Consider the following 129,979-nt stretch of genomic DNA (forward strand, 5'->3'; position numbering starts at 1 on the left):
TTATGAAGCCACAGTGGTCAAAACAGCATGGTATTGGCATAAAGATAGATATATCGACCAATGGAATCGAATAGAGTGCTCAGATATAGACCCTCTCATCTATGGACATTTGATCTTTGATAAGGCAGTCAAGCCAACTCACCTGGGACAGAGCAGTCTCTTCAATAAATGGTGCCTAGAGAACTGGATATCCATATGCAAAAGAATGAAAGAAGACCCATCTCTCACACCCTATACAAAAGTTAACTCAAAATGGATCAAAGATCTAAACATTAGGTCTAAGACCATAAAACAGTTAGAGGAAAATGTTGGGAGATATCTTATGGATCTTACAACTGGAGGCGGTTTTATGGACCTTAAACCTAAAGCAAGAGCACTGAAGAAGGAAATAAATAAATGGGAACTCCTCAAAATTAAACACTTTTGTGCATCAAAGAACTTCATCAAGAAAGTAGAAAGACAGCCTTCACAATGGGAGACAATATTTGGAAATGATATATCAGATAAAGGTCTAGTATCCAGAATTTATAAAGAGATTGTTCATCTCAACAACAGAAAGACAGCCAACCCAATTACAAAATGGGAAAAAGACTTGAACAGACACCTCTCAGAAGAGGAAATACAGATGGCCAAGAGGCACATGAAGAGATGCTCAATGTCCCTGGCCATTAGAGAAATGCAAATCAAAACCACAATGAGATATCATCTCACACCCACCAGAGTGGCCATTACCAACAAAACAGAAAATGACAAGTGCTGGAGAGGATGCGGAGAAAGAGGCACACTTATCCACTGTTGGTGGGAATGTCAAATGGTGCAACCACTGTGGAAGGCAGTTTGGCAGTTCCTCAAAAAGCTGAATATAGAATTGCCATACGACCCAGCAATACCATTGCTAGGTATCTACTCAAAGGACTTAAGGGCAAAGACACAAACGGACATTTGCACACCAATGTTTATAGCAGCATTATTTACAATTGCAAAGAGATGGAAACAGCCAAAATCTCCATCAACAGAAGAGTGGCTAAACAAACTGTGGTATATACATACGATGGAATATTATGCAGCTTTAAGACAAGATAAACTTATGAACCATGTAATAACATGGATGGACCTAGAGAATATTATGCTGAGTGAATCCAGCCAAAAACTAAAGGACAAATACTGTATGGTCCCACTGATGTTAACGGACATTCGAGAATAAACTTGAAATATGTCATTGGTAACAGAGTTCAGCAGGAGTTAGAAACAGGGTAAGACAATGGGTAATTGAAGCTGAAGGGATACAGACTGTGCAACAGGACTAGATACAAAAACTCAAAAATGGACAGCACAATAATACCTAATTGTAAAGTAATCATGTTAAAACACTGAATGAAGCTGCATCTGAGCTATAGGTTTTTGTTTTGTTTTGTGTTGTTTTGTTTTGATTTTACTATTATTACTTTTATTTTTTTCTCTATATTAACATTCTATATCTTTTTCGGTTATGTTGCTAGTTCTTCTAAACCAATGCAAATGTACTAAGAAATGATGATCATGCAGCTATGTGATGATGTTAAGAATTAATGATTGCATGTGTAGAATGGTATGATCTCTAAATGTTGGGTTAATTTCTTTTTTCCGTTAATTAAAAAAAAAAAAAAAAGAGAAGGGATAATTGGAGATGAAGGGATACAGACTGTACAACGGGACTGGATATAAAAACTCAGAAATGGACAGCACAATACTACCCAATTGTAATGCAATTATGTTAAAACACTGAATGAAGCTGCATGTGAGGTATAGGTTTTTTGTTTTTGTTTTTTTTGTTTTTTTTTTTCTTTCTATTATTGTTTTAATTCTTATTCTGTTGTCTTTTTATTTCTTTTTCTAAATCGATGCAAATGTACTAAGAAATGATGAATATGCAACTATGTGATGTTATTAAGAATTACTGATTGCACATGTAGATTGAAATGATTTCTAATTGTTTTGTTAATTCCTTTTTTAATTAATAAAAAAAAATGTGAAAATGAAAAAAAAAAAAAAAAGCTGAATATAGAATTGCCATACGACCCAGCAATACCATTGCTGGGAATCTACTCAAAGGAATTAAGGGCAAAAACTCAAACAGACATTTGCACACCAATGTTTATAGCAGCGTTATTTACAATTGCAAAGAGATGGAAACAGCCAAAATGTCCATCAGCAGGCGAGTGGCTAAACAAACTGTGGTATATACATACGATGGAATATTATGCAGCTTTAAGGCAGGATAAACTTATGAAGCATGTATTAACATGGATGGACCTAGAGAACATTATGCTGAGTGAGTCTAGCCAAAAACTAAAAGACAAATACTGTATGGTCCCAATGATGTGAATCGACACTCGAGAATAAACTTGGAATATGTCATTGGTAACAGAGTTCAGCAGGAGTTAGAAACAGGGTAAGATAATGGGTAATTGGAGCTGATGGAATACAGACTGTGCAATAGGACTAGATACAAAAACTCAAAAATGGACAGCACAATAATACCTAATTGTAAAGTAATCATGTTAAAATACTGAACGAAGCTGCATCCGAGCGATAGGTTCTTGTTTTGTTTTGTTTTGCTTGTTTTGTTCTTATTATTATTACTTTTATTTTTTTCTCTATATTAACATTCTATATTTTTTTCTGTTATACTGCTAGTTCTTCTAAGCCGATGCAAATGTACTAAGAAACGATGATCATGCATCTATGTGATGATGTTAAGAATTACTGATTGCATATGTAGAATGGTATGATGTCTAAAAAAAAAAAAAAAAATGGTCAGCACAATGCTGCCTAACTGTAATGTAAGTATGTTGGAACGCTGAATGAAGCTGCATCTGATCTATAGTTTTTTTTGTGTTTTTTTTTTCTTTCTCTTATATATTTTTGTACTTTTTATTTTTATTTGTGTTTTCTCTGTGTTATCACTTTATTTCTTTTTCTGTTGTCATGCTATTTCTTTCTCTAAATCGATGCATATGTACTGAGAAATGATGACCATACACCTATGTGATGATATTAAGAATTACTGATTGCATATGTAGAATGGATTGATTTCTAATGTTGTGTTAGTTAATTTTTTTTAATTAATAAAAAAAAAAAGTATTGGCAAAGTCCCTTGAGGGATGGGAGAAAAAATATGGAACTATTAATCTTTACCATCAGGGAAACCCCTGATACTGTGTCAAACTTTAGGGACACCCAAATCAATAGGCCATGCCCTTGGGATCTTGAGGCTTACACTTGTGAAGCTTAGGTAGGTATCAGAGAAGCTTAACTTATTTATACATACACCTAAGAGTTACTTCTAGAGGACCGCTTTTGTTGCTCAGATGTGGCCTCACTCTCTCTATGCCCTACTCTGCAAGTGAAATCATTGCCCTACCCTCCATATGGGACATGACATCCAGGGGTGAAAGTCTCCCTGGCAGTGGGGGAGATGACTTCCAGGAATGAATCTGACTCTGGCATCATGGGATCAACAATTCAATTCTGACCAAAAGGGGAAAGATAAGTGTAACTAATAAACAATCAGTGACAGAGAGTTCAAATAGAGTCGAGGTTGCTCTGGATGTTGCTATTATGCAAGCTTCAGTTAGACATTGCTACCTATCATAACCTGCCAACCCCCAACCAGACAATTCCAGCCAATTCTAAATAACATCTAGGGCAGTATATAAGATTCCACAAGGGTTCCATGCACTAGTGTAACTTTTCATAAACCTACAATCATCAGATGGGTCCCTGGACCACATATGTCCTGAAACCTAAAGGGCCCAACCTCTCCAGAACATCATATAGTCCCATCTCCCTACCCCTTATTAGTGACAGACCCTTCCAACATGAAAAATTTAGAATGGTAATAACCCAAACACCTCTAAATAATGGGATAAAAAGATCAAAGGTGATCTATACAGGGAAGATATTTAACAAATGAGTATGATTGCTGAATCATTTAATTGTTATCTCTTGTAGTCTCTAGTATCTTAGAGCAGCTTGAAGTAAAACCTAAAATTGTGGAATTTTAACCCATGTCAAACTCTGAAATATGTTCTTCAACTAATTGCAGTGCTGTGCTTTGAAATTTATTGCTTTTTGTATATATATTATTTTTCACAAAAAAAAGAAGAAGAAAGTCAATTGTAATGATAAAAAAATTTATGCCTTCTAGCCTCCTATAATTCCGGAGCAGCTAGAAGGAAAAATTTGAAAGCATAGTATGGTAGCCCTTGATAACCTCTGGGATCTGTCCTCTAACTACTTGTTGAAGAGTGCTTTGAAAACTGTTGCTTTTTTATTTCTTTGCTTTGTATATATGTTATATGACACAATTAAACAGTTATATAAAAAAGATGAGCTCATTCTGGATTAGAGTGGGCCTTAATACAATGGCTGGTATTCTTATAAGAAGAGGAGAGACTCAGGTAAGAAGGCCATGTGAAGATGGAGACAAAGTCTGCAGTTATGTAGCTGCAAGTCAGAATATGCCAAGGATTGCTGGGTGCCACCTGAACATAGGAAGAGGAAAGGAAGAATTCTTTCTTCCTTTTCTTTGGAGGGGTCATGGTGCCACTGGTACTTTGATCGCAGACTTTTAGACAACAGAACTGTGAAAGAATACATTTCTCTTGTTTTAGTAATTTGCTTAGTAATTTCTTAGCAGTACTAAGAAACTAATATAGATGGGAAGAAAAAATTAAAAATAAAAATCAGAATATATATATATATATATATATATATATATATATATATATATATATATATATATATATATATATATATATATATATATATTCCTTCTAGCCTCCAATGTTCTGGAGCAGCTAGATGGAAAAATCTGAGATGATATCGTAGCCTGTGACAAAGTCTGGGATACTTGTTGAAGAGTTCTTTGAAAACTATTGTTTTTTTTCTCTCTTTGCTTAGTATATATATTATATTATACAATAAAAAAGTTGAAAAAGAGATGCTATGCTTCTGGCTTGAAGATGGAGTAATGGGCTACAAGTCAAGGAATTCAGACAGTCTCTAGAAACTGAAAAAAGCAGAAACAGATCTTACTGTAGAGCAAGCATGCAGCAGTACACATCCATTTTGGATTTCTAATCTCTGGTACTGTAATAGAATAAATTTCTGTTTTAAGGCTCAACAAAACAGAAACATGACTGACTTTTGTGAGTTGATCTTGTACCCCACCATTTGCTAAATTCATTTATTAGCTCTAATAATCTTGTTTTAGGTGACTTTTTTTGGACTTTTTATATATAAGTTCATGTAATCTGCAAATAGTGAAAGTTCTAATTTTTTTCCACTTTGGATGCCTTTTATTTCTTTTTCTTGCCTAAGTTCTCTAGTCAGAACTCCAAGCACAATGTTTTGGACAAAGTAAACCTTTCATCCTTTGGTCAGTAGATGAACTTCTAAAATATAGAAAATGTCCTCCTTAACCCTGTGTTCTGATTTATCTTGCCCCAATCCAATTGGCTTCATTCCTATCTCTAATTGACATCTGATCTCTTTTTAAATTTCTTTAACAGTAGTTGTATGTGGCAATGCTGACTGTCATGGTCAGCTTCATACGTCAACTTGGCCAAGTGGTGGTACTTGTTTGGTTGGGCAAGTGCTGGCTTGTCTGTTGCAATGAGGACATTTCATAGAATTAGATCATGATCACGTCAGCTGCATCCACAGCTGATTCCATTTGTAATCAGTCAAGGGGAGTGTCTTCTGCAATGAGTGATGCTCAGTCTAATCACTGGAAGCCTTTTAAGGAGGATTCAGAAGAGACAGGCTCTCTTCCTGCTTTGGCAAGCCTCTCCTGTGGAGTTCATCTAGACCCTCCATCGGAATCGTTGGCTTCACAGCTTCCCCTGTGGATTTTGGACTCTGCATTCCCACAGTCATGTGAGACACTTCTATAAATTTTATATTTGTGAGTGTTCCCTGTTGATTCTGTTTCCTCTAAAGAACCCTAATACACTGACTTCCAGACCATCAGAACTCCTTCTCTTAGGGATCATACAGGTACACAATGCTCCAGGGAAATACCAACATTATATATAGATAGCATGGTCTCTCAAAATCTAGAAATAACAACTACAGCTCCAGACTAAATGTGATTGCTACAAGAACTTACAATCTAGTCCTCAATTTTCTTAAAGTAATTTCTAAATGAGACCATACTATATTTGCTCTTTTGTTTCTAGCTTATTTTGCATCACACAATGTTCCCCATGTTCATTCACATCATTGCATGCTTCAGAACTTCCTTTCTGTAGAAATGCAATATTCAAGCATATATACATATACACCACAGTTCACTATTCTACTTCTCAGTCAAGGTATCCTTCAGCCACCTCCTTCTATTGGACATCATGAATAACATCCAAAGTCAAAAGTCCATGCCTCACATTATCCTCACTTTGTAGTATAATCATCAACACTCTCAATTTTAGATAATTTTCATTGCTCCCAAGAGAAAAATGACTGATAAACACCCCCTTACTGAATAGAAAATCCAAACTTCCCCCTTAATTCATGTCCTTCCCCTCCTCCATGATTATTTACTCCTGGTACTGCTGTGGTACTGTTAATGTCTTCCTGTTAAACATAACCAATAACATGCAATGTTAGTTTTCCCCCCGTGCCCCAATATTACAGTCTCTTTGTACAAGATTCATACCTTTGAAATAGTTCATGAAAGAACTTATTTATATCTGTAGTGTTAATCAGTGGGCTTCATGGCTCTATACTACCCCTTTCAATTATATTCACATTCAATATGGCAATATTACTTATAGACCCACTAATAAACTGCCTTCACTTTTACCAATTCCCTTAATTTAAGTTCAACCTCATTAGGTAACCATTCACCCATCTCTAGCTTCCATTTATCTCTAATTCCCCTATATTCTCTTATATTCCCTTATAAGTTTTCCCTTACCAAGGCCATAAAAGCAAATTATCTTTGTGCCTGGGTTATTTCACTCAGTTAATACTGTCCCTAAGGTTCATCCATATTTTCATATGCTTCAGGACATCATTACATCTTACTGCTGCATAATATTCCATTGTGTATCTATATCACATTTTGTTTACCTACTCATCTGTTGAAGAGCATTTAGTTTTTTTTTCCATTTTTTTTGGCAATTGTGATAATGTTGATAAGAACATTGGTGTGCAAATATCTGTTTGTGTCACTACTTTCTGCTCTTCTGGTTATATACTGTGTAGGGGTATTGCCTGGTTGGTCATAGGGCAACTCAATATTTGGTTTTCTAAGTAAGACTCAACTGTCTTCCATTGTGGTTGTACCATTATACATTCCCACCAGCCTTGAATAAGTGTCCCCCTTTCTCCATATCCTCTCCAACATTTGTAGTGGCCTACAAATGTTTAATAGCAGCCATTTTTTATAAGTGTGATGTGGTATCTCATTGTAGTCTTGTTCTGATTTTCACTTACAGCTAATGAAAATGAGCATCTCTTCATGTGCTTTTTAGCCAACTGTATTTGCTGTTTGGAAAAATGTGTATTCATATCTTTATCCCATTTATAATTGGATTGTTTGTTCTTTTATTTTTAAGTCTTATGATTTCTTTATGCATACAGGATATGAAACCTTTATCCAATATATGATTTCCAAATATTTTCTCCCATTGAGTTGGTTGCCTCTTCACCTTTTTGACAATGTCTTTTGAGGCACAGAAGCATTTGATTTTGAGGAGTTCCCATTTATCTTTTTTTTTGCTTGTGCTTTGGGTGTAAAGTTTAGGAAGCTACCTCCTATTACTCTGTCTTGAAGATGTTTCCCTACATTTTCTTCTAGCTTTATGGTACTTGTTTTTTTATCTAGATCTTAGATCCACTTTGAGTTTGTTTTCATATTGGTGTAAGGTAAAGGTCATCTTTCATTCTTTGTCCTATTGATATCCTGTTCTCACATTCTCATTTATTAGAAAAAACTATTTCATTTCTGTTCAGTGAATTTGGGGGCCTTGTCAATGATCAATTGGCTATAGATTTGGTGGTCTATCTCTGCATTCTCTATTCAATTCCATTGGTCACTACTTTTACCCTTCTGCCACTACCATGTTGTATTGACAACTGTGGCTTTATAGTAAGTGTTAAAGTCAGGAAGTGTTAGTCCTCCCACTTTCACTCTTCTCTTTTAGGATATCTTTAGCTATTCTAGGTCTCTTTCTCTTCCAAATAAGTTTGGTAACTAGATTTTCCAAGTCTTCAAAGTAGGCTGTTTGAATTTTGATTGGTATTACATTAAATCTGTTGATCAATTTGGGTAGAACTGACATCTTAACTACATTCAACCTTCCTACCCATGAGCAGGGAATGTTTTTCCACCTATTTAGATCTTCTTTGATTTCTTGTAGCAATGTTGTGCAGTTTTCTGTGTACAAGTCCTTTATATCCCTAGTTAAGTACGTTCCTAAGTACTTTATTCTTTTAGTTGCTATCTTGAATGGAATTTTTTCCTTAACTGATTTTTTCAGTTAGGCCATTGCTTGTGTATAGGAACATTACTGATTTTTGTACATTCATTTTATATCCTGTCACCTTCCTGAATCTATTTATTAGCTCAAGTAACTTTACTGCAGATTTCTCAGGATCTTCCAAGTATAGTATCATGTTATCTGCAAATAATGAAAGTTTTACTTTTTTCCTTTCTGATGTGCACTCCTTTTATTTCTTTCTACTGCCTTATTGCTCTAGCTAGAATTTCTACTACAATGTTGAATAACAGTGGTGCAAAGGGCATCCTTGTTCATTCCAGTTATTAGGGGGAAGGCTGGGCATAGAATACTTGGATGTAAGTCTTTCTCATTCAGAATTAGTTTTATTGATCCTTTCTATTGTTCTTTTGTTCTCTAAATCATTTAGTTCTGCTTTGATCTTTGCTATTCCTCTTCTATTTGCTTTGGGGTTAATTTGCTGTTCTTTCTCTAGTTCCTCCAAGTGAGCAGTTAAATCCTCAATTTTTCCTCTTTTTTTTTTTTGAATAGACATTAAGGACAATAAATTTCCTGTCAGCACTGCCTTTGTTGCATCCCATACATTCTGACATGTCATATTCTCATTTTCATTCATCTCCAGATAGTTGCCAATTTCTTTCACAATTTCTTCTTTGATCCACTATTTGTTTAAGAGTGCATATTTAATCTCCATATATTTGTGAAAATTCTGGTTCTTTTGTAGTTATTGATTTCCAGTTTCATTCCATTGTGATTGGAGTAAGTGTTTTGAACCATTTCAGTCTTTTTAAATTTATAAAGACATGTTCTCTGCCCCAGCATATGACCTATCCTGGAGAATACTCCATGAGTCTTAGAGAAGAATATATCTCCTGGTGTTTTGGTGTGTAATGATCTATATGTGTCTGTTAGGTCTAACGCATTTATCAAATTAAAGTCTCTATTTCCTTGTTGATCCTCTGTCTGGTTGTTCTAGCTATAGAGGAGATACTGAATTCTCCCTCTATTATTGCTCCCTTTAGTTTTCCCAAATCTTTGCCTCATGTACTTTGGAGTTCCTTGATTGGGAACAATAGATATTAGTATAGCTACTCCTGCTGTCTTTTCACTACAGCTTACATGGAACATACTTTTCCATTCTTTCATTTTCCATCTATTTGTACACTTGGTTCTAAGATTAGTCTGTAAGCAGCATATAGATAATCCATTCTGCCAATCTGTATTTTTTAACTGGTGAGTTTAGTCTATTAACATTCAAAATTATTGCTGTAAGGGCATTTCCTGAATCTACCATCTCATCCTTTGGATTTTATTTGTCATATATATATATATATATGTTTTCTTCTTTTTCCTCTTTTTCTTTTTATCCTTTAAGTTATGCTTACTGGTACTCTTCAATTCTGAAACCTCCTCCAGACCTTTCTCTCCTCTTTTTTCAGTCAACAGAAATCCCTTTAGTATTTCTTGTAGGGCCAATCTCTTATTGATAAATTCTCTCAGCATTTGTTTGTGAACTTTTTAATTTCACCCTCACTTTTTTGGGGGGTGGAGGTGCATGGTCCAGGGATCAAACCTGGGTCTCCCACATAGAAGGCAAGCTTTCTACCACTAATCCACTTGTGCATTCTATCTCCCTCACTTTTGAAGGACAATTTGGCAGGTACACAATTCTTGACTGGAAGTCTTTCTCATTCGGGATCTTAAATGTATCTTACCACTGCCTTCTTGCCTCCATGGTGCCTGTTGAGTAATCTGAACTCAGTCTTATGTGGTTTCCCTTGTATGTAGTAGATCACTTTTCTCTTGCTGCTTACAGGATTTTTTGCTTCTCCTCAATATTTGAAAGACTGATTAGCACGCATCTTGGAGTAGGTCTAGTTTGAATTTATTCTATTTGGAGTTCATTGAGCTTCTTTGACTTGCATATTCATGTCTGTTGTAAGGGTTGGGAAGTTTTTCCCAATTATCTCCTCAAATAATCTTCCTATTCCTTTATTCTTCTCTTCTAAGACACCAGTGATACATATATATGTGCATTTCATGTTGTCCATCATTTCCCTGAGCTCCAATTCAATTTTTTTTACTTTCTCACCATTTATTCTTCTGTATACTAAAATCAGTTGTCCTGTCCTCTACTTTGCTTATTATTTCTTCTGCCTGTTCAAATCTGCTGTTTTATGTCTCTAGTATATTTTTATTGGGTCTATAGTATCATTCATCTCTGTGATATCTGCTCTTTTAAAACTTATCCTTTCAAATTCTTCTTCATGCTCTCCTAATATCTTCTTGATCTCCTTTATGTCATTATCCAACCCTTTGAATTTATTTAGTAGAGTTGTATGTACATCTTTGAATAGTTGTTCCAAAGTCTGTGTCTCCTCCAGTGGTTTAATTTGGTCATTTGGCAGGGCTATATCTGTCTACATCTTCATATGCTTTGTGATTTTCTATTGCCTTTGAGGCATTTAATTATCTGGATAGTGTTATTTGGGAAGTTGATTTTCCTCAGAGTTTAAGGTTTTGTATTTGTGGGATGGGTGTGAGGCAAGACATGTGGCATGGTGTAGAATACAGTGGTATGGTGGCAGGCTGTAGTGCTGGGCTCGGTGTGGGGTGTGGGTGCAATGCTGGTGCCCATGGGCATGGGGTGCAGGGTGCAGGATTGTGGGGAGATGGCCTGGGGATCCTGGGGATAAGGTGCTGTTCACATAGGCCTTGAAGAACAGAGACAGTGTGCAGTGTCGGGGACACAGGTAGGGTACAGCAGTTTGTGGAGGCTGTGTGTGTGTGCATGGGGTGTGGGGGAGTGGTACAGGGGATGTGCCACATGGAGAGGGATGGTGTGGTAAATGGAGGCAAGTGCATGGACAGGACATAAGTGCATGCATAGAGCATGGTGGTGGTGGGAATCACAGTGCAGGGTTCAGAACCTGGAGATAGGGGTGCAGAGGGGTGGGACATAACAGTGGGTATGCATGGGGTAGAGGTGGGGGTGGTGGGTTGGGGAAGGCAGGGTATGGGTGTGGAGGGGGAAGGGTGTGGGTGCATACATATGCAAGAGGGTCTCGGGCTCAGATAAATGCATGTGTGGGGGTGGGGCATGTGTGTGCACATGTGCAGAGCTTGAGTGTGTGGTGCTGGGGTTGAGTGGGACATGGTGGGGAAAAGGGTGGGTCACAAGGAGCATGAGCGAAAGGATGTGAGGTGCTGATTTGCACATGCACATGGTGGGGGATTGGGGCATGGATGCATATGTGAAAGGCTGTGGGGTGGGAGGTGGGGCATCAGTGTGCAGATGTGTGTAAGGATGAGGTTCAGGTGTGCATGTTCGTGAAGAGCTGGGGGTCTGGAGTGGGGGTGCACACGTGTGCAGGGTTGTGTTGGCTGGGTGTCTGTGTGTGCATGCACAGACCACTGGGTGGGCCAGAACAGGAGTGCTTGCAGAGGGCAGGAGAGGTGGGGTGTAAGGGTCAAAGGGGTGGGGTGCATATACATGGATGTGGGAGTGGGTGGGGCATGAGTGTACATGTGCATGGGGTGGGGAGGAGGGAAGAAGATGCATGGGTTCGAGGCACATTCAAGGAGCTTTACTTGGCTTACTTCCTAGTATCTTTCTCCCTGCCTTTGCACTTCTGAGGTCTCTGGAGCCTCCATTTGGAAAGGGGCATGTTAGAATCTGTGCACTAGCTGCATGGTCTCTTATTCTCTGAGTCTCAATTCCTGTTTTTTCACCCAGGACCTCCCTTTATAGGGTAATTTGCACACTGGAATCACTGCCCTGATTGTTTCTCTGTCACTTCTCTAGCTGTCCCTTGGGGCAGGCATGAACTCAGCCTATCCTATTCCCTGGGCAACTGATTTTAAAAATCATTTTATTGTCAAAAAATTTTAAAATTCTATATTTCAAGTTATTGGAATCTGTATTAGTCATATGTCTCTAGGGAAACGCAACTGTGGTGATGGACATATACAAATTCCATAGGGTAAAATGCAAGCTGGGAACTCTAATGAAGGTTTTCAATGAATTCCTAGGAGAAGCTGGTAACTTACACAATGGGAGAAAATATCTGGAAAATGCATACTTGATAAAGGTTTCATGTCCAGATTGCACAAAGAAATCTTCAACTTAACACAAATGCAAATAACCCAACTAAAAGATGGGTGAAAAATTTAGACATCTCTCCAAAGAAGATAAGCAAATGACCAGATAGCACATGAAAAGATTTCCATTGGGGAAATGGAAATCAAACCCAAAAGGAGATACCATTTCACAACCATTAGAATGGCTACTATTTAAAAAATGGAAAATAACAAGTGTTGGAGAGGATGCAGAAAAATAGGAACACTCATTCATTGCAGGTGGCAATGTAAAATGGTGTGGTTGTTGTGGAAGACAGTTGCATGGCTCTTCAGAAAGCTAAGTATAGAACTACCATATAAACCAGCAATCCTCTATATGTAATATAGTCAGTTTATATATACCCAGAAGAATTGAAAGGAGGGACTTGAAAAGATATTTGCACACCAATGTTCAAAGTAGCATTATTCACAATTGCCAAAAGATGAAAGCAACCTGTTTCCATCAACCAATGGATAAATAAAATGTGCTATATACATATAATGGAATATTATTAATATGCAGTGAGAAAGAAGTCCTGATATAAGCAAAAACATAATTTAACCTTTGAAAACATCATGTTGAATGAAATAAGCCAGACACAAAAGGTCAAGTATTGTATTATCTCACTGATTTGATATGCTTAGAATAAGCAAACTCATAGAGTCAGAATCCAGATTATAGGTTATCAGGAGCCAGAGTGGTGATAGGGAATGGGAAGATGAGTTTTAAAATGTACAGGGTTCCTATTTGGAATCATGGAAATATTTTGATAATGAATGGTGGTGATAGTAGCATAATATTATGCAATTAATAGCACCGAAATATGTACTGAATTTTTATGATTAAAAGGAAAATGGTAGATTATGTATATATGATAATAAAAATTTTTTAAATTTATGGAACTGCACTACACAAACACTGAAGTCTGAGTTAAACCAAAGACTTTAATTAAAAGAATATTTATTAAAATGTGCCATCATCATCTTGAAAAATTGTTCCACACAAAAGCAATGTGTTGGTGATGGAGAATTGTATGAGAATCTTGTTTTTATTAATGATCAGCCTATAAGCCCTCACCTTCTCTAATAAAAGAAATTTAAAAAATAAATATATAGGTATAAATGAATTAAAACATGTACTAGACTTGTCTGCTAAAAAGGACAAAATGCTCATGAAAGAAATCAAGAAATACTTAAATACATAGAGACACAATGTCTTCATGGATTGAAAGAATACAGGAAAGTTCTTAATTCTTCAAGTTGGTTTTAAGGTTTTATGCAATCTTTATCCAACCCTAACAATTTTTTGTGGGCATACACACATTTTTTCTAAAGTTTATATTTTCATTAACGGTCCTTGAATCGGTGAAATATGTTTACAGAAAAGAATAATGTTGGAGGAATCACTTTTCTCCACCTTAAATCTTAGTGCACAACTACGGTGATCATGAAAGTGCAGTATTTGCAAAAAGGGAGACACACAGATCAATAGTATAGATTAGAGAACCTAGAAATAAATGCATGTAAATAATCTCAACTGATTTTCATCAAAACTGCAAAAGCAATTCAATGTAGGAGGATAATCTTTTCAACAAATGGTGCTGGAGAAATTGGACACACATACGTTAAACAATGAACCTTGACCTAAAATTCAGATGTGCTTCTTGAACAAAGTGTGGAAGAGCACATATGAGTTCTCTATGCTTTCCCTTCTACTGGTATTGTTACATGGAAACCACATGTTCCAGAATGCTCATGTTCTTTACAGGAGAAAAATCAGCCTGGATCTATGGGCCACCATTGAATAAGCCTTGTGGAGTGCCAGTGAACCAGAGGGCTGCATATGAATGGGACACACTAAACTTTGTTAAGCCACTGATATTTTGTGTCATTTTTTTTGTGGGTGTGGTACATGGTCCAGGAATTGAGCCCGGGTCTCCTGCATGGAAGGTGAGCATTCTATATGGTTTTTAATAAACAAATTTAGCTGAAATAATATAGATATTGAGCAGAGGAATGAATTTATTTGCCTTACATTTCAACAGGATCACACCACCTACTGTTTTAAGAGTACACTGAAATGAGAAATCAGAGAGAACAGTTAGCAAACTTTTCCAACAATCTGGATGAGATGATAGCAGCTTCTAACAGAGCAATAACATCAGAGGTGGTGAGAAGTGGCCTACCTCTGAATATATTTTGAAGAAATATTCAACAGGATTTGATGATGAATTAGATATTATGGAATGTAAGCAAAAAAAAAAAGGGTATCAAAATGACTCTAAAACTTTTGTCCTGAGAAACTTGAAGAATGATCTTTTCCCTAGCTCAGTAGAAGAAGACTATGGAAAGGGCTCATTTGGGAAAGTGGAACAGGGATTGGGGGAGAGAATTTGTTAAGATCAAAATGCCTGTGAGATACAGGCCAGGGGAGACATCTAGGTTGCAAGTCATGGATATGGGGAGGATGGAGGCTAGGCCCATCTAGCCATGTCTCCAATAGTACCCTGCCGCCAATTGGATGGGGGTAGGTTATAGGAATGGTTATGGCTCTTTCCATACCTTTCACCTAAGCTATCACAGTTTAGATGAGAATAACGGTATAGAAATCTTTGCTTAAGCATCTGAAAGATCCCTAGTCTTGCCTCCTACCATCTCATTCAGAAAATTCCTAGGCAGGGATGGTTCTGCCCTCACCTTAGATATCACATTCTTGAAAATTCAAACTTCTCCGGCTTCATCTGGATGCTAACAAAAGCTTTCTCCTTGGAACAATCATTTCTGATGGCCAGAATCTAATTGCTAAGGGAAGTTCCTGTGGCCTTTAATTACATCTTGGTTTCCCCATTCATGAGAACAGTAGCTATAACTATAAACTAAGAAGTCAGCACATATTAACAAGGCATGCATAGCTTTTTTGCAGAAGCAATGTATATTCTTAAATCAGAGCATATTCCTTCTGTACCCATGACTTTGATTTTTCTCTTTATTGAAAGAGTAAACCATGGCTTTTTTGTAGCAATTAGAATTTTTCTCTTCCTGGAGTTACAAGGGCAACTAGGTATCAATGGGTTTCCCTTTGCCATTTAGAAGAGGGATGAGTCCAGATCCAATAAGATTATCCTGTGTTTCCAATTTTCTTCTTTGTTTGAAGGATATTGGGGAGATGTAGAGGGTTCAGGGAGTGTATTTCTAATTCCTCCTGGTGTGGATATACAGGGAAAAAATTCAGAAGGTAAGCTGGAACTATAAATATATATGGTAAGACTCTTTTTACATTTCCTGGGAGAAAAACTATTCTTTCTCCTCTCTTTATTTCTTCTACACCATCTTTTCTATCTGAACCTAATTCCCCAGTCCCAGGAAAAAGGTGTCTTTAATCTAATTTTGTCATATTGAAGAATCAGTCTGAGTGTTTAAAAGTATAAGTGGTTGAGTGTGATGTTTTCTTCCTCTTCTTTTATAAATGTGGCTGGATCAAGAAACTAGCAACCAGTGGGGCAATTGTCCCACCATTTTCCTATCTATTTTTCTCTTTCTGATATTCCCCTAATTTTTCTCTACATGTCTAAAGGAAGATTATAATTAGATGGGAGGAGGCTCAGCCAGCTAACATTCTTTTCCTTTAATTTTTCTCAGGAGTACATGTGGGGCATCCTATTATTTCAATGTAGGAAAGGAATGGCCGATAAGATTTTGAGCTTGAAATTTAGACAAAAAGAGTTCTATTTGGAGCTTCAGCCTGTGCCTTATGTTTCCAGGCAAGCAACTAGAGTTTGGAGAACAAGTTGAGTTAAAGTAGTTTGATTTCCTATTTTCCACTGCTTTTGTCCACGTTTTACTCCTAGTGAACTTTGGTGGAGGGTTATTTTTATATAGTAGATATGATTCCTTTGGTCTAATGGGGTAGTAACTTGACTGCCATTAAATTTATATCCGTCCCTGAGTTGTCAATTATATGTGTGTTGGAGGAAAGAAGGAAAAGTGAGTCTAACTATTGGGAAAGTGAGTTACCTCTCGAAGACTCCATTTCCTCATCCACAACAGGAGCATAACAACAGTTCCCGTCTTATAAACTTGTATGGATTAATTGTGTTAAAATCTGTAAACCATTTAGTACAGTTTCTAGCATGGCTATATGAGTGTTTGATATTATTTTTTGCATGTTATGGTTCTAAGTGCATTAACTTCTTTACCATTAGGAAATGACCCTCTTAATCCCTGGTGATATTCTTTGTACTGAAATCTACATTGTCTGATATGAAAATACTGGCACCATCTTTCCTTTGATTAGTGTTAGCAAGACATAACGTCTTGCTAGCACCCTTTTACTTTTAGACTATTTGTGTCTTAATACTTATAGCGAAATTCTTATAGGCAGCATAGAGCTGGGTCCTGGCTTTTAAAATCTAATCATAAAACCTCTATCATATAATTGGGATGTTTACATCATTTACATTTAATGCTAACATTAATGTAGTTGGATTTATGTTTATTGTTCTGCAATTTGTTTTCCCTCCTTTTTTCTTGCTTTCCTTTAGATTGAGTATTTTTACAATTTCATTATATTTCTTTTGTTGACTTAATAGATGTAACACTTCTCATTTAAATGGTTGCCTTAGGATTTAAAATATACTGCTTTAATTCATCACACTCTATCTTTGTAGACTTTAAACATATAAAAAATTGTGATACCCTCTTGCATTGCCCTTTCCCATTCTTTGGCAAATATTTTTATATATTTTAGTTCTATAATAAATTGCTTCCTGGGCAGGCCACAGTGGCTTAGCAGGCAGAGTTCTTGCCTGCCATGCTGGAGACCCAGGTTTGATTCCCAGTGCCTGCCCATGCAAAAAAAAAAAAAAAAAATGCTTCCATAATACATTAATTTTTATTTAAACAATTGTTTTGATTTCTACATTAAATCACTTTATATTTTGTAATTTTTGCCTCAATTTCCTTTTTGTTTTTGTTTGTTTCAATATTGTAATGCAACTCAGCATCATTCATTTTTCCATTATTATTGTAGTAACATACAGAAAATATAAAATTTAATATTTTCACCACTTTCAAATATATGATTCGGTGGTATTGATTATATTTGCAATGTTGTACTAACATCACTACATAACTAAACCTATTCCATCACTCAAACAGAAACTCTTTAACCATTAGGTGTTCAAACCCCATTCTCTTCTCCCCCACCCCCGATAACCTGTAATCTAATTTCTGCTTCTCTCTATATTTGCATATTCAAGTTATATCATATAAATGAAATCATGCAATTTGGTCCTTGTACCTGGCTTATTTCACTCAGCATGGTCCTCAAGGATAATCCATGATGGAGTATATAATAGAACTTCATTCCTTTTTATGACTGAATAGTTCATTGTATGAATATTTAATTATCCATTCACCTGTCGATTGAAACTTGGGTTGTCTACACCTTTTGGCATTGAGCATTAATATACAAATATTTACCTGAGTCCTGTTTCAACCCCTTTAGATATATACCTAGAAGAAGGATTGCTGGATCATACAGTAGTTCCTGTTTAATTCTTGAGGAAATGCCAAACTGTTTTCTATAGTAGATGCACTATTTTACATTTCTATCAATAATTTATAAAGGTTCATATTTTTCTACACATTTTGAGTCCCTTGACACATTTTGAGTCCATTTTCTATGTAGTGTGAGATAAGAATCAGCTTTCATTCTTCTGAATGCATATGTTGTCAGCATCAATTTGTTGAAGAGACTACTCTTTTTTATTATATTATGTTTTTAGCAGCTGTATTGAGGTATATTACATATTTATATACCATATAATCATCCAAAGTGTACAATCAGTGGTTCACAGTATCATCTTATAGCTATGATTTATCGCAATAGATTTTTTAAACATTTTCATTACTCAAAAAAATATATAAGAATAAAAATGAAAATTAACACCCAAAACATTCCATACCCTTATCTCCCACCCTATTAATTTTTTGGTCCTCATTTTCTCACTCATCTATGCATACTCTAGTTAAAGAGAGAGTCAGCCACAAGGTGTTCACAATTATTTTGTCATATCTTCCCAAAGAAAATGGGGGCAGAGCTCAGCTCAAGTGGCAGCCCTCCTTCAGATAATTTAGGCTCCAGGGGCCAGTAAACAGAAACAGCTTGAGGCTGCATTCTACTTCAGCCTCGGTCTCAATCACATCCCTGGCAGGGACAAGGCTGTGAATTAAAGATACTGCCTCTCTTTAAGCCAGTGGGGAGCTGTGGGCTGACAATTGCCCCCTGCTGGGAAGGTTAGGAAAAGCAGAGAGTCTATAGACTTTAGAGAAAGGTCTGACAACCTGCTGGGCCTCATCCTCAGGGGAACTTGATACTGATTACAACCTCCTCCTGAGACCTGGGCCTGTGTGGTCTAGGAAAATCTGACTGGGGTAGATCATATCTGGGGAGACCTTCCTCAAAAAAAAAAAAGGTTCCATATAGGTAGGGCAAGCACCAGAAAAATAAGAACTGAAAAATTCTGATCAGTTAAATGGAAGTCATGCTAGAGGTTTAGAATGAGTTGAACTAAATGCCAAAGAACAGATAGAGAACAAAGCCAACCAACAAGAAAACTCTAGGTACAAGAGACAAAATGACCTCCAGAGTAAGTTAATCAAGGAAATCAGATGCCTAGACACCAGCCAAAGATTACAAGTGAGTACTAGGAAAAACAAAGATATGGATCAGTCAAAGGAACAAACTAGCTAAATCAAATCAAAGAGTTGAAGGAAGATGTGGCAAAAGATACATAATTTGCTTTAAAGTCAGAAATTATAATTCCTCCTACTTTGTTTTTCTTTCTCAAGATGTTTTCAGCTATTAAGGGCCCTTTGACCTTCCAAATAAGTTTGATGATTAGGCTTCCTTTTCCACAAAGTAGGATGTCTAAATTTTTATTGGTATTGTGTTGAAACTGTAAATACATTTGGGAAACATGAAATCTTAATTGTATTGTCTTCCAACTGATGAACATGAGATAATCTTCCATTTATTTACATCTTCCTTGATTTCTCATAGCAATGTTTTGTAGTTTTATCTGTAGGTCCCTTTCATCCTTGGTTAAAGTATTCATATATATGCAATTCTTTTAGTGGCTGTTGTAAATGGAATTATCTTATTTCTTCCTCAGATTTCTCCTTGGTAGTTTACAGAAACACTACTGATTTTTGCACATTGATCTTGCTTCCTGCCATATTGTTGATCTCATTCACTAGCTCTAGTAGTTTATTTTAGATTTTTCAGGACTTTCTAAATATATGATCATGTCATCTGCAAACACTGAAACTTCTTTCCCATTCAGAAGACTTTTATTTCTTTTTCTTGTGTAATTGCTGTAGTTAGAACTTTGAACTCAAAGTTAAAGAGTAAGGGTGACTGTGGGTATTCTCGTCTTGTTTCATATTTACAGGGAAAGCTAACATATGATGTAAGCCATGGGTTTTCATGCTATATGTCCTTTATCCTGTTAAGGAAGTTTCCTTCCTTCTATTCTTAACTTTTGACATGTTTTTATCAAGATGTTGGATTTTGTCAATGCCTTTTATACATCAATTGAGATGATCACATGGTTGTTCTCATTTTATTTGCTAATGTTGTGCATTTCATTAGTTGATTTTCTTGTGGTGAAATATACTAGGGATAAAACCCATGAGATGATCACGTGGTTGCTCCCATTTGATTTGTGAATGTGGTATATTACATTAATTTTCTTGTGGTGAAACTCCCTTGCATACCAGGGATAAAACCCACTGGATTCAATTTGCAAGTATTTTGTTGAGAACTGTTGCATCCATATTCATTAGAGAGATTGGTCTGTAATTTTCTTTCCTTGTTTGGCATTGTGTGCCAGTTTGAATCTGTGGTAGACCCTAGAAAAGCCATGTCCTTTAATGCTCTTCAATATTGCTTGCTGGGGACATTTTGATTATTCCCATGGAGATATAACCCAAGCAATTGTGGGTGGTAAATTTTGATCAGATAGCTTCCATGAAGTTGTTTATCTTTTTTAAAATTTTTTTTTATTAATTTAAAAAAATTACAAAAAGAGACACAAACATTCTTAACATTTGCTGATTCCGTTCTACGTATATAATCAATAATTCACAATATCATCACATAGTTGCATATTCATCATCATGATCATTTCTTAGAACATTTGCATCAATTCAGAAACATAAATAAAAGACAACAGAAAAATAAAACGAAAACAGAAAAAAAACCTATGCATACCATACCCCTTACCCCTCCCTTTCATTGATCACTAGCATTTCAAACTAAATTTGTTTTAACATTTGTTCCCCCTATTATTTATTTTTATTCCATATGTTCTACTCATCTGTTGACAAGGTAGATAAAAGGAGCATCAGACACAAGGTTTATACAATCACACAGTCACACTGTGAAAGCTATATCATTATACAATCATCATCAAGAAACATGGCTACTGGAGCACAGCTCTACATTTTCAGGCAGTTCCCTCCAGCCTCTCCATTACATCTTGGATAACAAGGTGATATGTACTTAATGCGTAAGAATAACCTCCAGGGTAACCTCTCGACTCTGTTTGGAATCTCTCAGCCATTGACACTTGGTCTCAAAAGGAACCCCTTTTTGTTGAGAAGGTTTTCTCAGTCCCTTGATGCTAAGTCTCAGCTCATTCTAGGGTTCTTCTCAATTCCTTGATGCTGAGTCTCAGCTCATTCCAGGATCTCTGTCCAACATTGCCAGGAAGGCCCACGTGCCTGGGAGTCATGTCCCACATAGAGAGGGGCAGGGTGGTGAGACTGCTCGTCATGTTGGCTGGAGAGAGAGGCCACATCTGAGCAACAAAAGAGGCTCTCTTGGGGGTAACTCTTAGGCCTAAATTTTAAGTAGACTTGACCTATCCTTTGTGGAGTTAAGTTTCATATGAACAAACCCCAAGACTGGGGGCGCAGCCTATAGCTTTGGTTGTTCACACTACTTGTGAGAATATCAAGAATTCAACTTGGGGAAGTTGAATTTCTCCCCGTTCTCACCATTCCCCAAAGGGCACTTTGCAAATACTTTTCCAGTCACTGATCAAATCACTCCGGGATTCACTGGACCATCACTCTGGACAAACCAAAAAACCTCATGTCCTACCTGAGATTCCAAGTACTTATGGTGTTCAGTCAAACTGTCTACATAAGTTATATTAGGAAATGCACTAGTCAAAATATAAATTTTGTACCAAATAAACATTTTTTGCTTTAGTCTCACACATAAGGTGACATTTTAAAATATTAATTACACCTATTTTCAGCACCCTGCAATAATGACATTCCTTTGTTCTTCCTCATGCAAAAACATTTTTAAAATTTGTACATTGTACATTTCACTATTATTATACACTCTAGGCATTCCTAGATTATACCATCTCAATCTTTAACATCTATCTTTCTGATTTCATTTATGTCCCCAGCCCTCCTCCCTCTATCATTCTCACATGCAGCTTCATTCAGTGTTTTAACATAATTGTATTACAGTTAGGTAGTATTGTGCTGTCCATTTCTGAGTTTTTGTATCCAGTCCTGTTGCACAGTCTGTATCCCTTCAGCTCCAATTACCCAATATCTTACTCTATTTCTATCTCCTGATGGTCTCTGTTACAATGAAATATCCCAGGTTTATTCACTAATGTCAGTTCATATCAGTGAGACCATACAGTATTTGTCCTTTAGTTTTGGGCTAGTCTCACTCAGCATAATGTTCTCAAGGTCCATCCATGTTGTTACATACTTTATAACTTTATTCTGTCTTAAAGCAGCATAATATTCCATTGTATGTATATATCACAGTTTGTTTAGCCACACTTCTGTTGACAGATATTTTGGCTTTTTCCATCTCTTTGCAATTGTAAATAATGCTGCTATAAACATTGGTGTGCAAATGTCCGTTTGTGTCTTTGCCTTTATGTCCTTTGAGTAGATACCTAGCAATGGTATTGCTGGGTCATATGGCAATTCTACATTCAGCTTTTTGAGGAACCGCCAAACTGCCTTCCACAGCAGTTGCACCATTTGACGTTCCCACCAACAGTGAATAAGTGTGCCTCTTTCTCCACATCCTCTCCAGCACTTGTCATTTTCTGTTTTGTTGATAATCGTCATTCTGGTGGGTGTGAGATGATCTCTCATTGTGGTTTTGATTTGCATTTCTCTAATGGCCAGGGATGTTGAGCATCTCTTCATGTGCCTTTTGGCCATTTGTATTTCCTCTTCTGAGAAGTGTCTGTTCAAGTCTTTTTCCCATTTTGTAATTGGATTGGCTGTCTTTTTGTTGTTGAGTTGAACGATCTCTTTATAAATTCTGGATACTAGACCTTTATCTGATATGTCATTTCCAAATATTGTCTCCCATTGTGTAGGCTGTCTTTTTACTTTCTTGATGAAGTTCTTTGCTGCACAAAAGTGTTTGATTTTGAGGAGCTCCCATTTCTTTCTTTCTTTCTTCAGTGCTCTTGCTTTAGGTGTAAGGTCTATAAAACCACCTCCAATTATAAGATTTATAAGCTATTTCCCTACATTTTCCTGTTTTATGGTCTTTGACCTGATGTTTAGATCTTTGATCCATTTTGAGTTTACTTTTGTATAGGGTGTGAGATATGGGTTCTCTTTCATTCTTTTGCATATGGATATCCAGTTCTCTAGGCACCATTTATTGAAGAGACTGTTCTGTCCCAGGTGAGTTGGCTTGACTGCCTTATCAAAGATCAAATGTCCATAGATGAGAGGGTCTATATCTGAGCACTCTATTCGATTCCAATGGTCGATATATCTATCTTTATGCCAATACCATGCTGTTTTGACCACTGTGGCTTCATAATATGCCTTAAAGTCCGGCATCGTGAGACCTCCAGCTTCGTTTTTTTCCCTCAAGATACTTTTAGCAATTCGGGGCACCCTGCCCTTCCAGATAAATTTGCTTATTGGTTTTTCTATTTCTGAAAAGTAAGTTGTTGGGACTTTGATTGGTATTGCGTTGAATCTGTAAATCAATTTAGGTAGAATTGACATCTTAACTATATTTAGTCTTCCAATCCATGAACACGGTATGCCCTTCCATCTATTTAGGTCTTCTGTGATTACTTTTAACAGTTTCTTGTAGTTTTCTTCGTATAGGTCTTTTGTCTCTTTAGTTAAATTTATTCCTAAGTATTTTTTTCTTTTAGTTGTAATTGTAAATGGAATTCGTTTCTTGATTTCCCCCTCAGCTTGTTCATTGCTAATGTATAGAAATGCTACAGATTTTTGAATGTTGACCTTGTAACCTGCCACTTTGCTGTCCTTGTTTATTGGCTCTAGTAGTTTTGCTGTGGATTTTTCAGGGTTTTTGACATATGGTATCATATCATCTGCAAACAGTGATAGTTTTACTTCTTCCTTTCCAATTTTGGTGCCTTGTATTTCTTTTTCCTGTCTAATTGCTCTGGCTAGAACTTCCAACACAGTGTTGAATAACAGTGGTGATAGTGGACATCCTTGTCTTATTCCTGATCTTAGGGGGAAAGTTTTCAATTTTTCCCCATTGAGGATGATATTAGCTGTGGTTTTTCATATATTCTCTTTATCATTTTAAGGAAGTTCCCTTGTATTCCTATCCTTTGAAATGTTTTCAACAGGAAAACATGTTGAATTTTGTCAAATGCCTTCTCTGCATCAGTTGAGAAGATCATGTGATTTTCTGCTTTGATTTGTTGATATGGTGTATTACATTAATTGATTTTCTTATGTTGAACCATCCTTGCATACCTGGGATAAATCCTACTTGGTCATTTAATGTGTTGCTGGATTCAATTTGCTAGAATTTTGTGGAAGATTTTTTGTATCTATATTCATTAGACAGATTGGTCTGTAGTTTTCTTTTTTTGTAATATCTTTGTCTGGTTTGAGTATGAGGGTGATGTTGGCTTCATAGAATGAATTAGGTAGCTTTCCCTCCACTTCAAGTTTTTTGAAGAGTTTGAGCAAGATTGGTACTAATTCTTTCTGGAATGTTTGGTAGAATTCACATGTGATGCCATCTGGTCCTGGACTTTTCTTTTTGGGAAGGTTTTGAATGACTGATTCCATTTCTTTACTTGTGATTGGTTTGTTCAGGTCATCTATTTCTTCTTGAGTCAAAGTTGGTTGTTCATGCCTTTCTAGGAAGTTGTCCATTTCATCTACATTGTTGTATTTATTAGCATAAAGTTGTTCATAGTATCCTGTTATTACCTCCTTTATTTCTGTGGGGTCAGTGGTTATTTCTCCTCTTCCATTTCTGATCGTATTTATTTGTATCCTCTCTCTTCTTCTGTTTTGTCAATCTTGCTAAGGGCCCATCAATCATTGATTTTCTCATAGAACCAACTTCTGGTCTTATTGATTTTCTCTATTATTTTCATGCTCTCAGTTTCATTTATTTCTGCTCTAATTTTTGTTATTTCTTTCCTTTTGCTTGCTTTGGGGTTAGTTTGCTGTTCTTTCTCCAGTTCTTCCAAGTGGACAGTTCCTGATTTTTTCCCCTTTCTTCTTTTTTGATATAGGCATAGGGCAATAAATTTCCCTCTTAGCACTGCCTTTGCTGCATCCCATAAGTTTTGATATGTTGTGCTTTCATTTTCATTTGCCTGAGATATTTACTGATTTCTCTTGTAATTTCTTCCTTGACTCACTGGTTCTTGGGAGGTTTTTTATTGATTTGTTCAGATCTTCTATTTCTTTTCCAGTTAGTGTAGGTTGTTCATGTTTCTAGGAAATTTTCCATTTATTTAAATTGCTTAATTTGTTGGCATAGAGTTGCTCATAGTGTTCTCATATAATCTCTTGTATTTCTGTATGGTCAGTAGTAATGTCCCCCCTCCAGTTTCTGAATTTATTTCTGTGCATCCTCTTTTTTAATTTGTCAGTCTAGCTCTGGCTCCACCAATTTTATTGATTTTCTCAAAGAACCAACTTCTGTTTTTGCTGATTCTGTTATTATTTTTTGTTCTCAATTTCACTTATTTCTGATCTAACCTTTGTTATTTCTTTCCTTCTTTTTGCTTTGTGGGTTAGTTTTCTGTTCTTTTTCTAGTTCCTGCAGTTGTGCAGTTAAGTCCTCTGTTGTTACTCTTTCTTCTTTTTTAACATAGGCATTAAGGGCAATAAATTTCCCTCTCAGCACCATATACACGGCATCCCATAAGTTTTGATATGTTGTGTTCTCATTTTCATTTGCTTTAAGATATTTATGGATTTCTCCTTTTATTTCTTCCATGACCCACTCGTTGTTTAAAAGTGTGTTGTTCAGCCTCCACATATTTGTGAATTTTCCAGCCCTCCACCTGTTATTGATTTCTGTCAATCCACTATGATCTGAGGAAGATTTTTGTATTCTTATAGTCTTTTAAAATTTATTAGATCGATGCAAATGTACTAAGAAATGATGATCATACATCTATGTGATGATATTAAGAATTACTGATTGCATATGTAGAATGGAATGATTTCTAAGTGTTGTGTTTAAAAAAAATGTATTAGAACTTATTTGTGACCCAACATGTGCTCTATCCTTGAGAAAGATCTATGAGCATTTGCGAAAAATGTGTATCCTGCTGTTGTGGGGAGCAATGTTCTGTAAATATCCAAGTCTAGTTCATTTATCATATTATTCAAGATTCCTATTTACTTATTGATCCTCTAGATGTTCTATCCATTGATAAGTGATATGTTGAAGTCTCCCATTATTATTTAAGAAGTGTCTCTTTCTCCCTTCAGTGTTGCCAGTGATAACCTCATATATTTTGGGGCATTTTGCCTAGGTGCATAACTATTTATTATTGTTATCTCTTCTTGATGAATTTTCCTTTTATTTATACACTGTGTCCTTTTTCTCTTTTAATTGTTTCACATTTAATGTCTACTTTGACTGAAATTAGTATAACTACTCCTGCTCTTTCTGCTGGATGCAGACATCCATGGGATATCTTTCTTCAACCTTTCAAGTGTCCTTGGGTCTAATGTGAGACTTGAAGACAGCATAAAAATGGATCATGTATTTTTATCCACTCCACCAGTCTATTTCATTTGTTGGGAATTTAATCCATTAATATTCAATGTTACTACTGTAAAGACAGTACTTTCTTCAACTGTTTTTTCCTTTGTATTTTATGTCATAACTTCTCCTCTCTTTTTATACTTTTAGTTGCCCTAATTGATATTCTTCATTTCCACACTCTCTTCCAAACCTCTCTTGTCCTTTACTATCAGTCTGACTCACTCTCTGTACTGTTTCTTGTGGATCAGATCTCTTAATGAAATCTCTCAGTCTCTCTTCATATGTAAATATGTTAAAGTCTCCCTCAGTTTTGAAGAACAGTTTTGCTGGATGCAGAATTATTGGCTGGAAATTTTTTTTTTCAATATCTTACATATATCATACCATTGCCTTCTTACATCTGTGGTTACTGCTGTGAAATCTACACTTAGTCTTATCAAGTTTGCCTTATATGCTCTTGCTGCTTTGTCTTTCTTTTCACAATCTGATTAGTGTCATGTAGGAGGTCTCTTTGGATCTATTCTCTTTGGGGTATATTGCCCTTCTTGGACCAGTAATTTTCTTTCTTTCCTAAGACTTGGGAAATTTGGGGCTATTATTTCCTCAGTTATTCTTTCCCCCCTTTTACTCTCTTCTCTGGGTCACCCATGACATTTATATTCATGGAGTCATTCAATTTCTGGAGACCCTGCTCACATTTTTCAATTCTTCTCCCTGTTTGTTCTTTTTGTGTAACATTTCAGTTGTCTTATCTTCTAGTTTGCTTTTCCTTTCTTCTATATCTGCAAACATGCTGTTGTTTCTCCATTGTATTTTTATTTATTCTAATGTTTCCTTCATTCCCCTAAGTTCCATTATATTTTTGCATGCTTCTGATTTCTCCCTTATGCTCACCCAGTGTCTTCTTTATATCCCTTATCTCTTTTGCCACATTTTCCTTCATCTCATTAATTTATTTAGATTTGTTTGAACATCTTAATTAGTTGTTTCAGCTTCTGTATATTGTCTGACAGTTTAGTTTGTTCATTTGACTGGACCATATCTTCATGTTTGTGTGATTTGTAATTTTTTTCTGGTGCCTAGGCATCTGATATTCTTGATTACTTTATTCTAGAGATTGTTTTTTCTTTCTTGCCTAGAGTTTCCTTATTGATTGTCTTCATGCTATCTCTTCTGTGATGCTTGTTTCAACTTATTCTAGACCTCTAGCATAACTTGTGTTTAACTGATCAGAATTTTTTTCAGCTCTTATTTACCTGATTCTTTTCCTGAATATATGGAATGATTTTTTGAGCGTTTCCTGTTTATGCAGTTGTTTTCCCTCCGTAGTAAAGATTTCTCATCCCTCATACTCCTCTGGGAATGTAGATCTGTTTTGTTTGTTTTTTATTTGCTTCTACATGTTTTTAACACTTTTGTCATTAACTTTATCTACATTTACATGGAGGGCTGATTCATGGAGGAGGTGCCCCCAGAGAGGACCTACCCAGTCAGGTTTTCCTTGACAAGACAAGTCGAGGACTCACAAATAGGATGTAGATCAGTATGAAGGTTCTCTGGGGAGGAGGACCAGCAGGACATCAATCTGTTTTTCGAAGTGCCCTAATTCTGTGCTTCCCAATGTCCTGTCCAAAAGATGACGATCTTCATCCCACTGCTTTCCCCAACCCTAAGGTGGTACTGTAACTTTCTCAGCTGATCCCACCTCTGCCAGCAGTATGGTTGAGATAGAGGCTGAGGGAGGGCCATTTGAAACTGTGGCTATTTCACACATCCCTCGGGTCTGAGTTCTCTAAATAACATCCATCACCTGTGCTGGGCCCTGCACACCCTTTTGGGAAAAGCCACCTTTCAGTGAAGTGTTTCCACTGCCTAAGAGGTTACTGTTCCTCCCAGTCAACCCTGCCTCCATCCTTACCTAGGGCAGGACTGAAATGTAGACTACCATCTGTTTTCCTTAATGGACTACATTTTTGTGTTTTTTTAAAAAGGTAGCTGTTCTCAGATGTGGAGTCCAGCAGCCTGAGCTTGCAACTCAAGAGATGGACTTGGTGCCTGGCCCTGTCTCCCCCTTTTCTTGTGGCACAACTGTTCTTCAGCAAACTGAGCTCAGTTACCTCCAGAAGTCACTGTGACTTTCTACCCACTCTGCTTCCCCCCCTACTAGATCGGGGCTGAAACAAAACCTATGGGGTTCTTTCTTTCATAGGTGCATTGTAAATTCATCTGTGCTTAGAGCTGGTATCCATCAGTCTGAATTAGTTAATCAAAAGGCACAAATGGTGCCTGGCTGGGTCCACATCCTGATCCTAGGGGAAAGGGCGTCTATGTCCTGCCAGTGGGTGACTTCCAAGTCAGTCTGATGTGTCCATGGGGGATGGGCACCAGCCTCCACAGCATGGGAAGATTTACTTACAGCTCTTCACCATTATTTAACAGTTTCAATCTTCCACTCATTTCTGACTGGTGCACAATGTGTGTCTTGTCTTTAGAGCCCCACAAACAGTTCATTCAGAGAGTTCCTGGTTATTTACTACCTGCCTTGGAAGATGTACTAACTCGTAGAACCTGTACACATATTCTCCCAGAAATCTGTTCTTTTACATTTTAAAAATCAGAGGGAAATGTATTTTACATTTATTCCATATTTACCATTTTTTGAATAGATCAAAATTTCAATCTGATATCCATTTCCTTCTGCCTGAAGGGTCACCTTTAATATATCTTGTAATCTAGATCTGCTGTTTTTTCAGCTTTTGTATGTCTGAAACATCTGTTGTTCCCTCTGCTCATTTTGAGTGGTTCTTTTCTCAGTTTCATAGTTTCTTCACTTGTCTGTGCTCTTAGATAGTAAGGTAAGGACACCAGAGTACCCTGCTTTACACCTTTAAGCTCTTTCTCTGTGCACTCCCCTCTCCGGTTCTCTGTCCTGAACACTCTGGCTGGCTTGACCTCCTCAGACTCCCAGTTCCATCCAGGGAGATCATTGGCATTTCCTAGGGGTTTCTCCATCCTGCACTGAAAACATTCTCCAGGCTGTAAGCTAGGTGACATAACCCTTATCTCATTAGTTTCTTCAGTTTCAGAGACTACTAAAACACAAAACCTGATGTCCAATATCTGAAAACTGTTTTTATGTTTTTGTCTGGATTAGTTGTTCCTAGCATGAGGTTAAATCCAGACTCTACTTCATCTTGCTCAGAAATGGAAGCCAATATTTCATTTGATGTAGTAAATCATCCATGTATTATAGTGCACTTAACATGAATAATTGGATCTGGGATGAAATGTTCATAAATGACAACTAATTAGCTCCATCTTATACTGATATTATTTCCAGCCATCTAAAGTGTTCCCTAGCTTTTTCCCCTAAATTATCCTATAAATTCCCTCTTAGTCTTGCTAGCACCCTTTCTCACTCTTAGAACCAAGACAGGTTGATTAACTACTATAAGCCTTGTAAGATTTATCAGTAAAATGGGGTAATACCAAATTCTCAAGGATATATATATATTGAAAAGAGATAATAATCATAATGTTTAGTCCCTAAACATTGTAGGATATTAGTAAACGGGAACTGTGGTAGTTAGGTTCAGGTGTCAACTTGGCCAGGTGAAGGTGCCTAGTTCTGTTGCTGTGGACCTGAGCCAATGGCTTGTGAAGTTCATCTGTCACTGATTACATCTGCAGTTGGCTAGGGGGAGTGCCTGCTGCAATGAATGATGTTTAATTTAATTGATGGGGTGCATAAATGAGAGAGGTCAACACAGCACAGCCCAAGCAGCTCAGCCCAGGCCTTTAGTGATGCAGAAAGGAATCACCCTGACAAAAGCTGTTGGAACCCAGAAGCCTGGAGAGAAAGCCACCAAAGATCACCTTGTGCCTTACTGTGTAAGAGAGAACCTCAGATGAAAGTTAGCTACCATTTCCTGAAGAGCTATACATTTTAAACTAAATAAATCCCCTTTTATTGAAAGCCAATCCATCTCTGGTGTATAGCATTCTCTCAGGTTTGGCAGACTAAAACAAATTTGGTACCAGAGAAATGGGGTGCTGCTTCAGTTTGCAAATACCAGATATGTTGGAACAGTTTTTTTTTATAGATAAGGGGAAGATTTTGGTGGAACTGAGGAGTGCTTGAAGAGACTGTTGGTATAAACTGAACCACTGCCAATCAGGACAAAGGGGGACACAAAAGGGACAAATTAGAACTTGCAGAGTGGAAATTCCATGGAAGTTCGGGTCTGAAGCCTAGAAACCTTGGGCCAGGAGAGTGGACCTACCCATATACATGGAGAGGGTGAGTTTGCCCAAGGAGCAGATAGTGGACCTTCTGCTTCATTGCTCAGGAAGAATTGTGCCACCCAAGATATTGGAGAGGTTCAAATGCATAAGCTGGGGGTTGAGGGGACCTGGCTGCCACCCCATTTTTCTGGAGGGTTGAGCATGTGCTGTGGAGATGGCAGAGATCCCAAGTGCTGCTGTGAAGCTTGGAGAGGGTGAAGCTGAGAAAAAGGTGGTCTCCTCAATGTCCCCCAAGCTTGCAACCACCCCAGTGTTTGGAAAGAGCAAATTCACTGCATGGGCCCTTGGAAAGTGTGGGACTGCCACTTTCTAAAGCCCTGAGGATAAATGACTTTCAGACTTTGAAATCCAATGGAGTTTGCTCTGCAGGGTTTCAGAACTGTTGGGTCTTAGGATTCCTGTGTTCCTTCCAATTTCTCCCTGTGGAAATAAAAACATGTATCCTATGACTGTCCTTCCTTTGCATATTGGCACCAGATAACTTTTTTTGAGATTCATAGGTCCATAGCCAGAAAAGAATTTTTGCCACTTTAATATCATTTAAGGTGATGTGTATGGTTGCCAAGTTGACAAGGGGTGGACACGTGGTAGTTAGGTTCAGGTGTCAACCCTGCCAGGTGAAGGTGCCTAATTCTGTTGCTGTGGACATGAGCCAATGGCATGTGAAACTCATCTGTGACTGATTACATCGATGGTCAGCTAGGGGGAGTGCCTGCTGCAATGAATGTTTGATTTAATGGGCTGGATGCTTAAATGAGAGAGGTCAACGCAGCACAATCCAAGCAGCTCAGTATACCTCACCTCAGCACTCACAGCTCAGCCCAGGCCTTTGGCAATGCAGAAAGGAATCACCCCAGGGAAAGCTGTTGGAACCCAGAAGCCTGGAGAGAAGGCCACCGGAGATCACCTTGTGTCTTCCCATGTAAGAGAGAACTTTGGATGAAAGTTAGCTGTCTTTCCTCTGAAGAGCTATATGTTTTTAACTAAATAAGTCCCATTTTATTAAAAACCAGTCATCTCTGGTGTATTGCATTCTGGCAGCTTTGGCAGACGAAATCAGGAACTATTTGAAGGAAAACAATTCTCAGGTGAAACACAGATATGAAGAATGAAATCTCTTCCTTGGTCTGGACTTTATAGAGTCCGGAAATCCAGACAAACCATCCTGACTTATGACACTAAATAATTGGATTACCTAACAAGAGGAAATGTGAATGTGGAATCATGGCATTTCTGTGCTTTCCTCTTGACTGTAATGTGCTATGAAATAGGACCAGTAGTCAAAAAGATGAACTCTAAGTTTTGAACTATTTCTTAGATTGCTTGTGCTGTGTTACTACTTTTATTACCAAACAGTACCACATATTTTAGAACATGACTGCAATTTTTATTGCCTTTTTAAACTTTTTCAAATTTCAGTGGCACTATTTCAGCATACCATAACTGAGGAATCGAAAATATCAGAACTCAGGTGGACATAGTTGGAGACCACATATCTCTATCTACCCATGGTGTGTGCTGTGTGTAATCTGAACAATGTGGCATTGTGTTTAATAGCTTGACTTCTAGAACAACACTTGGCAAAATCCCAGCTCAGACACCTCTACTGGCTGAATGTCCTTGGAACAAGTTATTTAACTGCTCTGTGTCTCCATTTGGGGGAAATAATAGAAAAAAATTCATAGAGATTTTAAAAAATACAAACTTTAGCATGTACAAAGTACTCAGAAATGTAATTAATACAAAATGATACTCTTAATTTGTTAGTAAGGAAAGTGGCATTTTCTCACAAAGGGTATTGTAATACAAAACTCTGGTTCTTGAAAATTAAGGAAGAACCCCAATCACCCTACTTTCCTGAGGGCCAGGGATTCCATGGAGAAACTGTCAAAAGTCAATATAGAGAGGCAGGGAAAGATGGTGGCTTAAAAGAAACTAGAATTTAGTTTGCCCCCCTACAGCAACTAGTAAATAGCCATGGTCATTACAGAACAATGGCTAGGGCTATATCAGTGACCAGACATACATCGTACACCAGTCTGGACAACCTGAACTGGCTGAGACCCCACACAGTATTATAAGTCCCCAAAGCCAAGGAAGCCAGCACCCCTCCCCCATGGGCATGGCAGCCTGCTTCCCTGAGGGAAAAGGAAATGGAATTTACTAGTAAGAAAGGCTTAGCTCAACCAAGCTCCAGTTGTAGAATTAATTAACAAATTTTGACTACTGAAAATAGGCCCCCAGCACAGATAAACCTGGAATAAGTGCTAAGGATATTAGGAGTTTTTGCTCCAGCAGAGTGGGAGTGGGACTGATGGAAAAAGGAAAAGAAAAACAGGCTCTTTGAGTTGGGCAGCACAAAATACTGGAAAAGAACTCGACCTTTAAAAAAGGGAGGGACACATAGAGCCTGGAGATACATAGAACCACGTACCAACTTCAGTTTTTGATTGACAAATCTAAGGAGCAGGTTTCCTGCTCTGAAAAGGATTTTTTTTTACTTTGTTTCTACTATTTAACAGCTCATTAGATAGAACTAGAAGTCTTCTCAGGCACCAGTTCTGCCCCAGGCATGGGCAGAATTAAGCTCCACTGAGAAACAAAGTAGTCAGGTGAAAGGAGTTAATTTCATAAAGGCTGCTTCTTCCCCAAGAATGTGGGACCCAACTCAAGTGGAATTCCCTCCCCCCAAGGAATTCAAGTTCCAGGGACTTGAAAACTGAAACAATTAATGCCAACCTACAATCTCACCTCTGTCTCAACCATGCCTTCAGCAGGGAGAGCCTGCTGAAATTAAAGGCACCACATCACTTTACACTGGTGGGAAGCCACAGACAGACAAGAGCCATCTTCTGGGCAAGAGAGAAAAAACACAAAGTCTAGAGGCTTCTTAGGAAAGCCTGGCAAACCTGCTTGGTCTCACCCTCGGAAAATTGATGCACATGACTCTTTCCTCCTGAGATGTGGGCTAATATGGCCAAGGAAATCTTACTGGGGTCAATAATATCAGAGGAGACCCTTACACCAACAAAAAAGTCTCCATATATGCAGGGGAAGAAACAGAAAAACAAGAACTGAAAAATTCTGAACAGCTAAACAGAACCTATGCTAGACATCTAGAATAATTGAACTAAATGTCAAAGAACAGATAGAGAACAAAACTAATCAGCAATAAAATCAAGGTAGAACAATGAAAACAACCTCCAGAATAAACTAATTAAGGAAATCAAAGGCCTAGAGCCAGCAAAAAGTAAGTAGTCATACTTGGAAAATCGAAGATATGGCCCAGTCAAAGAAACAAACCAACAATTCAAATGAGATGCAGGAATTGAAAAGACTGATTCAGGATGTTCAAGCAGACATGGAAAATCTCATTAAAATCAAATCAATGAGTTGAGAGAGGATATAAAGAAGGCATTGAGTGAAAAAAAGAAGAAATGGAAAGTTTGAAAAAGCAAATAACAGAACTCATGGGAATGAAAGGCACAGTAGAAGAGATAAAAAAAAACAATGCAGGTGTACAATGACAGATTTAGAAGAGGCAGAAGAAAGGATTAGTGAATTAGAGGACTGGAAATCTGAAATCAACACACAAAGGAAGGGGGAAAGAATGGAAAAATATGAGCAGGGTCTCAGGGAATTGAATGACAACACGAAGCATATGAATATACATGTTGTGGGTGTCCCAGCAGGAGAAGAGAACAGAAAATGAGGAGAAAGACTAATGGAGGAAATAGTCACGGAAAATTTCCCATCTCTTATGAAAGACGTAAAATTACAGAGCCAAGAAGTGCAGTGCACCCCAAACAGTATAGATCCAAATAGAGATATTCTAAGACACTTACTAATCAGACTGTCAGATGTCAAAGAGAAAGAGAGAATTTTGAAAGCAGAAGGAGAAGAGCAATCCATCACATACAAGGAAAGTCCAATAAGACTATGTGTGGATTTCTCAGCAGAAACCATGGAGGTGAGAAAGCAGTGGTATCAAATATTGAAAATTCTAAAAGACAAGAAATCCCAACCAAGAATTCTATATCCAGCAAAACTGTCCTTCAAAAATGGGGGAGATTAAAACATTTTCAGACAAACACTGAGAGAATTTGTGACCAAGAGACTGGCTTTGCAAGAAATACTAAAGGGAGCATTATAGGCAGATAGGAAAAGGCAGGAAAGAGAGGTCTATAGAATAGTGCAGCAATGAAGAATATTGGTAAAGGTAAAAAGAGAAAAAAATTAGAAATGACATAGAGAATCCAAAAGGCAAAATGGTAGAAGAAATTACTGCATTTACCGTAATAACAGTAAATGTTAATGGATTAAACTCCCCAATCAAAAGACACAGACCGGTAGAATGGATTAAAAACAGGACCCATCTATATGCTGTCTAAAGGAGACTCATTTTAGACCAAAGGACAAAAGTAGGTTGAAAGTAAAAAGTTGGGAAAAGATATTTCATGCAAACAACAATCAGAAAAGAGCAGGGCTATCTATACTAATATCTGACAAATTAGACTTCAAATGTAAAACAACTAAAAGAGACAAAGAAGAACACTATGTACCAATAAAAGGAAAAATTCAACAAGAAGACATAACAACCACAGATATTTATGTATGAGCCAGAGTGCTCCAAAATACATGAGGCAAACACTCACAACACTGAAGGAAGAAATAGACACCTCTACCATAATAGCTGGAGACTTCAATTCCTCACTCATCAATGGATAGAACATTTAGACAGAGGCTCAATAAACAGAGTATTTGAATAATACAACAAATGGGCTAGACATTTACAGAACGTTACACCCCACAATGGCAGGATACACATTTTTCTCAAGTGCTCAATGATCATCCTCAAGGATACACTATATACTAGGTCACAGAGCAAGTCTCAATAAATTTAAAAAGATTGAAATGATACAAAACACTTTTTTTGCTCATAACAGAATGAAGTTGGAAACAAATAACAGGCAGAGGGCCAGGAAATTCACAAATATATGGAAGATAAACAGCATACTCTTAAACAATCAAGGTCAAGGAAGATATTACAAGAGAAATCTGTAAATATATAGAAGCACATGAAAATGATAACACAGTATATCAACACTTATAGGATGCAGCAAAGGTAAAGAGGGCAATTTATTGCTTTAAACACTTATTTTAAAAAAGAAGAAAGAGCAAAAATTGAGGAATTAACTGATCACATGGAAAACCTAGAGAAAGAACAGCAAACTAACCCCAAAATAAACAAAAAGAAAGAAATAATGAAGACTGGAGCAGCAATAAATGAAATTGAGAACAAGAAAACAATCAAGAAAATAAAAAAAAAAACTAGAAGTTGGTTCTTTGAGAAAATCAATAAAATCAATGGAACCTTAGCTAGATTGACAAAAAGAAAAAGAAGAGGCAAATAAATAAAATCAGAAATGGAAGAGGAGACATAACCACTGACTCCACAGAACTAAAGGAGGTAATGAGAGGATTACTATGAGCAACTATATACTAATAAACTAAGCAATGTAGATGAAATGGATGACTACCTAAAAGGCATGTACAACCAACATTGACTGGAGAAAAAATAGACAACCTCAACAAACCAGTCATATGTAAAGAGATTGAGTCAGTCATCAAGAAGCTCCCAAAAAAGAAAGTTCAAGACCAGATGGCTTCACGTGTGAATTCTACCAAGCACTGAAGAAAGAGTTAGTACCAATCCTATTCAAACTCTTCAAAAAATTTTAAGAGAAGGGAAAACTACCTAACTCATTCTATGAAGCCAACATTACCTTCATACCAAAGCCAGACAAAGATACTATGAGAAAAAATTATAAACCCATCTCTCTAATGATACAGATGCAAAAATCCTCAATGAAATACTTGCAAATTGAATCCAGCAGCATATTAAAAGTATTATACACCATGACCAAGTGGGATTTATTCCAGGTATACAAGGATGGTTCGACATAAGGAAATCAATGAACATAATACACCATGTCAAAAAATCAGGTCATAAAAACCACATGATCATCTCAATTGAAGCAGAAAAGGCATTTTACAAAATTCAACGTCCTTTCTTGATGAAAATACTTCAAAGGATAGGAATAAAAGGAAATTTCCTGAACATGATAAAGGGAATATATGAAAAACTCACAACTAACATCATTCTCAATGGGGAAAGACTGAAAGCTTTCCCTGTAAGATCAGGAACAAGACAAGGACGTGCACTGTCACCATTGTTATTCAACATTGTGCTGCAAGTTCTAGCCAAAGCAATTAGACAAGAAAAAGAAATAAAAGGTAGCCAAATTTGAAAGGAAGAAGTAAAACTCTCACTGTCTGCAGATGATATCTATATGTTGAAAATCTTGAAAAATCCACAGCAAAACTACTAGAGCTAATAAATAGGTACACCAAAGTGCAGGATGCAATGTAAACACCCAAAAAGACACTAGTAATGAACAGTCTGAGGAGAAAATCAAGAAAAAGAATTCCATTTACAGTAGCAAAGAAAAGAATCAAATATTTAGGAATAAATTTAACTAAGGATAGGAAAGACCTATATACAGAAAACGACAAGAAATTGCTAAAAGAATAATGGAAGACCTGAATAAATGGAAGGGCATAACATGTTCATGAACTGGAAGACTAAACATAGTTAAATGTCAATTCTACCCAAATTGATTTATAGATTCAATGCAACACCAATTAAACCCAAAAAACTTACTTTGCAGAAATAGAAAAATCAGTAATAAAAATTATTTGGAAGGACAGGGTGCCCTGAATAGCTTAAAATATCTTGAGAAAGAGAAATTAAATGGGAGGTCTCACACTACCTAACTTTAAAGCACATTACAAAGCTACAGTGGTCAAAACAGAATGGTATTAGCAAAAAAGATAGAAATATTGACCAATGGAATGGAGTAGAGTGTTCAGATATAGACCCTTTCATCTATGAACAATTTATCTTTGATAAGGTGGTCAAGCCAACTCACCTGGGACAGAGTAGACTCTTCAATAAATAGTGCTTGGAGAAATGGATATCCATATGCAAAAGAATGAAAGAGGATCCACATATCACATCCTATACAAAAATTAACTCAAAATGGATCAAAGACCTAAATATTAGAGCTATGACCATGAAATTTTTTTAAGAAAACATAGGGAAATATCGTATAAAACTTGTAATAGGAAGCAGTTTCCTAGATCTTACACCCAAAGCATGAACATTGAAGAAGGAAATAGATAAAAGGGAATTTCTCAAAATTAAACATTTTTGAACATCAAAGAACTTTGTCAAGAAAGTAAAAAATCAGCCTACTCCAATGGGAGACAATATTTTGAAACCACATATCAAGGGTTTATTATCCAGAATATATAAACAGATCCTTCAACTCAACAACAAAAAGACAAACAACTCAATTTAAAAATGGACAAAAGACAATGAACACTTACAAGAGGAAATACATATACCTAAAAGGCACATGAAAAGATGCTCAACCTCACTGGTTATTAGGGAACTACAATTCAAAACCACAACGACATATCATTTGACACCAACTAGAATCACCATTATAAATAAAAAACAAAACGCAGAAAACAACAAGCTGGAGAAGATGTGAAGAAAGAGGCACACTTTTCCACTATTGGTGGGAATGCAAAATCGTACAATCACTTTGGAAGGCAGTTTGGTGGTTCTTCAGGAAGCTAAGTATAGAATTGCCACATAATCCAGCAATCCCATTAAGTATCTATGCAGAAGACCCGAGGGCAAGGACAGAAATGGATATTTGCACACCAATGTTTATAGCAGTATTATTTACAACTGCCAAGGGATTGAAACAATGCAAATGGCCATCAATGGAGTGGCTAGACAAGCTTTGGTATATATATATTATATATATGATGGACTATTATGCAGCTGTAAGGCAGAATAAAGTCATGAAGCATGTAACAATGTGGATGGACCTTGAAGACATTATGTTGAGTGAAATTAGCCAGAAACAAAAGGACAAATAATGTTAGGTCTCACTAATACGAAGTAACATCAATGAGTGAACTTCAAGAATTGAAGTTAAGAACACAGATAATCAGGAGACAGAAACAGGGTAGAGATTGGGCAAGTGGTACTGAAGGAATATAGATTTGTGCAATAGGGATGAATGTAAAAATCCAGAAATTGATAGCAAAGTACTGTCTGATTGTATCACAATAATATAAGTGCACTGAATGAAACTGAGTGTGAGTATGATAGGGGGAGAAGGTTGGGGGCACATGTGAAACCAAAAAGAAAGATAGAGATTAAGACTGAGATGGTATAATTTATGAATGTCTAGAGTGTACAATAGTGATTAAATGTACAAATTTAAAAATGGGCATGAGGGAGAAGAAGTGAATGTCTGTATTGCAGGATGTTGAAAATAGATGGCATATGGGAAAAAGTACAATCATTGTAAACTAGGAGCTATAGTCAACAGTAACTTTGTAATATGCTTCCACTGAGTGTAACAAAGGCATTATGCCAAAATTAAATGTCAACAGGTCGGGAATTGGGAAAGGGGTATGGATGCTTTGTGAAAGAAAAGGAAAAGTCTTCAGATAAAGTATGGTAGTCAAGGCATGTCTATACACTTAGGCTGGTTTGTATGATATATGAATAAAATTGTTTAAAAATGAACAGAGAGAAGTGCTGGAGAAAATGCAGAGAAAGAGATATTCCTATTCACTGTTCATAGGGAAATGAGAGGTGCAGCCCCTTGGAGGAAAATGTGGTGGTTCCACAGGGAGCTAGGGGTGGGTTTGCTATATGATCCTGAAGCCCCGTTGCTCAGTATATACCTAGAGGAACTGAGTGTGGAGACACAATGTACATTTGCACACTGGTGTTTATGGCAGCAGTGTTTCTGATCCACAGTGAATAGAGGTGGCCTAAGGGTACAATGAGGAATAGAAAGTGGACTATGGTGTATACATACAATGGACTATCAAGCAGCCCCAAGAAGGAATGAAGTTGTGGGGTATGCAATTAGGTGAATGAACCTTAAGAGCTGTATATTGAAATTTCAGGAAAAAAGACAAATATTAGCGTGCCTCAATCATATGGACTAACATTGCGGTAGTTAGATTCAGGTGTCAACTTGGCTAAGTGTAGGTACCTAGTTTTATTGCTGTGGACATGAACCAATGGCATGTGAACCTCATCTGTTGCTGATTGTATCTGCAGTTGGCTAGGGGGCATGCCTGCTGCAGTGAATGATGTTTAATTTAATTGGCTGCTGCTTAAATGAGAGAGCTCAACATAGCACAGCCAAAGCAGCTCAGCCCAGGCCCTTGGAGATGAAGAAAGACATCACCCTGGGGAAAGTTGTTGGAACCCAGAGGCCTGGAGAGAAGGCCAGTAGAGATCATCTGTGCCTTACCACATAAGAATATCAGTTGAAAGTTAGCTGCCTTTCCTCTGAAGAACTATACATTAACTAAATAAATCTTTTATTTTTTTATTATTATTTTTTTTAACATGGACAGGCACTGGGAATTGAACCTGGGTCCTCTGGCATGGCAGGCAAGCATCCTTGCCTGCTGAGCCACTGTGGCCCACCCTCTCCTTTTATTGAAGGCCAATCCATCTCTGGTGTGTTGCATTACAGAAGCTAGCAAACCAGAACAAGTATAATATAAAAATTTGGCAAACTAAAGTTGAGAGCATGGTCTATCAGGTTGGGGCTTATTGTAAAGGCTCCTAGATTGTAAGCTCTTACAGCAGTTACATATATCCATAATATTTAACTGTTAATTCTAAATTCTGAGATACTGTGCTATTTGTACATAATATGGTCTTTCCCAAAAACTTTTGGTAATTATGTTACACCTTAGACACAGATTTAGAGCTCTGAAGCTAGGAAAGTGAGCAGTTCCCCATACAGGAACTATTTAAAAAGTTGAAAAATGGATCAGACTTCAAATAGAGACGTGAATGAAGCTGATATGGGTAGAACTAAGGTACACTAGAAGACTGAGTAGAGGATGATAGTATCCATATTTTAAAACCTCAACTTTGGGTCAGACCAAAGGGTGAGATGTTTATTTGGTATAAAACTTATATTTTGGGTAGTGCATTTCCCAATTTAATTTTATAGTCAGTTTAGTTGAACACCATAAGTACACAGAATCTTGAATAAGCAGTGAAATTTTGTTGGTTTGTCCAAGTTAGTGTGATGCCCCAATAAATCTCAGAGTGATTTAGGCCCTAAATAAAAGTATTTGCTAAGTCCTCTTAGGAGAAGGAGGAGAAAGGAGGAAATATTCACCTTTCCCATTTGGAGAATTTCTAATACTCTCAAAAGCAGTGGAGACAACCAAACAATAGGTTGAGTCTTCAATCTTGGGGTTCACCCCTATGAAACTTATTCCTGCAAAGGATAGACTAAGTCTACTTAGCCTAAAAGTCACCAAGAGAGCCTCTTTTGTTGCTCCGATGTGGTCTCTATCTCTCTAAGCCAACTCAGCATGTGAAGTCACTGCCTTCCCTCCTATATGAGACCTGACTCCCAGGGGTGTAAATCTCTCTGGCAACATGGGACAGAAAGCCTGGGATAAACCAGCACTTGACATCAAAAGATTGAGAAAGCTTTCTTGACCAAGAGATTGAGAAATCTTTCTTGACTAAAAGAGGTAAGAGAGAAATGAGAAAAAACGTTTCAGTGGCTGAGAGATTTCAGAGTTGAAAGGTTATCCTGGAGGTTATTCATATTCATTATATAGATATCCCTTTTTAGTTTATGGTGTACTGGAGTGAATCTTACTCTGGCATTGACAGGTATTAAAATTATATAAAATAGGGTGGTGTGATGGCAGAATTCCCATCTGCCATGCTGGAGACCCGGTTCAATTCCAGGTGCCTACATGCAAAAAAAAAAAATTATATAAAATAGAGACTTATACAGAGACTATTATTCCAGCAGCTCAGGAGATCCAGGGTTAGAAACTTGCAATAAGAGAATTGTAATCCTCAGGCAGCTTAGGAACTTCACAATTTGATGTTTTGAAATAATTATCACCTGAACCAAGTGTTTTTTGTTTGTTTGTTTTTTATCTTTTTGCTTGTTTCTTGTCATGATTCTCTTTTACTGTGGAAGGGGTAGAAAAAGAACTAGCCATCTTTCCCTGTGACCAATAAATAAACCCTGTACTTGGGACAAGATTTGTCAACTTGCCTCCAAGAGTGGGATGATAAATGTGGGCAGGTTCCCTTCTTGGGGGTGCCTGGAGATAAAAATATCCCCTTGCAGAGTTGCCTGCTGGCTCATCCCAACCCCTTTTGCTCAGAGCACCCTAAGGCTGGAAATTCCTTGGCTATATATGTGCATGTTATAGCACCTGGCCCATCCCCATTGCTTTAAATTCCTAGCATGGAATGAGTTCCCTTAGAGATGTATGCATGAAGACTATCTCCTTGTGGCTTCAGAGGATGCTTTCTGGCCATGGGGGACCAATACACACTAGTCAAGCTAATCTTGCTTTGCCTCTTTTCTATGTGATTAAGAGGTGTTCCATCCACTGCCTCTGTAAGCAGATTCTTTTGTTGGCAAACCCAACATCTATAAGTAATGGGTTGACATCTCTTAGGTGGGACTTCTAATCTGGAGGTGGTAATGTGTCTCTTCCCTGAAGCATGGGAACAAGTGGGATGTAAGAAATCTCCCTGTTAAGGAAATGGCATGATGGCTGAGGATGGAGATGTGAGATATGGGTCCTACGAAGAAAAGTGAAACTTTACCTAGCACAGGTTGCACATTCCCGCACAACCCACCAACCACCATAGTGTACCAATGGACTCAAATGTCTGCCAAGGGGAATCTAAAGCTCTTTTGCAGTCCACATTTTTGTGGATCCATATTAGATCAGTTTTCACACAATGCAGAACTTATGGTGTTGCTGAAATTGAAACAAAGTGAGCTATTTTCCCACCAGTAAAATACAAAAGTTAGAAGATACAGACAAAATGCAGAGAAGTATGATTTGCATTTATTCAATAAGCAGCCATGACAGACTCAGATGTCTTGAGCTAAACAGACTGGGGGAAAATAACTACTGATTCCCCTAATAAAACATTTTTTACCCACATTGAACAGCACAACCAACAGAACAGAGACAGAGGTAAACCCGTGCCACTTTTAATCTGGGTTCCTTGGAGCATGATAGTGTTCCAAAATGAGGAAAATTTTCAACAAGTAAAGCCCCCATAAAAAACTGTTCATGGGGAAAATTGCCCTTCAAGTTAAGACAACAGACTTGGCTAAATTATTCCACTCCTGGTCAGGATGTAGTTGAGAATCCAGCCTCAAACAGGACTAGACACATTCACGTGACATGGGCTGCTCCACTGGAAGATGCCACTTTCCCCTTTGTTGCCCCTGGGATGATGGCGGGAAAAGTGGCGGAATATGCCCACTACCACATCTCACTTTGGGGTGGAAGCTTAAGCATGGAGGCAGACCCAGAAGGATGGAAACCAAGCAACAGGAAGATGTATTGAAAGGCCATAAAGGGAAAACAAAGACAGACCAGGAAAAGACAAAGGAAAGAGTGAGCCCTACTTTCAGAATATTGTGACCAAGCAGAAACTGATATAATCCCTCCAAAAGAACACTGCTAATGGCAATGTTATCAGGAGGAACAAAGTCCTTCTAAGTTAGAGGATAAGGCCTCTGTAGGAGCCATAAAGACCAGGAAGATGGCTGGCAGGAATGGAAAGATTTAGAATACTGCATAGCTACTCTTTGCATACTCAGACTGTGTACTGAGATGGATGCATAGGTTGCTCAATCTTCCTGGCACCCCAACCAGGACAGTTGGGACTTAATCAGTCACATAAGGAGTATAATTCTCTTGACCTGGTTTTGGTTTGCAAAAGCTGCTGGAATGCAATATACCTGCTAGCATCTGAGACACCTGGCCACATGGAAGGCACACAGCTGGTGTCTGCTGGTCTTTCTCTCCCATGTTACCCTGTTCTCAGGTTGTGGCTTCAGTGTCATTTCAGTTACCATGGGTTATTGCTTGCTTGTTTGCTTTGGGACTATTCTCTCTCAGCTTTCTGGGTGTTTCTCTCTCTGAGCTCCTGGCTTTAAAGGAACCCAGTAAAGATTTAAGACCAATTTTGAATTGGGTGAGTATTTTAGTTTGTAAAAGCTGCCAGAATGCAGTACACCAGAGATGGGACAGCTTCTTTTTTTTTTTGCATGGGCAGGCACCGGGAACTGAACCCAAGTCTCTGGCATAGCAGTTGAAAACTCTACCTGCTGAGCCACCATGGCCCTGGAATAGCTTTTTAAAAGGGGAATTTATTAAGTTTCAAGTTTACAGTTCTAAGGCTGTGAAAATGTCCAAATTAAGGCAAGGCTATAAAAATGTCCAAACTAAGGCATCCAAGGAAAGATACCTTGGTTCATGAAGGCTGATGATGTTCAGGATTTCTTTCTCAGCTTGAAAGGCACATCACAATATCTGCCAGCATTTTCTCCAGGCTTCTTCAACGGCTTCTGTGGGGGCATTTTCTTTAGGCATCTCTGAAGACCTCTGCCTGTGTGTGCTCTGTTGATTCTGTAGCTTTTTCCAAAATGGTTCCCTCTTTAAGGGCTCCAGCAAGCAACACCAACTTTAATGGGTGGAGACACATCTCCCTGGAAATCATCTAATAAAAAGTTATCACCCACAACTTTGGGTATTACACATGCCTAATAAATGCAGGTGACTGAAGAATGCAGACTGAGAAGCACATTGGTGAACAATGGTGTATACATATGATCAAATATCATGCTACTACAAAAAGGAACAAAATTATGAGGCATGCAACAATGTGAATGAACCTGTGGGACATTTGGTGAGCAAAATAAGTCAGAAACAAAAGAACAATTATTGCATGGTCTCCTTTAGAAAATGTTTATAAAACAGGGGTCTAGATTGTAAGAAGACAAATTTAATCTAGAGTGATTATTATTTCTGAACTTTGAGAGGTTGTTTTATATATCTATAACATGGTGTTTAGAGATAAGATCAAAGCCAATTAGATCAGGATTAAGGTAATTCAGGACACAGGGGTAAAGAAGACACTGTCTGCATTTTAGAACCACACCTACTCTTTGAGAGGAAAGGAAGAAAGGTTTATTTTATCTGGAACCTAAATTTTCTGTAGCACTTAATCTAACTCAACTTGTCCATATAGCTCATTTGAACAGCTGAAACACAGGGAGCCCAGAATAAGAATGAGGGTTTATTAATCCTGTATAGTTTAATATAATACCTGGATACATCCTAGAATATATTAAGCAGATAATCAAAAAGTATTGGCAAAGTCCCTTGAGGGATGGGAGAAAAAATATGGAACTATTAAACTTTACCATCAGGGAATCCCCTGATACTGTGTCAAACATTGGGACACACCAATCAGTAGGCCAAGCCCTTGATCTTGAGGCTTACTCTTATGAAGGTAGTGGAGAAGCTTAGCCTACCTATAGGTAGGCCTAAGAGTTACTTCTGGAAGACCTCTTTTGTTGCTCAGATGGGGCCTCATTCTCTCTAAGCCCGACTCTGTAAGTGAAATCACTGCCCTGCCCCCTATGTGGGACATGACATCCGGGGTGAAAGTCTCCCAGGCAGCATGGGAGATGACTCCCAGGAATAAGTCCAGCCCTGGCACTGTGGGATCAACAAATCCATCCTGACCAAAAGGGGGGAAAGAAGTGCAACTAATAAAGTATCAGTGTCTGAGAGACTTCAAATAGAGTGAAGAGGTTACTCTGGAGGTCACTGCTATGCAAGTTTCAGTTAGACATTGCTACCTATCCTAATTTGCTACACCCCAACCAAAACCATTCCAGCCAATCCTAAAGAACACATAGGGCAATATATAAGATTCTACAAAGTTTCCTAGCACTAGGGTTACTTTCCAGAAGCATACAACCTCCAGAGGGGTGCCTGGAGCAGATTAAATCCTGAAACCTAAAGGGTCCAGCCTCTGCAGAACATCAGGTAGTTCCATCTCCCTACCCCATATTATTGATGGCCCCTTCCAACATGGAAAAGTTAGAATGGCCAAAGCCCAAATACCCCTTTGGGGCTTTAGAAAGAGGCAATTCCATGCTTTCCAAGGGCTTACACAGCAGCCCACCTCTCCAAATGCTGGGTGAGAACTGAAGGACATTGGGGAGACCATCTTTTTCTAGGTTCCACCCTCTCCATGCATTGGGCCAGCACCCAGGCTGTCATCTCCAGGACACATGCTCAAACCATCTAGAACAATGAGGTGGCAGCCAGGCTCTCCCCAAGACCCAAGGAACGTGCTCCACCCTCTCTCAGGCCTGAGGTGGCACAACTCTTCCTGACCATCAACACAGAAGGCCCGCCTTCTGCTTCTGGGGCAAACTCACCCTCTCCACATGTATGTGTGGGTCAGCTCTCCTGGCTTGAGATTTCTTGGCTTAGACCTTAGCTTCCATGGTTCTATGTCCAAAGTTATTTTTCTTTCAATTTGTCCCTTTTCTATCCCTTTTAGCCCAGACCGGCAGTGGTTCTGTTTATACATATCCTACAACACTCTTGTTGGTTTTCTATGAAGTATACTAGCATCATGTCCATCAGACAAAAGGACTTTCCACAAATCCTTTCTGGATAACTCCATCTCAAATCCTTATTGTCCTGCTATGGCTGACTACTTTCCTGTTTGGATACATCCTCACATAGGGCCCTATTCACTGGGGTCTCATTTTCTGGGAGCCCAGAATTTTCCAGAATACCAATTTCTGTTTTCTTTGTGCACATGAGTTCAGTTCTCAACTTATTTCTTTCCTCTTGCATTTTACCATAAGCTTCAAGGAGCAGCCAGACTGCATTTTCCACATTTAGTTTGGAAATTTCTTCTGCTAAACATCCAAGTTCATTACTCTCAAATTCTGCCTTCCAACTACAAAGAATGCCTTCCTTCCAGTTTTCAATGACAGTTTCATAATTTCTGTTTTAAAGCCATCAGAGGTATCCTTAGAACCCACATTTCTACCAACAGTCTCAAAGTAATTCAGGTCTTCTATATCAAAATCCTCCTAACTCTTCCAGAATCTTCCCCTTATCCATTTAAAACATTGTCCCAACATTCTGATATTTGCAAACTGCTGGGGTGATAGACTTGGGCCCCAAAGGACAAAATAACAGAGGCCATGACATGGAACGTTTCCATTTCTGCCCAACTCAACAGCCCAGAAACTCCCCTCACTGACACCCACGCAGTGTTGAAATAGGTTGGTCCATCCACATCCCACTCTGCACTCCCTCCTGCCCCCAACAGCTCAAGGTCCTTTCATGTTCAGCACCCTCCAAGCTGTCACACTACTTATTACCCTGCCCAATCCCTCAAATATAAAAAATCCTCCACTGTATTCTCTGGCAGGCTGATGTATTCCCTTCAGATGCCCACCATGCTGTGTGCCTGAATAAAGCTTGTTGCCTGTGTCAGTCTGCCTCCATGCCTCTTTCGGCCCATTTCCTCTCTAACTTCTTGGTGCTGAAACCCAGGAAGAGGCATTGTTGAGGTTGACCAATCTGTAGGGGGTCTCCACCCTGCCACTGCTGGATCAGCAGCCAATACCAGACACTGATTTCTACCTGGGTGAGTCTCAGATACTCTCTGGAGGATACGGTCATCTGTCTCTCCTAAAATCATAGCATTAGGTCTGTGTTCCTCTGGCAATAGGTCCCTAGACTTGACCCCGAGTCTCCCAGGATTGATCATGTTTCTCAGATTGAGGACAGGAGACAAGGGGATACCTTTTTCTCTCTTATCACTCCCCTGAGAGGTCTTCTAGTCTCACCCATTGCACCCTGAAAAATGGGAAACACTTAGTCACCCCCTCCCAAAGAAAATCCTTTGGGATGTCTCTTTCATAACTTCAAAATTCTTTACCCCATAGGAGGTATCAAGCCAAAGCAGCTTATTTTTACTCAACCATCATCTGGCCACAATACAAATTAGATAACGAAAGGCACTTTTGAGTTCAGAGTTCTCTCAGATCTTAAAAACTTGCTCCAACACAATGGCATGTGGTCCAAGGTCCCCTGCATCCAGGCATTCTTTTCCCTCCATAACCAGCCTTCTCTTTGCCAATCTTGTACCACCTATCAAATTCTTCTTCTCAGGGAATTGGCCTCCTCCTCCTCAGCCTGGTAACTCCTGTGACTTCGATCCTGCTGCTCATGCACCACCTTCTCCCCTTTATGCTCTGAACTTCAGTACCCTCTGAACTTCCTCCAATGTCCCACCATTCTCTCCTTCTCCCCACCCCCACCATACATTCCCATACTCAAAACTCCATCCCCTCCACTTCCTCAATCATCTGTGTGCCTAACCAAATTAAAAACTGCTTAGGATCTTTCCCTGCTGACCTCCCCCTACCCCAATTTCTCTTCTTCCCATGCCTGACCACAGTGCCCCAATGTGTACATGACTTTTGAAATCTACACCACTTCCTCAATCCCCTTCCCAAAATCTCAGACTGTCCCATCCCCAACCTCCCCACTATCCACTATCATGGGAAATGAGCAGTCCTTGGTCTTGCTGCTGATTTAAGACACAAGAGATTAATTTCCGATTGCAATACTGCCTGGCTATAGTACAAATTAGATAATGGGTCAATTTAGCCAGAAAGCAAAGCCCTTGACCCACAATTTCTTCTGAACCTTGACAACTATGGTTAGCATCTCAGTAAGTAGAATAAAGTCCCATATATCCAAGCCTTCTTTGGTTTGCACAGGTGCCCCCCACTCTCTCGCCAAACTTGCTCCACCTATCAAATCCTTCTCCTAACTCTTCCTTTGTTCCTGCCAAAGATCTTTTCCTTAACTCCTCTCCCTACTCCCTATGCAGACCCTCCTGAGCAAGCTGCAGCTGCTAAAACACAGCCAGAAGATAACATCCCCTCTTCTCCTTCTCCATCTCCAGAATCTATCAGAATCTCAGCTCTCCTCTGACCCATCCCCTCCTAGCTGAGCCAAAATTGTTGCCATGCTTCTTTTTCCTTTCTGACCATTCTCAAGTCAAACAGCATCAAAGTTCATACTCACCCAATTCACTAAAGAATTCCAATAGCTTACTGTGTCCTATGACCTCTCCTGTTGAGATCGAAGCATTTAATGTGTTTGTTAGTTGGTGTGTTTGGCCTAGTTATTAATTGGGGTGTTATTTAAATATAACAAGTGTTAAATGTCTGTTTGAATTTATTAGCTGTTAAGTTTCTGCATCTGCATTGGTCAAATGTTCCTACTGAACTTTTTGATTGTATTGAAAATTGGAAAGATTTTAGTTATGAGTCTATAAAGAAAGGGCTTATTTCTGTAACATAATCTGGCTTCAAACATATTTAAAATGGAAATACTACCATTACAGTTAAAATTAAAGGTATTAGTTAAAATTGTTCTTCAAAAAAAAAAAAGGTAGAGATGATGAAATAATATATTCAATCCTTTAGTTGTCCCTCTCAGAAATATTTGTTTCCATTTCTTTGGTAACTTTTCCATTTGTGTCTGTCTGTTCAATATATATTCTCTTACCTCTGAATGGTAACAGCAAATTAATAAAAACAAATCTTAAAAAGACAGTGGTTAAGAGATTTTCTATGCTATTGTTGGTTAAATTTTGTATAGATAAAATATTAATATATTTAGAAATTGAATAAAATTCCTAAAAATCTGACAATGTTCTCATTATCTATTTTATATTCTGATACTAATCTGTATGTTCAGCAATGGTGAGGTGTGTTAGTCATAGTTTTAATAATTCTTAAAAAGCTACAGATCATAGTAACAACCAAATTATCAGTTACACTGCTTGCTCTAATACTTCTCTAAAAGTATATGTAGTCAGTTACAAGTCAGATCTCCATCTGTAACAAGGAAAAAATTTTAAAAGGCAGGATATATATCTATCTATAACTTAACATAACTGGTAAATGTGTAAGAGTGAACAGAATGAAAGCACTGCTATGGTTTGTTAATATAAAACTAATATTTTCATTTCTAGAAGTAGTTTCATTAAAAAATGCCTATAAAATTAAAATTCAGATTATAAACTTTAACTGTTATCTTTAAATGTAAACTGCTTTAGTCTTTGTATATGAAAGTGATCTGGTTAAAACTCGGGTAAATCAATATATAGGATGGGAAATAATATATTTTGGAGCTTCAACTTTTGTGTTAAAATATTCCTTTGTCCAGAATTTGAGTTGTCCGTAGCATACTATTCAATTTACTGTCTGGTTAGTTTATTTAAACAACCAATTCAGCTTTATTTGATATAGTACCTGGAATAAGGAATAAAATCTCAATATTCTGTACAAATTAATGTTACACAATGATGAATTTCACAGTATTCTGCGTAGAGAATGGGGGAGTGTTTGCAGGGTCCCTTGAGGGACTGGGAAAAATAGACTGTTGGGCTTCCCCACCTGGAGATATTTCTTAAGCAAGGGGAAGACATTTCCTTAAGCAAGGGTTGGGGGATGCAACTTAGTAGGCCAACACCTTGATTTTGGGGTTTGCCCTTGTGAAATTATTTCTGTAATAGGAAACTGACCTACTTACGATTAGTGCCTAGGAGTCATCCCCAGAAAATCACTGCTGTTGCTCAAATGTGTCTCTCTCTAAGCCAAACTCTGAACTTCCCCCCAACATGGGACATAATTTCCAGGATGAACCTAACCTAGTATCATAGATAGTTGACCAAAAGTTGGGGGTGGGGTGGGGATGGGTTTCAATTGTTGGGATTTCAATTTCAAGTTGAAAAGTCATTCTGGAGGTTACTCTTACACAATTTCAGCCAAACATTATAAACTGCCACAATATAGCAACTCCCAACTAACAGTGTTCCTGGAAACCCTGAAAAATATTTTGTGCTCTATAAAATTTTAATTATTGAGTGGGACAGAAATCCTAGAATGAGCTGAGACTCAGCACTAAGGGATTGAGAAAAATCCTGGAATGAGCTGAGACTCAGCATCAAGGGATTGAGAAAACCTTCTCAACCAAAAGGGGGAAGAGTGAAATAAGACAAAGTGTCAGTGGCTAAGAGATTCCAAACAGAGTCGAGAAATTATCCTGGAGGTTATTTTTACGCATTAAGTAGATATCACCTTGTTAACCAAGATGTAATGGAGAGGCTGGAGGCAACTGCCTGAAAATGTAGAACTGTGTTCCAGTAACCATGTTTCTTGATGATGATTGTATAATAATGTAGCTTTCACAATATGACTGTGTGATTGTGAAAACCTTGTGTCTGATGCTCTTTTTATCTACCTTATCAACAGATGAGTAGAATATATAGAATAAAAATAAATAATAGGGGAACAAATGTTAAAATAAATTTAGTTTGAAATGCTAGTGATCAATGAAAGGGAGGGGTAAGGGGTATGGTATGAAATTTTTTTTGTTTTTTCATTTTATTTTTCTGTTGTCTTTTTATTTCTTTTTCTGAATTGATGCAAATGTTCTAAGAAATGATCATGATGATGAATATGAAACTATGTGATGATACTGTGAATTACTGATTATATATGTAGAACGGAATGAGCATATATTAAGAATGTTTGTTTTTCATTCTTGTAATTTTTTTTAATTAATAAAAAATTAAAAAAAAATTTAATTATTGAGTTTATTTTTCAGAGACTTGCAGCCTCCAGGTTTTTCCAATGTCAGAGAAGCTCTGAAAATCAGATACCAGACTCTTGAAGAACCAGTTTCATAGTATCATCCTTTGCCCTTAATGACACTACTTTTCAGCTCTAAAGCAGGTGAAAAATTGTCATCCAAATATCCCTCCTCATTTTTGGGTCTTGTCTCGCAAAACTCTTAACCAGCTTTAATTGCAGCACCGTCCAAACAATGATGAATCAGGCCGTTGCCAACATGCCACTCCTCTGGCAGAAACACAAGTCACCAGCCATTGTCTTGTGACAGCTCTGTGCTCCCCACCAGCCAGAAGTGGATACAGAAGACAGACTTTCAGCCTCCCAGGAAAACTAAAAGGAAAAGGCTGCAATGTTAGGCAGAATCCCTTCTCCCTTGAAGTAACCAAACCTTAGGAAGCATTCCAGGAAACTTCACTCACTCATAACTTCCAAGAGTCCCCTTGAGAAACCATACCTGCCCCAGTCCACAAGATAGTCGCATGAGTGTCCTTGCATCTCCCTCTGGAAGCTGCGCCCTGCCATAACTTTCCTACTGAAAAACACAAACTCTACAGCATCTATTTTCCATATATCTCATCACATGTGTACATGAACAAGAGGACTGGACCAAAACTTGCATCCTGGTTTACCTCTATACCCCCATGTCAACATAGTTCCCAATAACCAAAGCCCACCAATCCCTTTAGTGGGTTCTATTCAGTCTAGGGGGGCTCTTACCTTAATGCACCTCTTTGTTACCCTTGGTCTAACAGCCAGAGTAGGAACAGTCATTGGAGGATTAACGACATCCCTCACCCACTACCAAATCTTGTCCCAGGACCTCCAAGACAGCTTAAATGACTTGTTCAGAGGCAAGACTAAGTAGATTCTTGTGGCAGTCACCCTAAATCTCCCAACAGTGAGAAATGAGGCGTCTACTTATTCTTAGAGGAAGAATGCTGTTTTTAGGTCAACCAGTCTGGGCATGTCAGATGCAGGGGGGAAAAAAAAACAACCTACCAGATTGGCTTCAAAATTCCGACAACAAACTTCTGAGCGTTGGGATCAATGGTTGCAAAGATCCTCACGGTTTTTCTGGCTTATCCCGATCCCCACTTCACTAATAAGTCTTCTTCTCTTTCACAGCTTTTTTTTTTTTGGCATGGGCAAGCTCTGGGAATCAAATCCTGGTCTCCAGCATGGCAAGCAAGAATTCTGCCACTGAGCCACCATTGCCTGCCCCTTCTCTTAGTATTCACGGGCCCTACATCATGTGAGCTCTAGTGCATTTTACTCAGTCTATGGTCCACAATGTCACTTAAAGCTAAGTAGAAAACATTCTTCTGTTGTGAGAGGTTCAGTATCAGTCTCTCCCCCAAAGAAATTCCTCCCCTTACCTCGGTGGCATGGAGAAAGAAAATCAAAACACCTAGGTTGACCCGTAACAGCAGGAAGCAGCCAGAACCAATGATGTCACCCACTTTCCCTCCCTGGCCTAACCCAATGCCCCTTACCCAACACCCCTCACTACCCACTTTTCTTTTTTATATAAGACCAAAGGTTGGAATTTCAGAATGACAGGCCTGGGCCCTAAACAAGGGACAAAATAAGAGGCCATGACATGGAACATTTCATTTCTGCCCAACCCCACCTGGCCTGGAAACTCCCGAACTGACACCCAGGGGATGTTGAAAAAGGCTGTTTTGTTCACATCCCAATCTACACTTCCTCCCTCCCCCAGGACAATGGTTCAAGGTCCTTTCCTGTCCTGTACCCACCAAACCTCACAGCACTTATCGCCGCACCCAGTCCCTCAAATATAAGAGATCCTCCATTGTTCTCTCCAGACGGCTGAAGACCCCCGCCATGCTGTGTGTCTGAAAAAAGCCTGTTGCCTGCATCTACCAGCCTCCGTACCTCTTTTGATCCATTTATTCTCTCACACAAACCACAGCAGCACCCTACTTGGGTGCCTGGTACCAAAATTTGTTTTGGTTTTTAAAAGCTGCCAGAATACAATATACCAGAAATGCAACAGCTTCTTAAAAATGGAATTTATTGAGTTTCAAGTTTACAGTTCTAAGGCTGTGAAAATGTCTAAATTAAGGCAAGGCTATAAAAATGTCTGAACTAAGGCATCCAGATAAAGATACCTTGGTTTAAGAAGACATGATTTTCAGGATTTCACTCTCTGCTGGAAAGGCACATGGTGATGACTGCTAGCTTTTTCTCCAGGCTTCTTCAAAGGCTTCCTAGGGGGTGTTTTCTTTATGCATCTCCAAAGGTCTCTGCCTGTGTATGCTCTATTGATGCTATAGCTTTTTCCAAAATGGTTCCCTCTTTAAGGGAACCAGAAAGCAATCCCATCTTGAATGGGTGGAGCCACATGGCTATGGAAACCATCTAATCAAAAATTACCACCCACAATTGGGTAGGTCACATCTCTATGCTAACAATAAAATAATTCCACCCAGCAATACTGAATGAGGATTAAAGGACATGGACTTTCAGGGGGTACATAATAGCCTCAAACCAGCACAGTGGGTCACATCTCAATTGAAACAACCTAATCAAAAGGGCCCACCCACAATACATCTGAATCCACAGGAATGGATTAAAAGACATGTCCTTTTCTGAGGTACATAACAGCTTCAAACAAGCACACTCTACTATCTAGACTCCAAAAAGACATATTCTTTCCATATACAAAATACATTCAGTCCATCACAATATCACAAAGGCCTTAAATCATTTCAGTAACAACAATAAGTACAAGGTCTCATCAAAACCAGTTATAGGCATGGTCTGTCTGAAGGCAAAATTCTTCTCTGGCTGTGGCCCTGTGCAACAAAGAACAAGATATCTGTTTACAATATACAAAGAAGGAACAGTCATAGAGTTAATGTTCCTGTTTCCATAGGGAGAAATTGGAAAGAAAACAGGGTCAAAGGTCTAAATAGTTCCAAAAACCTGCAGGGCAAATCTCATTAGAACTTCACATCTGAAAGTCATCTATAGAATGATATTTCATCCTCTGGGCCTAAGAAAGTAGCAGTCCAAGGGCAACACTGTTTTCTCCAAACACTGGGGTAAGGGCTTCCACATTTTCAAACACTGGGGAGACAGTCATGTTCTCTGTTACACCCTCTTCAAACATCTGACTGGCAACTGGACTCTGTCATCTCTGGGGTACAAGCTCATCCCTTTGAACAGTAGGGTCATGGCCAGCCTCTCCCCAATCCCCTGAGGTGTGTTCCACCCTCTCTGAAGACTTGGGTGACAGCATTCTTCCTGAATGGTCGAGTCAAGGTTCCCTCAATTCTCCACGCATAATAATCCAGGGGTGGTAACATTCTTTCTGAACAATGGGGTGGAAGGTCCACCCTCTCAAACTCTGTGGCAAACTCACTCTTTCCATGGGTATGTGTAGGTCTGCTCTTTTGGCACGAGCTTTCTTGGCTACAGACAATAGCTTCCAAGGTTCTGTATTTGGAGTGCTTTTTCATTCAATGACTACAGACAACAGCTTCCAAGGTTCTGTATTTGGAGTTGTTTTTTTATTCAATCTATCCCTTTTCTGTCCCTTTTAGTCCAGACTGGCAATGGTTTCATTTATTCAGATCACACAACAAACGTGCCAGTTTTGCATGCAGCATATAAGAGTCCCAACTGCTATACAACAGGACTTCCCACAAATCCTTTATGAATAACTCCATCTCCCAACCTGACTTATAATGAAATTGTCGACTGGTTAAATCCTCACATAGAGCTCTATTCTCTGGGGTCTTACTTTCTGGGAACAGGATTTTCCCAAACCACCAATTTCTAGTTTCTTTGTACCAGAACTTCAGTTCTAAGTTATCCCTTTCCTTCCACATTTTACTACAACCTGTAAGGAGAAGCTAGGCTGCATTCTCCATGTTTAGCTTGCAAATTTCTTGAACTAGATATCCACGGTCATCACTTTCAAATTCTGCCTTCCATCCAACACCAGACTCAAATTTGCCAAATCCTATGTCACTTTAAAACAATGTTAATCTTTCTCCCAGTAGCCAATGATACATTTGTCATTTCTAAGTCCTCATTAGAGGTACCTTTAGCTTCCGTATTTCTACCAACAATCTCTTCAAGGCAACCTAGGCCTTTTCTATCAAGAATCTTACAATTCTTCCAGAACCTTCCCCTTACACACTTAAAAAGCCATTCTAGCATATTTTATATTTGTAAACTAAGCAGCACCCTACTCTCCTGGTACCAAAATTTGTTTCCACTTGCTAAAGCTGCCAGATTGCAATATACCAGAAATGGGTTGGCTTTTACAAGTGGGATTTTTTAGTTTACAAATTCACAGATCGAAAGCCATGAAAATGCCCAAATTAAGGCATCATCAGGACTCCTTCTCTGAAGAGCTGTTGACATCTGGAACACCTCTGGCAATCGTAAAGTATGTAGTTGGCATCTGCTCTTCCTTCTCTCCCATGTTTCATTGCTTTCAGGTCCTGGCATCAGTTGCTCTTTTGGATTCTATGGGTCTTTGCTTGCTTGCTTCATGGCCTTTCTCTTTCACCTCTCTCTCTGGGTTTATCTCCATCTGAACTCTCAGCTTTAAAGGAGTCTAGGAAAGGTTTAAGACCCACCTTAAACTGGATGGGTCACATCTCAATTGCAACAACCTAATCAAAAGGATCCACCCACAACTGGTCTCCACCCACAGGACTACATTAAAAGAACATGTCTTACTGAGGTGCACAACAGCTTCAAACCAGGCATCTTGTATCCAAATATTACTCACTTTAAAAAGAAAAACTACAGGTGCTGGCATAGTCTTACCAGATCCACCCGAGAATCATCCCTAGGCCATTTATAGGATGGAGAGAAGCAGAAGATCCAAACTCTCATAGCACTCTTAAATACAGGTGGCCAAGTGACAGTAACCCTGGGGCCCAACAGTGGCAAAGGAAAACTGGTGGGTTTGGCGGCTCTGGACTAAACATGGTGACCCATGGAAGACAAACTTGTATGGGATGGGAATATACTGGTTGTTTATGTTGTCAGGGATGATGGCTCCCACTGGTTAGTACACTACAGGTTTTGATATCCTGGTTGCTTGCAGCATGGAACACCACCATTGCTTGAGGGGTACACATCCTCAAAACAAAGAATACCAACTTCCGGAGAAGATGGCAGCTTAGTAAGACGCGCGGGTCTTAGTTCCTCCTCCAGAAAAGCAACTAAAGAAACAGAAACAATACGAAACAGCTCCCGGAGTCACGACAGAGACCAAAAAGACAGCGTACCCCATTCTGGAACAGCTGAACGGGCAGGGAGAATCTGCTGCTGTGAGATACCCAAGGGGCGCGCGGTTTCCCGGCCGGGGCGGCTGGCGACTGGGGACCCCTCCACGCACGTGGCTCCCCGGTCTGACTGGGAACATTGGATAGCGGGGCCCTCCCGTCACGCTTGGCGTTTCGGGCCAGCTGGGCAATTGGGACCGGCACTCTCCCAAGCCGCGGCGGCCAGCGACCCCCACCTCCACGCGCAGTTTCCCGGGCCGACTCCCGTGCAGACAGACGAGCGCCACGAGCGCCACCTACTGGGCAGGAAAAGAAAAACAGAGCCCAGAGATTTCACAGAAAAAGCTTTCAACCAGCTGGGTCCCACACCCAGGGAAATCTGATCAAATGCCCAGACACCAGCAGAAAATAATGGATGACGCTCGGAAAATTGAAGATATGGCCCAGTCAAAGGAACAAACCAATAGTTCAAATGAGATACAGGAGCTGAGACAACTAATGCTGAATATACGAACAGAAATGGAAAAATTCTTCAAAAACCAAATCAATAAATTGAGGGAGGACATGAAGAAGACATGGGCTGAACAAAAAGAAGAAATAGAAAATCTGAAAAAACAAATCACAGAACTTATGGGAGTGAAGGACAAAGAAGAAAAAATGGAAAAAACAATGGATACCTACAATGGTAGATCTAAAGAGACAGAAGCTACAATTAGTGAACTGGAGGATGGAACATCTGAATCCCAAAAAGAAACAGAAACTATAGGGAAAAGAATGGAAAAACTTGAGCAGGGGATCAGGGAACTGAATGACAATATGAAGCGCACAAATATACGTGTTGTGGGTGTCCCAGAAGGAGAAGAGAAGGGAAAAGGAGGAGAAAAACTAATGGAAGAAATTATCACTGAAAATTTCCCAACTCTTATGAAAGACCTAAATTTGCAGATCCAAGAAGTGCAGCGCACCCCAAAGAGAATAGACCCAAATAGGCGTTCTCCAAGACACTTACTAGTTAGAATGTCAGAGGTCAAAGAGAAAGAGAGGATCTTGAAAGCAGCAAGAGAAAAACAATCTGTCACATACAAGGGAAACCCAATAAGACTATGTGTAGATTTCTCAGCAGAAACCATGGAAGCTAGAAGACAGTGGGATGATATATTTAAATTACTAAAAGAGAAAAACTGCCAACCAAGACTCCTATATCCAGCAAAATTGTCCTTCAAAAATGAAGGAGAAATTAAAACATTTATAGACAAAAAGTCACTGAGAGAATTTGTGACCAAGAGACCAGCTCTGCAAGAAATACTAAAGGGAGCACTAGAGTCAGATACGAAAAGACAGAAGAGAGAGGTATGGAGTAAAGTGTAGAAAGAAGGAAAATCAGATATGATATATATAATACAAAAGCCAAAATGGTAGAGGAAAATATTATCCAAACAGTAATAATACTGAAAGTTAATGGACTGAATTTCCCAATCAAAAGACATAGAATGGCAGAATGGATTACGACCCAGCAATACCACTGCTAGGTATCTACTCAAAGGACTTAAGGGCAAAGACACAGACGGACATTTGCACACCAGTGTTTATAGCAGCATTATCTACAATTGCAAAGAGATGGAAACAGCCAAAATGTTCATCAACAGACGAGTGGCTAAACAAACTGTGGCGTATACCTACGATGGAATATTATGCAGCTTTAAGACAGACTAAACTTATGAAGCATGTAATAACATGGATGGACCTAGAGAACATTATGCTGAGTGAGTCTAGCCCAAAACTAAAGGACAAATACTGTAAGGTCCCACTGATGTGAACCGACATTCGAGAATCAGCTTGGAATATATCATTGGTAACAGAGACCAGCAGGAGTTAGAAACAGGGTAAGATAATGGGCAATTGGAGCTGAAGGGATACAGACTGTGCAACAGGACTAGATACAAAAACTCAAAAATGGACAGCACAATAATACCTAAGTGTAATGTAACTAGGTTGGAACACTGAATGAAGCTGCACCTGAAATATGTTTTGTTTGTTTGTGTGTTTGTATCTTTTGTTTTTTTTTCTTTTTCCTTTATATATATATATATATAATTAGTATTATTATTTTAATTCTCTTCTCTATATTAACATTCTATATCTTTTTCTGCTGTTTTGCTAGTTCTTTTCCTAAATCGATGCAAATGTACTAAGAAATGATGATCATACATCTATGTGATGATACTAAGAATTACTGAGTGCATGTGTGGAATGGAATGATTTCTAAATGTTGTGTTAATTTCTTTTCTTTTTTTTGAATAAAAAAAAAAAAAAAAAAAAAAAACAAAGAATACAAGCCATATCCATGGATTATGTCCTCTCCCTTTTGTCACATGAATTACCCAAGCCTTGTTAGGTTGTGTTATTGAAGAAAACCAGTATTACCAATCAGGTGGGGAAAAGACTATCCTATTGAATCAAGATGTACTGCACATAGGAGCATTAAGAGCCATCTTCTCACCAGTGAATAGCCAAGTGTGGCCCACTTACAAAGACATCAAGACTAGAGGTTAACAGATAACTGGAAAATAAAATGCCAAGGTGCTGGTCTTGGCCCTTCTTTATTTGTACCATATTGTACAGTGACTTGCAAATTAATGTTTAGAGTGTAAGATGCTCCTCCATGTGTGCAGAAGGCCTATAGCAACAGCTTGCTATCAACCCATCACCATTAACACCCTTAATGGCTGCAAAGGCCATTCGAAGCAGCAATAACCATACATCCAAGTGTCATAATCGTCTACTGGATCCACTACAAACCAGGTCACAGAAGCACAACTTAGGTGCAAAATGGGCTAAATCATGAGAATGAACTCTAGAAGAATAGAGGCCAAAAGCAAAGCAATCATGCAATACCTGACAATGCGCTCAGGACACACAGCATAGTATGCTTAGCCCTATCAGCTGAGGATTAGGCCCTGCATGAGAGTGGCAATTCAATCACACTACACTGCTTAATCCCTTGTCATGGGCTCCTACGGTGTCTCACCACTTTACACACAAATTCTAGATACTGGACAGTAATTCACATGCAGTATGTGGATTGTAAGGTCACCACTGCAGGTTTGGAGAAACGTCGAGACTGGTAAATATAGACTACAATGAGAACAATATATCTCATTCACAGTTCAAAGGATCCAGCAATGGTGCTCCCACTGTATAGTATTAACCTTTCTACTTCCTATGACCTCCAAGCAAATGAGGCAACAGAACAATGGAGTGGATGACTTACACAACAACAATACACAAAGGCCACAAGGAAGAACTTACTTGGTGGTACCACTGTGCAATTAAAGCTATCTGGACATTGGACACTGCATTCCAATGAAAGTGAGATATGACAATGGGTCACAAGAAAAGAAGAGGATGCAGCTCAGTGCTACTTCTTTGAAAGGCAACTAATGTTTTATCATTGGTTCTTGGTGGAAATAAAGTATTATCAAGCATTCTCAGGTCCTCCTTAGGCTAGAAATCTACATAATATCCTGGATCCTGTGTAATTAGAATGCAAAACTGGGTCCCCAAGAAATGATATGGTTGCGTGAGGGGCTGACAGAAATACTCAGCAACAATGATCCTGTTGCAATACCAGAAGAATGTCCTTCCCTCCATGCATGAAATACAGATGACTGTGCTAACAGATGTCCCACTAGATGCTCATAGCTGTCTCTCTAATCGATCAGCCAAGCTGAAGTCATCTGGGATCCATGGACTACAGCCAGTCTTCCTTGCCTCAAGCAGACTGTATAACCCCTGTCACCGGAAAAAGTGCCTTAAGGGCAGAACCATGAGGAGTCCTAAATATCATGGAACACTTGCACCTAAGTATGCCTATGTACTTCTATACTATTCGTGGGGATAGCCACACCAATGGCTTAGCTTTCTGGTCAGGTTACGTAGATGAAATGCGACAGGAAAATGAAACATTCCCCAGTGTGGTGTGGAAAACCAATACATATCACTGATGTTGATACATATGGCAAGAATCCTATTTCAATGAACATCTTTGTAATCAATGAAGGATACACAAACCTGCCTTTCACACTCAATGAGGCTTGATATCCTGGTGGAAGAGAGGTTGAGAATGATCGCTGCTAGGAAGATGAGGATAACAGACTTACACTCAATAACATGAATGAAATAACTGGCTTTCCCATGACTGTTTTGACTGCTAGTGGATCTATCACCAAGTGGATATGAAAATTATGACACCATGAAATTGTAAGTGCAGGAACAGAGCACCTCATCAAATTTCTAGCATATAGAAACTTAGCTATATAGTTTTTACTGTGGTGCCTGTTCTAAATTTACTAATTAACTCTAAAATTTTAGTAATGTAATAGTTTTGACCTACCCCAATCATCATCTACAAACAAGAACAGTTTTCTTTCCCTTTTACAAGTCTCCTTTTTCTTTTCAGTTTGACATACTATATTACTGAAGTATAACATAGATCTGTATGTAATGGAGCTGATAAGAAGACAACCTTTTCTGGTCTATATTTAGTGTTTTAATGCTGTGGAAGTCACTAATTTTATTGAAAGGGTAAATTACAAATTAAGGCACTGTGACACTGAGTACAGACCTAGAATTTATCATATAATTTCTGTGATTTGATTATCATTTAGAATAGTAGATAAGGAGTCTACATTTCCATTTGATTTATAATGTAGTACTCTGATATGATATGTTATCAGAGTACTTTGTGCTTTGATACATCTCTACCTTCATATAGAATCTCTTACGTGATTTTCCTTAGATTAACTGAAATAGTACAGATGACTAAAGGCACTACCATATTGATTACAAACATAGTTTATCCTCGGTATGTGAGTTCTCTGGTGTGTGTTAAAGTTAAATCTATAGCTGAAATCTCTTTAAGGTTCCAAGCATTTATACTGTGAGTTCTCTCATTCCGTCTAAGGTCAAAATATTAACTGAAGACTTTTCCATATTGATGACTTTCATAAGATTTCTCACAAGTTTGAATGACAGCATATTGTTTCAGTTTATAAAAACTAAGGTTTTCCCATAAACATGACAGTCTCTTGCTTCTGTCCATTGTGCTTTTTCTCATGTCCCTTGAATACAGATCTATGAGCAAAAGCTTCACCACACAGATGATATCCATAGGTTTTCTAGCCAGTGTGAGTTTTCTCATGTTGTCGAAGATATGAATATCGACTAAAAGCTTTTCCACATAGTTGACATTCATGAGGTTTCTCCCCTGTGTGAGTTCTCTCATGTCGTTTAAGGTTAGAGGGATGAACAAAGGCTTTCCCACATCGAGGGCATTCATAGTCTTTCTCTCCAGTGTGAATTCTCTCATGTTGTTTAAGATAAGCATATCGACTGAAGGTTTTTCCACACTGGCGACATTCAGGGGGTTTCTCTTCAGTGTGAATTCTCTCATGTCGTCTGAAGGCAGAGCAGCGAATGAAGGCTTTTCCACATACACTGCATTCATAGGATTTCTCTCCAGTGTGAGTTTTCTCATGTTTTCTAAGGGAAGAACATTGACTGAAGGCTTTCCCACATACACTGCATTCAAAGGGCTTCTCTCCAGTGTGAGTTCTCTCATGTTGTCTAAGATGAAAAACTCGACTAAAGACTTTCCCACACAGATGACATTTATGGGGTTTCTTTCTAATGTGAGATCTCTCATGTTGTCTAAGCTGAGAATATCGACTGAATGATTTTCCACATACATGACATTTGTAGGGTTTCTTTCCAATGTGAGATCTCTCATGTTGTTTAAGCCGAGAATATCGACTGAAGGCTTTCCCACATAGAGGACATTCATACGGTTTCTCTCCACTGTGAGATCTAACGTGTTGTCTAAGGTGAGCATATCGAATGAAGGCTTTCCCACATAGATGACACTCATAGGATTTCTCTCCAGTGTGAGTTCTCTCATGTTGTCGAAGATTACAAGATTGACTGAAGGCTTTCCCACATAGATGACATTCATAAGGTTTCTCTCCAGTGTGTGTTCTCTCATGCTTTATAAGATTGCAAGATTGACTGAAGGATTTTCCACATAGCTGACATTCATAGGGCTTTTCTCCAGTGTGAATTCTCTCATGCTGCCTAAGCTGAGAAATTTTAATGAAAGCTTTCCCACATAGAAGGCATCCATATGGTTTATCTCCAAAGTGAATTCCACTGTACTGACTGGGACCAGAACTTTTAGTAGAGGCTTCAGCCCTTTGATAACATTCATATGGTTTATTTCTACTGTGAATTTGTTTCTTTTCATTGCAAGTTGACTGGTCACTGAGGACTTTTCTACGTGGTTTGTGGCAACATGGCTTCTTTCTCATGCGAATTAATGCATGTTGAGTCACTGTGGATCTGTGAGTGGAATCTTCTTGCAAATAAGAGCATTTAAAGGAATTCTTTTGATTTTGAGTGTGAGATGTCTGCTGTGGGGAGTTAGATGAGAGACCGTAAAACATTTGTCGATACACATACATTTCTTCATTTCCCTACAAATGAATTCTACACTGATCCTGCAATGATATTCCCCATTATAGTTTCACATAGATATTATTCTAATTCATGCAGAGATTTTCTCTATAATTGCATCCCACTGCAGAGCTGTCTGGTCAATTTTGAAAATCATGTTTCAATATTTATGTATATGAACCATATTTACACAATTGTCTTTTTAGAAGAACTCACATTAGAATTTTTGTTCAGTTTAGTTGATCCTTAAATTCAAACTATCACAGTTTTACTGAATTAGCATTTAATTCCAAGATTGATTACAGCTAGATGATTGTATTAAATTCCTACTTTATTACACTTTGAAGTATCTACTTGGAAAACTAGGATTCATCATACCAACAAAGCTTACCAATGACGTGATGTTAGATGTGTCTTGCCTGCAGGCAGGTTGCAGGACTACCACTTCTTGTTTTTTAAAGGTGCGTTTCCTGCCTGTAATTATTAGAAAAGTAAAATAAAATTAAATAAATAGTTGGAGTAGCATTAGGGGAATGAAAATATTGGAAGGTCCCAAATGCATGCATTAAACATAGTCCTTTGGTGAAAAAAGAATATCAAATTAAGGAATATTCTAGGTAGAAGAAGATATTATAGGAAATTAACCATAAGAACAGATGGTCGGGATTCAAGTAGAAAAATAAAAAGAAGTTCAGATGTCAGGGAGGTAGAAAAGATGGAAAATCTTCCTAGGCTACGGCCAGGAAAGGCACATTAGATGGAACATTGAATTCCAATAGTGCATGAGTATCTCTTTTCCAAAGTAAAAGACAGCAGAATAGAGTATGATAAATATATATAACAATGACATATGAAGAAAAATTAGCCAATATCCTTGCCTACATTGAAGAAATCATAACTCATTTAAAGAAACACAGTATTCCCAAAGATCTAACCATTAACTGATGAGGATCCTACTCTACTGATGTACAGGTTCTGAGAGCTCACCTGGACTCTGATTTTGGAGAAATCCTATTCCATCTCTCCACACTTCCTCTCCTTGTGCCAACTGGGAAAGCACATCTGATTTGTAGACTTGACGTCCTATTCGTAGGAAGATACCGAGATTTTTAGTTAAGTCTAACAGTGTTTTTATAAAGTCCATGTCAACCTAAAAAAACAAAGATAAGCACTGAAGACCAGCAAGGGAAAAGTATTTTGAATAAAGAACACTGACAACACTTCACCAGCAACAGGGTAACTCTTGACCTTGTTTTCATTACAGTGGGTATCTTTGGTTGTTGTCATTCAGACACAGTTTTCAAGAGAAACTGCAGAATCCTCCATACTTTAAATGGGGACAAATTCTTTCAATAGTCAGTGATTATTATTATTTATTTATTTATTTTAATTTTTTTTTTTTTACATGGGCAGGTACCGGGAATTGAACCCGGGTCCTCTGGCATGGCAGGCAAGCATTCTTGCCTGCTGAGCCACTGTGGGCTGCCCAGTGATTATTATTTTTAAAAGTACAATAAAACTCCACAAAAACAACCTAAATTCTATATGGACAAGGATGTATATGGTCCTTATACTATTCTGTTCTGAAGTCTCAGCATAACCCTTAGAGCAGAATAATTGTTTCAAAATGTTTGGTCATTTATTTATCCATTCAAAAACTATTCACTGACTTCTAAGAACTGCCCTAAGTGTTGGAGACTGAGATTCAAGAAAGACATTAACTTAGGGTCAAGAAGACTAACTTCTATAAGGAAAAAGGACATGAGTAAAAAGTAAAGAAACCTATTTCCCTTAGGCAGCTATATGCATTATAAAATAAAAAAAACATAAATGTATCAATATAAAATATAAATGGAACTTCCAGGAAGATGGCAGAATACAATCGCTTAAGTTTAGACCTGCTTCATGGAAAGGATAGAGAAGGGACAGGAGGGTGACTAAGGTGGTGATTAGGGAACACAGCTGATGTGGGAGAGGCTTCTGCACCACAAGGGGCAGCCCTGGTTGAAGAGGCTGAGGAAATGAGAGGCAGAAAACTGGAGCCTGGCACTGAGGTGCAGAGCCCGCAGGAGTGCACAGATGGTAGGTAGGCTGAGACTAGGAATTAAGCCAGGCCGTGTTTCTTGGGCGCACTACACTCACCAGCGCAGCCCCATGACGGGCGACTCGCCCAACAGCCCCCACACCCAAACCCCGTCACATGCTCCCAGGCCCTGCACTCCAGGTTACCCAAACCCCCACCCCAAGTGCAGCCCAACCCACCTCTCCTGCACCCCTCCTGAGTACTACCATACCCTCCCTGTTTCCTGCAGGCTGTTACCAGCACATAAAGGCTATGGACACTACCACCATACAAAGGCTACCCTGTCCCCGGTTCAAAGTGTCGCGGAGCCTCACACCACACCCTGTGAGCATTAAGCATCTGCTTACAGCACTCCAAAGCCCACACATGTGCACAGGACACCAAATCACATTATTTAGCTATGGGAACCACACTTTACAGCAGTCCTAAAACTGCACATGTGCATGGCCCTAAGCCACACTTCCTAGCTCTAAGAAAGTGCCAACCTGTGTAGCTGGGTCACATCTGCCCGCAATCCATGAAGGCATAATGCCAAGGTGCTGCCACAGGTCTATGTATGCACATGAAGGGCCCGAACCTTAGACCAGTGCACATCAGGGTTATGACCCCCAAACCGGGGCACCTACATAGCTACATCCTCCCTAGCCAATGAACGGGCATCCATGTTCACAAGCATCAGCGTAACATTCCCAACCTGTGCCTATACCTGCCCTGAAACAAATTACCACACTGAGTGCCCCACGCCATGGCCTGCTCCCTGCTGTACAACCATCCTGGAAACACAAGCACTTAAACAACTGAATGAAATCAATGCCCAAAGTAAATCAATCAAGATATTTACATGCCATGAAGACAGCAGAAGATCACTCAGCATATCAAGATGCAGGCACATATAGCACTGCCTAATGACCAAATTAAAACAACAGAGGATACACAGACATTGGAACACCTAATCAAAGATGTTCATACAACTCTACTTAATAAAATAAGTAGGATAGCAAATGACATAAAGGAGATCAAGAAGAGAGTAGAAGAGCATAAAGTAGAATGTGAAAGAATAAACGGAAAAATAGTGGAAATCACGGAGATTAACGACTCTGTTGACCAAATATAAAACATACTAGAGGCACAAAACACCAGAAGAATAAGTGAAATAGAGGATAGGATAACTGACTCTGAAGACTCAAAACATTAAATGGCAAAAAAGATGGAAAAAATTGAATTGGAACTCAGGAAAATGACAGACAAAACAAAGTGGACAAATACAAGAATCAAAGAAGAAGAGGGGAGTATAAAGGGCTAGGAAGAGTAATTGATGATATAATGGGGGTAAACTTCCCAACCCTCATAAAGGACATAAATAAACAAGCCAAAGAAGCTCAACGAACTCCAAACAGAATTAATTCAAATAGGCATTCCCCAAGGCATTTATCTTTGTCAAATGCTGAAGAGAAGCAGAAAATCCTGCAAGCAGAAAGAGAAAAAGAAAAACAATCCACTACATAGAAGGGAAATTAAATAAGACTGAGTTCAGACTACTTAACTGGCACCCAGGAGGCGAAAAGGAAGTGGTATGATATATTCAAGGCATAATATATCCCTTCCTTTTCCCAAAAGGGAAAAGACTTTCAGCCAAGAATTCTGTACCCAGCCAAATTGTCCTTCAAAACTGAGGGAGAAATTAAACTTTTCACAGGCAATCAAGTCCTGAAAGAATTTGTCAACAAAAGACCAGCCCTATAAGAAATACTAAAAGAAGTTCTGCTGGTGGGGAAAAAAAAAAAAAAAAAAAACACAGAAGAGGGAGGTCTGGAGGAGGGCACAGAACTGAAGAGTGCCACTAAGGGTAATTTAAAAAATACAAAAAGAAAAAAGGAAAAAAGTATATAGATATGACAAATAAAATAAAAAGGATAAGATGGTGGAATCAAGAAGTGCCTTTTCAGTAATAACTCTGAATGTGAAAGGACTAAGCTTACCAATTAAAAGATTCAGATTGAGGCAGGCCACAGTGGCTCAGCAGATTTCTCACCTGCCATGAGGAAGACCCGGGTTTGTTTCCCAGTGCCTGCCCATGCAAAAAATAAAAAAAAATACAGAGTGGCAGAACAGATTAAGAAACATAATCCAGCTACATGCTGTTTACAAGAGACTCACCTTACACACTAGGAAACAAATAGATTGAAAGTAAAAGGATGGAAAAAGATTTTCCACACAAGCAGTAATCAAAACAAAGAAGGAGTAGCTACACGAATATAGGACAAAATAGACTTTAAATGTAAAGACATCATAAGAGACAAAGAAGGGCACTATAGACTAATTAAAGGGTCAATTCACCAAGAAACATAAATGTTTATGCTCCCAATCAAGGAGCGCCAAAGTACATGAGACAGACATTGACAAACCTGAGGGGAGCAATTTATGTTTCAACAATAATAGCAGGAGACTTCAATACACCACTCTCCTGTGTAGACAGAAGAACCAGACAGAAGATCAACAAAGAAACAGAGAAGTTAAACAACTTGATAAATGAATTAGACTTAATAGACATATATAGGTCATTGCACCCCAAAGCACAGGATAAACATTCTTCTCTAGTGCTCATGGAACATTCCCCAGGATACATCACATGCTGGAACACAAAACAGGCTGTTATAAATTTAGAAGCATTGAAATTATTCAAAGCACTTTCTCTGATCACAATGGAATGAAGCTGGTTCTCAACAACCACAAAAGAATGAGAATATTCACAAATGTATGGACATTGAATAACACACTCTTAAACAACCAATGAGTCAAAGAAGAAATTGCTAGAGAAATCAGTAGGTATCTGGACATGAATGAAAATGAGAATACAATTTATCAGAACTTATGGGATGCAGCAAAGGCTGTGCTGAGAGGGAACTTTATTGCCCTAAATGCCTATATTAAAAAACAAGAAAGAGCAAAAATTAAGGAGTTAACAGTATAGCTGGAGGGACTTGAGAAAGAATAGCAAACTAATCCCAAAGCAAATAGAAGAAGAGAAATAACAAATATCAAAGCAGAGATAAATGAATGGGAGAAGAAAAGAACAATAGAAAGAATCAATAAAACCAACAGTTGATTCTTTGAGAAAGTCAATAAAATTGATGGGCCACTAGCAGGACTGACAAAAAGAAAAAAAGAGAGAGAATGCAAATAAACAAAATCAGAAGTGAGAAGGGGTGCATTACCACAGACCCTGAAGAAATAAAAGAAATCATAAGAGGATACTACAAAGAACTATACACCAACAAACTACACAACTTAGATGAAATTCTAGCTAGAATAAAAGGCATCCAAATTGGCAAGTAAGAAGTAAAACTCTCATTATTTGCAGACGATATGAGACTACACTTAGAAGATCCTGAGAAATCTACAACAAAGATACTTGAGCTAATAAACTCAGCAACATGGTGGGATAAAAAAATCAATGTGCAAAAATCAGTAACATTTCTATACACAAGCAATGACCTAGCTAAGGAGGCAGTTAAGGACAAAACTCCATTCAAAATAGCAAGTAAAAGAGTCAACAAGTACTTAGGAGTGAACTTAACAAGGGACGAAAAGGACCTGTACACAGAAAACTACATAACACTGCTAAAAGAAATCAAAGGAGATCTAAATAGGTGGAAAGACATTCCTTGTTCATGGATAGGAAGGCTAAATATAGTTAAGATATCAATTCTCCCCAAATTGATCTACAGATTCAACTCTGTACGAATCAAAATTCCAACAACCTACTCTGAAGATTTGGAAAACCTAACTACTAAATTCATCTGGAAGGAAAAGAGACCCTGAATAGCTGAAAGCATCCCAAAAAAGAAGAACTAAGTGGAAAGATTAACACTCCCTGACTTTAAATCCTACTGTAAAGCCAGAGTGGTCAAAGCAGCAAAGTACTGGCACAAAGAAAGAAGCATTGACCAATGGAATCAAATTGAGAGTGCAGAAATAGGTCATCAAAATCTATGGTCAACTGATTTTTGACAAGCCCCCAAATCCTCTGAACTGGGACAAAATAGCCTTTTCAATAATTGGGCATGGAAGAACTGGATATCAATAGTCAAAAGAATGAAAGAGGATTCCTATCTTACATACTAAACAAGAATTAACTCAAAGTGGATCAAACACCTAAATACAAGAACTGGCATCATAAAGCTTCTAGAAGAAAATGTATGGAAAGATCTTCAGTATCTAGTGATAGGAGATAGCTTTCTAAACTTTATACTCAAAGCACAAGCAACAAAAAATAAAAAAAGGCAAACTCCTCAAAATCAAATGCTCCTGGCACCTCAAAAGACTCAGTCGAAAAGGTGAAGAGATAGCCAACTCAATGGGAGAAGATATTTGGAAATCATATACCAGACGAAGATTTGATTTCTGATTTATACAAAGAAATCATACAACTCAACAACAAAAGAATGAACAACCCAATAGATGTGAGTGAATACGCACTTTTCTGAAGAACAAATACAGATGGTTCAAAAGCACATGAAGAAGCTCATCTTCACTGGCTATAAATGGCAACGCACATTAAGACTACAATGAAATACCACCTCCCACCTATAAGAATGGCTGCTATTAAACAAACAGGAAACTATAAATGTTGGAGAGGATATGGGAAACTGGGACACTTATGCACTACTAGTGGGAATGTATAAGGAAGACTGTTTGGCAGTTCCTCAGGATACTAAATATCAAGCTGCCCTGTGACCCAGCAATAGCACGTCTTGGTAAATATTCAGAAGAGCCAAAATCAATGACACAAGCAGACGTGCACATGACAAGATGGATGAGGCTTGAGAGAAGTTAGAAAAACACAAAAGGATAGATATTCTATGATTCCACTTTTATGACCAGCATAAAGGTGTAACCAGAGCCTTATAATACAGAATATAGGGGACTCAGAAATACAAAGAAGCTAGAGATGGGTGAACCATTAGCTAATGAGGTTGAACTCCAATGTAACGGAATATATAGGAGCAAAGGTGGTTCTCCAGTGGGTCCAGAAGCAATATTACCATATTGAAGATGAACAAGGATGAAAGGGGTTGTATACACCTATGGGCTCCACTGATTAACACTAGAAACATGAATTAGTTCTCACAATTACTTCAAAAATATGATTCTTGTATAGTGTTAACTCCAGGGTACAGGGAGAAAACTGCCATTGCATGCTATGAGTTATGTTCAAAAGGGAACTATCAGCACCACCACAGCAACCACAGAGGTAAACAATGGTGGGACAGACAAGAGTTAACAGAAGGCTTAGATTTCCTATTTGGCAAGAGTGTGTTTATTAGTTTTCTTTCTCTTGGGAAAAATGAAAGTATCTAAAATTGAGAATATTGATGGACTGTGCACTTTGGGCCCTCTACATGATGTCCAATGAATGCAGGTGGCTGATGGATGCACTGACAGAGAAGTAGATTGCCGAATGATGGTGTATTCTTATGAAAGAAGGTTGTACTGCTACAAAAAGGAACAAAGTCATGAGGCATGCATCGATGTGAATGAACATGTAGGACATTTGGTGAGACAAAATAAGTCAGAAACAAAGGAACAAGAAAAGTATGGTCAGTTTTAGAAAATGCTTATAAGAAAACAGGGGACTGGATTGTAAGCTTTTAGAGGAGATGCACTAAGTCTGGAGTGGTGATTATTATTTCTGGAGTTTGAGAGGCTGTTTATATATTTAGCCTGATATGTAGAGAGAAAAAATAAGCTGAACAGTTGGGGTTAAAGTAATTCAGAACATAGGAGTAAGGAAGATAGAGTCTATATTGTAGAACCACACTACTCTTTGAGACCAATAGAAAAAAGGTTTATTTTGTGAGGAACTGAAATTTTTTGCAGTGTACAATCTAATTCAACCTATCTGCATAGCTCACTTGGACAACTGAGACTCAGGGAGTACAGAGTAAGAAAGAGGTCCTTTAATCCTGTATAGATTACTGTAATGCCTGGAAATATCCTAGAGTGTATTAAGCAGATAATTAAAAAGTATTGGCAAAGCCCTCTGAGGAATGGGAGAAAAATGAAACTACTAAATCTTACCTTCAGGGAATCCCCTGATACAGTGTCAGACTTTAGGGACACCCAAATCAATAGGCCACGTCCTCGATCATGAGGCTTACTCTTGTGAAGCTTATGTAGGTAGTGGAGAAGCTTAGACTACCTATAGGCATGCGTAAGAGTTACTTCGGGAGGACCTCTTTTGTTACTCAGATGTGACCTCAGTCTCTCGAAGCCCAACTCTGCAAGTTAAATCATTGCCCTCCCCCCTACATGGGACATGACTTCCAGGGGTGAAAGTCTCCCTGGCAACGTGGGAGATGACTAACAGGGATGAATCCAGAGCTGGCACCATAGGATAAAAAATTCCATCCTGATCAAAAGGGGGAAAGAAATGTAATTAATAAAGGTTCAGTGGCAGAGAGAGTGACATTTTGGTACCCTGGAATTAATGTCACTTCTGAACCAGTGTCTAATAATCCCTGAAATATCTATCATTTCCTTTCCCCCAACACACAGCTACCCTGGTAAAGGCTGTCAGTCTCCTTAGGAAGGCTTGGAGAAATATTAACAGTATAAATCTGTGGCAGGGTAACAGGTCCCCCAAAGGGACCTGGCCTCCCCTTCATTCAAGAGGCTCTGGGTCTGTAAACTGTCTCTCAAGTCTGGAAATTAAGGGGCTGTGACTCTGTGGTTTGGTAATTCAGGTGAGACCTCTGTTCACTTGACCTAGAACTCTTTTGTTTCTACAGCTTGAACAAGAATTTAGTAGACTGCCCTTCTATTGTATTTCTAGGTATCCCATGATTTACTAACCAATGCCACAAATCTCTGCCAGTCATAAAGTTTTGACTCCTGCTTTGAGTTTTTTGTCTATTATAATAGTCACATCTACCCTGTCTTTAGTGATTAAGTGCTACCACCTGGCTTCTGCCACCTTGGGATCCGGTCATCCCCATTATGTTTAAGGATTCCAGCTCAGTGACAGCAGTTCCTACAGTATTATCTATCCTACAGAGAAGGACAACTACAGAGCTCTTCAGGGATGATGGCGCTAGTGTCACAAATTTATTTCTCACTGTTCTGGTAAAAGGTGCATCCTCTGGACATTCCTGGGATGTAAGAGCAGGCTTTCCATGATAAATCCACTCTAACATTCCCATCTCTCTAAGCCTCTGGATCCCTCATCTACATTACACCACAGCAGTTCTGGCATCTTAACCTCAGGTAATGTTGGCCACCTTTTAATACATGTTTCAACCAACCATCCAAATAAACTGTTAATACCTTTTCTAACCCCTTGAGCTATAACACTGAATGCAAAATCTCTGCTTAGGGGGCCGATATCAATCAATTCAGCCTGATCCAGCCTTATATTCCTCCCACCATTATCCCACACCCTTAAAACCCATTGCCACACATAATTCCCCTGATTTCTGTCTATATAAATTGGAAAACTCACACAGTTCTTTTGGAGTATAACATACCTCATGTGTGATACTTTGTACCTCACCTTTAGGGTCCTGTTGGGACTTTAGTCTAGTTATAGGTCTGGAAGAAATGAAGGGTAGTGGGGGTGGGTCATGAAAAGAATTAGTAGTATCTTCCAAGCCATTTACTTCAGGGCATTCATTTGCCATTTCACCTGGTGAAACAAGATTAATCACTCTAGGGCTAATCTCTTCAGGAGGAGGTTGGGTGGCCAATTCCTCAAGGCAGGCTGGAGGTGGGGCAGCTATGTCCTTAGGGCAGACTATTACAGGGTTATCTAGAGAAGACTCAGCTTGATCTAGGGTTTTAACCTCACCACAGACATCATTATCAATCCATATGTCACCATCCCATTGTTCAGAGTCCCACTCCTCTTCAATCAATGCCCTCACTTTAACGGCAGACACCATGCAAGATTGAGATTTCAGTTTACGTTGTAAAGTCGCTACTCTAACAAGATTCTGACTCTGATTTTCAGAGCTCTAAAGTCTATGGCTACAGGAAATAAGATTTTTCTTCAGGATACTCATAGAAACTTCTACATCTGTCAGATGGCACTTAAGCTTCTCATCTGAAGCCTTAAGCCCATCCCTTTCACTCCTTAATGTAGCCAGAGTATCTAACAACAACCAGCCAAATATCTCTATACCTCCTATTTCCATAAAACTGTAAAGGTGTCAAAAACTATCTCCCAGAGCCTGGCTTCGTACAAGCGAAACATTAGGAGAATCGAATGGTGAAATTTTGACTATCTCTTTTGCCAACTCACTCCATGGATTGGAAATGTCATTATGGGAATCAGAGTCCTTAGTGCCTTTGAGTCCAGTCAGAGTAGAAAACCAATTGTAAACCAAGTGAAACATTAGGAGAATCGAATGGTGAAATTTTTACTATCTCTTTTGCCAACTCACTCCATGGATTGGAAATGTCATTATGGGAATCAGAGTCCTTAGTGCCTTTGAGTCCAGTCAGAGTAGAAAACCAATTGTAAAAACCCATTTTTAAGATTCTGTTTCTTAAGAGCCATTCTTGGTACCACTTGTATTAATTAGGGAATTCTCTAGAGAATCAACAGGAAATACTCATAAATATAAAATTTATAAATGTGTCTCACGTATCCATGGGAACGTAGAGTCCAAAATCCATAGGGCAGGCTGTGAAGCTGATGATTCCGATGGAGGGTCTGGACAAACTCCACAGGAGAGGCTTGCCAGCCGAAGCAGGAAGAGAACCTGTCTCTTCTGAATCCTCCTTAAAAGGCCTCCAGTGATCAGACTGAGCATCATTCATTGTGCAGAAGACACTCCCCTTGGCTGATTACAAATGGAATCAACTGTGGATGCAGCTGATGTGCTCATGATCTAATTCTATGAAATGTCCTCATTGCAACACACAGGCCGGCACTTGCCCCACCAGACAGGCACCACCACTTGGCCAAGTTGACACATGAACCTGACCATGACAACCCCCAACCAGGATAATTCCAGCCAATCCTAAAGAACATCTACAGCAATATATAAGATTCCACAATGGCTCCATGCATTAGAGTAACTTTCCAGAAACCTACAACCTCCAGAAGGGTCCCTGGTCTAGATAAGTCCTGAAACTGAGCTCAGCCTCCCCAGAACATCAGGCAGTTCCATCTCCCAAGCCCATATTTGTGACAGACCCTCCCAGTAAGAAATATCTGGAATGTCCGTAGCCCAAACACCCTAAAGAGAGTGATGGAAAGATCAAAAATGATGGTGGAGCTATACAGAAAAGACAGGATTTAATAAACGAATACGAATGCTGAACCATTAAACTGACATCTCTTTTAGTCTCCAGTATCTTAGAGCAGGTAGAAGTAAATACCCAAAATTGTGAAACTATAACCCATGTCAAACTCTGAAATATGTTCTACAACTAATTGTTGCGCTGTGCTTTGAAATTTATAGCTTTTTTGTATATGTTATTGTTCACAAAAAAAATAAGAAAAAAAAGGTCATTGTGATGCTAAAAAAATTTGTAAGCCCTTTAGCCTCCTATCTTATGGAGCAGCTAGAAGGAAAAATATGAGAGGATCATATGGAAGCCCAAAACAAACTCTGGGATCTGTCCTGTAACTACTTGTTGAAGAGTGCTTTCAAAACTATTGTTTTACTTCTTTGCTTTGCGTAGATGTTATATACCACACAAGAAAAAAAGTTAAAAACAAAAAAAAAGAAAAAATATAAATGGGTGGTTCAGTGGTAGAATGCTCACTTTACATGTGGGAGACCCAGGTTTGATTCTCGGATCATACCCCATCCCCATCCCTACAAAATATACAAAGATAAAAATAATATAAGAAGGTTATGCAACAATATGGAGAAACTGACTTAGATACTTGAATAATAAATAAAAGATTATATATAGTATACTGACAGACAGTAATTACATTACATAGGTGTGACAGAGTCAATGATAGATAAATTGACTCACCCACTGAGACCAGAAGTCTGATATTCTCCCGCATCACTTCTCTGAACAGCTTTCTCTGGGATGTGTCTAGCAGGACCCACTCTTCCTGGGTGAAGTCCACAGCCACATCGTTGAAGGTCATTAACTCCTAAATATCACAGAAATTTGGGGAAAAACAAGGCCATCATTACCAATGTCTTAGGTGCAACTGTCAAAATGACAGCACTGAGGAAGCTGAGACTGTGTATAAATGTATTTGGAGTTCCAGTAAGATCACTCTCAATGCTGATCAGCCATCTGCCTTTTGGATACACTCTGACTGTATTCAGACTGTATTCAGTAAAGGATATCACATGACATATTTTGTGATATACACTGGAAATTTCCCAATAGACTTGTAATAATGACTTCCTGATGGTGATTATAAGAATTGCTCTAGAGCATTCATAATTGAAACACTCCTTTCCAGGAATTTAAAGTAAATCTACATATTCATCATAAGGCAAGCAATAGCTGTGATACAACACTTTGAAAAATTGAGTTTCATTAGATCATTCCCATATATAGATGACCTTATTTTCTTTCATTTAAAAAGTTGTTAAACATTATGCATTTGGACAGATTCATTGAGTTAATGTGTTAAGTACTTTCTATTGAGATTCAATTCACTCCTTAATTAGTCATTAAAATGGCAGGAAACACTGAAGCAATATCTAGAAGCCTGCACTGAACAGGTATGATTCTGAACTCTGTCAATCACTGCTACCTCACTCAATTCTACATAATTCAATTGTTCATTAAAATTTGTAACTACAGATGGTTCAGAATTCACAAGCCAGGGACCCTTGAGACAGTTGTACTGAAAGATGGCTTCGTCTCACCATTCCTGTGGTAGGAGCCCTCACATTCTCAACATTTCCTGGGGACTACAAACAAGCTTTCATTCTCTCATACCTACAACTCATCTAGTTTTGAAAAATTAAAAAAATAAAACAACCTTCATTCCTCTGGTCTCTTCAAATCTTTTCAAGGACATAAATTTTATTATACCTAAGTAAACAATACTTCCTATACATTACAACTTTTTATAAAATTTGAATAAAACTGACTTACAAAAATTGAACTTGGACAATTAGAACAGTCATAAGGAGAATTTTACCTTTCTTTTTGAATCTGTCAAAATGTCCAAATTTATCACCACCTTAAGAAATTTAAAACTGGCAAAAATAAAGGATTTCTCATTTCCTTTCATTGCCTAATCTTCCCTTGTGTTCCTGTGAACAATGCACAACCCTATACCTCAGCAACTATAACACTGGATTGACTGAATGCACCTGCTGAAACACTAGCGTCTTACCAACTTTTAACTTCTGCTTTTATTACTCTCTATAACCGTTGTTCACTGCTTGCCTAAGCCGGTATCAGGCAATAACATGATCCATGAATGTGTTTTATCTCCAACGAGGCCATGAGTTAGATGAAAAAAAGAAAGCAACTCTCATTCTTCAGAGAATACAGACTTAATGGCGCTTGGAACAAACTATTGTAATATTTGGAAGCAGATTACTTAGTGATGAGCCCCCAAATTAACGTAACTATTCCGGAGCCTGGATAAATTAACAAAAGCTCAGATCCTTGAAAAGCTCATGAATGGTCTTGAAATATCTATGCCAATAGAAGAAACCCCCCCTTCTGCTGGCAACAGAGATATAACCAGTTAATGAAGAATCCATAGGAAAAACCTCCCCTTCTACTGAAACAGACTTCTGTTAAAGAAGAATCCTCTACTCACCTGTGGCTGCATTGTCAATAAGTCAGTTGACAACTGTCTTCCTCTGGATTTTCACTCACAAACAAATAAGCAGGAGGTGAGGAAAGCTGAGAATGGAGAAAGCTTCCAGACTCAAGTCTTGACTACAATTTCTAGACTCATCTGTCATGAATCACAAACTCTTCACTGGGAGTAAACCCAGTCTAATCAACAGGGACAAAAAACTGCAAGAGAAATAGAGGGAGGTGTCTCTTCTCCCACGGTTAAGATATGGGAGGTGTTGGCATCTCCGGCTTCATTTTACAGATAATAAGATGAAAACCACTGAATTATATGTATTAATTATCTTATGCTGTTCAGAGACTGTCAATTCCTTCCATGATTCCAAAACAGAGGAATTCCTGCCCCACATCACGTAAGGAATTAGGTCTCCACTGCCAGAGAAAGCAGTATGCTACATTTAGGTACTACCATTGGTTCTCCAACATCTATCAGTGTTCTGTGGAATCTCACTGTCTTGCTGCTCTAACCTACGCCTGCCTTTATGGACACACTTGTCCTATATCATCTTTGTTCTTCCACAGGTGGTGTCTAACAACGTAACTCCCTCAACATTTGAGTTCTAGATCTCTCACAACAATGGATTTGGATATCAACCAAGAAACTGAATGAATTTTATTATGGGGTTTATCTATTCAAGGTCTGGATCAATTTGGAAGGATCATGCTCCCATCACCCAAATTACATCATGAAAATCACTTGCATAAGAGCAGAAATATATGGGTCATGTCACTGTCATGTCTCACAATCCTCAGAGAACTAGGAGCCTCAGAAGATATGGAAGGAAGGGATTTGAGAGGAAATCTATTTGCTCAGTCTGATATTTTAATGAAGTGGTAACTTAACCTGGCTTTACTATCTGCAGTTACATTAAATAATTTCTGATTTCAATAAAATTAGTTACAATATAAATGAGGACTGTCCCACCTGGTTAAAATTCTCCCCCTTACTCACCAGAACCCAAACAGACTGGAAAAGCAAGGATCCAAGTCTACATGAGGCTGCTTTCATCACACTATGGAGTTCAGAGTATCTTTCTCTCAGGAAAAAAGTATATTTTGATAGCAGACTTTTCTTATGCAGTTGCTAATGTCATCAGTCCTATGATTCAAAAGACAAAGCTTTATTAATTCAGATGGTGATCAAGATAAATCTATTCAGGGCATACCTTGTTTAACAAAATCATCTTCCTCAAATTAGGTAAATCATATAGATGTAATTAAGGAAAACAGATTGGGTCATTCAATTACTTCTAAAAGTCTCAAAATCAACCTTCCTGAGATTTCCAAGATGTGTCACAGATTTACAGATTTTGGCTTTGCTGCGTAGTACTCGAGATTTATGGCAAGAAGATTCCTACTAAACTATATTTCCCAGAAGAACTGTAATCTACCCATACTCTCTCAGGCTACAGGCATCCGTGTGATTCTATTTAAGTAGAAACATTTGTTCTGAAAACAATATATACATGGAAAAATATTTTTGTAATTCTAGAATGTATGTATTTCACTACCAAGAAAGGGACAGGCCATACAATACAGGTCACTTCATGACAGATTTTGCTGATATTCTAAGCGTAGAACCGTACAAGCTTAAAAATATTATGGTTCTAGAATAAATGAGTTAGTTTCTTTATGGACTTTCCTATGAATAAAATCGTCAAGAGATATTTTGAGATTTAGAATACATTTCTGAAGCAAAATCAAGCAATGTATGTTCCTTTGCTTCCCAATAAATATTTTGTCTTCTTTTTTAATTCACTTTTCTAAAATAAAAAATAAAAGTTTTCATCTTTATTATTTCAGTAGCATGTATTTTAGGTAATCAATCACTCCTTACTCAGGGTATTCTTATGTTTTCCTATGTGTTTTCTGCCTAGTTACCCTAAAATATTGTTGAGGCAAATGATAATCTCTTTCATACATACATGTATATATGCTGGGAGGTCAACTTGGAGTTATCTGTGTCCTAGGGCATGGGTCATACTAGCAAATTCAACAGAGAGTCAGGACCTATGGGGTTTAGGAGCTACTCTAGAAAAAAAAATTCAAGGGAAAAAAATGCAAGGACTAGAAAGATTTGGATTAGAAAGTTTAAGTGCTATAAACACTGATGGTAAATGAGGGCAAAGGAATGGAAGATATTGGCCTGCAGAAGAAAAGGAAGGTTGGGACTGAGTTCTGACTTCTTCCAACAGTTAATGTTTCAGGCAAAACTTGTACAATATGTAGAAGTGGACCAGAAAAATGTAGCAGTGTTGTGAGTTAGGAGACCAGGATAGAGATGAATTTTAGGAGAAAATTCAAGAATTTGTTAAATGAATCTTATCGGATTAAGAAGCATTAGTGGATTCACTGAGATGGAGGTAACAAGCTACTCAAGGGTGATGAATTTAAGTGAAGATGGTGCAAACTATACCAGACTATACTGAGAAGTGAGCAGATGAGGATAAGCCCATAACTGCTTTTCCTTGAAAAAGGATGAGCTCAACTTACAAGATTGGAAGCAACTGGGGAAGTAAATATTCACAAACCGATAAAGTTAAAAAATGTATATATATATATATATATGTATTTTTTGCATAGGTAGGCAGCAGAAATTGAACCCAGGTCTCTGGCATGGCAGGCGAGAACTCTGCCATTGCACCACCAACACCAGCCCAAAGATTTATCAAATATTTTTTTATAGAAAAAATGTAGGAACACTTACAGAATTTATAAAGTGGTAAAGGAGTAAGGCCAGCTCACAGTAAATAGTCTGAAAAACTACTCAGAATCCAAAAATATAAGGGGACATTGAGATCAACTCAATTCCATAGCAAGTTTTACAGAATATTAAAACTTTCCTTCCCTCCCAAAATTCTGAACCATTCAGGTTCTTTTCTCTACTAGAGAATTTAACCTCTATTTCTACTTCCTTTGAATAGGGAGAAAGCTTTTATAATTCTAATGAGTAGTAAACTCAGAGTAACTCACCTTGATTGGATTTACAAGATAAAATTTAGATAATATAGTGTTGGAAAATGAGGACATAAAGACATAGAGAAGGATGATTTGAAAGGCTAATGAAATATTTTGCAGCTCATTCTTTGTAATAGGAAATATACGAAGTGCTGGAGCTACAACAGGGAACTGGATATGCTGGGTCTTTATGGACAAAGAGCTAGAATTCCCTGACAGAGTGCTGGCATTAAAGATACATGGTAATGAAGAAATATGAAAATTTGTGGGCATAAATGTGACAAAAATGAAACACGTTAATGAGATGGATGATCTGGGAGGGAAGGGGTGGCAGAGAGAACAAACAGAAATTGCTAGGACACGTTAAAGATGTTTACTAACTCTCCTAAGACACAGTAGGAAGTTCATTTCATAAGCCGTTTATGCAAGGGTAAAAATTAAAATTTAAGACCTACCACATGTACTACATATCTTTGTTGTCTTACTAAGAATTTGAATTTATATTTGAGTGGAATTCAAGTGTTTTACTTTTATTAACTCTAATTTTAGATTTTTAAATATGGATGCAAATATTACTATTGTCAGATATATAAACCTATGCCGTTCTCATGACCTTTTGCATAACCAGCTGTTCTCATGACTTTTTGCATAACTAAAGGACCACAAAAGTCACCTCCACACTGAAATCTCCTGGGAGCTTTAAAAACTTCTAATACTTGGGTATTATCACCAGAGAATCTGAATAACTCCTGCATTTGGAACAGTACATGAATGCAATAGGAATCAAAGTTTGAGAAACAACTTCTCTAGGGAACCTAAGGCTCCAAACAGGGCCTTGGTACTCACAGTGCGTGGTAAATGGATCTGCAGCATTATTATGTTTGGGAGCTTGGTAGAAAAGCAAAATCAAACACCACACCCCAAACCTAGGAAATCAGGATCTGCATTTTTACAAGATTATAAGAGAGTCATACATCCATTGAAAACTGGCCAGCCATGGTTCTTAATTTATTTCTGTTCCAGAGGCATACACAAGAACCCTCTGTTTTATGCATGACTGTTCTCTAAACCCACAACTTCTCTAATAAATAGAACAAAATAATTTTTAAAACATTTAGTATGGGCAAAAAAAATGAAGGGGAGTTAAGACATAAAGAAAAGCTGAGGAAGTCTGTCACTAGCATAGCAACATTACAAGAAATGCTGCAGTAAGTCCTTCAGGCAGTAAAGAATGGACAGTAGACAATAGATTGAACTTAATTCACCAGTAAAGGAAACATCACAGGAAATATGTCACTACTATTTTGGGGGAGGGTTTTATAATTCCCCTTTTTAAATACAACAGGCTCTAAAATACAAATGCCTGAAAATTAATGGTAAATCAACGGTTTAGAATGATATAAACAGGTAATTTGTGACAATATCTTCATAATGGTTAGAACACAGTAGCACATAGGGATATACTACGTGCATGATATTGGTGTTAAGTTGACACAGAAACAAGTAAGAGTGTTACAGATATAGGATGCTATGTTTAAGTTCCATGGTAAACAGAAAGAAAACAGTGGCAAAATACACACAGAAAGAAATGAGAAGGGTTTCTAAAGTATTCACAATATAAATGGACACGGAACTAGAACAGACATTTATCCAAGAAGGATGTATACATGCCAATGAAAAAATATTCAATATCACTGGCCATTGGAGAAATGCAAATCAAACCCACAGTGAGATACCAATTCATGTCCAGCAGGAAGATATTAAAAATGGAAAGTAAATGTTGTTGAGAACACACAGAAATGTGAATTGCAATACATTGTTGATGGGAATATGAGATGATGCAGCTACTGTGTGACAACAGTTTGGCAGTTCCCATGGAAATACTATTTGACACAGCATTCCCAATTATAGACATATACCAAAAAATTTGAAAGCAAGGATGCAGTCATATATTTGTACTTCAAAGTTAACAGCACAGTTTGTTAATAGTGGCCAGGTGGCAGAGGCAAGCAAAGGTCTGCAGCATATGAATACACAAACAGAATGTGGTGTTTATTACCACTGTAATATTGCTCTGCATAGAGAGGAGAGAGGTTATGAGGCATGCTGCTACAAGGATGAACCTTCTAAACACAGGCAAAAGATATCTCATGATTCCACTTGTGTGAATTAGCTAGAGTGTACAAATTCAGGCAGAAAGTAAAGGGAGAATGGGGAATTAATGTATCTTAGGTGCAGGGTGTTTCTGAAGTCTGGGTAGTGAGGGAAGTACTGCACTGAGTGATTAATCCCACCTAACAGTATGTCTTTGAGTGACTGAGATGTGAAAGTTCATCTTACATATACTTATCCCAAGTAACAAGACAGTGAGACAGAGAAAGAGATGAAAGAGACAATAATAAAGGCAATACATGACCCCAGATTGGATTAAATGTTCCTGAAGAATATGCCCAAAAAGATATTACTGAGATATATGAATAACGTGCACCCACGTAGATGACCAGATCCACCAACTCCTAAGGTTTTTCCACATTTTATCATTCTATCTACCTGCCAACACTGAGAGGCTTTTATAGATCATTCTCCCTAAACACTTAATATTTCCAGGCATGTTTAGTAACTAAAATGTTCACTTATGTAACCACTTTAAGTGAAGCTATCAAGTTCATGCATTGGTGTGATACATTTCTCACAACCGATGAGAGCATATTTTTATAACTGTACTATTAAATATAGCCTATGCTTTCATTTAGGGTCACTGTGGTGTGTAGTTCCATCTATTTATTTTTACTCTAGTACCATATATTCAAACCACAATTCACCCTTTTAACCACATTCAAACATATTTAAGTGCTGTTAATTATACTCTGAATTAAGGTGGCTCACATTATAACTGAAGCAGCCTTATCAAAAGATCCTACTTAAAATGGGTTCACATGCACAGGAATAGATTAACTTTAAGAACATGTTTTTATGGAGTACATATAGCTTAAAACCACAATTATAGGGTTTATAAAAGACTGTATTGTAGTTTGAACATTTGTTTTAAGAAATATTTACCTTTTATATAAAAGGTAAATCAGACTATCCTAAACCTTGGCCTCATTAAATTGAAGATACCACTCTATATATCTTGCCATCTGACAGAATCCATTACCCTCAAAATCTTTGTTTGGAAGGATTAAAAAATAGCTTCAACTATCCCCTTTATTTTTTTGTTCAGAAAGCTTTAGAATACTGTCATAATTTCATGTAACTCATTTTCAATACCTATGACTAAAATTTTTTACGTGAGCAATACTGGTACAATAAATGTACCACTTCCCACTCTAATTTGCTTGTCAGCTATGTGTTAGCGTGTATAAAGAAGAGCTAAACCAGATTATTTCTCAGAAATGGACAATGAATGTGTGCTATCATGGATGCAATGCCAGAGGCAGGAAGATCTGCTGTGGCATAAAACTGGTAGTATGAAATGGAAAAAAGGAAATGAAAAGGTCTTAATACTATTATACTGTTGCTGGCTAGTTATGTTTTCTCAGTTTTAGCCTAAAAGTAATATTCACCTGGGTCTGATATAGTCCTCAATTCGTTATCACCTCATCCATGATGACATAAACTGGATAGATGATGGGGAGATGTTACTAGGGACTCATGATAACATAAGTATGGAATAATTCTGAAAGGCAACCTTAGATTGAATGAGAAGAAATACATATCATATGTACCATTTTTCACTGTATTTAACGAAATGAATTTTATTGGAGATTTTCATGTTTTGAACTTCTTTTGAATAAAATACTAGAAGTAGAGTATGATGGAAATGAAAACCAAGCTATAATTTTTCCTGTAGCACACAGCCAGATAGAAAGCTCAGGTTTTGTAACAGCACGATTCAATGATAGGTCAGTTGTTATTGTGTCTGGAATTTGAAAGAAAATGCACAAAGAAGATCTTTACAGAACCAAACAATGCTAAAGAACCTAATAACATAAAAGAAACTTAACTGTAAATGATAATAATTGTAATATTACCAACAGTGTAATCCACTGAATAAAAATGGTATATCTTACTGGTAATCACAAATTTCCATTTTTTATTAACATTCTATATGCTTGTATCCCTAATTTTGTTACTAAAGAAATGATCAAAATATAAGTATGCATCAATAATTACAAGGTGATAACATACTGATGAATAGAACTTTAAAAAGTGAACATTTGCAGAATAGATTACTTCAAATTATACTTTAATATAGCCTTTTATTTTTTCACATTTTATTCATTATTACTGACTCTACATATACAAAGAAATTCACCACACTGGTTAAATACCCTACTTAGATAACTGAAAAAAGTCACAGAAAGACATACTATAATTATATTTGCTGGTAAAGAGTATGTTATTTGAATATTCAAGTTACTGTCAACTACTTTTGTGGACTGTGCCATTAAAAATATAAAGTGTTAGATTATTGACTTTAAATTTCAAAATAACAGGTTAGGTTTCAATGTATACATTTCATTTTACCTAACTGGAGAACTTTATTTGTTTTGGAAAATTTTCCTCTGAATGTAAACAATTTTGTTATGTGTGAATGAAGGCCATGTGAAATCTGCTGGATGACAGGCTCTAAGACCAATTTTAAATGTACACAATTCTATTACTTATGTTTGGGACATGAGAATCCACACATTATCAGGTATATCAATGATGTATGTTATACAGAAATCCAGAAATATCAATTTACTACTGTGCCAGCTTGAAAGGATTATTGTACCCTAGAAAAGCCATATTTTAATCCTGATCCATCTTGTGGAGGCAGTTGTTTCTTTTAACCACTATTCATCACTGTAGGATTAGATTATCTCCACAGAGATGTGACTCCACACATTCCAAGGCATGTCTTGATTAGTCTGCCAGAATCCTTTAAAAGAGGAAATATTTTGAAAAAAGTGAGAACCATGAGAACCAAAAGAGCCTACACAGCCAGAGAGAGAACTCTGGATATGAAGAAGGAAAATACCCCTGAGGGAGCTTCATGAAACAAGAAGCCGGAAGAAAGAGCTAGCAGACATCGCCATGTTCACCATGTGCCTTTCCAGTTGAGAGAGAAACCCTGAACTTCATCGGCCCTTCTTGAGTACCTTAATTTGGACATTTATAAACTTGCTTTAATTGGGACATTTTCATATACTTAGTACTGTATGTAAGCTTGCAACTTAATCAATCCCCACTTTTAAAAGCCGTTCTGCTTCTGGTATATCACATTTTGGCAGCTAGTTAACTAGGACAACCACTGTTCTAGTTCTCCTCAAAAATAAGGTGCAGGGTGGGCCATGGTGGCTCAAAAGGCAGAGTTTTCGCCTGCCATGCCAGAGACCTGGGTTCGATTCCTGATGCCTGGCCATGCAAAAAAAAAAGATGTAACACATTTCTATAACTAACTTGATATATTTTTAAAAATATAATTTGGACTTAACAGTGATAACAAACATCACCATGTCCCAAGACTATACTAAAAGGATGGTGCACTTATATTTAGTATTACTGATATCTTCCTTTGTTCTTCTTCTCCTTCTCAACTAAAAGAGCCAGAGAAGAAAGTCTGGGAAACAAAAGATGTGGCCTTCAGGAGGTCAAAAATGCCCAGAAATCCTAGAAAAGTATAAGCAAAAACTGTTTCATCAGGATAAAGATTAAACCAGTTAGACAATTGTTTCAGTTGTTAATGCTGCTGGAAATGCAATATACTTAAAATGGGTTGGCTTTTATAAAGGGAATTTATTAAGTTACAGGTATACAGTTCTAAGGCCATAAAAATGTCCAAACTATGGCATCCAGAGAGAGAGAGATACCTTGACTCAAGAAAGGGTCGATGACGGTCAGGGTTCCTCTGTCAGCTTGGAAGCCATATGGAAATGCCCGCTAGCTTTCTCTCCTGGCTTCTCTTTTCAAAAGGCTTTCCTAGGAGTATTTTCTTTCTCTATCTCCAAATGTCTCTTATCTAAGTCAGCTCTGAAGCTGCTTCCAAACTGATTCCCTCTTAAAGGACTCCACTAAGTGATCCACCTCAAATGGGTGGAGACACATTCCCATGGAAACAACTTAATGAAAAAGATCCCACCCAACAACATTAAATCAGGATTAGAGAACATGACTTTTCTGGGGTAAACAGTTGCAAATCAGCACAATTTTTACCTACAAAAGCCAACCAATGCACACAGGTGAGAGTGATCCTGTAGTCATCAATTGGCACCGACATTCTTTGAGGTAAATGTGCCCCAGACACAAGTACAGTCTCTTGTTAGATCTGATATACACAGTCATTTTATTGTTACATTTTATGTAGCTTACAAATTTATCTGTAAAGTAAAAGCCAAAGTTATTTTGTTTTTAAATTATTTTTCCAATATCATGAATGGTTCATCCAAAACGACTTTCACAACAGAAATTTGTATTCCCTATCAATTTTACTTACCATTTGGATGTTCTTAAACTTGCCATAGGGTAGCTGCTGTGACACATGAATGTGGCTTCACTGTTCAGCCTTTCCTACTTTAAACCCCTCCAAGTAGGCAAAGGTAGGGTGGGAGGCTATGCACTTTCTAGACTTAACCCCATGGGGCCATTTAAGCATTTTTAGGAACTGAGTTGTAGGACTTAAGGGTGGAAGGCAGTGTCAGTGGGTAAATTAAATTTAAGAGAGGAGGAAAGTAGTGACTATTCTTGATGCAAAGAAGGGTCATAGCAGGTCCTCAGGAGAGTCTTGGAAGGGGGTGGCCCTGAGGGAATGGCTCAGGGTACCTGGGCTGCATAGACACTGGCTCATAACTATGCTGAAGACCCTATATGCCTCCAACCAAGGTTTCCTTCCTTCCTCAGTATAGTTCACCATGGCTCCATTATTTTCTATAGGCTTCTATGTTTCAACCCTAGACCCAGACTCCAAAGTAGGCACTCTTATGGCTGCAAAAGACAGGCTATGATACATCAGCTCACCTATTTCAAATACATGAAATTCATGAAAAGGAAGAAGTAGCCCTTGCCATCTAAGATCTGGTCTAAGACATTGGCTAGGTCATTGTGCTCTCCTGGTGATCATAAATGATTTCACAGAACATGAACATCAGATACGTTCTCTAAATTACTATGATGGACCAAGATGCAAACAAGTTAAACTGGCTAGAGGGAAATACTAGTGGTCAATGAGAGGGAGGGGTAAGAGGTACGGTATATATGAGTTTCTTCTTTTTTCCTTTTATTTCTTTTTCTGGAGTGATGCAAATGTTCGAAGAAATGATCATGGTAATGAATATATTTGTCTGAAAATAGACAAAGCATGAACACTTTTCAATAATTCCTAACTCCAGCTCTGACTCTATAAAATATCTAGCCTTTCTCTTTCCCATCCTGTATCAATAACTACTACATCTTTACCAAGTATAGCTGAAGCCTCACTGTGGTACGTCCTCTCTAAAGGTAAGTTTTATTAAGAATCCAATCATAAAATTATTCCCATTTTCTTATAGCAAACAATCCTGAGCAAACCCACAATAAATTTAATCCACATCCAAATCAACTAACAAGTGCAAATCCTATAATAAAACCCCTTCTAACACCCTATTACAAATATTCCAAAGTTCCATACTGAGCTTTCTCTTGCTGAAAGGAGTAACAAATCCCATTTTTGTTTAATCCATTTACAGGTTGATTCCTAGTGGTCTTTGGCTGGAGGTCAGTGACATCTATTTGTAAAATATATACACATATATATAAATAAAGATTTAGAAACCACTTTTTTCACAAAACTTTTTCAATTTCAACACATTTTAAGAGTCAAGATCAAAAATCCTGTGCTGAAAGCCCCTATGAGGACTGACACGTGTAGATATAATTATTCATAGGAAGAGAGAAATTATTGTGGAGCCAGAGGTTGTATATGTGCGGAAAGTAGCTGGAAGGATATGTGGGAAGGGGAAAATATGCTGTGATTAAATGGAACCCTAGATGACTGGATCACAGAGCAGGTGTTCTGTAGCTGTACCTGGGCCCTTAGCTTTCAGTCCACAAAGGTGCTGTTCAATGAGGCTGAGGAGAGTACATCTCAGTGTTGGGGATGTGGAGTTACCTGGGCTTTCTTGAGGCTGTAGCCCCTGCTCACTACCCAACCACCAACTTCCAATTATAATCTGTGCCTGATTCCAAGTAGACAGCAATTCTAACTGTACCCATATCCAAGAAAGGGAACCTAGAAGCTGGAGTTCTTGGGTATATGGTTACATAGGGATGAGTGATTTCCATTTCTATCAAATCAGTATGAAGATCTTTCATTCACATCTATATTATAGTTCTTCACCATTCCACAAACAACTGAAATCTTTGAAATATCCAGGTAAAGAATGTGCTGATTACTATTATATTTGGTAACAAATCATACGCAAGATACCAATGTTTGAAACTGTACTATATCTTCTCTTTTCCAAAATTTCATATACTTTCCTCACTGGTGCGGTAATCAACCTTTGGCTGACAATGTAACGTGGCAGATGAGTTCATTCCTCTACTTTCCCTGGAGAAGCATCTAACAACCTAGAGAAAAGTCAAAATAAATGGTTTATACAACAAGAGAAGCATGGCTTCAGGAAACTCCTTGAATACACTCTTAAAATTACAAGTTGAAAGGACTGATTACAGAGGAATCCAATACTGTTGTCTGGAATTCCTTGCTCTAAGTTTAGAGTCTCTGGACTTAGAGCAGTGTACTGCTTTTAGTAATTCTAATATAACTTTATAATTAATAGTAATTTTAATAATAATAAGTATTATTACTAATAGTAATAGCAATTTTAATAGTAATTTTTAAATAACTTATTGAGGTAAAAACACACAAAATGGAATTAACTACTTTAAAGTGACCAACTCAGTGGCGTTTAGTATATTCAGTGTTATACAATCATCACCTCTATGTAGTTTCAAATATTTCCATCAGAACAAAGTAAATCCCCTTACTGATTAAACAGCTTCTCTCAATTTCACTCCCTTCCCAGCCCCTGACAATTAAAAACAGTTTCAATATTTTTATATATTACAGGCATTTCATATAAATGGAACCAAACAATACATGAACTTCTACCTTCTTTCAACTAGCATAATGTCTTTGAAATTAATTCACATAGCATGTATCAATACTTTTGTTTTTATGGCTTAGTCACATTCCATTTTATGTACACACTATACTTTGTTTAGCTATTCATCTACTAATGGACATTTTCTATGTTTTGGCATTTAGGCATAATGCTGCTATAACATATGCACATGTCTGTTTTGAGCATCTGCCTGGATATGAAATAGTTAACTTTTGTTTTGTATAATTGTTTGAGAAACTCAAACTTTCCAAAGAGGCTGAACCACTTTATATTCCCACTGGCAATGTGTGAGTGTTTCCATTTTCTCACATCCATTCAACACTTGCTACTTTTCTCATTTACTTTTGATAGCTAGCCTAAGGTTTGAGAAATGGCACCACATTATGGATTTTATTTGCATTTCCCTGTTGATCAACAATGCTGGGCAACTTTCATGTTTTACTGGCCATTTACACATCTTCACTGGAGAAATGTCTAAATCTTGCGCATTAAAAAAAAAGTAAAACAAATTGTTACTTTGTGTTGTTCAAAGTGAGAATTCCTTATATATTCTGGATACAAGATCTCAATCAGATATATGATTTGCAGACATTTTGCAGCATTTGGTAAGCTATCTTTGCTCATTCTTGATAAAGTCATTCCATGCCCAAAGATTTATATTTTGATGCAGCCCTATTTATGTAATTTTCTTTAGTTGTGTTTTTGGTATCTTATCTAAGAATACACCATGAAATTCAATATCATGAGATTTTACACTTATTTTCAAACATATTTCCTTAAACTTTTTATGGTTTTAGCTATTACATTTAGGTTGTTGATCCATTTTCAGTTATCATTATATATGGTGTAAGCTTAGTGGTCCAAATTCATTCCCTTGCATAAGAATATTGAAAAGACTTTCACCCCACTGAATAGTATTGGCATCCTTGAAAAAAGTCAATTGGCCATAGATTTATATTTTTGCATTCTCAATGTTATTACATTAGTATATATGTGCATGCTTATGCTAGTACCATCTTGTTAGCCACTATAACTTTGTAAAGAAGATCTGAAATTGTTAAGTGCGAGTCCTCTATCCCCTTTCTGAAGACTGTTTTGGCTATTCAGGATGCCTTGGAGTTCCATATTAAAAAATTCAAGGATTGGGCTTTCTAATTCTGAAAAAAATGAATTAAGAATTTTAAGAGAAATTACATTGAAATTGTAGATTGCTTTTAGTATTACCATGTTAACAATATTGTTTTTAAAAAGCCTATCCATTTATTTATGTTTTCTTTCATTTCTTCTTATTTACTTGCTTATTTTCTCTCCTTTTTGTGGGCACCAGTCTGAGTTCATTGGCAATATATCTTGGAGTGTCTCTTGATTTTGGGCCCTATTACTATTAAGGTATGGGTTCTTTTTCCTTTCAAATTTTACAACATTTTAATTTTATCTTATTAATATTAAAAAAATTTATTAATTAATGTAGAGTGAATGGGCCAGGAATTGAGCTCAGGTCTTCCACAGAGTGGGCAGGTGTTCTAACACTGAAATACCCATGCACACCTACCTAGCCTTTAATAGACCCTCAGTAGAACTACACCCTCTATATGAGATCCAAACCTAGGCTTGGCAGAGAATTACTGGCAAACCAAGCACAAAAGGAAACCTTCAATGCAAAACAAGGTAAATACAAAACTTTAGATGAATAAAGGAAACCAATTTGCAAAATAAATTTACTAAGAGAATCACAAAACAAAATAAAGCATGTGAAAATCCATACAGAAATGGCCCAGCCAAATGACCAAATCAAAAATCCATAGGGGAAACAGATTATGAAACAACCACACAAGAATATTATAAAGAAATAAAGGATAATAGAAAGACACTAGAAGAGCATAAAGAGAAATTCAAAAGCTAAAGTAGAAAAATGGCAGATCTCAAAGAGATGATATATACAGTAGCCCAAATCAGAAACAAACTAGACACATAATAGCAGATTTGAAGAAGTAGAAGGAACAATAAGTGAGCGGAAAACAGAACAGTTGCACTAAAGCATGCAAAAGAACAAAAGGTAAGAAAGATGGAAAAAATGGAACTGGATCTTAGGGAAATGATGGACAACAAGAGGCATGCAAATATGACTGGTGTCTCAGAAGGAGAAAATTAGTATGATACAACCAGGAAAAACTTCCCAAAACTTATAAAAGACATAAAGGCAAATCAAAGAGGCCCAATAAACTCCAAAATAGAATAAATCTAAGTAGGTCTACTCCAACACACTCACTAATCAAACTGTCAAATACTGAAGAGAAACAAAAAAAATCCCGAAAGCAACATGAGTAAAACTATCTACCACATACAAGGCAAAGCATTTAAGACTAAATTTGGACTACTCAACAGGCACTATGGGGACAAAGAAAGGAGTGGTATGATATATTTTAAGATCCAGCACAAAAAAGGCTTCCAGTGAAGAATTCTTTATCCAGACAAGTTGCCCTCCAAATATGAGGAAGAAATTAAAATCTTCAAATATAAACAAAGGCTAATGGAACTAGTTAACAATAGATCTGCCCTACAAAAATGACTAAAAGGAGTCCATGTCAGCTTGAAAAAAGAGACAGGAGATGGGCGCAGAACTGAAGAGTACCAGTAAAGGTAATTTAAAGCATAAAAAGAGAGAGAAGGAAAAGAATACAGATCTTAGAAATAAAAACTAAAGGATAAGATGGTAGATACAAGAACTGCTTTTACAGTAATAACTTTGAATGTTAACGGACTAAACTTACCAATTAAAAGATACAGACTGACAGAAAAGATTAAAAAATATAATCCATCTAAATGCTGTTTACAAGAGTTGCATCTTATCATGATGATGAATATGCAACTATGTGATGATATTGTGAATTGCTGAGTGTAAGTGTTGGGAATGTTTGTGTTTCTTGTAATTTTTTTTTAATTAATAAAAAATTAAAAAAAAAAGAGTTGCATCTTAGACCCAAGAACACAAATATACTTAAAGTGAAAACATGGAAAAAAGCAGAAGTAGCTATACTAATATTAGATAAGAGACTTTATAAAGACATCAAGAGACAAAGAAGGGCATTACACATTAATAGAAGGGACAATTCAACAAGAGGAAATAACATTGTAAATGTTTATGCTCCCACTCAAGGAGCTCTGAAGTACATGAGGTAAACACTACTAAAACTGAAAGGTGTTCACTCATTAATATCAGTTCATATTAGTGAAACCATACAGCATTTGTCCTTTTGTTTCTGGTTAATTTCACTTAGCTTTATGTCGGCAAGGTTCATCCACATTATTACATGCATCATGTCTTTAGTCTGTGTTACAGCTGCATAATATTCCATCTTATGTATAAACCAGTTGAGTAGCAACTTGTCCAACTGATGGACATTTAGACTATTTCCATCTCTTAGCAATCATGACTAATGGTGCTATAATACATCGGTATGCAAACATTCATTTGTGTCCTCTGAACATACACGTAGTAATGGGATTGCTAACATTAATGAATAAACTTTGAGAGCTAAAGTTAAGAACACAGGTTATCAAGAGATAGAAAGAGGGGAGAGATTGGGTATTTGGTACTGAAGGAATACAGAATGTGTAACAGGAGTGATCGTAAAGATTCAGAAATGGATACCATAATACTATCTGGTGGCAGCACAATAATTTAAGTACACTGAAGGAAACTGAAAGTGAGTATGGTTGAGGAAGAAAGGGTAGGGGGACATGTATGACACCAGAAGGAAATACAGAGGATAAAAACCAAGATGGTATAACTTAGGAACATGTAGAGTAGACAATGATGGTGATTAAATGTACAAATATAAGAATGTTTTTGCATGAGAGAATAATTGAATGTCAACATTGCAAAGTGTTGAAATGGGATGGTATACAAGAAAAATTAAAATCAAGGCAAGCCAAGGTCTATAGCTATACTAAGGTAGTTTGTAAGAGGGATCTCAGCATTATTGCTGTATTTCCTTACTGAAATGACTTTATGAATTTGTGTACCCTCAAGAATGTATAAGAACATGCTTTCTGAAAGAGGTAGTAAAACAGAAACATCTGCTGCATATGCCAAGCATGCCCAAGCCAGCCTACATTCCAGACAAAAGAAATCAGGTACAAGCCAGAGCTTACAGCACCATCCCAATTCATTTCCATAGTAACTGCCACCCTGCTTACTTTCCTATATAATCTGGAGACAATATTTGGCGCTCAGACATTGGATAGAAGTCCTCTGAGCCTGCCGGTAATAAAAAGTTTGTCCACTTCTCAGAGGCACCGGTGTTTTCTTGGTGGTGTTCAGAGTTTTTCCTTATTTCCAATACAGCAAACAGTAACATGGCAGTATGGTTACACTGAATGGTAACAAGGGCAACATGCCAGAACTAAATGTCAATAAGCAGGAGTTATAGGGGAGGGGTATGGGATTCTTTGCAGAAGAAAAGGAAACGTCCTCATATAGATTGTGGTGACAAAGGCATATCTATGTGATTATACTAGGAACCATTAATTTTTTACTTAGGCTGGATTGTATGATGTGAAAATAAAGCTGTTTGAAAATGAGCAGAGATGGTTTGTACAAGTTAGTGGGATGTCCTGATGTATCCAGAGTAATGTGGGCACAGAATAAAAAAGTATGTGCAAAGTCCCGTTGGAGGACTGGGGAGAAAGAAAGAAATACTCAACTTCCCCATCTGGGGAATTTCTGATATTCTCACAAGCAGTGGGGATAACCACTTCAATAGGTTGAGCCCATGATCTTGGAGTTTCCCCTATGAAACTTATTCTAAGAAAGGAGAAGCTAAGACTACTTATAATTAGGCCTAAGCATCACACACAGAAAAACTCTTTTGTTGCTCGAATGTAGACTCTCTCTAAGCCAACTTATGCCCTCCACACTATGTGGGACATGACTCCCAGAGGTGTAAATTTCCCTGGCAATGTTGGATACAGGACTCCTGGGATTAGCCAGGACCTGAAATCATGGGATTGAGAAAGACACACAAGAATAACCTATACTAACTCAAGAAGAAATAGATCTCAACAAACCAATTAGATGTAAACAGGTTCAATCAGTCATCAAAATCTTCCCACAAAGAAAATCCCAAAACCAGAAGATTCACAGTGAAATTTTATCAAACATTCCAAAAAGAACTAACACCAATCCTGCTCAGTCTTCAAAATACTGAGGGAAAAGGAATACTACCTAACATTTTATGAAGGTAACATTACTCTAATACCAAAAAGGAATAAAGATGCTAAAAGAAATGAAAACTACAGACCAATCTCTTTAATGACTATAGATGCAAAAATGATCAACAAAATACTAGCAAACACAATCCAACACATTAAAGCAATCAGTGGTTTATGTCTCATCATGTATAAACATGTAATTTGTGACAATAGCTACACAAAAGTAGAGGATGCAGAGGTATAAGAACAGTTTAAGTATACTGCTAAAATTAATTTAGTATCAGGGAAAATGTAATTGTAATAGATTTAGGATTTTAAATTTAAACCCAGTGGTAACTACAAAGAAAACAATATCCAACTCACAGAGAGAGGAGTATATGTTGCCAGGGGTGGGGTAAATGGAAAGTTAATGAATAGTGTTTGGAAAGATGGGAAAGTTTTAGTAACGGAAGGCAGTAAGAGTACCACAATACTGCGAATTTGATTAATCCCACCCAATATTATATAACCTGAAAAAGTTCAAGTTGTATATATGTTCACAAAATTGAAATTAAAAAAAAAATGCAACCAGATAGATGATGACAAATTTAATGCAATATGACCTCAGATGTGAACTAACAAGGAAGGAGAAAAGACTAATAAAAAGAAAATTACTATGGGTGTATGGATAATTTAGCAGTAGAATTCTTGCCTGCCAAACAGGAGGTACAGCTTTGATTCCTGGGCCCAGCACTCTAAAAACAAAACAAAAGAAGTTCAATAAATGGTGCTGTGATAATCAGATCTTCATATGGAAAAAGAATGAAAATAACCCCTACAACATAGCATACAAAAAAAAAAAAAGAAAATCACTAGGCCATATAAAAAATGGAACACAAGACTGTTAAACTTGAATTTCTTGAACTTGGTAACTGCATTTTAGGTTACATAAGTAAATATCTTATCTCTTAGGAAACATACCTGGCAGTATAAAGTCTACACAGAGCAAGATGTATACAACCTAAATGAATGCCCAGAAAATGTATTGATATAGACAGATAAAGACAAATGAATAGAGTCTAGGGTTCCAAGATGGCAGCTCAGTGAAGTGTGGAAATTTAGTTCATCCTCCAGAACAGCTATTAAGTAGCTAGGAACAATAGAAAACAACTGCTGGGGCCACATCAGCGATGAGACACAGTGTACACTGGTCTGAACAAGCTGGACTGGATGTGACTCCAAACAGAACTGTAAGTCCCCCAAACTATGGAGGCAGGCAACCTTCCCTCCACGGGCTGGTTTCCAGAGGGGAAAGGAAAGAGACTTTACTATCAGCAGGGGCATAGCTCAACCAACCTCCAATTGCAGAAATATTAACAAGCTCTGACTACTGAAAATTGGCCCCCAGCTCAGAAAAAGAGCTAAAGGTACTAGGAGCTGTGGCTCTGGCACAGGTGGGGCGAGGCTTATGGAAAAACAACAACAACAATAACAACAACCACAACAAAAATAAAACCAGAGGTTTTCTGGATCAGACAACACGAAACAGTTGAAAAGGGATGGTCTCTAAAAAAAGGGGGGGTAAGGGTACACATAGAACCTGGAGATACACAGAGCAACATACCAACTTAAGCTCTTGATTAACAAACCAGAGAAATTGGGGTCCTCCTCTGTAAAGTATTTTTCTTTCTTTGTTTCTACTACTTAACTGCTCATTAGATAGAACTGTAAGGATTCTCAGGCTCCAAAAGCCCCAGGCAAGGGCAAAATTAAGCTTGACTGAGAGATGAAGAGACTGGTCAGGTGAGAGGAATTAATTCCCTGGAGGCTGTGCCTTCCCCAAAAGAGGGGTGGGGCCAAGCTCAGGTGGAATCCCTCCCTCAAGGAATTCAGACCCCAGGGGCTGGAAAACTGAAGCAGTTAAAGCCAGCCTACAAACTCTACTCTGTCTCATTCACAGCTGCAGCAGGGAGAGTGTGCTGAAATTAAAGGCACCACATCACATTATGCTGGTGGGAAACCACAGGGAGACAAGCACCACATACTGGACAGGAGAGGAAACACACAGAATCTAGAGGCTTCATAGCAGAGTCTGTCAACCTGCTGGGTCAGGAAAAACTGATACAGGTGACTCTTTCCTTCTGAGAGGAGGCCAATCTAATCTGAGAAAATCTGGCTGCGGTCTATTATATCTAACTAGATCCTCCCAAAAAAAGAAAAGAAAAGAAAGAGAGAAAGGCTCCATATAGGCAAGGCAAGAAACAGAAAAAAACTGAAAAATTCTGATCCATTAAACGAAATCTATGCTAGAGGTCTAGAATAAGCTGAACTGAATGCCAAAGAACAGATAGAGAACAAAGCCATCCAGCAAGAAAATCCTAGGCAAAACAGTGAAGACAATCTCCAGATTGTTTTAATTAGAATGAACTAATTAAGAAAATCAAATGCCTAGATATGAGCAAAAAATAATGACTCATAGTAGGAAAACTGAAGAGATGGCCCAGGCAAAGAAACAAACCAACAATTCAAATGAAATACATGAATTGAAACAACTAATTTAGGATGCTGGAGCACACATGGAAATTCTCATCAAAAATCAACTCAATGAGTTAAGCGAGGATTTAAATAATGCAACAGATGAACACAAAGAAGAAACCGAGATTCTGAAAACCCATCACAGAACTTACGGGAATGAAAGGCATGGTAGAAGAGAGAAAACAAAGTTGGAAACTACAACATTAGATTTGAACAAGGAGAAAGAAGAATTAGTGAACCGAAGGACAGGACATCAGAAATCCAATACAAAAAAGAAAATATAGGGAAAAGAATGGAAAAATATGAACAGGGACTTGGGGAATTAAATGACAACTCGAAGCATTTGAATGTACATGCTGTGGGTGTCTAGGAAGGAGAAGAGGCAAGGGAAAAGGAGGAGCAAGACTAACGGAGGAAATTATCACTTAAAATTTCCCATCTCTTGTGAAGACATAAAATTACAGATTCAAGAAGTGCAGCATAACCCAAACAGAGTAAACCCAAAAAGACATACTCTAAGACACGTACTAAACAGAATGTCAGATGTCAAAGAGAAAGAGAGGATCTTGAAAGCAGCAAAAGAAAAGCAATCCATCACATACAAGGGAAGCCAAATAAGACTATACATAGATTTCTCAGAAGAAACTATGGAGGCAAGAAGTCAGTGGTAAGATATATTTTAAAATTCTAAAAGAGAAAAACTGCCAACCAAGAATTCTATATTCTATATACAACAAAAAGTTCCTCAAAATCGAGGCAGAAATCAAAATATTTTCAGACAAGAAATCACTGAGAATTTGTGACCTAAGAGAACAGCTCTGCAAGAAATACTAAAGGGAATCCTACAGCCAGGAAAAGACAAGAGAGAGGGGTGTGGAGAAGAGTGTAGAAATGAAGACTATCAGTAAAGGTAAAAAGAGAAAAAAAATTACACATAACATATAAAATCCAAGAGGCAAAATGGTAGAAGTACTGCCCTTACAGTAATAACACTAAATGTTAATGGATTAAGCTCCCCAATCAAAAGACACAGACTGTCTGGCAGAATGGATTAAAAAACAGAACCCATCTATATCCTGTAAAGGAGACACATTTTAGACCCAAGGACAAACATAGGTTGAAAGGAAATGGTTGGGAAAAGATACTTCATGCAAATAATGATCAGAAAAGAGCAGGAGTAGCTATACTAATATCCGACAAATTAGACTTCAAACGTAAAACAATTATAAGAGACAAAGAAGGACACTATGTATTAATAAAAGAAACAATTCAACCAGAAGATATAACAATCATAACTATTTATGCACCAAGTCAGAGTGCTCCAAAATATATGAGGCAAACACTGAAAAGAGAAATAGACACATCTAGCATAATAGTTAGAGACTTCAATTTCCCACTCTCATTAACGAATAGAACATGCAGACAAAGGGTTGACAAAAACAGAATTTGAATAATACAATGAGTGAACTAGACATAACAGACATTCATAAAACAATACATCCCACAAAAGAAGGATATACCTTTTTCTCAAGCACTCATGGATCATTCTCAAGGACAGACCATGTGCTGGGACACAAAGCAAGTCTCAATAAATTAAAAAAGATTGAAATAATACAAAACACTTCCATGAATGATAGAGGAAAACAGTCAGTGTGTCAAGGAAGCATTTGTAAGAGAAATCAGTAAATATCTCAAGGCAAATGAAAATGAAAACACAAGATATCAAAATCTATGGGATGATGTGGACTTTCAGGGCAACGTGGGACAGAGATCCTGGAATGAGCTGAGACTCAGCATCAAGGGACTGAGAAAAACCCTAGAATGAGCTGAGAATTAACATCTAGGGATTGAGAGAACCTTCTCGACCAAAGGGGGAAGAGTGAAATGAGACTAAGTGTCAATGGCTGAGAGATTCCAAACAGAGTTGAGAGGTTATCCTGGAGGTTATTCTTATGCATTAAGTAGATATCACCTTGTTGTTCAAGATGTAGCCGAGAAGCTAGAGGGAACTGCCTGAAAATGTAGAGCTGTGTTCCAGTAGCCATGTTTCTTGATGATGATTAAACAACGATAAAGCTTTCACAATGAGACTCTGTGAATGTGAAACCCTTGTGTCTGATGCTTCTTTTAGCTACTATATCAACAGAAGAGTAGAACATATGGAATAAAAATAAATAATAGGGGGAACAAATGTTAAAAAAATTTAGTTTGAAATGCTAGTGGTAAATGAAAGCGAGGGGTAAGGGGTATAGTATGTATAATCTTTTTTTTTTCTCTGTTATCGTTTTATTTCTTTTTCTGTTGTCTTTTTATTTCTTTTTCAAAATCGATGCAAATGTTCTAAGAAATGCTGAATATGCAACTATGTGATGATATTAAGAATTACTGATTGTATATGTAGAATGGAATGATACCTTAATGTTTTGTTTGTTAATTTTTTTAACTAATAAAAAAAAAAACTATGGGATACAGCAAAGGCAGTGTGAAGAGGGAAATTTATTGACTTAAATGCCTATATCAAAAAACAAAGAACTGGGCGGGCCGCGGTGGCTCAGCGGGCAAGAGTGCTTGCCTGCCATGCCGGAGGACCCCGGTTCGATTCCCGGCCCCAGCCCATGTAAAAAACAAACAAACAAACAAAATATATAATAAAAAATAAGAAAATGTTTCCCTTCCTTCCATCCTTCCTTCCTTCTCTGTCTTTCTTTCCTTCCTTTCCTCCCTCTCTCTTTAAAAAAAAAAAAAAAAAAAAAAAAAAAACAAAGAGCAAAAACTAACTGTTCACTTGGAAGAACTAGAGAAAGAACAGCAAATTAACCCCAAAGCAAGCAAAAGGAAAGAAATTACAAAGTTTAGAGCAGAAATAAATGAAACTGAGAACATGAAAATAATTGAGAAAATCAACAAAACCAGAGGTTGGTTCTTCGAGGAAATCAATACAATTGATGGACCCTTAGCAAGGTTGACAAAAAGAAAAAGAGAGGATGCAAATAAAATCGGAAATGGAAAAGGAGACATAACCACTGACGCTGCAGAAATAAAGGAGGTAATGATACTAGGAGCAGCTTTATGCTAATAAACTAGACAACAAAGATAAAATGGAAAACTTCCTAGAAAGGCACGAACAACCAACACTGACTCAAGAAAATGATGACTTCAACAAACCAGCCACAAGAAGAGAAATTGAAGCAGTCATCAAGAAGCTTCAAAATTAGAAAAGTCTATGATCAAACAGCTTCACATGTGAATTCTACCAAGTATTCAAGAAAGAATTAGTACCTACCTTGCTCAAACTCTTCAAAAAAATGAAGAGGTAGGAAGGCTCCCTAAGTCATTCTATGAAGCCAACATCACCCTCATACCATAGCGAGACAAGATACTACAAGAAAAGAAAATTACAGACCAATATCTCTAATGAATATAGATGAAAAAATCTTCAACAAAATTCTTGCAATTTGAATCCAGCAGCAAATTATCCTCCATGACCAAATGGGATTTATTCTAGGTATGCAAGGATGGTTCAACATAAGAAAATCAATTAATGTAATACACCATATCAACAATTCAAAGCAGAAAAAAAAATGATCATCTCGATTGATGCAGAAAAGGCATTTGACAAAATTCAACACCCTTTCTTGATTAAAAGGCTTTACAGGACAGAAATAGAACAGAACTTCCTCAGCACGATAAAGGAAATATATGAAAAACCCACAGCTAACATCACCCTCAATGGGGAAAACTGAGAGCTTTCCCCTAAGATCAAGAACAAGACAAGGATGTCCACTGTCACCACTGTTATTCAATATTGTGTTAGAAGTTCTAGCCAGAGCAATTAGACAAGAATCAAAATTGGAAAGGAAGAAGTAAAACTATCACTGCTTACAGATGATACTATATATCGAAAACCCCTAAACTCTACAGCAAAACTAAATGAGTAGAGCCAAGGGGCAGTTACAAGATCAACACTCAAAAATCTGTAGTGTGTATATACACTAGTAATGAGCAACCCAAAGAGGAAATCAAGAAAACAATATCCATTTACCATTGAAACCAAAAGAATAAAATACTTAGGAATAAATTAACTAAGGATACAAAAGACCTATATGAAGAAAACTACAAGAAATTGCCAAAAGACATCACAGAAGAGCTAAATAGATGGAAGGGCATACCGTGTTCACGGACTGGAAGATTAAATATAGTTAAGATGTCAATTCTACCTAAATTGATTTACAGATTCAATGCAATACCAATCAAAATCCCAACAACTTACTTTTCAGAAATAGAAAAACCAATAAGCAAATGTATCTGGAAGGGCAGGGTGCCCTGAATTGCTAAAAGTATCTTGAGGAAAAAAAACAAAGCTGGAGGTCTCATGCTGCCTGACTTTAAGACATATTATGAAGCCACAGTGGTCAAAACAGCATGGTACTGGCATAAAGAACAATGGAATCGAATAGAATGTTCAGATATAGACCCTCTCATCTATGGACATTTGATCTTTGATAAGGCAGTCAAGCCAACTCATTTGGGACAGAACAGCCTCTTCAATAAATGGTGCCTAGAGAACTGGATATCCATATGCAAAAGAATAAAAGAGGACCCATATCTCACACTATACAAAAGTTAACTCAAAATGGATCAAAGATCTAAACATCAGGTCAAAGACCATAAAACAGAGGAAAATGTAGGGAAATAGCCTATAAATCTTATAATTGGAGATGGTTTTATAGACCTTACACCTAAAGCCAGAGCACTGAAGAAAGAAAGAAAGAAATGGGAACTCCTGAAAATTAAACACTTGTGCAGCAAAGAACTTCATCAAGAAAGTAAAAAGACAGCCTACACAATGGGAGACAATATTTGGAAATGACATATCAGATACAGGTCTAGTATCCAGAATTTATAAAGAGATCATTCAACTCAACAACAAAAAGACAGCCAATCCATTTACAAAATGGGAAAAAGACTTGAACAGACACTTCTCAGAAGAGGAAATACAAATGGCCAAAAGGCACATGAAGAGATGCTCAACGTCCCTGGCCATTACAGAAACACAAACCGAAACCACAATGAGAGATCATCTCACACCCACCAGAATGGCCATTATCAACAAAACAGAAAATGACAAGTGCTGGACAGGATGTGGAGAAAGAGGCACACTTATCCACTGTTGGTGGGAATGCAAAATGGTCCTGAGCAACCTGTGCAATTCAAAGAAGGTGATGCAGTCAGAACCATGTACTGCTGATAAAAGCCTCTGGTAAGCAATAAAAAGTAGTCCTAAAAACAAAACAAGAAAATAAAAGGCATGGAAATTAGAAAAAGTAAACTTATCCCTATTGTGAGTTGATAAGATCTTACAGAGACAATACTACAGAATACACACACACTAAAAACTGACATACACACACACCACTAACTCATAAATAAATGAATGCAGTAATGCTGCAGGGTAAAAGAGAAAAATGCATAAATCAGTTACATTTATGCACAAAAATTATGAGGAATCCAAGAAGGAAATTAAGAAATCAAATTTACAATGGCATCAAAAGTATTAAAATGTCTAGGAATAAACTTAACCAAAGTATGCAAGAGTGTAAATTGATATCTATAAAATATTTCTGAAAGAAATTTAAAAAGACTTAAATAAATGGAAAGACATCTCATTTTATGGACTGGAAGATTTAATACAATTCAGAAGGCAAAACTCCACTCCCCCCACCCCCGCCAAATGAGTTAGAGATGCACTGCAATGCCTATAAAAACCCCAAAGGCCATTTTTTACAAAGAAATGTAAAAGCTGGCTCTTAAAATCATATGGAATTATAAAAGACCCTGAATAGTTGAAATGATATTATAAAAGAACAAAACTGGAGATAACAATTCTCTATTTCAAAGCATATTACAAATTTACAGTAATCAGTAGTGTGATATTGGCATAAAGGCAAACATACCAACCAATGGAACAGAATTAATAGTCTAAAAATAAACCCATGCATCTATGGTCAATTGATTTGAAATTGGTACCAAGATCTTGCACTCTGGAAAGAACAGTGTCTTCACCAAATGGTGGTGAGACAAGTGGATATTCATATAAAAAGCATGAAGTTTGAACCCTATCTTAGAGTAGTTACCAAAAAATTAAATCATTTATACAGCTAAATGTAAGAGAAAAACTATAGTGCTCTTACAAAATATAGGGGTAAATCTTCATGACTTTGCGTTTGGCAATTAATGCCTGGATATAACATTAAAAACATTGGAAACCAAAAAAAGAAAAAAGAAATGGATAAACTGATTTCACAAAAAGTTAATTAACAAAAAGTAAAAACTTTGTTAAATAGAGAAGTAATCTAATCAGCAACCTCACATATGTCTCTAAGTCACATATGTCTCTAAGACACACTAACTTTAAAGTCCAGAATGGGTTCTGGGATCAGAAGATGTTTACATACGTGCAAACTCTAGGTCAAAAAATATATATCAAGTCTAGGCCAAATTACTTAACCTTAGTTTCTCATCTGTAGGGGTAGATAATGATAGTTACCACCAAATGGGGCCAATAGATGCAATCAACTGGCTAACGATTTAAATCAATCTATGAAATACTCTCACATTAACAATCAAGCCAGATCTTGCTTGATCAAACAACTGGACACCATAACCTAGCCAAGCTGACACATGAAATTAACCATGATAGGTAGGGTGCTTTGTAAAAAAAAAAAAGTAAAAACTTCAATTTATGAAAGAAACCTCTCAAGAAAGTAAAAAAGCAGTCTAGTGAATGGGAGAAAATATTTACCTGAAAAGGGCCTACTATCCAGACTACATATAAAAAAATCTCTTACATTTAAAAAAGACAAAAAATATATAGTGATGTCAGTGACCCGGGTTCAATGCCCAGTGCCTACCCTTGAAAAAAAAAAAGTGAAAAATGGGCAAAGGATTGGAAATGACCATTCTTCAAGGAATATATGCAAATAGCTAACAAGCACATAAAAAGATGTGCAACATTTTTAGTCATTAGGGATATGCATATTAAAAGTATGAGACACCTCTTTACATCCACTAGGATGGCTATACATTTTTTTTTTCATCTAAAATAATTGTTGGTGAAGATATGGAGAAATCAGAACCCTTCTATACACTGCTGGTGAGATGTACAATGGTTTCACCAATGTGGAAAATATTCGGTAGTGCCTCATTAAGGTTTATACAGAACTAGCAGATGTTTCAGCAATTCTACTTCTTGATATATACCCAAAATTGAAAAAGAAGATATTCAAATAACTATACACAAATCGTTATATCACCACTATTCACAATATCCAACAGCAAATAATATATCAACTAATGAATGAATAATCAAAATATGTTATATCGATACTTTGGAATACTGTTCAACCATAAAAAAAAAAATTAAGTAATGGTACAAGTAACATGGACAAATCTAAATAAACAAGATAAATGACAGAAGCAAGGTAAAAAATGTCACACGCCAATGCAATATCTAGAATACGTAACTCAATAGAAACAGAAAGATTAAAGCATGACAAGAGTTCAAGGGAGTGGAGAAGTGAGTAGTTCCTTTTAGAGGTATGAGTTTCCTTTGGATATGATGAAATTACTCTGGAACAAGACAAAGCTGATGCAAAACACTGTGTATATACTAAATGCCACTGATTATACTGTTTAAAATGGTTACATTTATGTGTTAAGTGAATTTCATCTCATTACAAAAAAATTACAGATAAGCCCAAGCACAATAAATGCCTATTTTATTCAAAGAAATTTAATTTTCCCCTACATTTTAATGTTTATAGATGAATATAAATAACTAGTTCGAAATTTTAAGAACATTTCTCATATTTCTTTTCATGAAAAACTTACACTGTATTCAGAGGAAAAAAAATGGCAAATGAAGCAGAAACACTTCCTCTTGAATGTTCAATTCAATTGGGAGTGATATGGCAACAAAATATGTCCTGCACTGTGTTATGTACGATTTTTACATAATTCCCCTTATGAAAAACAAGTATATGGGAGATTCGGGTTTGATTCCTGGACCATACGCCATTTTAAAAAGGTATAAAATTGGTCCCCAATTTTGCTTATGATAACTAATAACATTTTAAATCTGTTCTAGACAGTATTATGTGGTCCCTACACTACCATTTGCATACTCCATTCCTCATCAGAGTAGTCTGTTTTACTTTTGTCACATCATTAGACATGTGGAAAATATTCATCTTCCTCTTATCTTTATTTCTAGATTTATTTCAGAAAATTCCAGACATTTCTCTGTAGAGGCCCAATGTATTAAAGTTCCTAATGTATTTCCAGGATCTGGCAAATATAATGCAGTCAAAAGAACTTTTAAATGAATAAAGGGATGAATTAATTTTCAAAACTTCCCTTCACAATGGCCTTACATATCCAACATCATATGAGGGTTATAATTTTGTAATTGTCTGGTATTTTCAATCAAGATGAACAAATTCCCACACAATGAAATGCTGACTACATTTATTATCTATATAATTCAGGTATGAGTCCTGGAATATCGCCCTTATTAGGGCTATTAAATATTTTTAAGGAATGTTATATTTACCCTGAGAAGTAGAAATAGGCCAGGATTTGGAAGAATGCAAACTGCTACCCTCCTTTGAAATCTCAGAACCAAACTGACCTTGCCAAGTCTTCCAATTTTTGAGTTCTAGCGAGTTCTCCAAGAGATGTGAGCAGGTCTTATTTACTTACACTTTTATAAGTCCTGAGACTATTTAGACTTGTTTTAACATCAAACCAACATCTTACATTTTATGGTGCTGACTTTAGCCTTACCATATTCATTTCCTATTCTGACTACCTATGTTCGTTTTTCATTTTTGTCTTGAATTTATTTCATTACTTTTTTTTTTTTTTCATGGGTAGGCACCGGGAACCGAACCCGGGTCCTCGCTTGGCAGGCAAGCGTTCTTACCTGCTGAGCCACCGTGGCCCTATTTCATTACTTTTAATGGCCTCCTCCAAGATTCTAAGTCTTTGCTGTTCAACACTGTAAACACAAAATACTTGTAAGCCACATGCAGCTACTAAATTTAAATTAATAAAATTAAATTAAACAAAAAAATTCGGTTCTTCAGTAACACTAGTCAAATTACAAATTTCCACTCGCCACATGTAGGAATGGACTGTGCAGATATAGAACATTACCTTCACTGCAGAAAGTATTATTAGGTATGTTCATTTGATCTTAGATATTGCTTCTTCTTTTTCTATTTATAAATGATTTTTTGGTTAGCTCTATTAATTCCCTTCTTTCTTTCCTTAAATGATATTTTGTTTTGTTTTGCATGGGCAGGCACTGGGAATCGAATCTTCGGCACGGCAGGTGAGAATTCTGCCATGGAGACACCGCTGCACCACGCCCTTAAATGTTTTATTTTATTTCTTTTAATTTCTTAAGGAGAGGTTAACATCATTTAATTACTTATTTGAATTGATATAAATATTTTTCACAATATAAGGCCAGTAAGATTCCTGGAAATATTGCTTTAGTTTTGTGACTTAAGAATTTTATGTGACAGACGCAACTATTATTTTTTTCATAATGTACATTTTTAAAATTGTGCCAACTTTTTTTAAAGAGTTTTTCTCCATTAACTTTTCTTTTTAATTTTTTAAAAAACTTTTATTTTGGAAAATACTTTCAAATTTAAAGGACAGTAAATAATACAATCCCATACTGAGAACCTCAACACACCACTACCCACCCCCGATACTCAGATCCACCAATTTTAACATTTTTCCACTTTTGACATATCATTTTAACCATCTATCAATATATCAGTTTATTTACTTTCTGAAAACTTGGGTGTAGGCTGCCCCTAAACACTTAATACTCCTAAGCACATTTCCTAAGATCAAGGAAATTCACTTCAATAACAATCTTAAGTATAGTTATCAAGTTCAAGAAATTAAACATTTATATAAAGCTTATAGTCTACATCCCAATTTTTCCATATGTCCCAATAATGTCTCTGAGTCTTTTCTCCTCGATGTTAGATCCCATCCAGGATCATCTATTGGCATTTAATTGTTTAACTGTCATTGCCTCATTAGTTACTCGTTTTTTTAAATCGTGGGAACATATATAATATGAACCTTCCCACCTCAACCAGTCCCAAATATATCTTTTATTGGGATTAATCACAGTCACAATATCCCTTATTACAATCCATTACTAAAATTTACCCTTCTCCCTAATAGAAACCCTACACCCATATGCATTAACTCCCCATTCTCCCTGCCCTCCACCCCTACAACCTGTAGTCTAATTTCTGACTCTACGAGTTTGCATATTCTCCAAAATTTTCTTTGTAGAAAATACACGGCACTTAAATTCAAATTTGAAATCTATAATGAATTTCCTTCATTATCTCATAACTTTTTTGTATGGTTGGCTTATTTGAATCACAATCCAAACAAGGTCCATATGCTACCGTTTTGGTTATTATGGCTCTTAAGTCTTTAATCAATGGATAGACCCACTTCTTAAAAAAATTTCCTTGCAATTCATTTGTTGAAGGAACTGCCTGTTTGCCCTGTAGAGGTTTCACTGTCTGATTTTACGGATTACATCCCCAGGGTATCTTTTTTGTTTTTTTTTTTTTTGTTTTTGCATGCTGTATGCTGGGGTCACTCCGTTTTTTTTTCCCCATGTGACTAACCCATTATTGCAGCACTATTTGTTAATTCTGGGGGGCTGGGTGTGGGGGGAATGCAGGGGCTGGGAATAGAACCCAGGTTTCCCACGTTGCAGGTGAGAATTCTACCACTGAACTACCCTTGCACCACCACCAGGGTATCTTTTAATGTGTTCCTCTGTTCAAGCTCTTCCCTATGCTTTATGTAAATTGGTAGTTCGATAAAATTCAGGTTTATTTTTCTTTCCCTTTTTTTTACCCTGGGTCCCACAAGTTTTGATTCAACAATATTTCACTATCATTCAATTTTAAATGTTTTCTAATTATATTGTGATTCTACTTTTTAAAGTAATATTTTCCAAACACTAGATTTATTCTAGTAATCTTTTAATTTATTTATTTCCATATTAATCACATTGTAATCAGAGTAATTGTGCCATTTGATTTGAGTCCTTTTAAATTTGTTGAGACATTGTATGGCCTAGTACATGTTGATTACTGTGAAAGTTGTTTTGGGCTTGAAAAGAACAAGTACACTTATTGTGGGGTACAGTATTTATGAACTGGCCTGACTGAAGCAGTTCCTTCAACAAGTTTCCCCATTAATTTTAAGTGCTAGAGTATATTTACTGTTTGTTATTATTTTCTGATTATGTTTCCTTCTGAATAAGGAATACTGGTTATCCCTCTCAAAACTGCGATGTTTTATTCTTATTATTTTATGAATCATTTGTCCGCCAGGTCTCTTTAAAGACAGATTTCCTTTTTTAGGACATAGTACTTTTAAATACACATTTGGTGAATAATTGTGGAATTCATTCTACCTTTTTTAAAGTAGGAAGGATTTTTATTGTCAAAACAAGTAATAGACAAGGTGTAACAGATGATAAATAAGTTAAGTAGGCCTGAGATGCAGTCCCTCATGCTAAGCCTGTATCAGAAAAGCAAAGCTTAACTAAGTTCTTGTCTCTTGCAAGTGCCCCTTCTCCCAGAACATGAAACCTGAGAACAACCAATCATAATTTGCCAGCTTCCTTTTCCTTTTGTAGCTTACTTCCTCTATGACTAAGCCAAGTAAGGAGCACTACCCTTTATAAATCAATAAGGTTATTTTCTTTAACACTACCTTGTTCAGCCTATATAAACCTTGCTCTTGCTGTCACACTTCAGAGCTTCTCTCCATTTCATGGGTTTGATACGCCTAATTCATGAATTCATTCACTAATAAAAGTATGAGATAAAAAAAACTAATTTTCTGTGGGTTTTTTTTTTTTTTCCTAACAGCTTCAGTGATGACAACAGAATATGAAGCAACTGCTAAGGACTCTGGAGACAAGATAGAAATTCCATTCTCTGTTCTCACCACCCTCTCCAAGAATAACAGAGTGAGTTACTCTCAGATCTGAGTTCCACTCTGTGTTTGAGCTCACTGATCTCACTAGCTCTCAGTCCAAAGGTTAGTCAATTCCACTGATAAGAAAGATCAGATTTTGAGCCTGAGTCCCCTTGCCTTTTGGTACAGTCTACAGTTTCATTTTTGCTACTGCTCATTTCTCTGCCTATGCCCATGGTAAGAAGTGAAATGATAAATCTGGGAGTTTGAATGTTTAATATTTTGATTCACCACCTTCTGGCACTATGTCATTTACATATTCAAAAACTGAGGGGTTTAGAAGCTGTGCCTAGCTAACAAAATTGCAACATCTCGCCACAGACAATTTGAGATTTTAATGTCCATTACAGGAAACAATAAAAAGATAAAATTATTCATCTCAGAAATGCACTCCAGAAAAGGAGCTTTCAAACTAGTCAAATGGAATGCCTGTTATGACAGCAACTCAGAGCGTAATAAGAAATTGCAATACTCTAAAAGTTTCATTAAAGGATTCTTTGCAAAAGGCAAATAAGAAACTAAAAGTTTATGAAAATTCCATGTTTTATGTCTGACCAATAGCAAAATTTTTTTAATTGAAACTATAAGATCTCTCTTTGCGACTATCTGTAGGTTTGTTCTATATTTTCTTACCTCTGAATAGCACTACCAAATTAACCTATAAAACTCCTTAAAAAAGAGCTCTACTCAAACTGACCTGAAGATAAAAATAAGCACTTGCATAAACATTAATATTCCTAAAGGTCCAAAAATTAAGGAAATCAAAGTTTTAATATTTCCAATGAAAAAAATAGTATTCAATAGTATCCAAATATTTTAAAGAAAATTAAAGTTCCCATAATACGGATAAACATTTGGCAAAAAGGATTGATTTTAAATTACTAAGTAAAAATAGGTATCATCTTTGGAATTATCAATGTAAGTACAAAAGAAGCATATAATTTTTATTCTATGTGGGAGTGTTCTTCCTAAATGTATACAGGTTTACTGATCAAATAACTAATATAATATCTCTTAGATCTTTGAAATGATGAAAATGTAAATTTGTCTTTAAAGAGTAAATGTGTTTTGAGAAAATGCTAGCTTTAAGACAGTTTGCAAGATATTTCTGAAAATTTAAACATGTAAGAAACAGGTGTTGTTAAGGGAAAAGAAAGTAGTTTTGTCTTAAAGTAAAAGAACTCTTTGCTGCAGAATGAGAAACAGTAATATGTAGGACTTTCCTGAACGGATACATGAAGTTGAAGGTTTGCAGAAACAGCATTTTATTTGACATGGTTAAGTTTGGCTAAGATTTGATAGTTTTGATGTTTTCTTATCAGACAATATCTTCATGTAAAACAACTATTTGGTTTTCTCTCTCTTTAAAATGATAGTTTTCTTGGATTACTGGTCTGCTCTTAACAAGAGGTTAAAAGGTTTTTCTCAACTATCTGAGCAACCTGCTTTGAAAACAAACATTGTTGTTATAATAATCTCCTGTGCTGTATACTGATTTCATTATCCTCTGTTGTTTCAGAGAACAAGTCTTCTCATTTGAAAATTGTTTATTTTACAGTCATGCTACTCCTCTCTTTATTTTATTTTTTTTCTCTTTATTTTTAAAATACTTTATACCATTTTGATTACTAGAGAACTAAATATTTTTTCAGTGACCCTTGATCCTATTTAACAATTAAGACCTGATAACTTTCAACACATTGCCTTCTCAATGATGTCTTTTTGAACTCAAACTGCCACTGAAATTTCTGAGACCGCCCCTGGAAAACTATAAAGGATTTGTTCTTTCACCCTGCAAATAGGAATGATTAAACTAGTTAAGTTTATTCAACATGTTTTCAGTTGCAAGGGAAGAGTTAGCAAATTAAAAAGGTTTTGTCTACCCTGTTGGTTCAATTTATAGGGTACCATAATATTAATATAAACATTTCAAAAGTTACATAAAATTCTTAGACATTTGCTAATACCTTCACTGCCCATGAGATGTTCAAGTACTTATATGCCTAACATTGGGCAATTATAGTATTATTGTTCACAAGTTCAGTTATTCTTAAAATAATGTTTAATAAATTCTCATACCATCATTCTCATTTGTAAAACATAAGTTAACCATAGCCATTTTAAGTCTTCTGTCATCTACAGATGGTTTTTATTCTAATGTTTTCCTGAAAACACTGAGGCCCTGGCTTCTACTGACATTGCTTAAAATAATTCTGAATGCACACCACTGGACTGAGTCAAGATTTCCAGAATTCTAGTCAAGATGCTAATGGGTTAATGAGATTGCTAGGTAATTCAAGTGAAACAAGATTTACCTAGGACTAAACGAACTGTAAATAATTATTACGTTTTTTCTTGGATTAATACCAATGTTTTACAGTTCTACTTTCTAGATAGACGGAAATATCTAGAATATCCCTTTTCTTTAAACTTCTATAATTCATGAAACACTCATCTTTACCTACCCAACTGACCCCTCCAGAATTTGGAAACTTACTGAATATTGGCTTTTCTTTTTAGCAAATTAATTATCACACAGGCTTAATAAGAATCTGTCCTCCTTGATAACAGGAAATAATAGGAGGCAGTGGTTATTGATCCAAGTCTTAGGAATGGTAACTTGTGAAGACAGAGGAAATCCAAACCTATTGATTACTGTAGCCTGCCAATTGATGCCATTGCCTATGCTTACCCAAACTATGTAAAAGCTGTAACAGCAGCTGCCAAATCAATTAGAGCCTCAGCAAACTTAACTCTGAGCCTGTGTGTCCCAACATTTCTCCTCCAAAAATATGACTTCTTATGAGATCCTTCTACTTTTACCTCCTAATCATCACTAAAGATGCTGCAATGGTCTTAAAGCCTGCTACTCATACCTGTATCTGATGAGGTGGAACCCCATGACTATAAATTGGTAATTTCACAATTAATGATGCCATACATGCTCCTTTAAACATCCCAGATGCCATTCTATCTGTTAATGCTTCTTACGACAGAAATTCTGATGGTAAATTCCAAACAGGGCATTCAGTTACTACTCACTAAGAACTGACTGAGTAAGGCATCCTTTCACAATTTTCTTCTGCCCAACAGGATGACCTCTATCATCTTACCCTAGCTTCCTTGCTAAGTGGAAGAAAATCTGTTTATATCCATTCTAATAACATATATGTGCTTTTTGTGCAATCCATGACACCATCATGGCATGAAACCAAAGATGATTTCTCACTTCTTCTGGTACTCCAATTAAAAATGGTTAAGTTAATAATGTCCTTTCTACCACTTTACTCCTATCTATGATTACCAGCAAGATAGAAGCTCACACAGAAAGAACTGAGACTGAATAAATAACGATCTTGCAGATTTTCATGCAGAAACAGTCTCCACTTGAACAGCTGACATTACAGACTTTAAAGTAAAACTGTCTAAATTATCTGAAGAAAGTGGCCTTCCCTGGCCCCAGACTTCACCTGTATGAAACACAAATTCTCTTTACACAAAATAAGGAGGAATTACTGGCAGACCTATGCTCTGTGAATAAAACTGACACTGATCACTTACTGTCACACCATGACATAACCCAATTTGCAAATCCTTAATGCACCGTGCCAAAGGGTATCTCCAACAGGTAAAGGACACCCTTCCTGACCTACATGACAGACACTCCATTAATCATAATCTACAGCCAGGAGACTGGTCTACTGGAAATGTCACCAACAAAAAGTTCAAGAACCTCAATAAAAGGGAAACCACCAATTGCTCTGAACTTCTGACGCTGCAACTAAATTACAGGGTGTTGAACTATGGATCTACATATTTTAAGAGCAAAAGGCTCCACCACAGTCCTGGACTTGTTTTAACTCCAGAGACTTAATAATCAAACTAGCCAGGAAGTAAAATAGACCACGACACAAGGTAGACTACTTATTATTCCCCACATGATGAATCAAGTATTCACATACTGTTAACCTTATTAATACTTACATAATGAGTAAATCCTTTCTATTCCCCTATACTTTGCCCCTTGTACTGGTCTAGAAAGACAAAACCATTATCCACTTCTCCCAGGCCATTACAAAGGGAAATAATCTCAAAAGAATACTGAATTTGTCACTAAGTCCTGATCCATGCACAATGTAGGGAACCCCATTAATGTACCCATAATAAATTTTTTTCTTGTCCTAAATGCTTCAGTTCTCTACACTTACTTGCGCCATTTGTTTCACATCAAACATGAATACTAGATCCAAGGTCCTCTTCACCTTGCTTAACCTTTCCTAGAATCATAATCTCACTGTAGATACAACTAGCCTAGAGAATTATACAGACATGATAGAAGAAATTGGAGACCTTAACGTAAATTGTCCACGTGCCTCCATAAACCACAAGTTACATTAAAAAATGCATATCCCCTTTCAGGTTTAAGAACCCAACTATGCAAAAGATTCGCAACACAGATAAACTTTCACCACCTCCTTATTTGTGCCAATATCACAGACCCTTGGTTACTAAGAATCAACGATAGTATTTGTATTAATGGTTCTATAAACAACACCTTGGCTGGAGTTACACTGTTCTATCAGGCTATCTTTTATTTGAGAAGACTCTGATAAGGTATTTGCCTGGATACTAAACTGCCTTAATAGACAGTAAATGTCTAGGCAAAGAGCACTCAGCACTCCCTTAGGAGTTTATAATCAATCTAAAACTTCTCACTCGATTATTTCCCTCAATCTACATTCTCAGACAAAACAAGATTTACCCAGGGAGTTCACAACTCTGGGTTTGCCTCTTTTGGCAAACTGTTGCCACTATGGTTTGAATAATTTGAAAACATGATTAGAAATCTATCACTCACAATAGGAGAACTTGCTGAATCCTTTGCTAGAGCTAGAGCTACACAATACATACATTAGCTACTCTAATAGCGTTGTCCTTGATTACTTTTTATCTGAACAAGGAAGCATTTTTGCCATTGCCAACATCACCCACTGTACCTGAGTGAATACCTCTGGAACTTGAGACACAAGTGGATGAAATTACTGAATAAGCCACATGGCTCAAAGAGGTAAGATTTTCCTCAGCACCATTTTTAAATCACTTTGATTTCAGCTGGTTTAAATTATGGGACCTGCGCTTAGAAGCACACTTCTAAGTATTTAGGCATTTTATTACTCACAGCATTCATATTCTCCCTATAAATGGGGGTACTGAGCTGCTTGTGAACCAGGAAATGCTTTCTTTATACCTGGAATGAGAATAAAAGAGATGAACAAGGAAAAACTGACAACATTATGACTACTTAACGAGCCCAACATTAAAACAACCTGCAGCTACTACTCCAAAACCTTAGGGAGATATTGAGAGTGGTGCTCAACACTGAAAATTAACTAGCTGAGTGTCAGATCAAAATGGGGGAAACTATTAAACAAAGCAGGCCCAAGATGGAGTCCTTCATGCTAGGTCCTCTGTCAGCAAAGTGAAGCCTAACTAACTTACTCTTGTAAGTGCTTTTTCACCTAGAACAAGAAATCTGAGAACCACCTATCATAATCACCAGCTCCCTTCTTCTTCTGTAACCTAGTTACTCTAATACAAGACTAAGGAAAACTTTCCTATACAAACCAATAAGGTTATTTTCTTTAAGACTTCCTTGTTACACCTGTGTAAGTCTGGCTCTTTGCTCTTCAAACCTCCCCTCCACGTTATGGATTGGATGCTATCCAATACATGAATCACTTAATAAACTCTGAGCATCAAACAATTTCCTGTGGTTATGTTTCTTGTTGGTGGTCTGCTGAAAAATTAATTACTTATTTTTTCACTCAGGACTCCCAGATCTCTCTATGGAAAAGTCAGCTCCTTACATACACAAATACCCAAAACATAAACCAGCAGGATTTTGAAACAGGAATCAAGACATATTCAACAGAATATGTTCACAGTGAAGAGAAATAAAAAGGCATTTCCCCTCTTTCCTTTCATGAGTAAGTTATGTTTATAAAGCATAAGGCTTATTTCGGAGGAAAATGTTTTCATATAGCAAAATCTTAATTTTCTCGATGCCCCAAGAAATAAGAGTGACACTAGTTTCACACAAATTTCAAGCCTATAACCTAGCTGGCGTAACCACATTTACTACTTCAAAAACTTACTATCCTTTTATTTATACAAACCAGTACTCTGAATTCTTTCCCTGAGGAGGTATTCTACAAAATTGAAGTTAGATTATTATCATTTTCAAGGGTAAGAAAGGATATTCAAGAGCTGTGTTTGTTCTGTGTGATCCATAAAAAAGCATCCTTTCAACAGCACATGCACAAGGTACTGAATGAAGCACTGGATGGATACAGGACACGGTGATTCGCTAGGACTATCACAAAAGTACAAAGAGTTCAGTTTTTTTTCATATAGCTATATGAAAAAAAATTGTCCTGACATATCAAAATGGGGAGCATAGTGAAACCTATGGCCCATATAAATTAGAAAATGTTACCAGACGACCAGTATCTAGAAGCATCCGAAGAGTCCCTCCCAAATCTGACCTTTCACTGTACCCAGGTCGCAAACAGATCTTAGGTCCCCATTACTGACAAGGTTAAAGCACTGTTCCATAACAGTGTCAAGAGTGCCAAAGTTGGGCGGGCCACAATGGCTCAGTGGCAGAGTTCTCGCCTGCTATGCCAGAGACCCGGGTTCGATTCCCGGTGCCTGCCCATGCAAAAAAACAAAAAAAAGTGACAAAGTTATTTAAACCAGTCAGTGAACACTACTACTCCATGACTTGTTAGAGTACATGTTGCTAGTGGTAAAGGAATCAAGAAGCCTGGGTTTGGAACATCATAAACATTATTTACTTACTATTTTGCCCTATGTGTTCTCAGGCAAATGATGCAAAATTAGGTAATGAGGTCTCCAAACACCACTGTTGAGATTTAGTCTAACCTTAAAGCAGTACAAAATGGCTTCTTGCAGATAAAAAAGGTAACTTGTGCACTGTTTCTCAAAAGCCAATTAAGTCTCCAGCGTTAGGATCTGTTTAACAGGTTTTTATAAAATATACCTTTGGTATATCAGAGTCAAGGCAAAAAGGGAGTTGGGAGCAAGATATGCTCTATCCAGAGTCACTGGAATAGAAAACACTTTAGAACCCAGTAGGCATACACAAATTCAAGCCTCGGGGGTTGACATTATGAGTCTGTGCTGATTGTTTCTTCCATTACATGTCCATCTTGTGTGGTTTCAAGACTGCTGGATCGAAAGCTATTCAGGTGGCCTGGACACGGGTTAGTTCTAATAGAGAGAACTTCTAAACTCCTGTACAGGCCTGGTTAACAAACACCACTGAAACAGAGAGATCTTGGTCCAAATATACTCCATTTTTATGATGAGTTTCTGTCGTTATACCCAATTCCAAATTCTAAGGGGCTAGAATTTGGTCCAGGTAAAGCTGTGAAAACCAAGAAATGTATCAGTTTTTGGTTTTTGCTTAAGTGGGTTGTCCTCCACATAACTTAGGTCACCAGTTTGAAGACTGGAAATTGTCCTGACATATCAAAATGGGGAGCATAGTGAAACCTATGGCCCATATAAATTAGAAAATGTTACCAGACGACCAGTATCTAGAAGCACCCATGTATTTCTATCCTTAATTACGTATTTTCATCATCAATAAGAAGGGAAATCCCCAATCCCAGGCAAGATCATATTTCAAACAAAGAGCTGCTGAGCACCATGTCATCATGTAACCCAGATGCGAGGACCTTGCAAAAAGGGAACTGGTTGAGGTAAATGAAACTTAAATCCCAAATGCAAAAGAGGAAAGAGTAATTGTGTACGAACTCTTCCAAAATTTTTTCATTAGCAAAAGCTGAAGCAGGATCTTCTACTGGAAAGTTGACGATTGAATGCACAGGTCAGAGTTCTGAGATGACCTGGCCTTACTATGTTCTCATTTTCCACTCTAAAGTGGGAATAAGAGGACGTACCTATAACTTTTTACAACCGTTGAGACGCTTTAAGGATAATTCTGAGTGAAAGCTTTCATTAATTTTCACAATCTGTCATGTTGCTTATTCCCTCTTTGCCTACGATTGATTAATCTTCAATCAATGTGAACTACTACGATCACCTCCTACACAATATCTTGAGAGAAATTATGAGTTGGGACATTCAAAGTACATGGAGCTTTATCGGACCATTCCCCCCACTCCCCCCTCCCAAAAAGAGTATCAAAGTACATGAATTTTGTCTTTGGTACGTAAGGGTTCGAGTTACATTTACTATGACATGATAACCTTCCCATGGTTTCAAAATAAAGGATAACTCCCCTTAGGGAAATTATTAATAAATTAGAAGAATGTATGCAAATTGATAACCGTAAAGAAGAACTTAACTAGCAAGCCAATACACGTATCAAACAAGTACCTTCAATTACGTACAATACGTGAGACTGCTCAAAATTTAATCGTTTTTGAAATCTTGATGCATTATTATTACAACAACATCTCTTATAAGTCCATTTTCATTGACTGAAAATAAAGTAACATAAATGAAAACTTTTATCTGGCATCCGCGGGACGGCCGCGGCCAGCGAGCTCCCACCCGGGACGCACTCCCCGTTCCCCTCCCACCCACGAAAAGCCGCAAGGGTCTAAGCTGGTCGGGGTGACGGCTTCCGCGCCTCACGGTTTGGGTGGGGTTCCTCTGCACCCAAAGCGAAGCCGGCAACCCGCTCCCACCAGCTGAGGGACGAGACTCACATAAGAGAGACAGCGTAGCGCCTTCGCCATCTTGCCTCAGTCGCAGCCACCGCGGACGACCCACGCCTCCACTCTCTATACCGTCCAACGCGATCTGACGATAGCGAAAAGTCCAGGAAGTACCGAACTCTCGCGATAATACGCCTTTTCTTCCAGCGACGTGGGAGGAGGAAGGAACTCGCTTCAGGTGTTAACCACTCACTCTCATTCACGAAGCTGCGCTAAGAGCTGCCGTCCCTCCCTGGGCCGGAGGAGCTTCCGTAGTCGCAGAAGCCATTTCCCCAAACCAGCAAGATGAGAAAAGTGACGACAGATCCACCATATTTCATCGGTTTTAAAGATGCGTATTTTTTACATTTTAGCAACTCTAGAATGTCAAGAGGTGTGTAACGATGACTGGCGTGTTCTTGTTGAATTGGCAGCAATTTCTCTTTCCTAGTGACTCAGGAAAGAATAGTGCATCTTAAAATCCAGAGTGTCCTGCTCACTTGGGCAGCACATACACTAAAATTGGGAACCATATACAGAAAAGATTCGCATGGACTCTGCGCAAAGATGACATGCAAATTCGTGAAGTGTTTCACATTTTTTATTGCACCGAGAGCCATTGACTGTACACTTAGGTGGATTGTATGGTGTGTGAATAAAACTTTAAAAAATGATAACGGAGGGAGGGGTATGGGGTGTTTGGCTTTTTTTTAATTTACATTTTCTATTTTGAAGTAGTGAAAATGTTCTAAAATTGACAGTGATGGTGAATGCACAGCTATATAATCATACTGTGAGCCACTGGTTGTATACATTAGATGAATTATATGGAGCGTGAATGTTTTTCAATAAAATCGCATTAAATATATATATATACTAATATATACTACTTGCTTCTAGCCCTAAAACCAGAGGTACCAGTTTCTCCAAGAACATCAACCAGTTTCATTCCTCTATCATAAGGTTGCCACCCCTTTCAGCACAAAGATTTAAAATGGTCGTTGCCCATATATCCCTGAAGATTTAGCGAATGATCAAATGAGAGGAAGGCGGTAACATAACCATTTGTTAAAATCATGAGAAATTAGGGTAAAATTAGAAATTAAAATTAAAAATTTTATTTTTTTCCATTTTTGAAATAATGAAAATGTTCTAAATTGTGGGTGATGAATGCACAACTACATGTTGATACTGTGAGCCATTGATTGTATACTTTGGATGGATTATATGCTATGTATGTACATCTGGAAAAAATTACATTAGAAAACCTGATGACATAGCAGATTTGATGAAACACAGTGGGTAGACTTCAACTCGAGATGGGGCGTGTGAAGCCGATCCATATTGAAGGGTATACAGGTACAGTCCTGTTAGTCCTGGACTATTTTTCAAAGATTCAGTGTGGCCATGTATAGTATTGGAAAAGCTGCTCTGAACAGTAGGCATATGCTGGACCCAGCCCCAAATCAGGAATTCAGTGTTCCAACTTGGAAGAAACCAACTCTGAAAGTTCAGGCACCCAACAGGTAGGCCCAATAAACCTCAATAAAGTTGCTTCCCTAGTTGGGCAAATCTATATCTAATACAGAAAACCTCTCATTAAATATGGCAGCTTTGCATCCTCTTCCTCCTGAGACCCCTCTAATATGCTAGGAAACAGTTTTTATAAAGGCAAAAACCCGTAAGGGCACAAAGGTGGGAATCTTGTGGAGCTGGAACTAGGTAGACAGTGGTCCCTGCATTAGCAGACTGGGGCATGGAGACCAGTGCCTGGGACATTGTGCAGGAGAATGCAGCTGCAGAAGAGAAGACTCCAGACCTCTTGCCCTACCCACACTGCTGGCAGACTTGGCATCCAGCCCCAGTGACTGGTAGCGAGCTCTAGGAGAGAAACTTAAACCCCAGCCAAATATGGGCAGAGTCCTATTCTCAGGCTTCTTGGAGAGGGGGTCTCCTCTCTGAAGCAACTCCCAGTGCAAAATAAAGGACTGATAGTTAGGGGTCTCCCAGAAGACTGGCCTAGCCAATCCTGATCTCAAAGCTCAGCTGCCCCAGGTACTGGAAGCACCTCATTCATACAATTGAATACCCCAGGGTTGGCAGACAATAGATAAGAGGAGGAAATAACAAAGGAAGAGTGCCTCAAAGGAACCAAGATGATAAGGGAAGCGGGGTGGGGGGTGGGAAACACACACAACACTAAAAACAATGTATGCAAAGATATTAGAGATTTTGCTTCCAAAAGAAAGTGAGAACAGGAAGCTATAAGGGAACAACCAGCAAATGAGGTAAAGTTCTTACAAATTAAAAGAATGAGAAGAAAACGAACAATTTAATAGAAGGATTGGAAGATAAAGTTGAAATCTGCCAAAATGTATAACAACAAAACCAGAAAGCTAAACAACAGAAAATGTTATAGTAGTCACGCTCCAATGCTTAGAACCAGCCTGGCACACCCACTGGCTTCCACAACACCAAGGGTAAGAAAGGGGTAGGTGAGCTGGAACTCTCATTCACCACCAGGACAGCCACAAGCACTGGTCACAGCCTCCCCTATGAAATTTGAAATTGATGTATAAATAGGACCCCAAGTGTACTTATGTGCTGGGCATTGTTCTCATTACTTTAAGCACAATAACACATATGATCTTACAACAACCTAGTGGAATGGGTACTGTTACTTTCCCCATTTCCACAGAGAAGGAAATGTAAGCAGAGATGAGCATCGCACAGCAAGAATTGGAGGTGCACAGGTAAAATGGCTCCAGAGTCTTGCTCTTTGTGCAATTAACCACTACATTATTGCACCTCACAAACATAACTCCAACATCTGATCAGGAGACTGCCATAAAACGAGAGGGAGAAATCCACAAAGAAATACTTAAGGAAAAATTCCTAAAACTGAGAAGTGTAAGTGTCTGTACTGAAAGGGTCCATGCAGGGCCCAAAACCAAGGATGAAAGAGGTCTGCAGTGAGACACTTATTTCAGAATTTCCAAAGCACTTAAGCAGAGAAGGGATACTAAAGGTTTCCAAGGAAAGAAAAGAGATTACAGACAAATGGTCAGAACTCATAAAGGCACAAAACTGTTTTGAACTAGAAGATGGCACAATACTCTCCAAATTATGTGGAACAATGATTTTCAACCTAACCTAAGTTATATACCTAGTTATACTTTCAAGCTAATGTGACAATAGAATAAAGACAAATAAAAACAGTAGAATAAAGACATTACAGTAGGTGAAGACGCCAATTAGAATGGCTGGTATTGAAACAATGGAAAATAGCAAATGTTGGAGAGATATGGAGAAATAGAAACATTCATTCTTTGTTGATGGGAATGTAAAATGTGCAGCAACTGTGGAAGACAGTTTGGTGGTTCTTCAGAAAGTGAAGTATGGTATTACCATATGACCCAAAAATTCCACTTCTAGGTATATAACAAAGAGAATTGAAACAGGGACTTGAACTGACTTGCACATCAACGTTATAATGGCATTATTCACAGCCTCCAAAATCTAGAAGCAACCCAAGTATTCCATCCACTGATCAATGTATATAATTGTAGTATATCTAAACTATGGACTACTATTCATCTGTAAAAAGGAATGAAGTTCTGATACATGCTTCAATATATGAACCTTGAAGACATTATGGTGAGTGAAATCAGCTAGTCACAAAAGGACAAATATTGTATTATGTCACTGATATGAAATGATTAGGCTGAGCAAATATATAGTTAGAATACAGGTTACCAGCGGCTTGGATGAGGGTAGGTAATGGAACCTAATGCCTAAATGGTAAAAAATTTCTATTTGAGTGTCCAGTCTCTCCAGAACATCAAATAGTTCCATCTTCCTACCCCATATTAGTGACAGACCATTCCAATGTCAAAAATTTAGAATGGTTATAGCCCAAACTCCCTTAAAGAGAGGGATGAAAAGATCAAAGTTAATCATGGAGTTATACAGAGAAGATAGGATTTAACAAATGAATACAAATGCCAAATCATTAAGTTGATATCTTAATGATAAGTTTTGGTAAAGGATGGTGGTAACAATAGCATGATAAAAGGATGGTGGCAGCGATAGCATGATATGGTGAACACAATTAACAGCAATTAACTATATATTTAATATGTTAAAGGGGGAAATTTGGGGATGTATATGTTACTCAAATACAAATTTTGAAAAAACATAAGACCGTACACAAAAAAATCTGAAATGTAATGTAAACTATGGACTACAGTTAATAGAATAATTATAATGATATTATTTCATCATTATTTCATCAACCAAGGCACCACAGTAACACTAAGTGTTAATAATAGGGAAAACTGGGGATTCAGGTTGAGTATGTGAGAGCTCTGTATTTTCTGCATGATTTTTTTGTAGACTTCCAACGTCTCTAGTAAAAAAAATGAAAGGCAAACAGAAAATTAAAAACTTTTGCATACTGTATTAGTTAGGATTCTCTAGAGAAACAGAATCAACAGGAAATATCCATAAATATAAAATTTATAAAAGTGTCTCACAAAACCATGGAAACGTAGATTCCAAAATCCATAGGGCAGACTGTGAAGCTGATGACTCCAATGGAGGGTCTGGATGAACTCCACTGGAGAGGCTCGCTGGCTGAAGCAGGAAGAGAAGAGAAGCTTTCTCTTCTGAATCCTCCTTAAAAACCTTCCATTGATTCGATTAAACATCACTCATTGCAGAAGACACTCACCTTGGCTGATTAGAAATGGAATTAGCTGTGGATGCAGCTAACATGATCATGATTTAATTTGAAGAAATGTCCTCATAGCAACAGAAAGGCCAGTATTTGACCAACAAGACGAACAGGTACCACCACCTGGTCAAGTTGACACGTGAATCTGATCATGACAGCCCTCCCCTTGTTAACTTGGCAACTATATACATCCCCTTAAACCATACTTAATTTCTAAATAGGAAACAATAAAAGACACGGTTTTTCCCCACCTAGCAATACTTAACTGTCCTGCATACAACCAGAAACACATTAAATCTCCCCAGAATAGGGTGCAAGTCCTTGGGTAATATTCATTCTTAAACTTGATAGCTTACGGGGAAAAACAGAAGCAGAAAGCTAAAGTCATGATGAGCATGGTCGACCACATGGTCAAGAAGAAATTAGAGATAAAGCAGACAGAAGCTATATAGAGAAAGAGTCTGGGCCAAAGGGGAAAAAGGAGGGAGAAGGACAGAGGACTCAGCAGGGTGTTATCACTGTGAGAAACCTGGTCATTTCAAAATACAACCACCTTACCTTGGCATTCAAATCAACACATACTAGAAAAACATTTCACCTCAACCCTTATTTGGAAGGATTCAGGCATTAACAAAACCCTCTCTATGCACATAATTAGTAAAAATTACAATGAAAATATCCTATGTTTTAATAGCTTTTATAAACAAACTGAACTATTTAGTCTAAGAACCCAGTCAGGACCAATATATAACTTAACAAATCAAAGCCCAAAAAGAAAACCAAAATGTTTTCACTCTCCTGTTTTTTTTAAATTTTTTTTATTATGTAGTATATCATATGTACAAAGCGAAGAAGTAAAAAAGCAATAGTTTTCAAAGCACTCGTTAACAAGTTTACAGGACAGATCCCAGAGCTTATCATGGGCTACCATACTGTCCTCTCATATTTTTCCTTCTGGCTGCTCCATGATATAGGAGGCTAGAAGGCTTAAATACTTTTTTCATCATCACAATCAATTTTTTCCTTCTCTTCTGTGAAAAATAACATATATACAAAAAAGCAATAAATTTCAAAGCACAGCACCACAGTTAGTAGTAGAACATATTTCAGAGTTTGACATGGATTACAATTCTACAATTTTAGGTTTTTACTTCTAGCTGCTCTAGGATACTGGAGACTAAAAGATATCAACTTAATGATTTGGCATTTGTATTCATTTGTTAAATCCTATCTTCTCTGTATAACTCCATGATTAACTTTGATCTTTTCATCCCTCTCTTTAAGGAGTTTGGGCTATAACCATTCTAAATTTTTGACATTGGAATGGTCTGTCACTAATATGGGGTAGGAGATGGAACTATTTGATGTTCTGGAGAGACTGGACTAAGTTTCAGAACTTATCTGGCCCAGGGACCCATCTGGACGTTGTAGGTTTCTGGGAAGTTACCCTAGTACATGGAACCTTTGTGGAATCTTATATATTGCACTAGATGTTCTTTAGGATTGGATGGAATGGTCCTGGTTGGGGGTTGGCAGATTATGATGGGTAGCAAGGGCTAACTGAACCTTGCATAAACCTCCCGAGAAGGCTCTCAACTCTATTTGAACTCTCTCTGCCACTGATACTTTATTAGTTGCACTTCTTTTTCCCTTTTTGGTCAGGATGTAATTGTTGATCCCATGGTGCCAGGGCTGGATTCATCCCTGGGCGTTATTTCCTATGTCACCAGGGAGATTTTCATTCCTGGATGTCATGTTTCATGTAAGGGCGAGGGCAATGTTTTCACTTCCAGAGTTGGTCTTAGAGAGAGTGAGGCCACATCTGAGAAACAACAGAGGTCCTCCAGAAGTAACTCTTAGGCATGCCAGTAGTTAGTCTAAGCTTCTCTGCTACCGACATAAGCTCCACAAGAGTAAGCCTCATGATTGAGGGCATAGCCTATTGATTTGGGTATTCCTAAGGTTTGATACAGTATCAGGGGATTCCCTGATGGTAAGGTTTAATAGTTCCATAGTCTTTCTCCCCTCCCTCAAGGAACTTTGCCAATACTTTTTTATTATCTGTTTAATATACTCTAGGATATATCCAGGCATTATAATTATCTATACAGGATTAAAGGACCTCTTTCTCATTCTGGGCTTCCTGTGTTTCAGTTGTTCAAATGAGCTATACAGATAGGTTGAATTAGATTATGCACTACACAAAATTTCAGTTCCAGATTAAATAAACCTTTCCTCCACTGGTCTCAAAGAGTATATTTGGCTCTAAAATACAGACACTGTCTTCCTTACCCTTATGTTCTGAGTTACTTTAACCCCAAACTGTTCAGCTTCATTCTTATCTCTAACTATCAGGTTATATATAAAACAGCCTCTCCAAATCCATACCATTGTTATTCTTTTGTTTCTGGCTTATCTTGTCTCACCAAATGTCCCACATGTTCATTCGCATCTTTGCATATCTCACAACTTTGTTCCTTTTCGTAGGAGCACAACCTTTGCTCGTGAGTATATACCATCGTTCACCAATCTACTTCTCAGTCAGTACATCCTTTAGCCACCTGCCTTCATCGGGCACCATATGTAGTGCCCAAAGTCTACAGTCCACCAACATTCTCAGTTTTGGATAATTGCATTGTTTCCAACCAATAAACACAACTTCACCAAATAGGAAATCTAAACCTCCTCTTAACTCTTGACCCTCTTCTCTTTATTTACCTCTGCTGTTGCTGTGGAAATGCTGATGGATTCCTTCCAAACATAGCTGATAGCATGCAATAGCCATTTCCCCCCTGTACACTGGACTTAAACAATCTTTGTACATGAATCATATCTCTGAAGTAATTTTTGCTGGAACTAAAATATAATGTTAATTCCATGTACTATGTTATCATCATAGCTCCTTAATACACCATAATTTTCTGATAATTAAAGGTCCCAATTTAGCCCTGAGACCACAAATTTCTTTTCATTTCCATAAGCGCATTGCACTTGTTTACTTTTCCTTCAGTGGGAAATTTATTGTACCTTTTACAAAAGTTTAATTTTTATGCTACTACAAGCAAGGAAACAAACTCTTCTTGAGAATGAGTAAATATAAAGACAGATTATTCATAAAAGAATATGAACTTTTCATATTCAATGCACTATAAATCTATTAGTTTTTAAAAATTAAGTCAGCAAAACTTCCTATTAAGATTATATTTCAACTTCTGACAGCCACCAGAGATGAAAAAATATTGTTTGGGGATAAGTGTGACAGGATTGACCAGATTTTCCTTAAGAATGGTGTATTCCTTTTAAGAATAAAGTAAATGTCAACAGTAGTAAAGGGAAGGCACAAAAGGAAGGAATTAGCCTTTGATTCTTCTCACTCCCCCTAAAGTTCATTGCTTCTCTCTACTTTTTCCTTTTGTCTTACAAATGCTGCTCCTTGGAACTCTCTTTCCTGAGGTGCACTCAACAGAATTTCAGCTAGACATGTCCACTGCAGGACATTAAAGGGTTCAGGAGACCTGGGCTATCGTGTGCTTGACAGAGAAACTACTCCAGAAGAGAAGTCTCAATCTGGGGAATTTGGAATAAGAATCTCAGTAACAATCTGGACATGGCTGCTTTTAAAGAGACTTAGAGGATTTCCATGCGTGAAATTATAAGGATTAGTAATGTTTAAATTTCTTATTACATAGAAAGTTCTTACACAGTGGAGAAATGATTATTGATTGATTAGTATGATGTATGTATCCATTTATGATAGGCTATCTCTACTGAACTGAGACTGGCTTATTAGAAAGTGTCTAAGTGTTGCTTAATGCTGGCTTTATTGGAATTTAGAAGGCTCTGTCCCTGTAAACAATTGTTTACCTTTTAGGAAAGTCCTATCATTTCTCAGACAGCATTCACTTCTGGCAATACCCAATGCAGATGGCCAGTTCATTTTATTTAGCATAAGTAAAGAATACATGGAACAATATCAATATAAACCATAATTAAATAGTTTAATAAAACTAGGCAAGGTGTCTTGCTTCAAAGGTGTTACAAAGCTACCTGAGTACCTGAGATATTCATCAAAAGAGAAATTACGAACATAGCTGGGCTTACATTAATTTGCTTCTGATTAATGCAGAATCAGATTAATTGCTGATTAATTGCCTCTGATTTTGTAAAGAATAAGTGAGGTATTCCTTATACTAACTTTGTTCTATAAAAAAGTGGATTATATTACTACAGTTATATGTTCTAGAATGCTACTTCATGATGCCTAAGACTATATTTTCTATGATATATTTGCTGACATGAATTTGTTGAAACTCTGAATTCCATATACAATCAACTTTCCCTTTCATCAAAATTACTAATATACCAAAAATATGTTTAAATATGAATATATTTTGAGGGAATTGATATTTGGAAGTGATTTATGAAGGTTACTGTGGTGAAATTCACATAACATTAATCATTTTAACGTATACAATTCAGTTGTAATTAGTACATTCATTACACTGTACAACCATCATCATTGACTCCTTCCAGAATGCATGGTGTAACTGCCATATTCTGTCAGCAGTTACACCTCATTAATTTCTCCCTTAAGCCCCGACCACTAATAATCCTCTTTAGTTCTCCATGTATTTAGTTGTTCTAAATATATCATATAAATGGAGCCATACTATACATAAACTTTTGTATCTGGCTTCTATTAGTAAGCTTCATTTTTTGACATGTATCTATGTTATAGCATGTATTACTATTTGTTATTTTATATAACTAAAATTTTATATAGCTGTATCCATTAAATGCTATATCACATTTTGTTTATCCACTGATGGGGATTTGGGCTGTTTGTATCTTTTGGCTATGATGATTAACTAGATAGGGCCTCTACAAATATTCATGTAAAAGTATTTGAATACCATTTTTCAATTCTTTTCAATTCATGCTGTGATGGTTTGAAGCTTTATGGACCCCAGAAGATCATGTTCTAAAAGCAAAACATTCTGTGAGTGTAGACTAAGTGTGGGTGGGACATTTTGATTAGGTTTATTTCAATCAAGGCATACCGCAGGTGAGTCTTAATCCTCTTACTGGGGTCATTTATAATAGGAAGGAATTCAGAGGAGACAGAGAAAAAAGATCCAGGAAAAAACCACAGAAGCTGAGAGACAAGGACACACATGTAGAGAAAAAAAAATCAGAAGGAGCAGCCAGAAGCTGAAAGCAAAGCAACCCAGGAGAGAAGGGGCAGAATAGCAGAAGCTGCCATGTGCCTTGCCATGTGACAGAAGAGTCCCAGGTCACCAGTAGCCTGTCTTCAGGAAGAAGATATCATCTTGATGATGCCTAGATTTGGACATTTTCATGGCCTCAGAACTGTAAGTTTTTAAGCTAAGAAATCTCCATTGTTTAAAGCCAACCCATTTCTGGTATGTTGCATTTCAGCAGATTTAGCAAACTAAAACACATGCCTAGGGATGGATTTGTTAGGTTAAATAGTAGTTCTATGTTTAGCATTTTCAGGAACTGCTAAACTCTTTTCTAGTGTCTATACCATTTTATATTCCCATCAAGATGTAAGTATTCCAATTTCTAAGCATCCTTACTAAAACTACTTCTTCTACATTTTCAAAATCACTACTACAGTCATTCTAGTAGGTGAAGGGGTGTGTCACTGTGATTTGAATTTACATTTCTTTAATGAATAAAGATGTTGAGCATCTTTTCATGTGCATATTTGCCATTAATTACAGATTGGGAGTAATGGCTATTCAAATTCTTTGACCGATTTTTTTAATGGAGTTAAAATGTTTGTTTTATTTTTATTTTATTTTATATCTTTAAATACCAAAAAACACCTAACAAATGCAAGCATTCCTATTTTGATCATTCCGTTGTACATATATAATCAGTAATTCACAATATCATCACATAGATGCATATTCATCATCATGATCATTTCTTAGAACATTTGCATCTATTCAGAAAAAGAAATAAAATGAAAAGAGAAAAAAAAATTATACATACCATACCCCTTACCCCTCCCTTTCATTGATCACTACCATTTCAAACTAAATTTATTTTAGCATTTGTTCCCCCATTATTTATTTTTCTTCCATATGTTATACTTGTCTGTTGACAAGGTAGATAAAAGGAGCATCAGACACAAGGTTTTAACAATCACAGTCACATTGTGAAAGTTATATCACCATACAATCATCTTCAAGAAACATGGCCACTGGAACACAGCTCTACATTTTCAGGCAGTTCCCTCCAGCTTCTCCATTACATCTTGACTAACAAGGTGATATCTACTTAATGCATAAGAATAACCTCCAGGATAACCTCTCAACTCTGTTTGGAATCTCTCAGCCATTGACACTTTGTCTCATTTCACTCTTCCCCCTTTTGGTTGAGAAGGTTTTCTCAATGCCTTGATCCTGAGTCTCAGCTCATTCTAGAATATCTGTCCCACATTGCCAGGAAGGTCCACACCCCTGGGAGTTATGTCCCATGCAGAGAGGGGGAGGGTGATGAGACTGCTCATGATATTGGCTGGAGAGAGAGGCCACATCTGAGCAACAAAAGAGGTTCTCTTGAGGGTGACTCATAGGCCTAATTTTAAGTAGGCTTGACCTATCTTTTGTGGGGTTAAGTTTCATATGAACAAATCCAAGACTGGGGGTTCAGCCTATAGCTTTGGTTGTCCATATTGCTGGTGAGAATATCAAGAATCCAACTTGGAGAAGTTGAATTTTCCCCCGTTCTCACCATTCCCTGAAGGGGACTTTGTAAATACTTTTTTATTCACTGTTCAAATCACTCTGGGATTTATCAGGGGATCACTCTGGACAAACCAACAAAATCTCATGTCCTACTCAAGGTTCCATGTACTTATGGTGTTCAATTAAGCTGCTTTGACCAACTTTTAATAGGGGTATTTGTCTTTTTGTTGTTGAAAGTGTTCTTTATACACTCTAGATACTAGGAACTTATAAATATGGTTTGCAAACATTTTATCTAATTCATTGAGTAGCCTCTTTCACTTTCTTGATATTGTCCTTTGGTGAAAAAGTAGGTTTAATTTTAATGAAGCCCAATTTATTATTGTTTGAGTTCTGGTGTCATATCTAAGAATCTATTGCCAAATCC

General features: G+C 37.5%; 1 protein-coding gene and 3 non-coding genes across 6 annotated transcripts; 2 read left to right on the top strand and 2 right to left on the bottom strand.

Annotated features, from left to right (window-relative positions):
* Positions 1–59,347: 59,347 nt before the first annotated feature.
* Positions 59,348–118,239, bottom strand: LOC143674104 (uncharacterized). Of its 3 annotated transcripts, none has more exons than XM_077149426.1 (11): positions 118,111–118,239; positions 114,528–114,596; positions 88,819–88,961; positions 86,851–87,694; positions 83,936–84,291; positions 78,364–78,510; positions 77,371–77,573; positions 75,600–75,726; positions 64,511–64,606; positions 63,915–63,997; positions 59,348–63,477 (listed from the first exon to the last, which is right to left on the bottom strand). In XM_077149426.1, the coding sequence occupies exons 7-11, from the start codon at positions 77,380–77,382 to the stop codon at positions 62,194–62,196; spliced, it is 1,602 nt and encodes a 533-aa protein (XP_077005541.1). In that variant the 5' UTR covers positions 77,383–77,573; positions 78,364–78,510; positions 83,936–84,291; positions 86,851–87,694; positions 88,819–88,961; positions 114,528–114,596; positions 118,111–118,239; the 3' UTR covers positions 59,348–62,193. The 3 variants fall into 3 exon arrangements, with proteins under 3 accessions (XP_077005541.1, XP_077005540.1, XP_077005539.1); XM_077149425.1 differs by having other exon boundaries at positions 59,348–63,480; XM_077149424.1 differs by lacking the exons at positions 77,371–77,573; positions 78,364–78,510; positions 83,936–84,291; ... (2 more) ...; positions 114,528–114,596; positions 118,111–118,239 and adding an exon at positions 74,251–74,449 and having other exon boundaries at positions 59,348–63,480; positions 75,600–75,705.
* On the bottom strand, positions 108,031–108,101 carry TRNAC-GCA (transfer RNA cysteine (anticodon GCA)). The gene has a single exon. It is a non-coding gene; the product is annotated as a tRNA-Cys (tRNA).
* On the top strand, positions 115,988–116,066 carry TRNAS-GCU (transfer RNA serine (anticodon GCU)). The gene has a single exon. It is a non-coding gene; the product is annotated as a tRNA-Ser (tRNA).
* A 351-nt stretch (positions 118,240–118,590) lies between the features above and the next one.
* On the top strand, positions 118,591–118,700 carry LOC143675298 (U6 spliceosomal RNA). Its single transcript, XR_013171533.1, has one exon. It is a non-coding gene; the product is annotated as a U6 spliceosomal RNA (small nuclear RNA).
* Positions 118,701–129,979: the final 11,279 nt, after the last annotated feature.

The sequence above is a fragment of the Tamandua tetradactyla genome, chromosome 2 (genome assembly GCF_023851605.1).
Source record: "Tamandua tetradactyla isolate mTamTet1 chromosome 2, mTamTet1.pri, whole genome shotgun sequence".
NCBI classification, from domain to species: Eukaryota; Metazoa; Chordata; class Mammalia; order Pilosa; family Myrmecophagidae; genus Tamandua; species Tamandua tetradactyla.

Excerpts from the sequence above, each read along its gene's own strand:
- LOC143674104 (XM_077149424.1), bottom strand. The coding sequence starts at position 74,422 with ATGATGCTCAGTCTGATCACTGGAGGCCTTTTAAGGAGGATTCAGAAG. Across the intron at positions 63,998-64,510 it reads TCTCCAAAATCAGAGTCCAG|GCAGGAAACGCACCTTTAAA; the intron begins GTGAGCTCTCAG and ends TAATAATTACAG. Across the intron at positions 63,481-63,914 it reads CATCTAACATCACGTCATTG|CAGACATCTCACACTCAAAA; the intron begins GTAAGCTTTGTT and ends AACTCCCCACAG.